At 41.4% G+C, this 143,200-nt stretch overlaps 10 protein-coding genes across 14 annotated transcripts in view; 6 read left to right on the top strand and 4 right to left on the bottom strand.

The window, feature by feature from the left end:
• Positions 1-10,436: 10,436 nt before the first annotated feature.
• On the bottom strand, positions 10,437-18,627 carry rnd1b (Rho family GTPase 1b; the record flags this gene model as incomplete). The annotated part of the gene is given in 7 exon segments (XM_083919448.1): positions 10,437-10,682; positions 10,762-10,896; positions 11,181-11,290; positions 17,654-17,741; positions 18,277-18,432; positions 18,434-18,549; positions 18,552-18,627. Coding segments are annotated over 7 exon segments (927 nt in total).
• Positions 18,628-26,988: 8,361 nt separating this feature from the next.
• cacnb3b (calcium channel, voltage-dependent, beta 3b) lies at positions 26,989-43,047 on the bottom strand (the record flags this gene model as incomplete). Its single annotated transcript, XM_083920685.1, has 14 exons — positions 26,989-27,094; positions 27,200-27,247; positions 27,336-27,506; positions 27,635-27,730; positions 30,622-30,773; positions 30,938-31,038; positions 31,267-31,325; positions 34,459-34,539; positions 34,748-34,767; positions 35,323-35,375; positions 35,619-35,740; positions 36,008-36,130; positions 36,370-36,489; positions 43,003-43,047. 13 exons carry the CDS (start codon positions 43,045-43,047, stop codon positions 27,218-27,220), a joined length of 1,173 nt encoding a protein of 390 aa, XP_083776811.1. The 3' UTR covers positions 26,989-27,094; positions 27,200-27,217.
• A 12,106-nt stretch (positions 43,048-55,153) lies between these two features.
• On the top strand, positions 55,154-90,004 carry LOC310951140 (adenylate cyclase type 6-like). The gene is made up of 24 exons (XM_083919256.1): positions 55,154-55,270; positions 58,095-58,282; positions 58,433-59,321; positions 76,430-76,579; positions 76,976-77,097; positions 78,863-78,974; positions 79,371-79,498; positions 79,771-79,929; positions 80,022-80,163; positions 80,435-80,563; positions 82,383-82,411; positions 82,654-82,801; positions 82,879-82,976; positions 83,114-83,201; positions 83,333-83,449; positions 85,091-85,240; positions 85,400-85,587; positions 85,678-85,710; positions 85,798-85,827; positions 85,918-86,050; positions 87,302-87,565; positions 87,741-87,945; positions 88,139-88,263; positions 89,585-90,004. Exons 3-24 carry the CDS (start codon positions 58,434-58,436, stop codon positions 89,711-89,713), a joined length of 3,567 nt encoding a protein of 1,188 aa, XP_083775382.1. The 5' UTR covers positions 55,154-55,270; positions 58,095-58,282; position 58,433; the 3' UTR covers positions 89,714-90,004.
• A 4,123-nt stretch (positions 90,005-94,127) lies between these two features.
• Positions 94,128-101,757, top strand: galnt6 (UDP-N-acetyl-alpha-D-galactosamine:polypeptide N-acetylgalactosaminyltransferase 6 (GalNAc-T6)). Of its 2 annotated transcripts, none has more exons than XM_083919566.1 (11): positions 94,128-94,223; positions 95,813-96,322; positions 96,780-96,952; positions 98,387-98,536; positions 99,084-99,318; positions 99,406-99,523; positions 99,871-100,071; positions 100,255-100,386; positions 100,499-100,600; positions 100,697-100,855; positions 101,314-101,757. In XM_083919566.1, exons 2-11 carry the CDS (start codon positions 95,841-95,843, stop codon positions 101,425-101,427), a joined length of 1,866 nt encoding a protein of 621 aa, XP_083775692.1. In that variant the 5' UTR covers positions 94,128-94,223; positions 95,813-95,840; the 3' UTR covers positions 101,428-101,757. The 2 variants fall into 2 exon arrangements, with proteins under 2 accessions (XP_083775692.1, XP_083775691.1); XM_083919565.1 differs by lacking the exon at positions 94,128-94,223 and adding an exon at positions 94,243-94,289.
• A 951-nt stretch (positions 101,758-102,708) lies between these two features.
• Positions 102,709-107,362, top strand: LOC310951252 (glucose-6-phosphate 1-dehydrogenase-like). The gene is made up of 12 exons (XM_083919385.1): positions 102,709-102,841; positions 103,505-103,542; positions 103,670-103,778; positions 103,868-104,085; positions 104,166-104,324; positions 104,422-104,547; positions 104,654-104,747; positions 104,839-105,025; positions 105,145-105,380; positions 106,836-106,912; positions 107,002-107,094; positions 107,206-107,362. The coding sequence occupies exons 1-12, from the start codon at positions 102,713-102,715 to the stop codon at positions 107,294-107,296; spliced, it is 1,557 nt and encodes a 518-aa protein (XP_083775511.1). The 5' UTR covers positions 102,709-102,712; the 3' UTR covers positions 107,297-107,362.
• A 1,189-nt stretch (positions 107,363-108,551) lies between these two features.
• Positions 108,552-115,874, bottom strand: LOC310951289 (ceramide kinase). Its single transcript, XM_083919439.1, has 13 exons — positions 115,509-115,874; positions 114,383-114,478; positions 113,318-113,455; positions 113,114-113,242; positions 112,973-113,036; positions 112,716-112,861; positions 112,552-112,626; positions 112,263-112,415; positions 111,508-111,613; positions 110,474-110,577; positions 109,998-110,194; positions 109,602-109,915; positions 108,552-109,000 (listed from the first exon to the last, which is right to left on the bottom strand). The coding sequence occupies exons 1-13, from the start codon at positions 115,630-115,632 to the stop codon at positions 108,889-108,891; spliced, it is 1,758 nt and encodes a 585-aa protein (XP_083775565.1). The 5' UTR covers positions 115,633-115,874; the 3' UTR covers positions 108,552-108,888.
• A 1,973-nt stretch (positions 115,875-117,847) lies between these two features.
• Positions 117,848-122,333, top strand: naa10 (N-alpha-acetyltransferase 10, NatA catalytic subuni). 2 transcript variants are annotated; one of them, XM_083919407.1, is made up of 8 exons: positions 117,848-118,015; positions 118,171-118,269; positions 119,120-119,178; positions 119,481-119,526; positions 119,662-119,777; positions 119,930-119,974; positions 121,270-121,354; positions 121,787-122,333. In XM_083919407.1, exons 1-8 carry the CDS (start codon positions 117,995-117,997, stop codon positions 121,967-121,969), a joined length of 654 nt encoding a protein of 217 aa, XP_083775533.1. In that variant the 5' UTR covers positions 117,848-117,994; the 3' UTR covers positions 121,970-122,333. The 2 variants fall into 2 exon arrangements, with proteins under 2 accessions (XP_083775533.1, XP_083775532.1); XM_083919406.1 differs by having other exon boundaries at positions 121,270-121,356; positions 121,780-122,333.
• A 1,945-nt stretch (positions 122,334-124,278) lies between these two features.
• LOC310951431 (rho GTPase-activating protein 4-like) lies at positions 124,279-133,459 on the top strand. Of its 2 annotated transcripts, none has more exons than XM_083919641.1 (22): positions 124,279-124,377; positions 125,950-126,039; positions 126,273-126,444; positions 126,581-126,743; positions 126,978-127,040; positions 127,119-127,247; positions 127,326-127,454; positions 127,666-127,887; positions 127,959-128,060; positions 128,841-129,014; positions 129,199-129,283; positions 129,481-129,502; positions 129,639-129,738; positions 129,828-129,888; positions 130,286-130,363; positions 130,482-130,610; positions 130,705-130,810; positions 131,519-131,746; positions 131,826-131,881; positions 131,977-132,202; positions 132,302-132,350; positions 132,707-133,459. In XM_083919641.1, the coding sequence occupies exons 2-22, from the start codon at positions 125,973-125,975 to the stop codon at positions 132,881-132,883; spliced, it is 2,538 nt and encodes an 845-aa protein (XP_083775767.1). In that variant the 5' UTR covers positions 124,279-124,377; positions 125,950-125,972; the 3' UTR covers positions 132,884-133,459. The 2 variants fall into 2 exon arrangements, with proteins under 2 accessions (XP_083775767.1, XP_083775766.1); XM_083919640.1 differs by having other exon boundaries at positions 129,478-129,502.
• A 1,159-nt stretch (positions 133,460-134,618) lies between these two features.
• ssr4 (signal sequence receptor, delta) lies at positions 134,619-138,738 on the top strand. The gene is made up of 6 exons (XM_083919687.1): positions 134,619-134,782; positions 134,992-135,110; positions 135,203-135,277; positions 136,411-136,500; positions 136,615-136,680; positions 138,134-138,738. Exons 1-6 carry the CDS (start codon positions 134,734-134,736, stop codon positions 138,236-138,238), a joined length of 504 nt encoding a protein of 167 aa, XP_083775813.1. The 5' UTR covers positions 134,619-134,733; the 3' UTR covers positions 138,239-138,738.
• Positions 138,739-143,146: 4,408 nt separating this feature from the next.
• avpr2aa (arginine vasopressin receptor 2a, duplicate a) overlaps positions 143,147-143,200 on the bottom strand; it is a 15,061-nt gene continuing 15,007 nt past the window's right edge. For both annotated transcript variants that reach the window (XM_083920806.1, XM_083920807.1), the window contains exon 7: positions 143,147-143,200. This exon is cut by the window's right edge. The gene's annotated coding sequence lies outside the window, so the exon portion shown is untranslated.

Genomic DNA, 143,200 nt, shown 5'->3' with positions numbered 1-143,200 from the left:
ACCATCACTGCAGCCTCGGCACATCTGTAAGAGCACTGTAGTGGCACTTTGTGACGTAGAAACCGTTCTGAGGTTCCGGTGGCTTGTTTAATGACAGTTTCTGAATATGAGCTATGTGCATTCAGCTGTGGATTGAGCTTTTGTTACTTTCACAGTATTTTTTACAGCACCTTGACCTGCTTCATAATAAAAAAAAAAAAGACATGGCAATCTCCCTTTTTACAGTATGGGGCCTTTTAAATAGTCTTACCAGCGACATGGCGTACCTCTCACAAACCCAAAAGAATAAGGGAATCTTAGGAAGTTTGGGGTTTATCTTTGGATTGCCCACTTAATTTCATGACTTGCAAGATTGCAAATATAGTTTTTTAAATATCACTTAACAATTGTGAAATGAGTGTATAATGAAATATAATATAACACATTAGTCGAACACAATGTAGATCTATGAATATTTAGTCTCCACTCAAGAGCTTTCTCGAACATCAAAAGCCATCTCAGTAATTAGAGAGAGACATGGAGAAGAGGGAGAGAGTGAGTTTTTAAATATAGCTTGTGTGGCCCACTCATTCCTGTCACAAAGGTGCCTTTAAGCCTTCTACACTCAGTATCAAGGCAGGAAGTGGGAACTGGGGAAAAAAAGATGCATATTTACTTATCAAAGACACTTCCCAAGCAGCTGAGAATCAAAAACCATTGTAATATTTGAGTCAAAGAGAACAGGAAGGAGAAACCGAGGCAAAAGAAGAAACAGCTTTGGGAAGAAGGACACAGAGAGAGGGCGGGTGAAAATCCTCCATGAGAATATCTTTGGGGCTGATGGGTTTCATAGTAACAGACTGTGTTCCAGTATCTAGAGCATGCGTTGACAGCGCTCCACACTAACTTTTAAAAGCTGATGCCAGACTGGCAACCAGGCATCAGCTTTTGGTTGCCAAAACGGAAAATATGGTTGCCATTTTTAGTTATATTTTATATTTGAGTTTATATTGGCAGAGGCTGCAGGGATGCTCAGGTTGGCAGCTATATCCACCCAGACAGCATGTTTACTGAGTTCATCAAATGTCTCAAATGTATCATAGTGTTCCAGTATCTGCACTGCATGTGTTGCTGAACATACTGCTGAGTCAGTGACTGAGGCTTATACAGTAAATCTACTCCAGGCTTATGACACCTCAGTTATACTGTAAGATGAAGATGTGTGCTACAGTTAGATGGTAGAACAGGACTGATACATTTTCTGAGAAAATACATTTGTGTTGCTCTACTCTTCCCTCCCCCAAAAAAGCTTTAGTTGTATGCCTGTCTCTTCCTAGTAAGGAAACGTGCTTTTCACAGATAAAACATCTACCTGTTGTTGTCATGACAACATATACCCGCAATGAAATTGTTGCAGATCAGCACAATGAATGCCAGTTAAGTAATTACACTGATAAAAAAGCCTTGTTAGAGAGAGTGCCCGTAGAAGCTTCCTCTGTTGGATCTTCACGTTTTCACTGCTACTTGGTTCATTTCAGTTTCCTGTGGATGCTGCCTGACAGCAAAGACCTCTCCCTAATGGAGTGCTTATGTAATCTGAACTGGCTCTATGCTTCAGTTCCCCCTTTGAGTGTGTACATGCAAGAACATCCCTCTACTGTGTGTATTCTCAGTGCTTTAACAGCTCCCTTGTCATTAAGGATCAATGTCATTGCTCTGCTGTGGTGTTTCGCTTAGATCCACCCCCTCCTTTCTTAACACTCCAGTGTCCGTATCTGTTGCAGCAGGTAAACATTTCCCTTTTTTTTTTCTTAAAGACACCAAGCTATCGAAGATATCCACCCATCTCCTTGTGCACCCTCTCCCTCTGCCTTTGCTCACTTCTTAATTCTTTCTGCCCACCCCAGGAAAGAGCAGGAGAGTTATCGCCCAGTGGGAGGGCCCACTGGTCCTGCGTGCATCCCAGACTAAAGCCTCAGACACACCTCACACTCCCTCAAACCACTAAAGGCACATGCTCACGCCTGTAGCCATGGTTCCCTAAAGAGGATTGGCGAACACAAAAATGAGCAGAGTGCTGTCTGCAGTAGCCTTGGTCTCCCTTTTGTCCCTCTCCCATCCTCCCCCCCTGCTGCTAATACTTCTTTCATAGCTGCAGGGACCTTAGGGATAACAGTTGCGCACATGCATGCACGCTGATCACTGATGGAGACGTGCTCTGTTCGGAGGAATGTACTGGTCCTTTTAATGGCTGCTGATGTTTTTCCCCCTGAGTTATAGAGCAGGTTCATCCATCTACTTAGGCTGCCAGATTGCTATTCAGTACTTTGATGTAGTGCTTTTGCACATGACCACTGAGTAAAAAGTAAAATGATGGTGGTGAAACACAGCGGAGACACAATATATGGTGTAATTATTGAGTAATTATCACTGCTGTGCACTCATTCTGCTGCAGCTGACCTAATCTAGTATTTTAATCAGCATGAAGGACAAAGCATTGGACACTGCACTGGTGCAGCTGATGGGCGATATACTGGATGTCTCCTTGTTATTTTGGCTTGGGCAGACACACGCAGGATGTGGACTGTTGCCAAAATCTTGTGTGTTTCTCTGTGTGTGTGTGTTTATGTGTGTGTGTTAAGGGTACAGCCCAGTGCTCCTCCTCATCCTCTCATTCTCACACAGTGTCACATTGTGCACAGCAGAGCACGCCTTTGCCTTTGTGTGCGGTTGCCCAGTGATCACAAAGATGGCCATAGAGCATGTGCATATTGTGTGTATGTGTGTTTGTCCAATGTGTTTATGTTTTGGATGTACGTTTTGGATCGGTGCCCTCGCTATGGACATCCTCTGTATAAAACATACAATAGATTCCTAAGGCAACTGAAAAAAATACAAACATGCTCATGAATGTTGTTTTTTTAATATAATTGTGTATTGTGTAGAAAAATAACCATAAACATTACTTAAACAATCTTTTTCATCTTCTTATCTTTTAACTTTTATGTCAAAATTAAAACATGTAGACCTTCATAAAGCACTGAAACTTGGTTACCTTAGCCTAAGTCATGCACAATCTTTTTGCATTTTTATTTTCTACCAACTAATTCCTGCTATTTCATGTAAACAAGATTGAGGAAATTTGCTTTACTGACAAATAGAAGCGAGTTACAAACAGAGGCAACGCTTAAACTGACAAACAGCGTGCAAGGATTAGAATAAAACGGATGATTACTCATCCAGTTCACGTCTGCTCAATTTGCATGACTTGTGCCACAGACACGTTTCTGGCCCATCTCGATTAATGTATAAGGATGTGTCCTAAAAATATCTTGATTCGTTTGAAAAACAGCATCCAGTTTCAAAAGAACAACTTGTGCTTTCCCACTGTGGCCACAGGGAACATTAAACAATTGCTCACATTTGACTGAGCTCATTGGTGGTGCTGCCAGGGAAACACAAGGTCAAGAGAGAGCTCTAGGGGAGCCGTAGGTTTAACCACAGGAGGGAGTTTAGGGTCAGGGGTCACACAAAGAGGTGGGGGTGGTGGAGGCGCTGCAATATAATGTTGAGTCCTCAGTGAGCGTGAAGAAACAAAGAGAAGATGTTTCAGGTTGATGGCTACTGGTGCTTTGTGTGTAAAATAACGTAGAGGGTGTGCTTGTAGAACGAGGATTTTTTTAGAAGTCTCATTTTATGCTTGTTTTCAGGTTCATACTTTTGGGTTTCTATTAGAACATTTGACATGCTTTAATGCTAAAAACTTGTATAAATGCTAAGAACACAATATTTTTCTCACAATGTTTGTCTAAACCAGCTGTATTCACCCTCTCTCTGAAGCCTTCTGTTTAACGCCCCCTTCCCCCTTAAAACCCACGTCCAGAAAAAGCCCAGTCTACTCTGATTGGTCAGCTTGTCCAGGTCTTCAGTATCTGCACTCACTGCACCTTTATTGCAGCTGGGGAAGGTTCTGTAATAAATACATTATAGTTGTGACATTAAGACCGTACAGAAGTCCTGATGGCTCATTTAAAGGCACAGTTTCTGAGCTTTTTCTGTGCTGTGTGGATTTCACTATGATTTGAGTGTTTTACTACTTTCACAGTGCTTATATAGCACCGCAACAAGTTTCATAATAAAAAAGACATGACAATCTTTTTAACAGAAAGGTGACCTCTAAATCCAACGTCAAAGTGAAATATTACTACTGAAGACCTATATAAATATTATTATATTAATAACAGTAAAGAATATATGTTGAGTTTCTCATGAATTCATTGATACTCTCTTCTCTTAATCTTTAAAACTTCTTGATTGTGAGGATAAAAAAAGATCAGAATGTTGTAATCATGTCCTGCCCCCACCCCCCCACCCCCACCCCCGGCTGACTTGGAAATGGATGGGTTTGGATATTCTGGCCCTGCCCTGCACTGCGGCAGAGGCAGAGAATCTGGTGTCTGTTTCTCAGAGAGAGAGAGAGAGAGAGAGAGAGAGAGAGAGAGAGAGAGAGCACACACACTGCAGGACTCGACACCTCATCACACCTCATCAGTAATCAAAGATTCACACATATCTGCACAGATTCATGCAGATGGATACATGCATTTTTCACAGTAGTATGAGCATCAATTTCTATTTTTTTTCAAGAGGACAATACATGCAAAAGATTTGAATCTACCTGCACACAAACAGGAAACACAAAGTGACAGGCTAAATCTGGGATGTGCTTTTGTGTTGTTATGTCCTTGCAGAGAGTTTTCCGAGGACCTGGAACATGATGTTAATATTACACAACAGCACTGAGGGCTGTCCACTCAGATGATCCTTTGTACACCAGCGTCCAGAAAAACTGTCCAGTCCAGCCTGAACACTGACTCATTCTACTAAGCCGTTGTTTTTTTTCTGGTCGCACATTCATTTGATCTAGAATATAATCACTATAACTACAATGAATAGGATAATTCCTGTTGCTGCATTGTCCATCATCAATCTAGATTTTAAATGATCGATTTAATTGAACGATTGAATGTCACTGGGGACATAATGATGTTAGCACTTCTATTAATTTCATTCTGTGGTGTGGATTGATATTCTGATTAGTTAAACATGTGTGTGAATGTTTTACAACCCATTCAATTGTCTTTGTGTGGGTAAAATGCCCTCGCCCTCCAGCTATTGTCCATGGCAACACAGTGATCCTCGGTCAAAGTGACCCGGTGTTTGTGTAGGAGACAAAGAACTTTTCTAAGGTGGCTGCGTATGGCAAAGTCTTCACAAAATGGCAGGGTTGCTCCTGAAAGCTCACTGGACTGTGCCATGATGCCACTTTTCTTTACCGAGCCCTTGAGGTACAAGCCACAGCTGAGTGGGCAATTGAACTCTCTGTGTCTGTCCAGATGTTGGCCTAATTTATTTCGACTAGCAGCGTATGTGGCCCATTTACGTGTCCTCACACCCAGTGTGTACAATGTCAGCCTCTACCTAAGGTGCTCCAGCATCGGCTAGCTGACATCCCATGATTCATTGTCTTTTTAGAAGCACAATGTTTTTGGATGAAAAAGCCAAACTAAGAACTCAGAACAGCCCAGTTTCAACATACTCACACCAATTTCCCTAATGTTTCAATGCATTTTGATGAGAATGGGTGGACAACACATTGGACCTCAAAGGATATTTTTAGTTTTTATAGTTTAGGTTTTCAACACCAAAAACAACAGCGTTGTCCTATATCCTCAGGAAAAAAGTTTGCCTTATCACATACTTTGGTATCATGCATTGCTTCTCACACATACATCTGACATGCAACAAAAACCCAGGTAAATTTAGTTGCAACAATTGTTCCTTTTCTATACAAATATTACCATGAAATAAATATCTCGCTGAAAAAGCATGTGTGCATTAAAGCTGCTGAACCTACAGATAATTACAACCCAACTCTGCAGTTCCCCTCAGCTCTACTGAATGTTTCAGTGTCTCTCAGCTCATTGTTTTTCTTTTACAGCCACAACTTCGCTGATTTTGGCCACAGCAGTTTTCAACAGAAAATCTCTAAAACCCACTGTGCACTACTTGCCCAGCAGCTTACGTGGTGAACACAGTGGAGCATTAAGCGGCGAAAGAGCCAGATATTTCACTCAGGAGTTGGTGAAGACCAAAATAGAGCTAAAAGGAGAGTGAATATTAGCCAGAAAACTGATATCAACACCACATCAAGCTGATCATATGCTTGCTAATATGACCTTAGTTACAAGAATAACATGTACAGTATTAAATTTGATTCCTGTACATGCAATCAATTTACTGTTCCTTGATGCTTTATTATCATATTGTTCGACCGACACCACCTCGCAGATGTCTCTCACTGCACAGTAGAGCTTATTAGCACTGGTTAGAGTCGAACCGGAAGAAGAGGCAATATGAGGGCACCTGTTCTTGTTAGTCTGTTGGCAACTCTGCCACACTCTGTGGCACCAGGCCAATTTTAGACACCTCTGCAGCTGGCGGTGACCAGATGTGGCGTGTTTGAAGACAGATGAGAGCAGCAGCCATGTGCATCTTCAGAAGAGACGGAGAAGCTGTGAAGATTTCCAACAACCTGTAAGAATGTCTGTCTATCTATCCATCTATCTATCTATCTATCTATCTATCTATCTATCTATCCATCTATCTATCTATCTATCTATCCATCTATCTATCTATCTATCTATCTATCTATCTATCTATCTATCTATCCATCTATCCATCTATCCATCTATCTATCTATCTATCTGTCTATCTATCTATCTATCTATCTATCTATCTATCTATCTATCTATCTATCTATCTATCTATCTATCTATCTATCTATCTATCTATCTATCTATCTATCTATCTATCCATCTATCTACCCATCTATCCATCTATCTATCTATCTATCTATCTATCTATCTATCTAATCATTTGCCAGTTACACATCTGACTGACACATTTTTCTTTTCTCAGTCGGTGATGATAACTCCCTGTTAACCAGCGACTATGATCTTAGTTCAGGGTTGAAGTAATGGAATATGACAGTAATCCCCTATCCATCGTTATTTAAATTTGCTCTATCCTTAATGAGCCATGCACTGCATGCATGCAGTGACACAGAGCCTGTTAAATGAATTATTAGCACTGATAGACTGATAGAGTGGAGAAGATAAGCACCTCGCTACCTGCAGAGATGATTGAAGTGATATACTACTGGAGACATCTGTTCACTTTCATTATAACACTTTTCAGAAATAAATGATCAGAAGTAAACAAGGGTTTAAACTATATGGACACAATTTAACTTTTTTTTTTTAATTTAAAACTTTTTGATCAATCCTATGTGCCTGATTAAATCAGTATATAATATTTTATGTTACTAATGTGTAAAAAATAACCTGAAGAGGAGAAAACTGGGGAAAAGCCTCAATGCAAAATTTGGTATTTTCATGGAATCAAGGAGACTACTGAATTTATAAAGTGGGTGTACTATAGTATACAACAGTTGGTTCTGACCAAGTAATTTGTTCGGACAATATATATATGTATATATATACATATATATATATATAAACATACTCAAAGTCACGCTATTGTAACTATATGAAAGAAAATCATCACAGTGAATGAAGGTTTTTCGTTAATGAATTGTTAACCGTTTTTAAATGACAGGAGAACTTCAATTCAAGGGTGCCGGACAGGGCAAGCTTTATTTATCACAGCAAAAACAGAAACAAACAAAAAAAAGGAGAAAAAAAAGTCAAATTTCCAAAAGAGATTTTAAACAAATGTACATGTCAATAAAAAAAAGGCAAAATTTAGCTACCAAATAAATATTAACATCAATAATATTTTCATGTGACATCTTTGTAGATATCTTACAATGATTATAAAACAAGAGGCAGTATGTACAATCATACAACTTTAATAGGACATGCTTAGGAGTTTGACAGCACCATTGTACCACACACTGACTACAACACAAAGGCTGCATATTAACTGACATGGTCCATGAGCCACGCATCCATCCCATCATCAGAAGGCCTGGCATCAGCTCCCTAACCCAGAGAAAAATATCTTTGGGAGTTTTTTTTTTAGTTTTTTTAATAAGCCTGGTATAATGGATGGAGGGATGTCTGCTTGTGAGCCAACCCTCTCTGTCCACACAACCAACCCATGAGCCAGTCTCTGTTTCCTACGCTGAATTGTTGCTAGGCAATGCTGAGGAATTTGGTGTGTGAACATGAACTAGAAGCCTTTGTGCAAATCACCCCTTTAAGTTCCTCTGACTACCAGGGGCAGTCCACAGCTCCATCAAGATGCTACTACCTTCTTATAATCTTATAGAGTTATTTCAAAAAACAACACCTGGACTCACATCATGCGTTTAAATACCAAAAATAAAAAATAAAATACTCATCAACCAAATAAACAAAGAATGGAAAAATAGCTTTCTTTGGACAGGGCCAGCCTGTGCATTTTTGATTACTTGTTCTCCTCACATCATTTCCTTTTTCCCACCACACTAGCCCTTTTCATCAGATGATTGTTAGACTTTTGAAGTAGATTTCAAATTTCATAAGCGTATACTGCACTCTCAGCTCACTCCGACAGCAGTTTATTTAAGTCCTGCTACCTCGATACTTTTTATTATGATTATGTAAAATTGACAGCAAAGTCTAGCATCTCCAACCCAAAGAGTGTCATTCTATCTTTTTCCCAAACTCTGTTTTAGTTCATAGCAGGACATCGTCATTGATTATTCTATATACCAGTGGCTACTTACACAGAGGAGGGGCAAACACAGAGCAGCAGCCTCTTTGTACAGCAGAGATGGATTCAGTTTATAACATGGATGTCCATGGAGCGCTATAGCATGACAGTAATCATGAAGCTGCATCTTTATTGCCGTACAGGTCGCCTTGCATCACAAGCACTTAAATCATTATTGCTTTATGGTTAGAAGCACAGAGATCAATGCTGCACACACACATAACCATGAAGCCAAAGATTTAAGTTGAGAAAAGGGTCCAATTTTTGCTTCGTAGTAGTAACCTACAGTAAGTGCTGCTTATTGGAGGTCAATAGAGTGTACGACACAAAAACTCGAGTCATCTTGGAAGAATAGTCAAGTTCGGAGTGCTACATTGGATTGTTGCAAAGAGAGAAATCCACAGGCATATTACAGTAGTCAAAAAAATCTCAATGACTTCTGGGAAAGGCATTTTTCAAAACTGCATACCATTTGAGAATTGTTGAAAAACTGTCAACAACGCAATGCTACAAATCTTTTCTGAATAATCCTTGAAACTGCAAACCATATTTTCCCATTAGCAGTCAGCCTGACTTAGGTAGGCATAACTGTATTCTATGCTTTTAAATATGCCTCATAACACTTTGACCGGCATCATAAACAGCCACAGATTCATAAATAACACTCGACAGCTCGACATTGAACTGATTTTTGTTTTGCTTTTTATATAAAAGCACATTCTCTCATCCATTAAAATGTGTCCGTCCCATCACCAAAACAGTATTTAAAATAGACTCCAGCTGTGACAGCAGTGACACTGGAAGCCTAACTAAACTTCTCTTTATTTTTTTTGCATGTCTTTATTTTCTGCAGTTGTTTTGTACACACACAGCCTTTTTCAGACATCTCCACTTAAACCCTGTGAAGCAGCGCTGTCCAGAGCTACATAACCATGCATCAACAATCCATGCAGGTTGAAAAAGTCCAGACTGCTGTCTGTACAGAAGCCTGCACTCGCTGCTCTTATCTCTGCTCTCATCACCACTGAGACAATGAGAGGACTCTCTATGTAGTAGCTCTCACTGTGGTTTGTCCCTGTACTCCCTCTACATCTTTGCCCTTTCACAGGCCTAACTGGGGACACCAGCGACAAGCTATTTCACAACTCACACACCTTACTAAGAGGGATGTACAGGATGTTGCTAATTCCTGATGGTTTCATGCTAGATTTATTTTTGTACTTAGAAAAATATCCATTGAATTGTCTGAGAGGCATTTACATCACAAGATTAAACGTCACACGTTGCACATTTCCAATTTTGGACAAAATCGACATGTGCCTAGAGATATTAAAATCAGACAGATGTAACACCGTTGTAGTTGCATACTGTTTACAGGTGAGAAAAATGATAGCCTGATGATCGAACCTTGACTGATATTTGTTTATGTTATGATATGTTTGTTCCGAAAGCAAGATAAACAGTAGTGGGAAAAGACGGATGTGCGCTAAAATGTTCAGGAGCAAGTGGACAGCGAAGTGTCCACTTGTTCTGAGGGGTGTTTGGTTTCCGGGGGGGTGAGGGAAGGATTCAGCAGGAAACCCCTGATAAAACCATCGTGCCCACCCCCCCTTCCCCGAGACCAAAGAGGCAGGGGCTGGGAGTTGCATTTGAGGACTGTAACCCAAGAGGGTTACTCACATGACTGAGCAGCTCTTGGCCTTCTCCTTCTTGAAGGTAGAGGTGAGCAAGTCCGACTTGCTGGGCAGGTGGAGAAGTCTTTTGGAGAGGCGACGGGTGGGGCTGGGCTTCGGGAGAGGCTGCAGCTTGTTGATGCAGGCCATCGCTGCGGTGCGGAACACGCTGTGGATGCTTTTCTCCGAGGTGAACGCTGAGCACTCCAGGTAAGCCTCTGCACCAAGTTGCTTGGCCATAGCAGAACCCTGCAATACATGTGATGAGCGATGAAGAGTGTCGTTCATAACGTCCTTGAACAGGTTGTCATTATTTCGTTTGTCTCACCTGCTCATAGGTGATGGGAGTCTGTTTCTGATTGGACAGCTCCATCAGTGTGCAGACATCTGTGCGCAGGTCGGTCTTACAGCCAATGAGCAAGATTCGTGTACTTGGACAGAAGTCCAAGATCTCAGTTTTCCACTGTGGACACAAAAGGATTCATTTGTAAATATACAGGGGTTTATTACGCATAGTCTGACGATATACTATTATGAAACAAACTATAATATATAACAAGCTATATATATGTTTTAAAGATTATTCTGTGGCAGTTTTAACTTAACGGAAACATGGGGAGAGATACAGGTCGGAGTCAAACCCGCTGCCAGGATCTTCAACCTCAGACTCACTTGCTAATATTAGGTATGTGATTATGGGGAAGAAAAGGGAAATATGATTCTAAAGTGAATTACTGAAGCCAATACCTTCTTCAGACTGCTGTCCACAGTGTCTGGACGGCTGATGTCAAAACAAAGCAAAACTGCATCTGAGTCACTGTAGCACAGGGGCCTCACATTGTCGTAGTACGGGGAACCTTATAGGGGAGAAAAGAGAGAGCTATTAATGTGGATAAAAGACCAGACAAACTTTGAAAAAACACACAGCCATCAATTACTTCAGTGCAGTCCCTATTGATCACAGGGACACAAAGCAGTATTTGCAGTGCTGAATACTGCTAATTTGTGACGTTTCAGGGGAATCTTGCACAGCCACCATTTTGATATATTAGAAAGGTCCTCAATGGTTTCTTCATCTCCATGGTGAAATGGTAACACACTTGTAGTTTCCATACTTTGTAGCTTTCAAAGTTCCTCTAAAGGTTTTTTGTTCCTGAATGATAAATGGAAAAGAGCCTTTTGATATTTTCTAAAAATGTTAGGTCAGAGCTGCGGGGGACTGCACATATTTTTCTGGTGCCATATTAAAAGGCATATTTTCATATCAATGCTCAAGGGTCTAGGCTAAATTTGATTTGTAAAATGTTTAAGTGTAATTAATTTGAGCCAATAAGTATTTCATTTTAAGTGGAGTTGTTTCAGGAGTCGATTGCTGTGACAACAGGCAGTCGGTCGGAGCAGAAAGGTTGATAGAGCAGCAGAGGCAGAACGAGAGAATACAGCTGCAGGGATTATGTGCAATTGGCGCCCCTTCTCCTGCTGAGCCTCACTTTGCTTTCCCTGAAACTGCTCCTTTCCCTGCTCCTATATCCTTTGCTGGCATTTCAGAGGGAGAGAAGATGACAATCGAGCACTAAATCCTCATTGATCTTCTCTTGCAGTAGATTACGCAAGTGAAATGGTGGGGCTCGGGGCAGGCAGACGCTCCCACTCATGCTCAGAATCCTTAAGTAAACCACCCACCCCCCCAAAAAAATCCTCTGCTAGCCACGCAATACCTCCAGTCCCTCTGTTACCACAGCAACAGTGTTGGAATCCACCATCTACATCAGGCACTCCTCCCACCTCTCCATAAAGGCTCGCTTTAACTGCCAATCAATCATTTTACACCGCAAACTGCCCACCCACCTACTGTTGGGGGCATTCCTCTGCTCTGCAATCGAGTTGGGGACCACAGACATCCGTCACAGACAAAGAAACGCACATGGCTGCACAACACCTACTGACAGAAACTCACTATTTAAATTTGGCAGCAGCCAGAGGTCTGTGATCAGATGAAACAGAAGAGGAGCTGCTAAATGGGATTAACATGTTTACTTTAGGCTCCTCATGAATCCCAAAAGGGATTCAGTGTTCCTCTTATAGCTACAGATAACAAAAGCAGTGTGTGTAATCGCACATTAGATATTACACAACCATCTTAATTGATTTACAGCGTAGAAAACAATGCGTCAGAAGAAGAACATATAATAAAGCACACACAACATGGATGTGTGCATACAGATCAGTTTCATGAATTCTTAATGATTATCCACATTATCAAAGGGTAAAACTGAATTTGCCAGCTGCCGGGTGCTGTGAGTGGAATAATGACAAGCTGCGATGAAATTCCACAGGGCTAAATGTCCTGAAGAAAGTAAACATCACAGCAGAGGAACAAAGGGACATGCTTGTATTAAAACTCTGCTTTTATGCCTTTGGGTAGAAAAATGACTTTAATCTACTCTTATGTAGCAAATTAACTGAAACATTCTGATTAAAGTTAATTATTTACTATGGATGTATTTTGACAAAGCCACCTTAAGAATGCAAATTTAGAATTATGCTCTAACACCTTGAGCTTGATTAGAAAGGCCTCGCTCATATGTGAGACAACTTTGCGTTTGTTGACTTTAAAAACTGACACATTCAAATCAGAACAATTAGCATCACTAAAATTATGAGTCTGTGTGTGTGTGGGTGTGTGTGTGTCGACAGAGGTGTCTCATAGGAGAGTCAGAGGCAGGGTGAGCTATAAATCTTCTCAATCTCCCTCAAGGAGTTATCACAAAGCCGGAAACCTGGGTGTGATTCTGCATTAAATGACCACTGATCTAAATGCAGCGATCAATGGAAAGCTGCACAGGGGGTCCAGGAGCCTTTGCAATTAAAGCTGACAAATTAGTTATCCTGACAAGAGGGAGGGGATATCGAGGGGATGTCTAGGATGTGTTTTTTTATATTTTGGACTAAGGAATGCGCAATTCAGTAGACGTATTTGTCTTAACGTCAGCGGCATTAAATAAAAAAATATATGAATGTGTAAATATTAGTATTTCAAGCTCCACAGCATGCTGTTTGGGTACAGTAGCAGTATTGGCAGCACTCTCCTGACACTTCTGGGCCCAGTTTCTAATCCTTGAAGAAATAGCTGTTTCTATTATGGCAAGAAAAGCCGGGAGGAAGAGAGGAGGGAAGGCAGGAGTGTATAGCCTACTGAGGGAGATCACAAAGAACCCTCCTATGCCATTAATCCTTCACCCCCTGCAGTCTGATATCACAGACTACCAGTATCTGTCGCTTTCCCTCTCTTCTCTCCTTCTCTCCACTGCAACAGCCCAAGGAATGGCCTGGATAGATCAATACACATGCAGAACATAAGCATGCTCCAAATGTTCCCTTTCTTCCTTTTTTCTCAACAGCATGCGTCGACAACAGATGGAGAGTTTCTGAGGCATGAAACAAGGAGAGTGAGGCTGACGAACTGGGAAATCGGAGGAAAAGAAAATAGCATAACCAAATTCCTGCGGCTGATCTCAACTCCATCCGTCTTGATGGTGCGGTGCCCAGAGCTAAGTGTCGATGTAGAAATTGGGCCAGAGCAGAAGTAGGCTTCGCAGGCCGAGACGGCGGGCCTTGTGTTGGAACGTACAGGTGGGGGAGGGGAGGATCTGCTCTTTCTGTGCTTGCATGAGTGTGACTGTTAGTATATTTTTGTGCATGTGTGCTATCAACTGATCAACATAGCCAGTCTTTATCATTAGCACACTCCTCTCCTACAGTGAGGATGCAGGGGTCAGACAGATTAATGATCCAGTGATGGGATGACTCACAGATTTGTGGATGAGACTATCCCTGAACCCTTCACCCACACTCAGCCGACTAGGAGCTGCTGCTGCTGCTGCTGCAGCAGCTGATAACTACAGACCTAACAACCAGGCCAAAAAACACACTACATTACATTAGTCGTGTTTCCACTATTGCGTCAGACAGTTGTTCCCCTGTTTCACATGCCAGAGCCAGTCAGAGTAACTGCTGAAGACCCCTGCAGGGTGAAAGAGAAGATGGCTCTTTGTTCTTGAGCATCACCACGTCTGAGCTGTTAACAAGCTTTACTTTTTTAACTTGACACTGTCAAATCTAATCACCCTCTGGATTTTGAAGTTGACTCAACAACAGATGGTTTAAAAATTCTAAAGCTTTGATGCGCATTGAAATACAAGTGTATTCTGCTGGTAATCTTTCACAAAGTTAAAGTTACAGCCTCAGCCCACATCCAAACTACTGAAAACACATATCCCATGACCACTTACATACGCTACATGTGCATGTCCGGTGTAAACAGGAAGCAGGTATAAGTTGAAAATACACAAAACCGGAGATTTCAAACCAAATAAAACAGGCTCACCAGCATTTCCAAATGTCTACGGTTTAGGGCCTCGGAAATGGCAGAGTAGTGTGGACACCATGCAGTCATAAACGTAGTAAAATATATGCATTTTTAAACAAAAATGAACAGAGCAGCTCATTGCCTGGAAGAAAACAAACATCTGAAGGTGAAGAAGAAGAGTGATTTATACCATGACGCCAATGAAAATGGAAAGACGACGACGACACCACAACACCAACATCAAAATCATCTTGTCAAGTCCAAGGAATGGCAAGACACTTGGTTGTTGATGACCTAATTATGAGACCTACATGTGAATGCAGTGTAATTTGCATCATGTCCTGCCTCCTGCATGCTGTCCCAAGGTGCCACCCGTATTTCCAGGTCTGACACAGACAATCTCCTGTTTTGTGTTACATACAGTATATGCCTTTTCCTTTATAGTAATTAAAACATTTAAACTAGGGCTAAAACGATAAGTCAGTTAAGTTATATGATGCATTGGTTAATCATTTAAGTCATTTATAATGCAAAAATACCAATAAAATAGTTGCAGCCCTAAAACAGACTAAACCCTAAAAATGGCAATAATAGGCCATTAAAATCAGTCATTTCTAATGTCTAACATCTTATTGTTAATAGACAATAATCTTAGTAATGGTTATATCTATTAACATGATTATTGTCTATTAACAACGCCTCTCTTTTACAATGATACAGATTGTTTCATCAGCTTAAATGGATACTGGGTTCATTACAAGTCAATCTCTTTCATAAATCAAGCAATAATTATATATAAAGGATCTTCTAAAACTCAAAACTCAAAGGCTTTATCAGCAAGACCATTCAACCTGAAATAAATTACCCACTAACACCATAACGAGAGTCATTATTCACTATTCATGAGTTACAGCCACTGGACAGGGTTCGCCTTTCCCTCTCTCCCCTCTGCATGTCCGATCGGACCAGGCTGATTAAAACCCCCTGATTGATTTTGTCTTGGTCGGTAAATCCATGGCATTGGCTGGGAGAAGGAGCTGGCTGCCATGTGGAGCCAGTGATGAGGTCAGTCCAATCAATGAAGGGGAGTCGGGATAATGAGGAGACCCTCTCTCGGTGTGGTGGGGCCGTAGCAGCACAACTCCATGCAATTAGAGCAAATTACAGAGGGAAGAAGAAAGTGTACAGTGTGACCAACAAATAGCCCCTTCTGCCTGTCGTCCATCACCCAGAGCATGACATGAGATACATGCGAGTCATCTATAACACATGATGAGGAGGAGGGGATTATATAAGATCTCCTCTCAGTGGAACAAGAGAATAAAGATTTCAAGCTTTGAATCAAACCTAAAGCCTGTTGCAAATAAGCATATCACATCACCATTAATAACTTTCTGTTATGCCTTTTGTGGCCTATTTAATTTGTTAATTTTCTGTCTGTAAGGCACGTGCAAGCCTACTATTTACTGGATGTGATCATTGTTCCTAGATGCAAATTAGCCAGAAACTGATGCACTTTTAGATTGTGAGTGGATAATGAGGAAGAGGCAAAAAAAGAAGTCAACAGAAGGAAGAAAAGAGTTGAAACAATGGAAGATGGGCAGGAAAAAAAAGTGTAACTCCAAACAGAAAAGCTGCATATACAGCTTATATATATATAAGTGAAAAGATGAGGAAGAAAGGAAAGAAATAAAGTAAGTAAGAAAGAAAGAAAGAAAGAAAGAAAGAAAGAAAGACAGTGAACGCATGTCAAACTCATTGGGTCAGTCAAAAGGGGTGGCCTGGTGGAACCTATTCAGAGTCTTAATCCCCTGCATCATGCTGTTCTAGTGGGTGACCCGGAGCAGCATATGGAAGCGAATGCAGGTCACTAGAGTTTCTGAGCTGCCTCCTGTCTGTCTGCTCCAGAAAAACCTTACTGCTCAACAGGATCTCTCTGTGTGCCCATCATCCCTCGGCACCAGGCCCACTCCTGCTTCCCAGACCAAAGGTCCACAGTCTGGGATTAAAAAGCAGGATTTGGTCTGGGACGGGAATTACACTCACTTTTTTTCCTGTTGCCTGTTTGGTAAAGTGGGGAGGGGGGGCTGGTGAATACTGCATCATCTCACACAAGTGGGTCTGTTACATAAAGGATTTGTTGTACACAGACAGACGTATGCACAAACACACACACATTCACGCACACACGGGCCAACTCGCTCAGCCACAGTGACCTAGTGAAGCTGGGAATATGGAGTGAGTGTGGATGGAGAGGGATGTTGGTTGGAGAGTGTGTGCAGTGAGCATGAAGGGAATCAAACAGGTGCTACAGACGCGTGTTCACAGTATCCAGGTCAACACACTAAACAGCAGATCCCCGGGAGATCCACACTGACACATTGACCCTCTTTTTCACGCTTAGTGTAAATGAACATATGATGCACAAAGTCAGCAAAAACAACAAGTGAAGCGGAATAATCCCTGTCTCTCTCTCTCTCTGCCAACTTTCCAGTGAAATATAATCCAGCTGCAATTTAGACATTTGAAAGATGACTGAGAACCTGCAGCTCAACAAGTGCACTTTCTTCCATCAAGGATGGATGAAACAAAGAGCATGAGGCCTTCTCATCAGCCTCTGTGTAAGACATGGATAAGATGGACAAGCTTATAAAAAAAATGACATGTCTTGCTCTCAAAAGAAGAATATCTAGGAAAAAAATTCTAAGACGCAGCACCTTCCAGCTGAGAGATGCTCATTACATTCACATTCACAGCACATTGGCTATTCTCCTTCTTTGCTGCAGGCAGAATGGCAGGGCATGATAGGCCAGACAGACAGACAGACAGACAGACAGAGAAAATGTGTTACCTGAAGTGTCCCACAGACTGAGCTCCACTCGCTGCTCCTCCAGCTCCAGACAGGCTGTGTAGTTTTCAAATACGGTGGGCACGTAGGTCTGGGGAGCAATTAGCAACATGGTGCCATTAGTGGGGAGGTGTCAGTCAGTCAGCTACTGGTAATGGAATTTATCTGGCTGATAAGTGAACCACGAAAACAGGCACTGATGTGTTAATCAAATAATAATCCTCAAAATATGATTATTTCTCTCAATTTGAATGAATTTCGGATCAATCCATCATATGAATCACTGCAGCTAAATGAAATATTCAACAAAATATATATATTAAAAAGTACAAATGCGCAGGGGATACATTTCCATTCACCATGGGATAAAAAAAACAACAACAAATGCACATAAAGGTGTTACGTAATTGCGTACAAAAAAAAACCCAGAAAGGAAACATTTAAGAACATGCGCATGAAAACAGACTGCAACGTGCGCACCGCTTCCCCCCTGCTACATTCAAGCGTTATAAAACAACCTAACACTCCGATTATAGAGATACAAAAAAAAAAAAAATCAGAAGTGCTTTGTATGCATTCGTGTTTAGTTCATTTTTCACTCAAACGATTCCAAATAGAGCACATACCTCTGGATAACAATCCTTCGCCAGGACTTGCAACATCGCCGTTTTTCCGCATTGAACGTCTCCCACCAGAACCAGTTTACATCTCACCACCAGCGGCTGTGTATTTCTCCTTTCCTTCATGGTGTCTAGTGATGGTCCAGTGATTGTTGCAGAAAAATGTCAAGAAAGAAAGACAAAAAAAAATCACAAGCAGCAGAACAAGGCAGAAATCGTCACAGTGTGATCGCGCGGTCCCGGTGTCGGGATCTCGGAGGACGCTGGCAGTTGATCTGATTGAATTTGCCACTGCAGCTCTTTATACAGGCGAGCATCAGCCAATAGGAGCTCACCATTCCACAGGCTGTCTAACATGCCCGTGCTGCACTCAGAGATGCTCTCAGACAGCAAAGGCATTAGGTTACTTAGCCATGGCGTTATAAACAGGGACTTTTATTTATTTTTTATTTTTTATAATACTGTTCAAGATTACACTGGCAGATGAGTTTGATTTGATTTGATTTTGGTTTGGATCTCTTTTAGCTCATTAATCTTCCTTTAATTCATAAATTCAACACATTATTTTTTTGACACACGGCTCATATAGCCTATACACACATGCACAACCTACACTGACACATATACACATACAATATAATCTACATGTGCTGAAATACAACACCAGTACTTTACAAACCTACTGACAATCCTCAATGGATTACCGGACACAGACCCAGGGGCTCTGACTCACAAAATGCTGCTTAAAAATGATCCCAAAGAGATGCTGAATTACCACAAGTATACATAAAATTACAAAAAATAACTACAAAGAGTGTGACTGTAGGAATGCAAAACAACCCGTAAGAGATGCTAAATGACTGAAAATAGACACAGCAAGAGCATCACAGCGACAGAAAAATTACAACAAATACACGCAAAATGATTAAAAATAGATGTAAAATCCCCACAGACAGAAACGAAATGATGACATATAAATATAAAATGTTTAAAAATGGGACGCAAAACCACCACAAAAAGATGCAAAATGACTACAAATAGATGCAAAACAATCACAGAGATGCAAAACAATGACAAAAACGTACAAAACAGCAAATGTCAGTCCAAAAATGGACATACAATGACCACAAAGAGAAACATAATGACTACAAAATGACTAAAAGGAAACTCTTAAGATTTTCTCATTGACTTGTGAGGGGCTATTACAGGTCTCTGCCCAGGGGCCTACTGGCTCAGAATACATCCATGCTGACAATGCAATGCAGTAGTGTGACTGCAGTGAAAACCACATTTGAATCTAAAGTCTTGCAATAAACAATCTAAATACTACATTTATTGAATGGGTTATTTAAGGAATTCCACAGTTTAACAGTGCTAAAAATTTAAGTTTTAAATTGGTATATATTATTATTATTATTATTGATGTTTATCACATACCAATAACAGTTTGTCCTTCATACTAACTGTCTTATTAAACGTTTAAATATTTGACCCTAATGCACTAATTTATGTGCAAATTATACCCATTAATCTCAACAAGTAACTTTAGTTTTTGGGGCTTGTAGCCAGCAGTCAGTCACTGCAGACCTCTGTTTTATCACCTGTGGGTCCGCTCAGCAAATTGATTGATTAGATTGACTTGACAATAGCACCAGCTGAGGACAATAGGACAAATCCACAGTGGGCTAATTAGTTTAGTTTGATCTGTACTACAAATTCAAGTTAATTTTATCCAAACAACTCATTTTAAAAAAAGAAAAGGAATTCTCCTTCTTTTATAACTGGTCGGAAATCCTCTGACTCAGATTTAGCAGCGTTAGTTGAAGGTAATATAACTGGCTCTGGAATGAGGCAAATTCACACTGAATCTTTGATTTCTCATAAATGGTCGAACGCCTCATAAATGCAACATATCTTACAGTTCTGCAGATAGATACCATTTAAAGAATGTTTCCGTGGATGTTTGCAGTGTGACCTGTGCTCAGTATAATACCACCATGTTGACATGCGGTGGGATGGTGTGAGGCCCCCTGATAGGTGACCAGCTATTGGCTGCCCACAGGGTCAAGTCAGAGGTCTTCCCTCTCACTTGTGTTGCTCAAACCCCTGGAGACACACACAGGCACTGACTTTCACACCCTGAAGGTTATTACTGTATGGAAACGGCATCTCATTGTTAGGAAAAGGAGAATTAAAAGATAAAAGTCAATTAGCCGCCTTCCCATGTGTCTGGCAGCCTACTAGGTAATTTACTTACTGTTGCCAATCAGAGCGCTTGCAGTTTTTTGCCCCAGCGGGTCAAAGCAATTTGCCTTTGTTCACAAACAGCCCATATCATTCAACCCCCATGCAGGGACCTGTCTGTGTTTTATAGCCCAATATGTCTTGTTGTCGTCATACACAGCTTTGATTTGTGGGGGTTGTGTCTGCATACCGATGAGAACATTTTTTCTATTACTGTTAGCCTTTCATTCCATCATCATCATCAACAACGACAACAACAACAACAACATTTGACAGGGTGTATTTGTCTCTTTATTATTTCTCTGTGATAAAAGCATGATGTAATTAAACACATTTTCCAAGTGAATGTTGCAAAAATAATAATAATTCTCATAACCATTGGTTCAAAAGAGATTAACTATTTATATGTATGTGTATATATATAATGGAATAACATACATGTGAATATTTAGTTGTTTTTTGATTTCATAAAAACTGCAAATTTATTATCTTAAAATCACTACTTTCATCAGTAAATGATAATTACTTTACTAACTTCCCTTAGGAAGGTGCACTGAAAAGGCATACTAGACACTGTAACACTGGTTTAGCAGACAATTATGGAGACCTAAAAAACTGTGACAGAAATAATATTCTATAATGTCCTTACAGTGAAAGCTTCATATAGTAATAACATATTGTGGAGGGCTGAAATATGCTGACATTTCAAATTGTGCAGCTTTTCTTAATGCATTAAACTTCATATGTACAGGGTTCAGATTTGTGGGCTGTTGGTGAATAAAACTTCAATACAGGAAAATAGAAAGGGTTAAGAAGAAAAGTTGCAGTCGATGAACTCTCTCTAACCCATCTGAAATAACCGCAATGCATACATGGATGCCTGTATAACCACCGCAGAGCTCCTCTGATGGGACCGAGTAGACAGGTGGCTGTGAATAATCATCAGGCATAAGGTGACACTCCAATATGGCGGAAACAAGAGGATGGGAGGGAGGATATGTGTTGGGGGCGGGGGGTTGACGCCTTAAACATCACACCTGGATATAGCTGGTTACAGTGTTGGTAATTATCATTAACACAATGAGAAAGTGAAAAGCTGAGTCACTATCTTTCTCTGAGGGTTAGAAGCATGAACTGGGAAATGTCCTCAATTTCCTGCCAAAAACTCATCAGCAGATGGTGTTGTAACCCAGGATTTCTAGCACAAATTTCATGCGATTCTAGACGTCTACATGGAGCAACAGCTCATGTAAGAACAAAACAAGTGATTTTAGGCTGCCAATGGATTGAAATGTGGTATTATGAGTACAGGACAGATGGTGAATGATGATCATGTCCAGAAAGAGGTGGTAATAACATGGATCTCTGTAGGAAATAGAGCACAAGCTGAATCTGAATGAGAAGCACATTGGCATGAATAACTTGAACAGATTGATGTACAGTGACTCATCAAAAAAAACCAAAAAAAACATGTATGGACTGGTTAAAGAGACCCAGTTCCTGAACCCGTTTGGCTATCTCTGACCTCTCTCCTTAACGAATAAACTTCATACAGTTGTGGACATTTCAAACATCACACCCATGTTAATGTTAAACATCTGAGCCCAAACATACGGGCATTGAAAGGCTCAACAGCCAGGCTTTTTTTGAATACCGTTCAGAGAGCCTATCACTGATGCATCACTGCAGCTACTCAGGAATATCTATGAAGCTGATTTGTGTGTGTTTGAAGTCCTTGAGCTTTAGGATTGAAGTCTTATACTGATGAGGGGTTTATTTATTCTTCTTCAATCCATGAACACTACTAACTTGTGCTTTCCACATGATTTTGGAACCTGACTTCAGGACCCGCTCCCATTCAGCCACAAGAGCATTAGTGAGTCATTGTTCCAGTTCATCCCAAATGAGTCAGATGGGGTTTAAGGGTGAGGGCTCTGAGCAGACCAGTCAGGTTCTTCTACATTAAACTTGGAAAACGATCTTTTTTTATATGTAGAATTGGCTTTGTTTCATTTTGAAACAGGAAAGGGAGCTCTCTAAAGTGTTGCCACAACACTGGATGTCTTAAATATCATTGCATGCTGTGGCGTTTGAGTGTTGAGATTTATCTTAATTGGAGCTAAGGGTCTAAACCAAACTGTGAAATACAGCACCAGACCAATAGTACACACCTTTGGCCAGATAACGTATTGTTATCCTGGGAACATCAAATGAAAGGAAACTGAAATATTTAGAGGAATACTATGATGAAGATGGCATGCTTGTATATGAAGATAAAACAAGGTTTATCATAGCTATTGTTTGGCTATTTTCGGGATCTGATGAAGACAGGCAGCCTAACAAACTTGGTAATAGTGAGGCATTGTGACAGTTCTACATATCTCTGAGCCATCTTTAGTACTGATGGCAATGCTCAAACTTCACTTACTCTACACATAAAAGAGAAGATAAAGACCTCTAACAAATGTAGAAATGTATAACATTCTTATCTACCAACTCTAATGCCCCCTTGTGTGGGAAACAAAGGTTTTAATAGCTGCTTTTTTGTCAGCTGCTTTGTATGGATTTAGGGCTTGTAAGTGCCCTTAAACTCTGTTGAAACTCTTTACATGACTGGAGCTAACTCCGTACTTTGGGTGAGGTCTACTCCACCTAACATAACTTAATCTACCTATTGGAGGCAGGACTCCCTTTAGTCCAAGCTTTACTGAGAGAAAAGCAAGCCGGGCTTTTGACCAAGATGAAGCAGTGTCATGCCAATGCTTGATGACCCTGTGTTATGTTCATGAATTAACACATCGCAAATTCACATTTATCTGAGATAATGGAGAAACGAGATAAAGGAGAAACGAGATAATGGAGAAAGGACATCATGTCGCCGATGACAATAGGGAGATGATTGAGAAAGGGAGGGAATGAGATACAAAACCTACCGAACCATTGAACCCTCTGGTGTATCTGTCCGTCCACTTTACACCATCATATATCGAAGACCATTTGAGGATAACATTTACAGGCTTCTGGTTGTCCACTCATACATGGTAATGGGCATGTGGAGCCGTATACCACCTGAACAATGTGTGTGTTGCTGTAAGATGGACATCCAAAACACACATTCCTGTTTCATCACACACAGGATATCTGTGTATATTATGGACATGACTCCACTGAATGAAGCCCACTCTTTGCGGACACTGATAAAACAATTCTAGTTATGTCACACACCAGTACTGCTTACTTTTTATTAGTACTATAATTTAGGTGAAGTGACTCTTTTAATCACAGTTTAAAACTGGTTTGCATTGGACTGATTACTCCACAGCATCACACGACCTGAAAGTACGGATATGCAACTTCTGCCCTCTGTTGGTCACGTTGTGAGTCGCAGAAGACAAATAAAAACACCACACACAAAAATGTTACTTAAATGTTGTTGTGTTTTATTCACCCCCTCTTTCAAATGTGCTATAGACAAAATCAACCATGTACACATCGTCATCAGACACTGTTGGATATCATTTTTCTCGCTGACTTGTCAGAAACCATGTGAAACGTTGACATCATCATCCGACCAGCCTACTTGTTCAGGATTGGAGGTGGGTACAGCATAACATTTAGTGCATTTATTGCATTGTAAAGCAGACATATAAATAATAGTAGTGCAATTATACCCCATCAAAACTGAGGAGATACCTTGATAGTCTCAGCTAGTGTCTTGTCAATGCTAGACTTTGTATTGCATACAGAATTTAGGCAAGTGAAACACAATAAGAAATTATAATTGTAAGAAATTGTGCTTTGGACGTCTAAAGAATAATTTAACTTTTGTAGAAATTTCCTGCAATAAAAATTAAGCAAATAGAAGGAGCTTATATATCCATCGATATATATATTTATAATATTTTTAATCGAAAGAAGGTACTGTGCTCTCTGTATTCCATCAAATAGAAGTTATGTATCTCAAACTTGGTCCTTCAGAAATGAAAGTGGGTGTCAGTGGAAGCAAACTTTACGATGGTCCTAAATAACTGCAGTGCATCTTTCTAAAACGAGAGGAAAATACGTATAAACACATGCTTTCTGAGGCGTTGATTATAGAATTGTGTGCTGTGACTAAAACCCTTCTACTGCCTGTCAGCATTTGCTGTTTCTGTGCAATTTGATAATGATAATAATAATTATTATTATAATAACAATAATATCTGCATATTGAATATACAGTATGTACAATTAAGCCTTTATACATGTGAGTGGTTATGCACGTCATGTTGATTTACTCTGAGGAGTGAATGGCCCCATGTGAGGACGGTCCTAAAAAGCCCTTCTGATGAAACAGCAATACAATATGTCATGCACATACATTAGATTATTTACACATGTGGTATGTTAGCTGAATTCTTTAGTTTTATATGGTAACAGTAGAGAATCTCAGTGAATTATTGAGATGCATTGATTTTTTTGAGTACTGTAAGATAGGAAATGGAGGCCATTAGATGATTACATTTTCAAAAAAGAGACAATTGGTGGCTATGCAAAATTTGACATTTAGCTAGTCTTATAACTGGAAGTTGTATTCTTAATTTCTGTGGATGCACATGTAATGCATGTCTCGCAGTTTGTTTGCAGTGGACAGAGAAATAAGCAGTGGTGGGTGTAAGAATATTGTACCACCAGAGGTCACCCTTCATTTACGCATAGACCCTCTGATTTTACCTGTTAATGCTGAAAGAAAATGAGATAATCATTCTGAAGCTCCATTGATGTCTACAGTCCACCCACTTCACCACTGATTAGATGTGAAGTGTGTTATGTAAATGACACCACTGGTGCACTAAAAGAAAATGCAGATATGTTCCTGACTGTGTAGCTTGGGGTGCTGTGTTTATTCAAGTACTAATATCATCAAGAATTACATTAATGGTAACATTTAATTGTGTTTGGAAATCATACTGTAGATCTACTCAATTAGGTGTTTTTTTTTATGTTTTATAGTTCACTCTGAAACACGGTCTTTGTTCAATCTCTCACAATTTATGTTTTTTTTTTACTCTCCGTTTGAACAAAGAAATAAAAATACTATAAACAGCCAACTGCATAGTGTACATCATCGGGTTATAAGAGTATGGTTTCAGTCTCAAGCTTTATCATCTGGAGCAGTTTGGTGTCGGTGAAACAACAGCTAATAAATACCAGGTGTGTCATAACTGATAGCCTGAGTCTTAAACAATGTATCTGTCCTTTTTAGGAGTAGCCTAAACATGTATTAAATATCAGTGGATCTCCTGATATCTGGTTATGCTAAAAATTATATGTCTGGATTTGTCAACTTGTGCCAGAAAGAAGATATTTTAATACATTTTTCTGGGGTCAAAAGAAAATATGAAGTATTTTTTGTTAATATTTAAATGCATTTTCAGGATTTGCCACAAAAAACCTGCAAACAAACCACAGTTACTGTAAATAATCCTTTCTAAGCCAACGGACCAGCATTTATACATTCACAGCTGTGACAAAAGATGCATATAGACTGTTGATGTGCAAGTCTGTGCTTGTCATGCATGAGTTTTGCATCAGTGTTGCGTACAGATATGTGATCAGCCATACTGAGAGCCAAGATATGAATTATAGATAGTAGCATAGATAGTTACGGTAAAAAATAAATTGGAAATAAAGAATATTTAAAAAATGCTACTGGATAAATAAGTAGAGGAAGCAAGTGATTAAGAAAGAGGGATGTTTCCTTTTCGTTGGGTGTCCCAACACAGGTGAGACCATATTGACTCTGCTAGAAAAAAACGAGAAACATTTGGTTAAAGTGGAATGGCAGCTCACAGAGAGCTGTAGAGGAGCAGGACATACTCACTGTCCCTCTCTGCACTTTGGCCAGAGGGAGAAGCCAGGTTTGTCAGAGAGGAAACCCTGGGAACCCTACAATGGGAAGCTACTCGTTGGTATTTTATACTGATAGCGATGCTGTGCTACAGTTCGGTACGCTTACAAACTCTGCTTTCACAGGTGTGTAATTTGTCTACAATGATTGCTCAATTAGCCTATGTGTGTCTGACTGGGACGGCCACTATCGCTGGTCTGATCACACAAGGGCTGACTCAGCTTTGCCCTGCAGTGAGGGGGGGCGGCTTCCTGTGTGAAAGCAGGGAGTTGGGTTAGGTCAGGTGTGGGAGGAAGGGTGAGGAAAGGTGGCGTGCAGTGACTGCACTGCTGTACTGATTTTGTTACCAGTATGTATACGGCGGTAGAAAGCGGCCCTGAGTTGTCGTGTGGCGGTGGGAGCAGGGAGCTCATCCCGAGGGGGCAACAGTGAGGTGGAGGCTCCTCCCTCGAATCTTCCTCCTCCTCCTGCTCCTCTCCCTGTTCTCTCTCTCTCTCTCTCTCTCTCTCTCTCTCTCTCTCTCTCTCTCTCTCTCTCTCTCTCTCTCTCTCTCTCTTCCCAGGTGTGGCTATAGAAGGTGGTGGCTGGCTTTGGAGAGATGAGGGCTGCTGCTGCCCCCTGGTGGCGCCCTGGTCCCTATGCTTTATGGTCATAAGTCCTAGTCAGACCCCAGCCGACAGCACAGGCTTCCTGCAGTGGAGTGAGGGGGGACATTTCTATAGATAAAACAGTAGAAACCAGTAGCAAAAGGCTAAAGCTCAACAAAGTAAGAAAGATAAACTAATTTCTTCTCACCTATGTCTGTGGTAGTGATCATTCTATCAACTCTTGAGTCTCAGAAAACTAGTGAATAGACACAGGAGGCAGAAAAAATGTGATTAATAATTCAGCCAAAATAGTCATAAAAGCATCAGTTGTGTGTTTGTCTTACCTGTTGGCTGGAGTTAGCTGAGGGTGGGGTGACCACGCTTTGGTCCAGTAAGGGGTTAACAGGGGCAGAACAGGGGAGATGCGTAGCACGCCAGTAAATGTCAAGGTACTCTGCAAGATGTTCACATGCATCCTCCAGCTGATTCTCATCCAGGACAACATCAAACATCTCCTAATGAGCCAACGATACGAATATGAGAGATGAAATAGAAACCGTGACACCACTTGATGTCCAAAAAACATCACTGTATGAATTTCAATTTGTTTTCAAAAACATTTTTCTTAGGCAGAGTGACATACAGGTGGACACTGTGCTAGCTTGTCCCCGGCCATCATCTGGACATTTAGGTGTTTGCTCTGTGACTTCCCTCGAGACTTAATCAGCCTCTGAAGGACCTGTGAGACAAGCCAGAGACAAGGAGAGACGAAAGACAAGCCCAAGTAATAAAGGTTATCAAATGCACAGTTCTAATTTAATATTATTTTTTTAATTTATCAAGACATATCATCTGGAACATAGTCTTCATTCTTTCAACCTCATTTTAATGTGGAGAAGATTAAGACCATTTAAACATTGTGTGGTCCAAGTTCAACACTACAACATGAGTCATAAAAAACTAAACAAAAAACTAATCTTTGAATCACTGTAATGAGGACTGCATCTAAAGTTTATTTTCATTATCGACTCATCTATAAAATGTCAAGCATTACAGAAAAATTATCATCACAGTCCAAGTTTACATATTGAAATATCTTGTGTTTGTCTGACCAAGAGTACAAAACCCACAAACATTCAGTGACATTAAAAAGAGAAAAGCAGCAAATCCTCACATTGGAGAAGCCGAATATATTTTAATTATATATTTTAATATAAATTTTGTTTGTTTATTCGAGTTAAAAAAAAGTTAGACCTTTTTTTAAAACGTGAATAAACAACCAAAAGGATTAACCCTATTGTGCCCCTTTTCTCCATATATTTTAGGAAAAAACATCACATGCACAAAGACTAGTATAATAGTATGAAAACAACATTTCTGTATAATCTATGAACTCATAACAAGTTGAATATCAAAGATGTGAACATATATACAGTGAAAAATCATATCAAAGACATAAATAAACACAATGTTTTCTCACTTTATAAGCCTGCGAATGTTCTCATTTGTCCAGGTCATCGTTGTCCCCAAAGCAATTTCTGTGGAAAGCAACTGGACTTGGTTATTTGACTAGGAAGACGTTTCACCTCTCATCCAAGAGGCTTCATCAGTTCATGTACGCATCTGACCAGGCTGAGACTGGACCAGGACCAGTACCAGGACCAGGCTGGGACTGGTCCAACTAATTGGTGTGGAGATCCAGCTGATGATGTTAAAGTGACAGTCGTTGGTGGGAAGTTGGTTTGGACTTCTTTAGTGCTCTATTGAGTCTTAACGATAGTCGTTGGAGTCACAGGAGTCCATTTGTGTTCAGTTGTTCTTTGAGGTTAGATTGTTGAATCTCCTGGGAAGGGATGAAAGGGCAGCATTGTAAAGTGGAGAAAAGTGGTGTCTCAGACCTCCTCCTCTGTTTAGCGATGGTTTCTCTACTTTGCATAGATGGTTTATTTTACTCCTCTTTCAAACCATCTGTCCTCTCTGTCCAGGATGTGGACATTGTTGTCATCAAAGGAGTTGGCTTTCTCCTTGAGATGTAAGTGGACAGCAGAGTCCAGGCCTGAGGAGTAAGCTCAGTGTTGGGCCATGCGTTTGTAGAGTCCTGTTTTGTTTCTCCAATGTAGAGATCTTTGCATAAACCCGATTGCTTTTGTGGGTGTGAGGTGTTCTGTCCTTGGGATGTACTAGTCTCTGCCTGAGGGCGCACTCACACTGTCCATCCGTACCGTGCCCCGTGCTTTAGGGTACTTGTCCCCCTCTCCCTCTCCCCCCGTGGGCCAGGCCCGTTTGTACTCACACTGCCTGGGCCTCGGCGGAATGCTTCTTGCCTGCCTATACGTCATCACGCCGTAACACGTCACACACATTGATTGACGTCATCGCGATGCGTCGCTTTGTTTACAAATCTTTCCATAGACCTTGGAGTTTTTGTGCGTCTTGTCCAACTGTTTTTTTATATTTTCATCCGACCAAATCTGCAGTAAACACTTTACCTCTGCATCACACAAACGTGAACCTTTCGCCGCTATTGTTTTAAATGTCCGCGCATAGTCCGTCCTTTTTTTTTATATGTAATATATCCATATTTGTCAGAACCGCCGTAGGCCTCATGCTCATGCTCGTTCTCATACACGTGCGCACACTCGTGCTCGTACATGTGCAAACATGCTTTACAAAAGCCCACCCTCCCAACGGGACGTGGACGGCAAGCATACCGCTCCTAGGCGCGGTACGGTTGCACTCACACTGGTCAAACGAACTATACTTTAGCCTTGAAACGGAAGGACAGTCTGAGTGCGCCCTGAGTGTGTTTCTGGGTTTGAAATACACAGGGATGCAGTGTGTGTCGAAGATCCTCCTGAGTTTCTCTGATACCCCAGCCACATACGGAATGACTATGTTGTTTCTCTTGTTTTCTTTTTCTTTCTCAACCACTTTGGTTTTCTTTCTGGAAGCGGCTGCCGTTTTCACAAAAGTCGAGCTGGGGTAACCACAAGTTGTGAGGGTGCCTCGCTTGCGGTCTTCCCCTTAGGCTTGTGAGCTGGTGGGTACGTTATCAGCTCTATGTTGCAGTGTTCTGATAACTCCAAGCTTGTGTTCCAGGGGGTGGTGGGAGTCAAATGGCCTCTTGTGACTCCAACGACTGTCGTCTCAATAGAGCACTAACAAAGTCGAAACCTACTTCCCAACAACGACTGTCACTCAACGGTCGTTGGCACTTGGAGCACAAAAGGGTTCCAGTGACATCATCGGCCTTGTGAGAGGTAAAATACCTGGATCTCCACACCAGTTAGTTGGACCAGAGAGGTGAAACGTCTTCCTAGACAAAAGACTAAGTCCAGTTGCTTTTGACTGAAATTGCTTTGGGGACTTCACTTTCTCCCGGGGGAGAACACAGAGGGCATGTCACCCTCAATATTTACAGCATGTGCACTTGTAACCCCCCCAAAAAACATGAAAGTAGCAGAGGACTTTTATGCTGAAGACCAACTAGAACTCTACTCACAGACGTAACAAGGCCACCGCTAAAGTGAGGCTACACTTCAATCAAATAAAGGTGGCAAAAGCTGCTGTTATACAGCTGCAAATTAGAGCACAAATGTTTTTGTGAAGTTAATGCAGGTTTTGCTTTACTTTAGGCGAGGAGACTTTGACGTAGACGATGATGGGAGCCAGAGAGGTTTTGAGGAGCTGTGCGGGGTGATTGATGGTGTCTGCATCCAGGATGACCAACTGGAGAGACTTGGCCAGCTCAAAGATCCTCTCTATCTCACTCTGGACCTCAGCTGTGAGAGACAGGGAGACAGGTTGTACGAGACATGCTTAACAGAGCAACATCACTTACTTAAGTAGGCTTAACATTAAAGAGAAAGGATGCATCTATTCTTAGCAGGTATTAATCTTTATTTAGCAAAAAAAAAAGATTAAAGAAGACTTTCTCGTCACTCACCCAGACTGGAGCGTGTGTTGGATCTCTCCATTATGGCCTTCTTGTTCAGCACCGAGCGCTTTGCCAGTGACAGATCAGCAGTCACCCGTGTAATAGAGATCCTACAGAAGAAGCATCTTATCACATCACATCCACAACTGTTCCATTTCAAAGGATGAGATGAACTTGTACTCTCTTGCAGCTAAAAATAAATCATCATCACCATGTGTCCCATCGATCATGAAACATGATAGGCAGAGTCCCAGGGAACAGCTCTGTAGCTCGGTCACAGTGTTACTATAAACTGAGCTGCATCTGTAGAAGAGCAACACACAGACAGCCGTACCCACCTGCCATCAAATCTGTGCTTTAGAAAGTCAAACAAGGCTTTCTGCATCATGTCTGTTACCTAGGTGAGAGAGAGGAGGAAGGAAGAGTGGAGAAAAGTTAGAATGACATGAAATAAACAACCTGTGCACACACACGTAGTCCAACAGTATTATTGATATTTCTCAGTCTCTTTTGATTTTGGTAACACTCTAGTTTAAGTCCCCTTATGTAGCATTTATAAGCTCTTTACCAGCCTCCACTTACGGTTGCCCACAGGAGGAGTTCTAGTTTTTTCTACGTGTGATGTGGAAACTTGAAGCCACTAGTGCACAGACACAGAGAGAATGAACTTCTTGGTTATGTAGGAGACATTCCTGTTTTAGTAGTTTAAGTTTTTAAATTAACAATATTTGCGTAGTCATAGATTCAGTTTTTTTCAATAAGGGAAAAGAGGTAGATGTGATTAAAAATTCCCCATGCCATGCTCATTTTCAGGTTCATACTTGTATTGTATGGGTTTCTACTAGAATATGCTTACAAATTAGATAAGCAGAGTTTATTTATGTCTTGAAACATGTGTAGTGCATGGGTGCAAATCCCGGGGGAGAACACAGAGGGCATGTCACCCTCAATATTTACAGCATGTGCACTTGTAACCCCCCAAAAAAACATGAAAGTAGCAGAGGACTTTTATGCTGAAGAACAACTAGAACTCTACTCACAGACGTAACAAGGCCACCGCTAAAGTGAGGCTACACTTCAATCAAATAAACGTGGCAAAAGCTGCAAATTAGAGCGAGAATAAGAACAAAAAAGCCAAATTATAGTCTGTCAACGACAACGGAGAACTAGGATAACTGTTACAAAAAATATATAATAATCTGAGATGCTGAGAATTAAGTCAGAATAGGTTGCTTTGAGTCATATAGGATTTTTATATTTAGTATTTTTCCTTGCATAAATAAAGACATATCAAAAACATAAATTACTGAATCCACCCCCCCCCCCCCCCCCCCCCCGCTCGCACAATGTTGAAAAGGGAAAAGGAAATCTGCGCCCTTGTTGGAGGGGATCTTTAAAGATGATGTAGTGAAGCAGTCTATTTTCAAACAGTCCTGAAAAATGGATGGCCTTCAGAATAGGGGATGAATCACACGGCGGCGTTGCTCCTCCACGATGTAACAGAGAGATGGAGGAAGAGGCAATGAGAGGGGAAAAGAGTGCAAGAGAGAGAGAGACAGAGAGAGAGAGAGAGAGAGAGAACAATGGTGAGCAGCACTATGCACAAGAGAGAGACAAAGCACAGAGAAAGAGAACGAGAGAGGAAGAGAGACAGAGAGGGAGAAAGGCTGGCGTTCACCACTGGCACATCCCCAAAGCACATCACTAGAGCGATGCTTAAATATTTCACACACGCACAAAACAAACGGCTTGGCACACAGCCTGTACAGTCACAGAGGAGAGCGCGAAAGGCGTTGAGAAAATGCTGAAGCTCAGTGGCATTCTGTTCAATTACACGCCTCACATTTCAGCATATTTGTTCGAAATTGACACATTCTAGGATTAATCGAGTTTAACCAAAATGTGTTTTCATACAGCCCATCCCATATTTGTTACAGAGAGTTCAGTATAGGAGAAGGAGAAGGAGAAAAAGGCGGTATAGATAATGTAAAGGGGCTTGCATGCTGTTCTGTATCAATAAAACATGGATCTAAGATTCCTTTTGTGTATGCTATAATTTCATCAGGATGTGACTGTGGTGTTTAGTATCAGTGTTAATGGGATAACGGAGCAGAGAATGATTCCCTTCAGATCAAGACCAGACAACACAGTCCAGATTAAACTGGAGCAAACAATGTAACATCTCTGGTCTCTCTTTCTTCATCTGTTTTTCAACGTACTGTAGAAAAACGAGCAGGACCCAGAATGCCGTTACACAGTACACACATTACACACATTACACACATTACACACATTACACTACACAGTAGACTGTTTTTTTTAACCGCATCTCCCCACTGGATCTCTGACCATCACAGCCTGCTCCTGCAGTGTTCTTCTTCTACTCCACTGTAACGAAATATAAATCTATACAAACACAGTACTTTTTACCCCCACTCCACTTCATTTGACAGCTTTAGTTTACTTTGCAGATTCAATTTATTAATACAAAATATAAATCAACTAATAAATGATGATGTAATATAACAGATTAAACTACCCAGCAGAATAGAAAAAAAACATTAAAATAAGCTCCACATTTACTGTACCAGCTGCAACATTAACGTAATGAATACATTAATGCATCACTAATTTTAATTAAGTAATATAATGTATAAATATGATTCAGAAATGTGCCATTTTGCATAGAGTACTTTTAATTTTGGTACTTTATCTATATTTTGATGTTATTACTTGTACTTTTACCTGAGTATGATTTTGAATGCGGGACAAGTATTGTTACTTTTACTTCAGTAAAAGATCAGAGTACTTCTTCCACCACTGATTCTGATCATGCATACACAACATAGTTCATCAGTACTCGTTTCTATCTTGTGCTCTCTTAAAATCTTTAAAGGGTTCATGACCCTTTTTTCAGTTTCATTTGTTGACTCCCTCAGTTTTTTTTTTTTATATTTTGACTGCTTTTAAACAGCACCTGGCTTTTAAAGAGAATGGGAGATGACACTCTGATTGGTTTTATTACCAAAACACACATATATTTATTTAGAGATTAAATACAACCCCCTTGTCCCTTTTGCCCATTTTGCGCCCAGATTAAGCACCATCTAACTAGCAAAAATGGAGTTGGACACATCCTAAATGCACTTGCACCATGCACTTTAGACGGGGGTAATCCCTTTTTGTTTTTCTTTTGTTAGGGTTAGGGGGTAGGGTTAAGGTCTACATAGGCCTATTTGCCATGGAATCCGGCACTGATTGTGAAAAAAATAACAGACCGGGGATCTGTGAAAAGCGGGGAACATCTGAGCTTTCTTTAAAAAAAGGGTCTTATTTTCCCCAGTCACATATAAAAGCAGGGAACATAGGTGCTCCCCTTTAGACCATGTGCCATAGATCCTTTAAATAGGGCCCATTGTGACTGACAGCAATATGCTCCAGTGCTTTAGCTGATCCATTCAGGTAATTACTCCAAACACAAGACAAGAATTACTATACGAGCTGAAAAGCAGTATTGACAACTGTCTCACCTCATAGCCTTTTAGCGACGGCCCCACCAGCACCACCGGCCGCATAGAAGGGACTACATCATATGGAGGAACATGTTCAGTCTGCACAGGCCACAAGCATAGAGAGCGTTTTAAAGGTGGAAAATACACAACAAGTGAATTTACTCTATGTGTGTTATACACACATTTATCATGTAGAAGCTACAAAAGTACAAAGCCATAAAGATGCACTGTAATTCATTAAGTATAGCCTTATAATTGAGGGCGTTCTTGAATAATTAATGAGGAAGAGGCCCAATGAAAAACATACCTGTTTCTGCTTCTGTTTGGCTTTCAGAATAAACAAAACAAACATTAAACAAGGAGGATAAACGCACAATATGAAACCTGAATTAATGTTAATTTTTTTGTCACATGCCTCCATGGAGAACAGTGAATCCAAAAATCTAAGCTAAGACATAAGCTTCTAGGTTAAAACCTTAGTATTTACAACACACACCATTGACAAGTAGTGTGTTTTCTTCAAAGAATTGAAGGTAACACAGGATGAGTAATTGATATACAAATGATAGTTTTGGGGGATGAAGTATTTCTTTAACAAAGAAACCATGCATGCCAGGGTGACCTGAAGAAAGTACATTTAGAAAGTGGCTCTTCAAGAAAGTAATCTTTTGCAATTTGTGTGTAGATTTTAGAAGACGGTGACCACCCGTAATCTTTAAGCTTAGTTTGATGTAACAGGAAAACTATGTCAAAAGGATTTCCAATCACACCATTTCTTCTAAAAGGGAACATTTTAGCGCGGGAATAGCCCTTTAACTAAGTCTGATCCTGTGAGAGTGTGCGGTCCCAGTAGAGACAGAGAAGACAGACAGTCCCACTTACCTGCAGATGGTGGGGTGGACCTCCAGCCTCCAGATGAAGCATTCCCTCCTTTCCTGTGGAGCAACATAATGCAAAGCTTGGTTATGCGAAAAATCCCCTCAGGAGGCAATTTAGAAAGAACGACTTCGGAAACAGAGCAACACATGAGCAAGAACTAGTTACATCGACAAAAAAGTTTTCTGAGAAAGCATGTGAGAAAGGAAGCTGGTGGAATTAGGGCATCACAGAAAGACAGAGATACAGAGACAAATGGGGGAGTGATAACAGAGATCTCTCAGATCTGTGTGGCCTCTGACCTCGCAGCTGCTTTCTGCTCTTGTTTTATCCTCATGGCTTCCAGCTTGACTGGGCTTGGGATGAAAGTGATGTCTGCCCCTTCCTTCACCAGCCGACCGATCCACCAATCATTGTTGTATTTCTGCATGACAGTGGAAGAACACATTTTGCAACTCAGGAACTATGCTATGTGTTGACATGGATCATCTTTGAAGGTCCTATTTTGGGTTTCTATTAGAACATGTTTAATGTTCGCAAAACATATTGTTTTTTTCTTATCCTGCCTGTCTGATTATACCTGTATTCACCCTCTATCTGTAACACTCCTGTCTTATAGTTGTTTTTAACCAACATGGGCCCTTTAATACAATTTAATAACAAGATAATCTTAATGCTGAAGGCCTCTCACCTCTTTTATGTGCAGGAAGTCTTTGGTTTCAAAGTTAATAGCAGCACCTTGGACTGGACAATCTTCATCAAGGGCCCCACAGTAACTCACATTGGTTTTCACTGCAAATGCTACTGGTTTGGACTGTTGAAAGACAAAAAAGAACTATATAAATTAGATGCGTGTCAATGTACAGTATCATTGCCTCTATACTAACAATAATATTTAGTCTGAAGATTCATTTTATTTCTATACACATCTTTATGAATCTACAAAAAGATTACAATTCTCTACTAAGACGCAAACTGAGTACTAACATGACTTAGCTGATCCTCAGGAAGTCAAGGTGAATTTAAAGACAAGCATTGACCTTTGACCCTCACCTTGGCTCTCTCTAGCTGCAGCTGAGCCTGGCGCTCGGCTTCACGCCGAGACGCCTCCTGGTCCTCCTCCAGGGACAGGTCGGAATCCGATGGTCGACTAGTGTAGGAATCGGCTGAACCCTGAAAGGAAAGACGTGAAGAGAGAAGATAAATAATAGTTACAGCCCAGGAAGAGGACACAAATCCACCACAATACAGTACCTAACACCTCGTAGCAGCTGTTACCATTTGTTCACCAATAATCACGATATAGTTACTGTATAAATAGCTTTGATGCATCTCCAAACAGATAACCTACATCTTCCTCTGCGTCTCCCATGTCTTACTCCTTGTTCAACCTGTCTCTGAACCTGCCCTGTCCTTTTCCTGAAGCCATGTGATCCAGCCTGCAAGGACCAATGCTCTCCTGCAGCTTTCCAAAGCAGCTGTCTCAGGGGAACATGTGCGTGAGTACTGCAACAACACCAACAGCCAGTGTTGCAACAGTGCTTGTGTATAGTCTATTCATCCACTCAGCCAGGCACGCCAGATATTTGCAAATGCCAAGCGTCTTCAACAAGGGAAAAACAAACCTACAAGACAACAACTCTGAAAATTCAATGCAACAAAAATCCATGTTTCCATCCATTTTTGAGACTCCTGATTGGTCTGAATCAACACAAGCTGAAGAGTTTGAATTTTGTTTGTGTATCAATGAATCAACATGCTATGAAATCCCCTAGAGAGGTGAAATTTTGTCAGAATTAAAAAACACATTTTCAAATCCAATAAAAAACATTTCACGTTTCTTTCAGTAGACTTTAATGAAACTAACTACAAGTTTTAGTTGTGGCAACAACCTGGCATTTAGTGTAAGAATGCTAATGAATTGCAAACATAATCCAACTTCCTTTTACTCAGTGGTCACATCATTCTACAACATTTTTAATTGACATTTCATTTGGATTGGATTTCGAAAAAAAACGTAAAACGTAAGAATTTAGATTTAAAAATCACAACATCAAATTCAAATTTATTTGGCTTATAGCACAACTCTGACTCTTTAGGAAAGATTTAAATATCAACCACCAAATAACAACAAAATCTCTTTTCTGAACACAAAACGAACAAAAAAATCGATACTATTTCTGTCTTCTATGAAAAGGAAAATAAAGGAAAAATAATAAAAGCTCATTGGAGCACACATACGGTATACACAGATACAGAACCTGCCAATAGTACACATAAACTTCTAGGCTCGACTTCTAAAAACTCTCACAGAGCTCACGTCACCAGATCGTACATTTGTCCTGTACCTCCATCAGCATCCTGCTTTTCCCTGGTACCAGCTGGGTGCAGGGCTGGAAGCCTCCTCACATACCAGACAGGAGCACCCACATTAGATATATATAGCTCCATAACAACGTCATCCTTTTTTTAATTACCTTTTTCCCCTTCCCATCTCCTCCACCCTCTTCGCTTCCCTCCCTCCTTTTTCACATGCCCAAAAAAACTCTTTTAGCCGAATTCAGTGCAGAGTTTGTGGATGTCATTTGAATATCAAAGGCTGCCAGAGGTGAAGCAGAATCTGAATCTGAGTCTACCAGTGGGAGAAAACAAAACCTAATTAAAGCACAGGGAGCTCGGCAGATATTCTCTTTAGCACGCCATATCAATACATTGTCTTCACACTTTAATAATGTTGCAGTTCATATTGTTTGGATTTAATGAAACTGGACTATAGTGGAAACCCCTATATGAGAAAACTAAAACAACACATTCCCTGAAAGTTGAAGCCCAGGACTGCCAGTCTTTTTCTCTTTGCCACTGTCTAGATCCCAAAGTGCTTTGTTAAAGCCTCATGCTGCTTTGCTTAAAGCAATTCTACCCTTTCTGGCATTTTTGCTCTTTTCTTTTGTAATCTTAAAATGCTCCTAATAAGCGTATGGCACAATAAAATATAAATTATTAAATTCTCACATATTTCTGATAAACGACTGACTAATCATTTTATTCGGTCCGAATCAAATTATTTGCAGGGCTTCCTGCCTGTCATTGTCGCAGCGTCCCTTCCAGTTGCCCTAGCTGGCACCGCTTGCGAGTCGTACGCTTCTCTGTAGAGCAACAGAGTGGTAGAGCAGTCCTTGAGAGATAACACAGAATGGTGAAGAACCGATGCGTCAATAGGCAAGACGCGAGTCAATATCGGCTCTGCTTTCCAGTGATGGCGGAGGCTAATGCAGCTTCATCCGGAGTGAAAAAGAGATGAGATGGTGTCGGAGTTTTTGCTGGACAGGTACTTTTAGTTTGCCTAATCCTAGAAACCCACATTACATGTGATAACGCAGCATCAACATGCTATCAGTTATCAGTTACTATAGTGCTGTAATACTATGGTATTTGTGCAAGGAAGATTAGCGTCCGCGCTAACGTCACCGGTAGTGTAAACAAACCATCCGTTTGCACTGCTCACTTTCTCACCGCATGCTTCTGGGGAGCTTTAATATTGCATGGATTCCCAACGAGATTCAATTGTGCAAAATGCTGAGATATCCTTTGCTGTGTGGTTTTTGGCTTGAGTTGTGCAAAACTTTCACATGCAATGTTTATTTTTAAACCATTGTGTTCTCAAAGCCATCTGTGTTTCCACAGCTGACAACTGTGTGGGCATTGACAGACAAATGTATTATAGGATGATTATATCAATATCTACAGAGTAGCTTTTCACCAGTGTGTTGCTCCCTACTGACACTACATTCCAGATGTTCAAAGACATTATTTTTTAAGATTCACTGTCTGAGCTTTCAATTAAAAAAAAGTGTGACAGAAATTTACAGGTTTAAAGGAGCTGTTCTCAAAATACTCTGCAAATAAGTGGTTTGGGATTGCCTCCAAGGGGCTATAAATACGTGAAATACCAAAACATTTTTAAGGTCACATCCGATCACATGCACAAGCAGCTCATCAGCAAGAACAAAAATATCACAGGCATGCTTATAGCAAGGGCTCTACTTTTGACAATATCAAATTGCTATTAAAAGATCGGCTCACATTTTTCAAATCTGTCTTAAAACAATATTCACATGCTCATATAGACATTGAAACGTTTTTTGCTTTCTGTGGCGACTCTTGTTCATGCATACTTCCTGACATGCTAATGATATGTAGTTAATTTAACTGAGTTTCAGGAACAAGACCATACCCCTCTCCCTTCATTAATTCCACCACTCACGCCTCACAATTAACAACTTGTGTCCCATTAATGCAACACCTGTGTCTCATTAACTCAACTACCTGTGCAACCATATATATATGTTCGCGTCTCAGTTTTCCAGGACCGATCGTTTCGGTTGGACCCGACCGGAATGCGTATTCCAAGCCGTTTATTGCCTTCACGCCAGCTCCATTACGGACCACAAGCTGTTCCTCAACCCGTCAGATTCGGTCCTTGATCTCCGAATCTCCTCCGTCGGCCCCACTTCAACGTGGCCGGCTAGCCACACCTCCTGCACCTCCTGCCCCTCCTGCGCTCCACTGTCTGCAACCAGTGGGTGCCTTTGTCCAGTCCACCCTCGCCCTCTGCATCTCGCCGGGGACGCAGTCGCCGCCGTCCCTCAGCGGGCGGCCACTCTTCCGGATGCCACACCGGTACCCGCCGCTCTGTCCACGGATCTTGCCGCCCTCCGTGCTACAGACGTTTCGACTGGGGTTGCCCACCTCCAGCACGCCCTCGAGGACAGAGCGATCCCTTTCTGTCGGATCGACAATAAATCCACGTTGTTCAGGCTCTTCACAGCCTCCATCTCCATGGCTCCGGGCAGCTGCCCACTTCCGGGTTCTCCTTTTAAAATCACCAACACGCGGCGTGCCGATGAGGTCACGGCCTCCCAGCCCGGGTCGTACGTCCAACTGTGTACGTCATCCCTGTGTCCACAGACTGCCCTTCCGACCTAGGCTCCGCCTGGCCTCTTTAGGTCCGCCCGCACCCAGAGCTCCGCCCCTGCTTTCTGTAACCTCAAGCCACTGGGCAGCTGTTTGGGTACCCGCAGCTCCTGCCAGCTATGGAGCTCCGCCTGCCGATCCTTCATTTCCTCATCCGCTATCCCTATCCTGTCGATCAGGATTTTACCCGAGCGGTGCTCTGACCACTCCTTTCGCATAGGAGCTGCTTCGACCCCTTCCGGGTAGCGCGTACCAGGCGCGCTATGGAAATTCTCGAGCACTGGTCATCCCGAGCCTACCAAAGTTGCAGCAACAGCCATCTATTCGACGTCCCCTTCGACCCCTGTTCATCCCTCATCCCGCAACGACCAATCCCTTCCCTTCTACTCTTTTCCATCCTTCCCCTTCTACTCCTTTCGCCCCTCCCCTTCGACCCCACCCCTTTTCATCCCTCATCCCTCCCCTTCGTCCCTCATCCTGCAATGACCAATCCCTCCCCTTCTTCTCCTTTCATCCCTCCCCTTCGACCCTATCATCCCTCACTCCATCATTCCCGCATCCCTTGGTTATTCCAAATTGTAATGTTTCTGGTTGTCTCTACCTCCTTGGATGTCTGTCTTTGTCTCTCTGTCCAACTGTCTGTTGCTTCTCTCTTTCTTTCTCCTTTTCTTCCTCCCCAACCGGTCAAGACAGATGGCCGTCTCCATTGAGCCGGGTCTGTTCGACGCTCTTGCCCGTATAGGTGAAGGTTTTTTGTTGCCACCGTGTGCACTAGGTTGCTACTCATGGGGGAATTGTTGGGTCTGCGTAAACCATATTAAGTCAAAGAGTGCGGTCTTTACCTACTCCATTGGTAAAGTGTCCCGAGATAACTTTTGTTATGAATCTGCACTGTAACTTAAAACGAATTCATGCGACGACGCCCACATAGGGTCCATCTGCCCCAGTAACCCGTCCCAGCCTGGTCTCTTCGACTTCATCCAACTTCACCCACGATAGCCGCGTACCTCGATCCGCCAACATTGGGCTCTGCACCGACGCAGCCCCCTGTTCTAAGCGTCGGTCGTCACCTCGGCGGTAGATGGTTCGCCTCTGGTCATTCCAAACTACCTAAGCTATGCACAGCCATCCAAGCGATATCCGAACATCCATTCTCATCTCATCCAATGAAGTTTTGGGGGTTGATGAAGCAGCACACATCAAGGCGTAACCCCACTCTGAGCCACGCTCCCCGGGCAGGTGTAACATCCATACAAACCTCAACTCGCATGTACCATTCATCCCCGACGATCGACAGACGACCATCGATCGACCCATGGCCTTCATCCCTGGCGATCGACCCTCTCATCATTCCCTCAACCCCTCTCTTCATCCCACCTCAAGGCACCCTTACCCCACCTTCTTGCATTCCCCGGCTATTCCAATTAAACTTCTCCAATATCATACAATGGTGTGGACGTGTTAGTGAAATGTAGTTAATTTAACTGAGGTTCAGGAACAAGACCATACCCCTCTCCCTTCATTAATACCACCACTCACGCCTCACAATTAACAACCTGTGTCCCATTAACGCAACACCTGTGTCTCATTAACTCAACTACCTGTGCAACCATATATATATATATATATATATATATTTGTGTCTTACCCACTCTCTCTGGTTCGTCTCAGTTTTCGCAACCTTCCCCCCACAAACCCTTTTCTTCTCCTCTCTTCCCCCCTTTTTTTTTTAATAAGACAGCAGCTCAGTAGTCCACACTACAATGAGAGGCGTCTGGACATGAACCAGGGGGGTTGATGAAGCAGCACACATCAAGGCGTAACCCCACTCCAAGCCATGCTCCCCAGGCAGGTGTAACATCCATACAAACCTCAACCCGCTTCACACCATTCATCCCCGACGATCGACCCATGGCCTTCATCCCTGGCGATCGACCCTCTCATCATTCCCTTGACCCTTCTCTTCATCCCACCTCAACGCACCCTCATCCCACCTTCTCTCATTCCCCAGCTATTCCAATTAAACTTCTCCAATATCGTACAATGGTGAGGTCTTGTTAGTGAAGTAAGTGATATGGGACAAAATCCAGTTTATTTGAAGTCATTATGAGGCTTCAATAATCCTGTGGGTGCCTTTCAAAGTTACAGTAATATTAGTACATATGTCCAAAAGGGAATTTCTAACAAAAAAGACTTTACATATTCTTAATTGAATGTGGATAATACTTTATTTAAGAATCTCTTTAATTGTTGAAATGTCAACCGTGGATTGCTGCACAGTCAAAGTAACACCTTTAAACTGATTGAGCAAACAGAACCACACGTATGACTTAAGCGTAAGCCAGGAGATAAGACTCCAAAAAAATAACAGTAGAAATCCATGACATTCAACAGATGGGCCTCTCAGTGAAGTAGTTCAATGCAAAGCTGTAAAGTAGCCTTTACAGAGTTGACATAGATAGACCAACTGTATTTGTGCAGTACAGTATGTCCAGAGAAGATGAGGAGAGAGAGGGAGGGAAGAAAGAGGAAGTGGGGAGATGCTGGCAAAGTGAGTGAACAAGAATAGACTTCTGCTGAGACAAGAGTGAGAGGGGAAGAAGAAGAAAACCAGAAAGAAGAAGATGCCTCAGAGCAGACAGACAGGGGACTCGTAAATTATGAGATTGCATGCGGAGTGATGAAACAAAAAGGGGAGCATCAACAGCATACCTTGTTACAGATGAGTCCTGTAGCGCTCGAGTCAGAGGCAGACATGATTGTGCTGCCAGCGCTCTCTTCTCCCCCATTGCACAGAAAAGGCGGAACCCTCAGCCCGTGGTTACAGGGGGAAGGGGGGGAGAGAGAAAGGGAGGCATGCTCAACCTAAGTGCTTCGCAGCTGACGTTGCTGCGCTGCCTCAACAGCCATTTTCTATACAAAATTGATGCCCTGACTGCAGCACTGGTGTGTACACGCCCGCATACTGGTACAGTACAGTGGGTTTCTTCAGCTTCGAGCCAGCCCTCATGTAAGAAAATGAGCTTTTCTCTGGTTTCATGCGCTCTCCTCTCCTCTCCTCTCCTCTCCTCTCCTCTCCTCTCCTCTCCACGCCACAATCCTCATGTACCACTCTCCATCATCACATCAATACATTCCTCAATGTCACTTGTGTCCCACTTAAAGAGATCCTGAAAAAGTGACATATAATCCGACAGGGTGGTCCGGTGTTTACTCTAGTACTGCAGAAGATCATTTTCACTGGGCACATATATTACTTCTATAAATGGGATGGAGCAAAGCTTGTGCTGTTATGTAAGCCAGGCTAAGTGATAATAACACTAACCAATCAAGGAAATGCTCAGAGACAACTGACTCTGGAATTGTCATCCCTCTGCCAATTAGAAGCTCTATTTGCTTCCTGTAACAGGTGACTGTCTCAACAACACAAAGGGTAGGGAGTTAGGAGAGGACCAGGAGACAGAATGAATGGACATGAATGAAGAAATCAAAATAGAGAGAGGAGAGGAAAAGTGGAGGGGAGGGCTGTGCCCGCCTGTCTGCCGGCTCTGCACCATCCTCCTGACAGGAAGGTGATGCACGAGCCTACAAAACAGAATTGCAGCGGTGAGTCAGCAAGCAGCCATCTAGAATCCATCAGATGTCTTAATAAGCCAGCAGTGAGGTCTCTATTGTAGGAGATGAGGCTTGTTGTTCCTGGCAAACCAGGGCTGCATGTCTTCTCTCCAGGTTGCCCCAGGCACTGAGGACCCTACTTTAGTGTCCATTATGCTGGCAGCATGCGCTCTCTCACCCTTATTCAACTTTGCCTGCTTAAGAATAAAGTGCACTCCACCAGGGCTCTTAGCAAAAAAATGTCTCAGGGCTATATTTTTCTACATGGCTTTTTAAAACTAAAGGAAAGCAAGCCTACACACACACACACACACACACACACACACAGACACAGACACACACACACACACACACACACACACACACACACACACACACACACACACACACACACACACACTATTGTAGTTAGGGCAACTAGCTCCCTCGGATGCCTCTGGAGTCGAGAAGATAGGGTGACAATTTTCATCATTAGTGTTGTGCATCAATTGAGCAACAGCTTTACAAACAGCGGGAGAGGAATGCAGAGACGGAGCAGGAGTGAAACAACACACAAGAAACAAAAAGTTAGAGACAGAAAGAAGGGGTAGAAGCATACCTGAATAGCAAATTAGATTGATGGAGCACGGCAGAGAGAAAACAGAGAAAAATCCAGACAATCCTGGAGGGCCACTGTCCTGCATGTTTGTGGTTTCTCCCTGCTCTAACACACCTGATTCTAATGCTCTTCTCATTTTCAAGCAACTGAAGCTTTTCAGGGGTTTAATAATCGTTAGACTCAGGTGTGTTAGAGCAGGGAGAAACCTAAAACATGCAGGACAGTGGCTCTCCAGGATCAGGGTTACACACCCCTGGTTTAACTGGAAGGAATGATAAGGACGAGGGGAGACAGGTAAAAAGAGCAGGAAGAAATCAGAGGGACAAAGACAAAAAAGGGAGATGAAGGAAGACAGTCAGTACATTTGAGTAATAGGACCAGAGATTAGCAGCAGAATCTTTTCTTTTTAGTTATTTTTTGCTGTTCAGTCGGTCTAAATATAGCTCTCCTCTCCTCTCCTTCCACTCCTCCCATCCCAGACTGGGGTTGGCAGTGGGGAGAGGATAGTGGAGGATTGTCAAAGTTCACTGAGTTTTGATGAATTCCCTCAAGAAAGAGCAAAGCAGATTTGAGACTGGCTCAGCTATATTCACTAATGCCAGATAGCCCCCCCTGAATATGAAATAAGTGTCTATATGGAGAAGAAGAACAGATAGCCACAGAGGCTCCTCTCCATTCAGTCTACAGCATGGACTCAGTCTCTGCAGCAATGATATGATATGGGTTGTTTTTCTTTCTTCTCTCCAACAGGATAATATTACATTGATTATTGTTCAGTCCTCCTGGTAATGCGATGCAGGTGTACTTAATAATGTTTCCTTTTTTAGCACTTTCCCTCAAAGTCCATGCAAGCATTCACAATCCAAGCAACAAAGGGACATGATTATGCAAGCTGATTCTCATGACGGCATGGCTACGACATAATAGCTGAGTTTCGAGACTTTTTTTGTTTCAGTTCTTGAAGTTTTTTCTTCAAAATCCTTTTTTTAATCTAACAAAAGAAAAAGAAATTCTCAAATGATAAATGTAATAAAATACAATCGAATCTAATGTAGGCAAAATATGTTTTATAGGTCTTAAGTATCTGGTTAAACAAATCAGACAGCTTTCTATACCTGCTGGCGTTGCTACAGATACATTTCAGCTGGCACCAAGTATTAAGGTTCAACACCGAGCCCTTCATTTATTTTTCTAGCTGAGCACCACAAATCTGCAGAATTAAGCATAGAAGCTTTGCAGTCACCTGCCCGTGTCTGTCTCTGACCCTTACTTGTAAACAGGCACCTTACTATCAGTGTGCAGCTGAGGGCGGCATTACCGGCAAAAGTGGATCATCCAGAGCCAGAGAGAAGGTCTCCTGACAGTGCAACCAGAGTAGGGGCAGAGCGGATCAATAGGAGAGCCACCCAGATTGATACTCCATCCTGTCCCAAGCTGCTCCACCCTCCTCCTGCTCTAATGTTGCCTCTGGATACTTTCTTCCTCCTGCCTGTAATGAGCCCTCGGCAGTCTATAAATAAGCACTTCCCAGTAATTTCAACACACGCAACACAACACACCAAGCACTCACAGTAATAGCAGTACACGTATGTTTGGTTAAGAACAGGGAACGTCTTGTATAGCCGACTGCAAAGATAAATGCAACTGATACAATGAGGACAATGTCATGGCATGAATGATTAGGGATGAAGCTGGCACATGGTGAAGGAAGAGGACACAGCGAGCCCGGCCAGGAATCTCTGTCTTTCATCCTCCGCTGTCGACTTGGCCTCGCCGGCTACGTTGTGCATACTTAGGCTTTCATCCCCCCCAGGGATCCCTCAACCTGACTTCACCAAACTGCTTCAAAGTGCATAGAGGCTGATAACCCACATAAAGCCGTGTACCTAATGCAGCACAGTTCTGCTGCATCCTTCATTAAATCAGATGTGTTTGTTAGACACTGACCTGATTTTAAGTTTCTTTGCTAGTGGGCTGAATGTCAGACTTATCAATATGTAATGGTGCCCTACATATTCACACATTACAGCTTTACATCTAAACCCAGCGTGTTCTCTTTCAAGTTAAAGAGTCTTAATCATTTTTTAGCGACTGCACAGGGTCGATTTATCAAGAATAAAAAAAGTACTTTGCGTGTACGGATTGCAGATGTTATGGCAAAGAAAGACAGATGAAGCCACTGGGGATGTTTCAAATAGTAGAATAGAAAGATGTCATGGATAAGATCTGCCAAACATACAGATGAAAGAAAAAAGGAGCGAGCATACATCCTTACTTTGTTCTCGTCTTTAATAAGTACCAAAAAAAAGGCAGTATTTCAAAGCAGAAACTGAAACAGAAGCTGAACTGGAATCTTTTGGCCCTCTCTACATTGCTGGTTCATCAAATTTAATCAAAGCATTGCACACTGATGCACCTACACACACACAAATATGCATGCACACACACAAAGCACTTCTCTCCTCACGGGACAGGCTTTTAGTGCTCTGTCTCATGCAGTATTTAATTGACCCCACACAGGAAGCCTAGCGGTCCCAAATGCGCTCCTTCCCCCCACCAACAGAGAAAGCATGAACGCCTGCAAGTATGCCCACAGCTTCCCACCACTGCTCCTCTGTCACACAACTGCACTGAATGGCATTTTCTGCTTTAGTGCAACTCGGACTTTCCACAGAAATGTCAGCGCTGAGGGTGAGGAATTTGGACGTACATCAAATTTGTTCAAAATCGCTCCAAATGTAGATGAAAATCCAGCCGTGCCCCCCTTTTTGACAGACGCATACATCAACTCAGGTTTCTCAAACTTTCACTCCGAATTGCTCGAGCTGAGTTGAAAGGTAAACCTGTATCTTTTACCACCACCTTGTCAGGTATTATTCAGAAAGCATGTGTAGATCCATTGCTAGGTTTATAGTGGCCATCAATGCAATTTGCAGCAGAGATTAGATGCAGAAGAGATAGCAGCGTACTTACTCAGTTGGAGGTAGGAGAGCACATTCCCCGTCTCTCTTGCTTGCTCTCTCTGCTAGTCAGTCATGGTTTGCTCTCTCTCTCGGGTAACACTGAAGTGTACTGTAGCGTGCTTGTAAGCAGTCTATCCCTCTCCCCCCCCCCCCCCCCCCTATTCTCCACCACTCTCAGTACACAACCCTCTGCTACGTCAGCGAGGCTCTCTCTGCTCTGCATAGCATCCTTCCCACCCTCTCTGCTGCTCCCCTCTCTTTCCTTCATCTCTACCTCGCCTGCCCAATGGGACACCGTATTGCAACCTGCATGTTAAGTTCATTCAGGACTCTATCACGACAGAACATCATTTGCGGTGAACAAGATTACAAGGGGTTTATGTCGGATGAATCTTGAAGCAACAACCAGGCTAATATCGCAACGTAAAATCAATCCACACTAAACTCTTTATATATCATGTTCTCATTTGAGTCAGATATTGGGATGCTCATATACACATGATGGACAAAAGTATGTGGACGCCTGAAGATTACACCCATATGTGATTATTGATCTATTTCCAAAATCGCAGGCATAAATGTCTCCACTCTTCTGGGAAGGCTTTCCACATAATTTTGAAACCTGGCTGCAGGGATTTGCTTAGCATTCAGCCACCTGAGCATTAGTGAGGTCATGCACTGATAGTGGGTGAAGGTCATGGCTCAGAATTTGTGTTCAAAAAAAGTGTTGGATGGTGTTGAGGTCAGGTTTATGTGCCGGCCAGTCAAATGATTCCAAACCAAAGTCAGGAAACTTTTTTTTTGTTTCCATGGATATCACTCTGTGCACAGGGGTTAATGTCATGTTGAAGCTGTTGCCATAACGTAGGTAGAACTCTATAGTCCTTCTGATTTCTAACATATGGAGCCCAGCCCATGAGTCCCTGACCAAAAGTTAACACAAGTAAGTGGACAGGGGTATCCACAACCATGCTGTGGAACATATAAATCTCAAAGGGTAAAATGAGCCATTTCTACTGTCCTATCACAGTATTATTTCAGCCCCCATGGATTTCAACTTGTCAAAGAGCCAAAAGTTTAGAGACTGAAAAAAGTCTTGTGGTGACGAGGGGATATGGGAGCCATGTCAGTTGTCTCTGTTCGACATGTGGAGGCGTCCCCAGCGTAGCCTTCTGTTCACTGAGTGTGTTCTGCAGATGTCATGGCTGGCTGTACTCTGACACCTGCTCAGCTGCTGAGTGTGTGTGTGTGTCATTGATATGTACAGATGTGGATGCAGGAGCTTTTAAAAAAGAAAAAAGAAAAAAGGAGTTACTAAACCAAACGAACATCTCACAAGAAGAAGAGCGTATCTGCTTCGTGCGTTAGTTTGCACGCAGAACGTCGCGTGTAAGGCACAGTGTGCAAGCAACATGCATCTAAAGACGGACCAGTCTGACAGAATTAAAACCATGACTGTGGGTGATGTGAAAATCTTGAGATCTTGAGCAAAGTTGAGATTCATAATTCATAGGATAGATTGCAGCAAACAGCAAGCACAGGAGGAAAAAAAGGAGAGAGAGAGAGAGAGAGAGAGAGAGAGAGAGAGAGATGGAGCAGGCATTCATTCAAATTCCGCATGAGCAGTAGATGTGAATAAAACATGAATGAATGAAGGTTTGAAAGTTAAACTCCACGGTGCTCTGCGTTGAGTGTGAGACAGCCAGGAAAAGGAGAGAGAGAGAGAGAGAGAGAGAGAGAGAGAGAGAGAGAGAGAGAATGAGAGAGAGAGAAAGAGAGAGAGAGCAGCTTTAGTAACTGCACCCAAGCATTGAGTGCAGATGTCTGTCAGTCTGTCCCATAAGAAGTGCCTCTGTGGGCAGAGCTGTGCTGCTGCATTATGGATGAGGGGCTATTTTAAGGCACTGGGGATGCTGCATTTTGATTTTTGAGTGGAGGGAGGTGACACCTGGCTGCTGCCAAATCCTTTCATGACGTTTTTTTTTTTTTTACAATACCCGATAGGTTCAGACATACAGGTACAGCATGTGTTCCAACACAGACCTGATCCCTGTTTGAAGTGTGCACACCAAAAGGAGGGAGGATGTAAACGGACTGATGGGATGGAAGTGAAGTAAGCGATCGTGTCACCAAGCAGCTCTTCAAAAACACAGTGTACTTTATGTACTGATGAAGCAGACATACATCTAACGTATTACATAATCTGTCTGGCATGGTTAGCAGTTCATTTGACGACAAAGAACTTTTGTCAAGCTACCAATGTAAATATTACCAGTACATTTTCAATGATAGCATTGATGTGTAATACAATCATTTGTCATGTGCTGCAAGTTTCAAATGGGGTTTTTAATACTTAACTCATTATTTACAAAGTGCAATTCAACAGCACAACATTACTTGCTGCGCTTTCGCAATGGATAGACTGATTATTTATAAAAATGCATGTGTCTGTTGCTTACTTTACTTTTCAAAAAACCCTGCTGAGCAACTCTTCTGTTTTCTCAATATCTTTCTAAAGCAAGTGGTTCATACCTCATTAAATATAATGTGACCTGAATACAATGGCACAAATTGCACAAGTCATTTGCAACTTGTTTGTCAAGAGGAGATGTTTCATTTAAAGTGCAATACCTGCGTCAGCGAGATGCTAGAGAGACTTTTGTGCAGAGAGACCGACTCAAACCCCTGCAGTTTGCCTACCAGACACACACAGAAGCAAATGTTGCAATCGTCTAACTCCTCTAAAGGAGCTTTTTCCTAGCTGGATAAGGCTGGCAGCTCGGTTCAAAAATAATGCGCTTTGACTTTTCAAGCACCTTCAACACAGTCCAGACACTCTGGGTGGGAGACAGGCTCATAGAGATGCAGATGGACGCCCCAAAGGTGTCCTGGATGACAAATTATCTCACAGGTGGGCCACAGTTTGTCAACCCTCAGCAATTTGTGTTCATTATGGAAAACAGTATCTTAGAAAGAGTGACCTATAGAGTGTCATGGTAACCTTTGATATAATGACCAAGATTATCTAACAGGTCAGCAACCCATATAGCAAACAAAGAAAAACAAAACAACCTGGCGATTTATTGCAGTATTATTTCTTTACACTTTTCTACATTTTAATATGAGTTTTTTGTTCTCTTTTCACCAGCTCATAGTGGATCACGTTATTATATTTGGAAACAAACCGGGATTACAGTCCTGGCACATTTAGATGAATTATCACGTTGCCATGCATATTGCATTCACAGCTATTACATAACATCGTCACAGAGGGATCTTCCCCTCTAAATCCCCCCTTTAATATTGAGTATTTCCCAAACTTATAGCTTTAAATGTTGTCTTTACAGTGGCATTGCCTTCACATAACCTCACATGCAGCCCTCTCTCATTACAGTGGGCTAAGAATTGAAGGAGAGAGTTGTTGTGTTGACAGTGTATTGATTCCAGCAGTGCAATATGAATGTTTTTCTCATTCAGATATGAGTAACAACTGGTCCACCACACTCTTACTGCATGCATGATATGTGGCAACATGATTATTACAGCCTAAACGTAATTACTCTAGCATATCTTGGAGAAAAACTGTCATCCTTTCCCTCATAAACTAATAAATGCTAAGGTGGAAAACTGAATAGTCCCACGGTGCTGGATGATTGTTTTCATCTGTTGCTCCAGCTGACTTGTTTCCTTTTGGTCCGAATGTTTATAATGAAGATGTAAAAATCCCACTGCAGCTCATCCGTCCCCTAATTCACTGCTGGCGGGCTGACAGTGTCGACGCATGCCTCCTGTACTCCGAAGTGAAAGATTCCCAGTGAGGTCAGCCTGCCTAATTCAATTATCAGTATCCCAACAAGGACCTGCTTCTGCCTTTACAGCTCGTCTTTGTCCGAAGGTGCTACACGACGCATGCATCTTGTTTTTTAAACCTCTTCTTCGTCACTTACCTCGACCTCGAGATCCAAAAAAGAGAAAGAGAGAAATTGAAAACAACCCACCTCGTTAAGCAGGAAGACGCTTGAATTGGTCAGGGACATCCGCAGTTACCGGGGTTCCTGTTCACCTCAGCCCAACTTGGATGGAAATTTTTTTTTTTATCTTTTTCTTTTTTTTTTTAACAGTGTAGTCAAGTAAAGGCAGAGCACCGCGCTTCGTCCAAACACTTTCACAACACCGGAGAGAAAACGGTTCGGCTGCTGCTCAGCGCCTCATTTCGGATGTGAAGCTTCGGCGGAATCTGCGCTGTAAAAAAAATCTCTAGTTTCTGGATTCACGACATGATCAATGACTGTACACAAAGAAGCCATAAAGGCACGGACACACGGATGGCTAGATTACTGCGTTCTTGATACATTATGCACGACCTGCACTTTTAACAACAGTCAAGTCCCCGAGAATTTTTGTCGGACTTGTTTGACTTTGATATTTGAACATGATCATCTCTGAGTTCAGCCCTCTTGAATTTGTGCACTCACATTTTTAATTGAATTTTGCATTTTATTCTAATTTAACAGTATGGATTCCAATGAACAGAATCAAACTGGATGTTCAAATGTGGCCCTTGACGTTCAGTATGTTTAATTGCTTTGCAAGAACTTATTGAAATATAGGATGACCCATTATTCTATTTCCTTCTGAAATCACATTACACGAGATAAAATAAGTCCACATTGCTACATATTTATCAGTCTGAGAGGTTCCAATGTTCCTTTAATTGCACTTACGAAATATCTGGTGTGTTTGATTGGGAAGCTGTATTCAGCCAAAGGAGGCGTCTTGTGTTCGCAGACTGAAAATGTCCAGGCAGGCGGGGGTGAGATGGGTCTTCTCGGTTTTCACTGATCCAGCACTTTGGCCCCCATCACATCCTGTAAACGCCTTCCATTTACACAGGGCCAATCGACCGCTCCAGTAAGGTGGCTTATCCTGGCAATGTCAAAAAGACAGGAGAAAGTCACACACACACACACACACACACACACACACACACACACACACACACACACACACACACACACACACACACACACACACACACAAGTACACACAAATAAAAGTTGGAGCAAGTGAAATGTAATTTAAGACACTGATAAAATACTCTTAAAGTGCATTTACTACTACTACTACTTTAAATTCTTAAATTGATATCTGCTATTTAACTTTACTCAGTGAGAAATCCAGAAACAATATTGACTGAACTGTTATTTAGAACAGGGGAGGCAATTGAGAGCTAAGCTCTTTTCTAAGGATGGCCGGATTACAGTACAATAAAAGCACAAGAAGGTTATAAAAACAACACACGGACATCACAATAAAAGCACAAAAAAGTTATATGTTTACATCAACAAATTATACAACAGACAAACCAAGGACATCAACATTACGGACAGAACAATTCAAGGAAAACACATGCATTCACATTGCTGCAGCATGTCAGTCTTCTGCAGGTTGTTCCACTTGTGTGGAGCATAGTATTTAAGGACCACTTTGCCGATCTCAGTGTTTACTTGATGATTCTCAAAGAACAAATAGTCTTGGGACCTGTCGCAGTGTGAAAATTATATAGTTAAAGTAGAGTTTATAGTTATAAGAAGACATGTAAGATGCTCAGGAAGTTTTCCAAGAAGTGATTGGTAAATAAATAGAATACAGTGTTTTTCTCTTCTCACTACCTATGACTACAACTTTCATAAAGTAAACAACAACAAAGCATTCTAAATCCATCCCCAGTTATGCACATAAGAGAAGAATGATAGATTACATTGAGAGGTGAAAGAGTAGATGTAAGACATAGTGCATACAAATAACATCGCCGTAGTCCAAAACAGATAAAAATGCATGCTTTATTTCGAGAGAAATGTGTAATTATTGTTCATTTCTACGTTTCAAAAGTTGCTGGACACAAGATGTCTCCTACTTCTCTGTAAAGTTCACTCTCAGTGTATGTACACTGGAGGTTTTATACTGAACAATGATTGGCTTCCAAACTTGTGAAAAATCATGCCGGCACAAACTGAGATTGCAGATAGAGTTTCCTCCTTCAGTAGAATAATGTGAAAACAGCTTTCTGGTGTCAAACTGCAAAGACATCATTCTGAGCAATGAAGGGAAAACAAGTGAAGTAGACTAACAATAATCAAAACACTTTTATTGAGTGAAGGTTGGCTTAAACAGAATGAAACAGGCCTTCATGCATAGAAGGAATCTGAAAACGGTTGTTGACCAATGGCGCCGACTGCTGGTCTGATACAGAATATTTCTATATTTTCATAATGGACAAAGTTGTATACATTGAAGTTGGCATTACAACGCTCATCCAACTAAAAATGATAATAATAATAATGTATTATTTGTGTTATAATTTAACTTCTATATAACTCCCTATACTAATACCTGAATAAAATAACTGCACCAAGTGCATTAGCCCAACCCTTTTTAGCTGCTAACACTGCTGCACATACAACAAACTCTACCCACCACTGAAGTGCAATTTTTGTATTTAATTGTATCTACTGCAAATTCCTTGTCCATGAATTTGTGGCTATTTTGTCTCAATGTACTTCACAGTTAAACTATGTTGGTGTGGCCTATATGGTATGTCTCCTACTATGTGGTAAATTTTATTCATCCATTCATCTTCCACGCATGTCCCTGTCGGGGTGGGGGGCTGGAGCCGACTCCAGCTATATGATGTAGATGCTGTAGGATATTGTGATTTAAAAATGTTTTCAAAGTTACCTATCTATGCAACCGTGCTTGTACTTCTGCTGCTGTGACACTTTATAATATATCATTAGAATAGGCCATTGCAGTAGTAGCTGTAGTAGTATAGTAGTGCATAGTAGGCCTTATAGGCTATACTTTAACACTACTATAAACCTAGTAAACTTCTCCACTCTACTTTATATGAATTGATGTAGTGCAGTAGCCTTTGTGAGTGACAACTTACTGCAACCTAATGTTTACTGTTTGCAATGGGATCTTCCAGTGTGTGTAGCTTAGTTGTTTCAAGGGGTGAAATGTCAACACATTCTTCTGTGTCCACACTAATGTTGTTTTACCGGTTTACAGATTAAACATGCAGTGGGTTGCTTACTGACTGGTGTTACAGCCCTGTATTTACTTTCTTTATTGTTTAACTGTTAAAATGTCCTCCTCTAATACATGTAAACACTGGAGTAGTTTCAGTGTGACTGTCTTTGCAGTGATTATAAATTTCCTCCGGGAGGTGGAGCTATAACTGTCTGTTTGACATCACTGCTGGAGTTTCATGTTGTTTTCCGTCACTTAAAAATACACAAGCACATGTTTATAATCTGTGTGTGAGTGTGTTGTAATTTGCTTGACACTGTGGGCTGATGTGAAAGTGTGAGAGAGAAAAAAAGTGAAAGGACAAATGGACAACATTACAGCAAAGGTGTAAATCACACACACACGCGGGAAGAGACATGCTCGTGCCACCTCTAGGGGGACTCCTGTGTTCACGAATGCAGCTTGTGTGAGTATGTTTTGGCTATGTGTGTGTGTGTGTGTGAGAGAGAGAGAGAGAGAGAGAGAGAGAGACGGAGAGGTCGAGGCGGTGGGAATGTACTGTAGCTCTGACTGGGAAGAGCGAAGGTTGTCCGGCCAAATTCGCAGTTTTTCCTCGCTCCCCTCAGAGCCAACCCCCCCCCCCCCTCCCTTCCAGACGGACGGGCCCGTATCTGAAGAGCGTGTGACGGCGGCTGCGTGAAGACTGAACACGGAGCTAAACTGGAGCTCCACTGCGGTGTTACAGTTACTCATGTAACGAGGATGTCCAATGGTAAGTAGACCCATACGCTGCTACTCTGAAGCTTTCCCCCCGCCGCGGCTGCGTTAGACAACTGCTCTGCACACTGTTAGTTTGTTGCTAAAACTGAAACGCAGTAAAGAGGACACAGCAGTCGGGGTGGAGAAAAAAAATACCAACAGCTGACTTGTAGGTTACTACAGTGTTATGCTGCGGCGTTCAGGAGCCTGGACTGTTCTGCAGGACTGTACACACTAAGCATTGGTCCTAACGCCGGCACAGGCAACGCACACTTTTTTCAATAACGTGAAGCCGCGATTTAGATGCAAATCAGCTGTTTTACAAATTGCATTGTTTGACCCACATTCATTTCTTCTCGCACAGTGACCTGTTTGGAGTCTAAACATAATGACGTACACGTTTATATTGAGGGAGACGGGCCCAGTAGACCCGGTTATCACTGTGGCTTTAGTCCTGTATAAAAAAAATGGACTGCACATCCATCCCTGCGATATGAGGAGATCCACTGCCAAGATTGAAGTTGGCCGACGGAATGTTTTACTCCTGATAAGTTACAGGCGGCGATATGTGTCGAGCCGCACTTTCTCCTGTAGCCTACATATCCCAGGCTGACTTGAGGGGATCCAGCGGTGGTACAGTGTCTCCATATGTAGACGCCGTGTAGATGCTTCATTTGAACGCGGAGATCTGTCGACTTCGCCTGTAGGCTGCTCGGAGCGTCCCATTATGTAATGCGCTTCGGCCGACTGCCCGCATCCAAACAGCCTGGGCCTACACGTGTAATTGCTAAACATGTTGTTGTTTTTTTTAACATAATGCCCGTGTGTTAGCAATGGTGACAGGAGGGCTGCTGGTCAGTATCATGTGGAGATAAAGCAATGTTGTTCATCTATATCTATTCTACAAACGTAATTGAATGCATCACCTTCTTAATTTGTAATGCATGCAGGACGGCAGACTCAAATCGGACCATGTGTGGCACAGATTATATTCATAATAGCAGATGCATGCACGTACAGCTTGTATTATTACATAAGACGCATGCAGCTGCCTGACCTGTCGTACATGTATCAAAGGTGAGTCCAGGATTAAGGTTATTGCCGCAGCAAGCTCGGATCAGAAGGTGAAACGATCATATATTTGCATTATTTCAGACCGGGTCATGTGCTAAACTTATGCTGAAATAGCATGCTGATTGTAGTGCTAGTGTAATAGTTGGGGCTAGCTTATTATCAGAAGGATATGATTAATCGGAACAATTCAGGGGAAATGTGTATTCTTAGACATAATCCAGACACAGTGTTATCTGAAATCACCCTTTCAATTTAATTTCTGTGTGGTGGTTGAGCAGCTCATACTACAAGCTGCTGTTGATTGTAAACATGGCCATGTGTGCAGTTTCATGTGTGCTCTCCCCACTGTTTGTCTCAGCTCAAACCGCCTGGCAGAGATTTGCTTATTAAGTTTAGAGGTTAGCAGTGTCCTTGACATGTGCTGCCAGAAGCCAGCTATAGTGAGTCATCAGAGCTAATGGGGGGAGCATGGACAATTGAATCTGGACTGGAGAGCTCTTGATCTCTGATGGTGCCCACTCAGTAGGCCTTTGTTGTCAAATAGAGCGCACCCATTCCTGCCCACTCAAGATGTTAGGACCAGATTGCAGTGATAGAGCATAGAAGAGTGCTATCCACCAAGAAGAGTTGTTGTCACCTTCAACAGCCCCCTGTGGTAAATGTTCAAAAATCCAGCAACCACTGGAGGGTTTGTTGAAATGGAACGATATGGTACGATACTATACGATTTGAAACTCTGCGTTGCGTTAGGATACAATAGGGTAAGGTACCATGTGACACGATACTATATGATTCAATATGATTTGATACGATATGCTACGATACAATACGATACAGTATGGTATGGTGATAGACCAATACAACGGCCGACCGATATTATCGGCAGATATTTGCGGTTTTTGGCGTACCAGTATGGGCCGATGCGGGCTGCTGCGTTCACCAATAGTTTTTTCCCGGCGTTATTTACAGACAGGCGTCAACAGGCAGCTCCGTGTTGCTGGAGTTGAATAAATGTTCCTTTTTTTTAAATTATGACTCGTTATATTTGTTATCATCATTGTTTATTTTTTATGATGTAAATTGAGGGAGCAAAAGTATCGGCACCCTGCTAAGGCCGATGAAAAAAAATCGGTATCGGCATCTGGCCTAAAAACCCCATATCTGTTGATCCCTAGTACAGTACTATGCAATGACATACGATAACATTCGATACTATACAATGTGGTACGTTGCAGTATGATACGGTATGCATGATACAATATGATATGATTCGATAAGATACGATACAGTACCATGCGATAGGATACGATTTGATTCGATACAATATGATATGATTTGATACAATACTTAATGGTTTGATGGCAAAATTGACCAGTGGCACCTGCTGCATGAGGCCATAATTGGAGAAGGTTTTGTTGTCACAATCCATTGTTTTGCACACAAAACAGCAAATCATTTCCATGGAAATGATGTCCCAGGCCGATGGGGGAGGGTGATGAGGGAAAGTGGAATGGACAAGCTGTTTTCTAGATGTTAATGCCTTTCTCTGCTATTGATTGTCAAACGTTCTGCCAAATAATTATACATAAAGTCATGAACATGCAAACATAAATAAACATACACAGCAACCCCATTGGCAGATTTGATGCGACAAATGTTTTCTTTGATGTTTATGTATCCATAATGATCTTGACCCTCAGGTGATATTTCCTCAGGTGGTGTTAGCTCAACAACATAATGCGTATTGTTTGTGTGTTTCCCAGGAAAACAGCTGGTCTATAGAGGCACTCAGTGGTGTATAGGGCTGACAGTGTGACTGTTTCTACAAAGAAGAACGACTCAAACACAGACACACCTCTGATGCCTCGGGCCCATCTGAGCTCATGGTGTGTGCTCGCTAGTGGCCTGGCCAAAGAGCACAGTGTTGCTACACACAACAAAGCCCACACAGGTGAGAGATTCCTCATTTCTCTATTCCGTTACCTCTTAAACTGACAATTTGCATGCAGCATGTTCAGATTAAATGCCCCAACTTCAGCATTATTTTTCTGGGAAGTTTTTCTGATTGCATGCTCTCTTAACGTCCCTGACTGTTGTTTAGGATGTCGTGGGCCAGAGGCCTCTTCGCAGGCAGAGTGGATGAGCGAAAAACAGCATGGGGAGAGCGCAATGGCAAAAAGAGGAAGGACAGCTCGTCACTGTGCCACCCGCACTACATGAGCTGCCTGAGGGATCCTGAGGACCTAGAGCTCCCCAATGTGGCCCCCCAGCATTACCATTGTGGAGCAGGCACCAGTGGGGGCAGCTTTGGTTTGCGCTGTGGTTGGCAGGAGGACCACTACGGGAAGAGGATGGGTGGGGATCTTGGTTTAAAGGCTGTGAACCTGGGCTTTGAAGATGGTGAACTGAAGGGCAAGAAAGAGGAGGAATTAGGGGAATTAGCAGACGGCGGCTGCAAGGCTATGACTGCAGCAGACTGTTGGATGCGGGTTATGTGGGTTTTCCAATCTAAGAAGTTTCATTCCCCTAAGCTGGAGCGTCTGTACCAGCGCTACTTCTTCAGGCTCAACCAGAGCTCTCTGACCATGCTGATGGGGGTGCTAGTGGTGGTGTGTGGAGTCCTGCTCGCCTTCCACTGCTTCAACATGACCCCCGACGTGGCCTACGTCTCAATACTCTCCGTGGCCATGGCTCTTTTCCTGGCCATGATGGTGGTGTGCAACCGCAATGGCTTCCATCAGGACTACATGTGGATTGTGAGCTACCTGGTGATCGGGGTGCTGATTGTAGTGCAGGTTTATGGGGTGCAGATGGTGTACCCCCCCAGTGCCTCAGAGGGCATCTGGTGGACAGTCTTCTTTATCTACATTATCTATACGCTGCTGCCAGTCAGAATGAGAGCTGCTGTGGTTAGTGGAGCTGTGATGTCCACCATCCACCTAGGGACCGCCTGGTATCTCAACAAAGACGACGTGTTCATTTTTAAACAGGTAAGTGACAGCAGGAAAAACACAGAACAATAGATCAGGCCTTTAAAAAATGAAACAGTGAGAGATTGGCTTGTGTCTGTTAGTTTGTGTAAGGTGTTAAAGGATTTTATATTATCGCGGTACATTTCATTTTATTTTGCGATATTGCCATGTGTAAAGTGATAGAGCTGACTCTGCAACTATTTCGGTATCCAATTTATCGTTTGAGTCACATTTCAAAGAAATATTTGCAGGTATGTGTGTGTGAATGTGAATATTTGTGTTTCATATAATTGTAAACTGAATGTTTTTGGATTGTTAGAGAAAACATGAAACTTGAAGATGTCACCATGGGCTCATGGAAATTGTGGTGTAATGTTTTCATAGGTTTCTGACATTTTATAGAAAAAACAACTACACTATTTATCAAGAAAAAAACAGACACATTTATTAATTACAAATTAATAGAGTTGCAGCCTTGATAGCACTGATTGTGCAGATGACAATACATTATTACTTTAAACTTATCTTCAACCACATTGATGCAGAAGAGCCAATGTTGCCACTAAGCCCTCCTGCTCATTGATTTGCAACATTGCCCACAATGGTCTCACGCAACTAATAACTAGTCAAATAACTAAACTGAGCACCTATAAGTCATACTTTAAAACTTTAAAAGATAGTTTCGCATTGTTCAAGTCAGTCTTAATAGAATATTCACACTCGTGTAAAATCAACTGTTCCTTATGTCCATACTAAAGACATTTTAATTTGGAGGGATGTAAAAGTTTCGTGAAAAAATGCATAGAAGTTAACGAGTTAATAAGAGGCTTCAGTATTCTGAGTTAGACAAATCAAGTGAGAATCTTTTTAATTGAAGTGTAATTCCGGCGTAAAATCATCCCATGGTCTTTTTCGGCACTTACATACATCAAATAAGCCATTGAGACAGTTTTTTTACTCTGTAAAACCTAATAATGGAGAAATCCGGGAGAGTCGCTAACAGCCGAACGTGGCTAACACTGATCAGCTCTGGGGCAATACGTATTTTGTATTTTGTCCTCCATCAAATTGAAGTCACATGAAGTGTCTCCACGACTATCATGGACAGGAACAATAACAACAATTTAATTACTGTACCATTGGACATGTGAGTATTGTTTTGAGACAGACTTAGAACATGTGAATCAGTCCTTCGACAGTTGTAAAAAATAAAAAGATGTGTAAAATGTCTTGGTCATATCTCTTTTTTGGACCATATTTGCTGTCAAATATGCAGCCATCTCTGAAAATGAAAGTGACCATTTATATTCATGGGAAAACCAGACACATGTCTCAGACTCGTGCTCTTCAGAGCCCACTATTATCACCATACAATTGAGCACAATGTTGTTACTGTATTCACAAGTGGAAACGCCCTACTTTCTCTTCCCATCAATATAGGACAAACATTGCAGACTCCTCAACCCTTTTCCATGTCAAAGGTGCCGTACTAAAAGTAGATGGTGCTGTAGTTCTCGCCAGTTTTTCAAATGAGATTTTTAATGAGCCTATGTTTTGTGCTGTAGGGCAGCTATTGGCAACTCTGTTGGGGTTTGTGGAAGGTCATTTGGGTTGAATGAGCCCGTTTAGCAGCTTTGTGGAGGAATATCATGATAATGTAGCATGGTGCCATTCAGGCCGCAATTCCCTAAAACAAGGAGGCTATTGTAGTAAAATAAAACAGGGTGGGGTGGGATACTCGGACTGTGCAATGAATTCGATGGAAAACAGGATGATTACATCTTCAAATTTGAGGCTGTGGAAAAAAAAATGTATTAGTCATTTATAATGGCTTCAGCTCCCAACACATTGGAATTATTCCCTCATTAGTTTTATTACTTTTGTCAGATTCTTATAATGTTAAGTGTGTTGAAGACAATGTCACAAAATAACACACAAGGGTTAAACTCTGCAATACATGTGATGTGGTTTTCTCTACCAACCATCGCTATTAAGCAACCGGACTAATGTGGAGCCACTTTGAATAAGGCAATATTGACATAATTCTACTGGTCCAGTGAGCTTGTGTGTTAAGTCCCCATGACCCAGACTAGACAGGGTGACTACAGACACGCTGATCTGTTGCCTTTATGTCCTCTCAGCCCTGGTTTGTTGGATTGGTCTGATGGACTGCTGCCCTGCCTGTGGGCTTGGACCTCAACACAGTTTGTTCCAGTTCTCTAAACAATCAATAATGGGACATGGGCCTCGCACTGTTCCACTAAAGCATGGGTGTCAAACTGATCCAGTAAAGGGCCGTGTGGTTGCAGGTTTTCATTCCAACCAATCAAAAACACACCTGGTCCAACAAATGTAAAGACAGTTCAGGTGATGGAGTAAGTCGAGTCAGGTGTGTTCTTGCTTGGTTGGAATGAAAACCTGCAACAACACAGCCCTTTACTGGAACACTTTGACACACATGGACTAAAGGGTCTCTGTCTATCTCTTTCTTGGGCTTATGGGCTTTTAATAGAGACGTTGGGTTTGCTTTAATGCTGTTGTCGTATACATTCATCTTTTTAAATGAAGAGGAATTTCGGGCTTTTCAGCCACAAGAAAAGTGCAGCGCAGTGTGACATGTAGTCAGCTCTCAGTCTCGAGCTTCGAGCCACTTGCAGCTTTATGAATACAGAAGGACTCCATTCAGTTCGTCACGCCCTGGCGTCACATGTCCTGACTCTCTGATCTGGGAGAGTTGGTTTCTTCTTCTGGGACCTCATCATCATCCAGCCAATTCTCTGTCCCAGACTTGTTTTCCCCTTATTTGTATTTTTCCCTACGGAGATGTTCACGCAGGATCATAGCTGAGAAGATGTGAGACTGATAATGGCGGTGACAAAAGGGGTCTTTGTGAGGGACGATGAAGCAGGGGGAGGCGTGGGTGTGTGTGTGTGTGTGTGTGTGTGTGTGTGTGTGGAGGTTAGAGTGGTGACAAGCGGATGGCCATGGATGGAGAGTGTGAAATAATGCTGAACTGACAAGTAAAAGAGCTGCCAGTCTTTTATCTCTTTCTTTTCTCTATCTTTCTCCCTCTTTTTCTCTGAGCCATAATTCCATTCTCACACAATCCCCCTCAGACCGAGCGGCCTTTTATTTCTCAACGGGCTGAGATTGAGCTCACGCTACTCATGGGGATTGTGTACATAGATCTCTATGTTTCCACGCTCTGTTCTGAAAGGCCTCCTCTGACAACTAGAGAGAGATGAAGGTATAACTGCTCTCGTGAAGAAGCAAGTTATACTGCTGCTGTTCACTTGACATGCCTCCAGACACCTACAGGAGCAGAGTTCAGAGGGACCTCATTCATTCTTACAGGTGGCATCTGTTGAGAAAGAAACACTTTGACTTAGACAGGAGTGACTAGGGCTGCACTCGAGTCCCGACCTTTATGCCCTGAGTGGTAGCTACCACCCTCAACACCCCTGGTCGAAAGATATTCGACTTTCATGACAAGCTTGTAGTATTGTGCAAGAATATTTCATTTCTATCATTTGGCTCAGACTTTGATTTAAAGGACCTATTTTGAAAAAAGTGAGATTTCCATGACCTTCTTGAATATAAAGCAAGTCAAGGTGCTATATAAATACTGTGAAACTGTGTCAAAATGCTCAAATGCACACAGCCCCTATTCAGTCTTTGAACAAGCTGTCAGGACCTCTGTACCGTTGTGATGTCACAACTATACTATACCGTATATAGGCGGAAAGTGCCGCTACAGTGCTGTTACAGTCATTACCCCACTGCAGTGATGGTGCAAAAATGCTAAGAGCGTGTGAATGACCTGGAAACGCTGACCAATCAGAGCAGACTGTGAGGGGGGCTTAAAGAGACAGGCGCTAAAACTGAGCATTTCAGACAGAGGGTGAATGCAGATATATTCAGACAACCTGAACATGAGCATTATATGTCCCCTTTGAGTGGTCTTGACTACAGAGCTAGAAGTAACACATTATTCTCACAAACCTGGCACACAATTTTTCATTCATTTTTCATTTCTAAGTGGGCTTAGCAAGAGAAAACTGACAAGTGTTCTCCTTCACATTAATAATTCAACATTAACCATTTATTTTACTGTTTGCAGGTCTGTCTTTGGCAGCTCTTCTTGGAACATACATTTTGAAAGTTAAAAGTTTCTTCTAGTCAGACAAGTTAGTTGTATGGTAAGGATGTCCTCTTACCTTTTCTTAGCTGACAGTTTCAGCTATACTCCAGCCTTCCTCAGAGCTGCTGTTTTCTGCCGGGTATGATGTGTTTTATGAAAACAGCTGACCGGGCCGGGAAAGAGGACATCCTTACCATACAACTAACTTGTCTGACTAGAAGAAATTTTAATTTTCAAAATGGATAAAGAAGACATTAGGAATACAATCAATTTGGAACATACAGTTTCTTCAAAATGATCTGTGAGAAATCAGTTTCTTTATGAAATCAATATTTGTGTAAATGGAGCTGCTGCGATGCAAAACAGATTTCAGGCTTGCTCTGAAAATAAATGTATATCGTATCGCATTGTATCGTTTCGAATCGTATCGTAAGATTTAGAAATGCTGTATTATTTAACCTTATGAAACATCTACCCTTTATCAAAATGTCATAAGTATGTAAGCCTTTAATCAAATAAGTCAAAATAAAATAAAATTTTAAAATGATGTATTATTGCATGAAATGCAGTTATTCCGTAAATGATCCGTTCAAAATGTATACTTAAATCCTCTTATATAACTTATAACATAATTATTATTTTTTTCATCAAATTACTATAAAGTGATGAAACATATCCTGACTTCAAAGTGAGTCAAGTTGTTGGAAACTGTATGGCTATTTAGTCCTTCCTCAGAAGGGTCAGTTTGTATTTTCCTCATATTTATTTACTTCTGCTTCGTGGGATTTTGCATGCTTCATCCCTTTAACTGCATTTGGTTTAAAAAGTCTGCTGCAGGCTTCTTTGACAGCCAATATGACAGCAGATTTACTTCTAAGTTTTGACAGTTGGCTCATTAGAAGAAGCTACCGAATTCCTATTATTCTATTGGTGACATCAATGTTTGTTGTCGTGTTGGATTTTATAACACTTCTGCTTGTTGGCAACACTGAAAATCCTGACGTTGAATCTCCACTCCGGTACAGAGCCAGCAGCTGCAGTAGCTTCATGTGCTTTTGTTTGTAGCCTTCTGTGTAAGTATGCAATATTACTCAACCTCAGGTTATCAGCACCTGACTTTTCATCATGTTGGCAATAGATTGGCATTTCACTCCAAATTTGCAAATGCCCTCTTTGCATGGGTCTATTTTTGTCCAGTCACCTGAGTTATGGTTTCATCTTGTGGCGCCGAGCACTCAGACTGCAGCTGGGAGTCAGAGACGTACAGACCAGTGCATGCATACACACACACACACACACACACACACGCACACACACACACACACACACACACATGCATCACATTGTCCAAAACAGATCCATGTGGCCCTCAAAGTCCTTCCCTTTGAGAGACCACATGTCCCTCATGTTGTTCTTATATGTCCCTCTCTCTTGTGGGAAGAGAGATTTTGCTTTGATATATGTATTTAAATATGAGCAGCTGTGCATCGATACGCCTATATGTCTTACGTGGATTATGTGACTTACCGTGCCATTGTTTAGTTCCAAGAATGTATAACCAGCCTGTGTGTGAGATATCACACATGGACTATCAAAGAACTGAACTGAAGTTGTGCAGCAGGATATATTTGGATAAGCAATTCCCAAATAGAGTGCTCTGAAGAGTGAGCTATTGAGAGGCAGGTCAAGAAGAGAGGGAAGTCCTCAAGGTACATCTAGTCTGTGCTTTTGTCATTGTGTGCTGATCCGGCACTAGAGGAAAAACCTGTTCCTTTGGCAGATTGTTATGGGGTCAACGAATGTGGGACTAGTGGAAACATACTGATCCCTCTGCTTAACGCTGCTGAAAAAGTTGCCTGTCAATGAAATGTCACAGGCATGACCGAGGCGTGCATAATGCATTTAGGCCAGAACATTGGTGTAACCTAAGAAAAACCCTCAAGCAACCCTGTAGGCTACCTTAACCTTTATGCAATCATTTATGATGTTTGCGTTGAAAGTGTAACTAGGGCTGTGTCTGATACTATGGTTGTCCAAGATGTATTTTTATTTTTTGTGAGTTTTGGATTTCTCTTTGGCTTATGTTTAAGATTGGGTATATTTTATTTTACAGATATGCCCAAAGCATAACTGAGTTTCAGCATTTTAATACCAAAACAACAGGAATAAAAATCCTTTGTTTGATCTCTTAAGCATCAGCAGTAATAAAGGTATAAATACAGCCTAAAATTTGCTGTATTAGATTAAAGATATTAGATTTCATCCAGTCTCTTATGGCTGATCTGGATGGTTAATCGACTAATGTCAGCTCACCACAAATTACTTTAGTGGCGTTTCCATTACAGTCGAAGATCCGGTTTAAGTTGGGTCTCCCGAAACGCCTCTAATTTGAATCTTCACCGCCCCTAAAGGCTGTTTGACCGGTCCCTTTTGATTGCTGATTGGATATAACTCTAAGTGGTATGTGATGTAGGTAGTACTTGATGCCACAACATTTTAAAGCCCAGCAAAGTAGAAAGTGCTATTTTTTTCACTACACACTTGTTAAAATGAGTGACGCAGCATCCCGTTCCGCGACGATTGAAACCCATTCAGAGTGATACATAACCTCCAGCGTCCGGTTAATCCCTCTGGGGTCCTTTTTTATAATGGAGACTCACGGAATCAGAGGAGATTTTAGACGGCGTGCCTTCAAACTTTCTCAGCGCCCGCATTTGACCTTTTGTCACCCAATGTTATAAAGCAACTAACGCCAGACCCATACAGCTAGTTTGCTAATGTTAGCACACTTGCTTGCTAACTGGGCAGATATCAACACAAATAGAATCTGATTCTGGGAAACACTGCAGCTATTTCATTAGAATGACATGATACGAAAAAACATTACTAAACGTAAAGTGAATACAACTTTAATACATCGTCCGTGAACATTATTTCTGCCTGATGATCCAATGCTACATCATCAAAAAGCCCATCTTTTGCAGTTGTTTGATGGTGAGACCTTTTAGCGGCAGAAAATTACGTATTGTACATTTAAATAAGGTCCCATATTGTATTAGTGAGATTTCCATGTCTTTTTTTATTATTATAAAGCAGGTCGAAGTGCCACATCAATACTGTGAAAGTAACAAAACCGAAATGCCCACAGCTTGTATTCAGAAACTTTCCCTTTAAACAGTCAGGACATCTGTACGGTTGTGATATCACAACTTTACTATATATAGGTAGAAAGTGCCGCTACAGTGCAGTTGCAGTCATTCCCGGCTGCAGTGATGGTACAGAGACATTGAGAGCTCAGAAGACACACTGACCAATAAGAGCAGACTGTATTTTTTCAGATGCTATGAGAAAAGTAATATAGCATGTAAACATGTTCTTGTAGATACCCAAAATACAAGTATAAACCTGAAAATGAGCATAATATGGAGTATTTAAAAAGTGTTTTCTAATTTCCTGATTTAGATCAGGACATATGTGATCAATCAAGAAGTAAAGAAGGCTCATAGTCATGATGGCACATTTAATACTTGACACTTATCAATACACAGTTCTACAGACAGTAGATCGCTTGGTCAGTATTCAATAAGTCTTTAAGTTTGATGCCCAGCCCTATATACTGTATAGTGAGTGAAACCGGTTTCCACTGTATGTACACACACACACACACACACACACACACACACACACACACACACACACACACACACACACACACACACACACACACACACACACACAGGCAAAGAGAAGTGAAGTGTGTGATCTCTGTCTGTCTGCATGAGCTACATGGATCAGAGCGTCTCACTTGGCTGCTATCAAATGGTGAGAACCCATCATCAGATGCTGTGGGTGCCAAACAATGCACTGGCTCAAATAAAAGATCCCCCCCTTAGACCCCAACCCCACCCCCTGTCAGAGTGAGAGAGCTTGTGACTCATCCACTTATTGTATTACAACCAGAGGCAATAATACAAACCCGGATAACTTCCACCCCCATGGGTGGGAGCAATTAGGATTAGCGATAAGCAAAATATTCCTCTTAAAATACAGCCTATGATAAGGCAAATAATAGCTGGACTAATAATAGCGGCACGTCGGGGATGAGGAAGTGCAGGCTTCTAATAACAGATCATAGTTTACTAACAACTTGGCTCTCTGTAAAGGTAAATACAGGGATTTAAGACTGAACTGCATGGCGGACGGCCAAGAGATATATATTAGGAATCCATTAGCGGTGTTAAATGTTGATCTGTGTGGTATGCAAGCCCCTAGGCTTTTAAGGGCAGTGTGACTCTGGATCCCGTTGAGCTCATTGCTCCCTATGCCGGTGCTGCTGACAGGAAGCTGAATATTCCTCTGTCAAAGGTCATCGTCACACTAGTCCACTGTCTTGTTATCCCACCATCCCAGTTACAGTTACACCGTTAAAACAGACACAACATATGTTCACTATCATTGTACAAACAGCTTCCTGCTGTTGAAATGGACACCACTATGAACTATTGTAAAATACATTAGAGACCCTCTTTAACCTGCTCAGCAGCTTTGACTTTCACCTGACCAGCGTATTAAATGAAAAGAGCAGGTCATCCTAATGATTTTGTCCAGTCAGTGTAGACAGTTTTTTTTCTCTTAAAAGCACCATGTCTTGGTGTCTCACAGCATTTGTCTTATTCACATTTTCAGTGAATGATGTCAGAAACAATAACAAAACCCTGGTCCCATGATTTCACACACTCATGGTTAATCCAAAGGAGGTTATACTCTATCTTGTCTCACGCCTTCACAGGAGCCTCCCACTGAAGTGTGCAGAAAGCTCAAAAGCATATTGTTTCGTGCCGTCTTCATTTATCACGCTACCTCCTCACGTAAAAAAGCCCTTTCCTTTTAAGGTGGCAGAAAGACCGTACTGTTTTCTTTGTTTGGGATGAAGTGTCATGAGCACCTTCATGTTGGAAAGAAGAGCCATAGCTGCTCGACTCTGCATTTCTTTCGGCATTCAATACACCTGAATCACATTTCCTCTTTGTTTTGGTACATATAGCCTTTAAGGGCTCATAAATAACAATAGCCGTTTCAGCTCATAGTTTTCAAACCATATGTTGAAACTTGACACCTGTGCTATTATACCCGTGAAGCGTAGCTGATGTATCGGGCTTTAGAAACATGTCACATATGACTTTTCCTGCAGACATCCCAGGAGGCGAAGGTGTTGTATGCATGAGGTTAGCATCAGCTCTTCCTCGACCGAGTAGCTCATGTAAACTACAACTTAAGTTGAAGCAGTTACCAAACTGCTCTCACATTTCTGCTGTTTAAACTATAACCTGTTGTTCTTGTACCCGTATTGATCTGTATGCTTTGTAGTAAAAGTCAATATTGTGTATGGTTGAAGAGTTAGAACGGGGAAGGACAGTGGTTAAACAGTGAATGTTAGCAGATGCTTATATAACTGGACAGTGAAACTAAACTCTTGTATGTTTTTATTGGAGCTCCAGCATCTGGCCCACACACACTATCTCATTTAATGTAGCTTAATGCTCCCACTCTTAATTCTCTTACTTAGTATTTAAAGACAGTCTGGCTGTAAGAAAAAAAAACACGCTTTAGTGCTAAACAAAGGCAATGCCATGTACTGTGGCAGACATTTCCCCATTATGAAATGATCTCTTAGTATTCCTGTTACATCGGTCTCTGTCAAAGTGAAATGGTGGCCTTGGACTCATGTTGTGCATTGTGCTTAAAAGGAGATGGAGGCAATAACAGTTGAAATGGGAATTCCTGGATGTTTAGCTCACAGTCACACAGTTCAAGGTCTGGACTCCCTCACACGGTTCAAATCAGTGAGAGCAGCCAACAGAGGACTGAACGGGGCTGGTTGGTTTGTTAGGCTAATTAACCAAATCTTGTGTTCATGCAGCCGCCGTGCTGTAATTGCAGCTGTGCCTGTGAGGGTGTGAGTGGGCAGGAAGTGAGGGGTTAGTGAGGACACAACTGGGAGGAGAGTGTCTAATCCTGCCCACTCCTCCTCCCTCCCTCCATCTGTCCAGCCAAACTCTGACCCCTGAACAGCCAAGACCACTGAAAAACAAACACTGATGTACTCGCCAGCACAGCTTTGTATCTAATTTCGTTTAATGTACTGGAGTATTTATGACTAATAATTGTCTCGGGATCACACCAGGCGCAACGCCAAATCAGGCCAGGAGCGTAAAGTGGCAGGGCAATGGCCCCTTCTGTATTTCCTGTCCCCCAACTTCCGGCGCCCTTGCTCAGACTGCACCCTTGTAAAGTTTTATGACTGTATCTTGCACAGTTGTTACGCTATTGTGGTGACAATATCTGTCCACAGTCAGACAGACTTCTGAAAACATCCTCTGTTAGTTCCCGCTTCAGCAGGAGTCTCCAGGACCACATTTTGCCAGGATGACACACACGAACACACACACACTGTTGCAGCTGGTAAATATAAGGAAAGTAAATAACAATTGAAATGAGGGAAGAACAGTTCAAACAGTTAGTTGATTCATCTTAGTAGATTGACTGGTAACTAATCTGGAACTATTCCGATAATTGATTGAGCATTTTTTAAGCAAAAATGCCAAATGTTGACAGACTTCAGCTTCTCAAAATTGAGGATTTGTTGATTTTCATTTTCTTACTGTATGACAGTAATTTAATTATCTTGTTGGTTGGAAAAAAATGCTTCCCTTCCCTGATGAACCATTTTCACTATTTTTCACTAATTTGTACCTTTTTTAATACTAACAATTCACCGATAAGTGAACATAATTTTTATTTGCAGCCCTAAAGTAAAAACAGAACGGACATTGGCTGAAGCAGCAGCAATAGGTCACGCAAAGTACAAATCGCTGCAAGTTCAACCAATGTTCATTCTGATTTTAAGCATTGAAAACTTAGGTTGAACAACCGTTTAATATGAGATTATTTTCTGGCTGGCACTCTAGTCCCCAGAGACCAGAAATGTTGAGAGAAGAGGAAGAAATGATCAATGTCTTAGAGCAGACTTAAGCCCTGGATGTTGCGTGGTATAATTCGACCAAATAAAGTGAGCCACAAGAAAGTAAAAGTTTGGCTAACTTGTGAGTTCATGTGACCCCTTGGCTCTGTTTTAGGGAGCGGCCTGGTTCAAAGCACTCAGATGACAACAGCAAAGAAACTCTGATATCTGTGTACGGTTACCAAAAGTCATTCCCCTATGTTCGCTGTTTTTATTTCTTTGAGAAAATGAGATGGCTGAATTGGTCTGTGTCAATCTCCTGTGGCGATGGAGATGGAGGTTATAAACCTCCTAAATGATGTACAGCTAAAATCTCGACAGCATTTACAGCATTTCTGGAACCGACCAGTATTGAAGATGTCCGCTTTGTTTAGGTCTACATACCTTTTGTGAAAACCAGCTTTTTCTGTCATGAATGTCATGAAATTGAAATTCAGAACAAGACCGACTTTATGCAGTGCCAGTCATTTCACATAAACTCCTTTCACACATGCACTGTAACTCTGGACTTACAGTATCTAGACATTACCTGGAGGAGCTGTATGTGAGGCTACAAAATCGGGGAACTTCCGTCTTATGAACCGGCTGTGTGACTGCTGTGTAATTCACCCCTCGCCTAAACCAAACACAATATTTCCAGTAGGTGAGAATGCGTCTGACGTGGAGAATATCCTGTTGTGTGCTTTGTTCGGAGTTGAGAAAACAGTTTAACTGGAGAAAAGACATGTAACACATGTGTGTGAACTACGGATGATGAAAGGAAGTGATGTGATACAGTGATATGTGGACAGACAGAATATTAGTATATAACACATATATTATATGACATATATTGTCTTTCTATGATGTTATTATGACGTCACAAAAGAAAAGTGCCCAGCCAGATGCATATTGTCCTTATTGGAACTGCTGAACTTAAGCCAGTCAAGAGGAAATTGAAGGTCAAGATATTTAACTTGAAGGATAAATGAGCATTATAATCTTCTGGCTAGAGGAAATAGTTTGTTGGTCAAATTAGAAAAGTGTGGGTAGTTTAAGCTGGTGGCTACAAGTTGTTTCAGTCACTAATTCCAGGATCGGAGATTTCTTTCCTCATGTTTGGAGGTTTATGTGCAAGTATTAATTCAGCATCTGTTTTTCTTACAGATGTGCGGCCTGGGCCCAGCTCTATTTAGCTTTGTGGAATTTGCTTCAGCGTTTCACAAAGATTACTCTGTGGCCTCACTGGTCGCCTGAGACTAATTTTGGTTTGGCCCGAGCCATGACAAAAACAAAGCTCTGGTTCCAGATGGCAGGGTCCCAAGATGGCAACGGCAGGCACCCCCACCCCTCTACAACATGTATCTTTATAAGGAATGACTTCTTACTTATGTCAGTAATTACACATTATTGTAACCCCTGATTAGAACCGGACTTGTGCAACGAAGTCTCATAGTGTTGTCTATTTTTACCGCTCTGGTACCACATATTATCTTTCAGACTGTGATCGGCTGTGTGTGACTGGGCTTTGGCGTTCATCTCTGTAAGATGTTTTAAAAAGCTCCAGATGCCTATCAAAGGTCATGTGCTGGAGAGTAGCCCCCCCGTGTCAACAGCAGCAAGCGTCCCCAGAGCCAGTGTGTTGACTTATGGGATGTTGTACTCTGGCCTTTTAAAAGTTTCAAATCTGGCTTTAGGGTTGGTGGGATATCCGATATCCTGGATAAATCCAAACACTGATTACATGGACAATGACTTTATTCAATAAGTGACAGGATGTCTTATCTGTGGTTATCAGTTCATAGTTTACCTCCTCTCACTGTATTGCCATATGGGTTAATACTAGCTACAACTTTATCAACATGTGATCACTTCAGCTCTGCTCACAGACAGGGCTTTGACTGTTGCCTTCACTGAACCTTCGTAACAGAAACACTTGGAACAGTTACCACAGGGCCGCAGGTCTTAATGTCATAGAAACATCCCTTATTGATGAGTATACAACTTATCAGCTGTTGCATAAGTTTGGCCTCTGAATGAATGGACCTCGGTGTGATTAGTGCACATGTACATTCCAGCGTGCCTGTGCGTGAGGGAATTGTCCAGCGGGATATTATTAAAGACAGAATGGATTTGCTGTGTGTTTGCCAAGCCAAAATCTTTTCCACCCCCTTCCTTCATTCGTTCTTTTAACATGTTATCCGTCTGCCTTACTTTAAAAAAGCACCTTGCCGGGAGCCGCGCCTTATAAGCCAATGTTTGGACTCCTTTTAACTTCACCGCCAAGAGGTTTCTGCTTAAGTAAATGTCGAGCGAGCCTCATCTATGAGAGCCAAGGGTCTGGTGGGAGAATGGTCAGGAGACATCAGTGGAAGATACTAGTCCAGCTTAGTGGTTATAAAGAGAGCGGGAGTGTGCTAATGAAGAGAAGCCTCTGCTACTCTCATTACACATTACTGTCTAGAGAGAGAAGTGTCGGCGTGGCTGTGGATCTGTGCTGGATTTGCAGGCCAGGGTGATATTAGTACAGCAATAAACACAACAAGTTTCAGGATCAAAGAGCTGTCAGTCTAAAAAGGAGTCTCATATACACACACACATGCATAGCTCACACACAAGATTTATTCAGAAGCCTCTATGAATGCTCCTGCCTCTAATCTCCAGACCGTGTGGTGACTAAGCATAACTTGGCATTAACACAAGCGTTGTTCATCATCTTTCCTGACACTTTGGTTCCACTCATTCAGGCTGTTTTATTGAGCTATCATTCGAGATGTAGTCAGTCAATTGTTGTTTAGCTCTTATAATGCCCACCCTGTACATGGTGATCATTTGGGGCTTTTATTTTTTACGAGGTTTCAATAGCTGCTGTTCTTGCATTGGCATCGCATTTGCAAATAAATGTGCATTCATGCTATCACTGCATCATTGTGCGTTTTCCTGTTCAACTTAAATACAAAAAATCTTGAACTCGGGACCTCCTAAGCTGCGTTCAAGCACACTGTATGATTGTTGCCAAACTATCAAAATCAATTTGATAGGAATGTCTTTACTTGGATTGAAATCTGAGCGTGGCCACATGGGAAGCTGAACTGGCTGAATGTAAATTGAGTGCACTGCTGAGAAGCGTGGTCCTGGGAACTGCAGGTGGCCCTGTATCTCAGACAGACCCTTTAACTAAGTTATCTGGCTCACTCTGTTCGGAGCCATCTGTTTGGGCTTAATACGATCAGGTTATATCAGGGCCCTCCAAGGCTGGAGTGTCAGGTCTCCATTGGTGGTCTATAACATTACAATGCAGGGCTTATCAGGAAGCCCTGGCCTGTCAATGATTTATGAACACAACAGGCTAATCGCTAATTGAGCGACGGCGCGGCACAAATTCAACATTGCTCTTCGAGAACAATTGCTCAGCCAGTCATGTAAAGAACAAGAGCAGATATTCTTTGTAGGTCCTCACACCTGATCTTCAACAGCCCGATGATGACGCATCTCACACCTCTTGACAGCTTTGATCTGAATCTTTGAAAGTTGACTGACAGCTGGCATTAACCATTCTCTGTCATCCTGCATCAAGGAGTTCAGGGGGAAAAAGTGCTTCTTTTTCTTTCCTGAAAAACCTGTTTGAAAGGACCCTGGCTGCATCGATATGTTTCAGGAATAAAGAATGAAGATACATTTTGGATGCTGTGTTGTTAGTTCTTGAATAATGTTGCTGCTCTCTGCCTGCATCAGCTACATCAGGAATCGGTATTTACCCAATACATCAAAAGCATGTTTGCTTCTGCACCTGCAAACCATCAGTGTGTTTATTTTTGCTTACTGCTGGGCTTCTAATCTAGTTTGGCCATTTGTTTTCAGATGGAATAGGAAACTACCAACGACTCTCTTCGAATAAACAGTGGAATTTGCCGGCCACTGTCCTGTGGTAATGGTGTAGTGTTTCAAGCACAGGTTGTTAGATTGTCTCTGTCTTGTTGTGACAACAAAGGGCGAGTTCTTGTGTATACAGTGCAAACCTGGTCTCTGGACCACGGCACAAAGCCTGCCATCACTCAGCAAGTTTGTTTAGTCTACTTTCTTTTTAATCAATGCGTGGATGTTCAGTAAGTTGCCTAATATTCAAAGACACATTCATGAAAATATGCAGTGCATGCACCTATTCCGATAAGCATCCTCTATCTAAAGTTCTCCATCTCTCCTCCACAACATAAGAACATGCACACAAACACACACTGGTTTGGCGACATACCAGCTGTGGCTCAGAAATGCTGGTACTGGTGATGAGATTTTTCATGTCCTCCAGTTCAGTCGTAATGTTGTAATGTAGACTGATTGAAATTCAGCTTTTCGTGTGTGTGTGTGTGTGTGTGTGTGAGCTTTGCCTGCATGTCTTTTTCTCATTATTGACGATATCATCTTCAGAGGAAGCACTCTGTGCTCTGGTCATGGGTCAAGTGACTTTCCCAGGCCGGAGTGTGTTTCTGAGCATTGAGAGGACGTGTGTGTGTGCACACATGCATGTGTGTTTCTGAGCGCAGGGGAAATCCAGAGCTCAAGGCTCCGTTCCTGATGTTCAGTCTTGGCTGTGGACTATAGGCAGAATAGAAATCACTAACAGACTTGCACACAGGACACACAGTAAGCGTCTGCAGCAGTTCAGAGGAATATTTTTAAGGTCGATAACCCCCACAAAGCTAACTGTACACTATATCTAAACTTCATTTACTTAAGCCACAGATAATGTTGTTTAACAGTTTGTTCCTCTGCATTCTTAGCGCCTCATTGTTCAACTGCCATTCCTCGCTGCACTATACACACAAGAAAGTTACATTAATGGCCGCTTCGGTTTGTCACTTTTATCTAAAGCTGTACATTCAAATACCAAAATGTCAGTTGCACTGCTTAACAGTACTTTAAATTGAACAATCAATCATTTTTTAAGATCATTTTTTGGCCTTTTCATGACTTTATTCAGATAGAATAGCTGGAGGTTGACAGGAAACAGGAGATTGAGAAAGAGAGAGGGGGGGGGGGGGGGCATGCAGTAAAAAAAAGTAGATTGGAGTCGAACCTGGGTCATTGCGGTGATGACTTTTAGCCTCCTCTGTAAATGGGACGCCTGTTCTAACCACTGAGCCACCGGGCAGCCCTGTTTTGGCTTTTTTTTAATCTAGTTCTCTAATCTAGCATTCTTTTCTCTCTGTTTCACTACTATTTTATTATAGCTTTTAAATCTATTTGATTGCATTTTCATATTTTGTTGTCTTGCGTGCAGTAGAGTCAACTGTTGTTTTATAAATATATATTTTTTCTGTTGCTTTTACTGTCTACAGCTAGTGCTTTAAAAATAAAGTTTGATTGATTCATTGATATTGTGCCGTGCACTTGTACAGGAGTTACTCATGTTCTCATATAATTTAAAATGCCCTAGACAAGAAAAAAACTGACCCATATCATCTGTTTTTAGCACACAAAAATTTCTGATTTTTACATGACGAATAAATCTGCACGTTTTCCCTTTTAAATAGCTTGCATAAACACAATATAAAAGAAAAACAACTTTTGGCTCCAGTAGAACAAAACCTGGAGAGACACGTGTCCCCTGGTCATGCATCACATTGAGCCCTTTGAGCTAAGTGTGACGTGAGGAGACTGTCCTCTTGCAGAGTAACCACAAGGCCATGCTCATCATCTCTAACCAGATCACATCTAATGGCCCCTCAGACGGTTGAGGAATTTTTCTCCTTGTAGTAAATCCTATGACACAAAGTGTTATCAATTTCGTTTATTGACCTCACCCAGGTCAGGCAGAGTTCATTGTAGTCCTGTGATGTTATCTGTGCATGCATTTAGCTCTTTGTCATGTGTGTGTGTGTGTGTGTGTGTGTGTGTGTGTGTGTGTGTGTGTGTGTGTGTGTGTGTGTGTGTGTGTGTGTGTGTGTGTGTGTGTGTGTGTGTGTGTGTGTGTGTGTGTGCTTACAGATCAGTGCCAACATGTTGATCTTCATGTGCACTAACATGATCGGTATCTGTACCCACTACCCTGCTGAGGTCTCCCAGAGACAAGCCTTCCAGGAGACGAGAGGATATATCCAGGCCAGACTGCACCTGCAGAGGGAAAACCAGCAGCAGGTACACGTATGCGCACACACACACACACACACAGACACACACACATGCACATGCATATTCATGCAAATAAGAGAGGGAGGCAGTCATGCCAGCATCCTGTAGGAAAACGACATACACAAATGCAAAAAAACACATGGTTGTCTCCATTTTCCAGTCTATTTTTTTTGTCTCCATTTTTTAAGGTCAACAATATGCTCTGAAGTATAACACATATCTCCACTCCTCTCTGTTTGACTAACACGTTCCCACGCAGATGCCAACGAGGCAGGGTGACTCATTGAGCATTCTTAACAGAAGAAACTGATGGAAATGAATGGTCTCTCTCTCTCTTTCTTTCTTTAATTTCTCTCTCTCTCTCTCTATCTATCTCTCTCTCTCTCTCTCTCTCTCTTTCAGGAGCGCCTTCTGCTATCAGTGCTGCCAAGGCACGTTGCCATGGAGATGAAGGCTGATATCAATGCCAAGAAGGAAGATATGATGTTCCACAAGATCTACATCCAAAAACACGACAATGTTAGGTAAATACAGATATACACTTCCACCCAACTACACTAAGACACAGTCATGAAGATGCGGAGAGCTCGTCTACGTTGCTATCACAGCTCGCACCAGTGGCTTTGACCTCACTCTGCTGACTGATGTGTCAGTTACAGAGTCACTCCAACAGCTATTTCCCTGACAGCATGTATTATGCATGCTGTTGTTTATTGACACTGACAGCACCGGCTGCAGTAACGATATTGACTTAGGCACACTGCTGTGCTTTCTGTAGCAAATGATAGGAGGTGGACCTCAAGTTTGTTGGCCCCCTGTCTCAGCCCTCGCCACTGGATTTTGCTCCCAAGTGGGAATAACTCAGTACTAAACAGGTGATTGAAACTCTCCATTCATTAGCCTACCGTTAAGCCCAGCCGGTACTGTTCAGGTTGTGGTGGGGATGTTGGTAGGTTAAAATGAAACGAGGTTGCCACAGTGATTTCCTGTTAGAGGTGACCCGAATATGTGCAGGTGATGCACTGAATGGAATAATCGGTTGCAACCCCGGCTGCTCTACTAAGGTGTTATTCAAGTTTAAAACCTGATCTCTCACAGAAGTCCTGGTGGCTCATTTAAAGGCACAGTTTCTGAATACAGACATTTCAATCAGGAGAGACAAGTGAACGTAGAAATATAAATATTTAATGCAGATTACATGAGATAGTAGCAAAAGTATTGGGCCCTTGGAATCTACAGGGAGATTAATAATCAAGGGGCGACTCATCCATATATAACCTCCCCCTTAACTGACCTTTAACTAACTGAACTTATGCTATAGCTTAATTTCTCTGTAGATTAAGCATTTTAATACTTTCACATTATTTATATAGCAACACAACCTGGTTTATAACCAAACAAGGTATCCCTTTTTACAATATGGGACCTTGAAAGGTTCAGTTCACACAAAATACAGGAAAAAAAGTTAGTTAGTTATATCTAGCCATACAGGAAGTTTTGGTTGTATTTGCCCATAATTAGTAACAATCTAGATCTTTCTCCAGAAACAATTTACTGGTCACTCAGTATAATCCACAGATCTCTCTGTCAATTAACTATTTTTACAATTGAAAGTCGTTCAAACAATTGAAAGTGGGTGAAAACTGTTCTCAGTGACATCAGAAACTTGGATAAAAAACAAACAAACTGAATGCCAAAAACAACATCCAGTGCATGATTAGATAACACTAGGGGTCAGTGAGAAAATATGTTTGCATGTAATTTGTGTGGCTCTTAAAATATAATATATTGCCTCATGGCTCACAGCCTTGGTCGGGGTGGGATATCTAGTCAGGCTTTTGGACTGCTGTAATTAAGGGCCAGCTCTCCCTGAGTGGATGACCTCACGGGACCAACAGCGCCATCTGTCGCCTTCAACAGGAATTCAGACTGTGGTGTTGTTTATCCTTGCCTTTCATTACTATCAAAAGTTGGCAATGAAAGGCATGCAGACAGGGGGACGGGGTGGTGTTCTAAGAGGGACGGGCTGGAGTAGGTGAACTACATTGGCTTAGATGATGAGAGCCAGATCTGAAAATATGTCTGCCTCTCTCTCTCTCTTTCTCTCTCTCCCCCCTGCTCACATGGCAGCTGGACAGTGAGAAATAAGGGAGGCGCTTGATGATGTTAACTAACTCTATACTTTATTGATTGATCTCAGTCTCTGTCTTCCTTGTCTTTCTTTTCTTCTCTGTCTGTTTTGACCTTCTCCCTCTCCCTTGCTACCTACCACCATCACCTCTCCTGCAGCATACTGTTCGCAGACATCGAGGGCTTCACCAGCCTGGCTTCTCAGTGCACGGCCCAGGAGCTGGTCATGACGCTGAATGAGCTTTTTGCTCGCTTCGACAAGCTGGCCTCGGTGAGCTCTGACAACCTGCTGCCGCCATTTTTTTTTACAGCAGAACTTTGAGCCACTGTTGCTTATGTAACTATATAATCTGTAGCCTTCAGTCTGACAAAGCCAGCATGATGTTATTATTGAGGGAGGTTACTTAAGCATTGTGTAAAGCATCACTTAGACTATGCTGAGAATGATGAGTCATCTAATTTATACATAAAAAGCTCTATATTTGACATGAGCATACTGTGTATTGGCTGTAATGCATTGGCTAATATTTTACCTGTGTGTGTGTGTGTGTGTGTGTGTGTGTGTGTGTGTGTGTGTGTGTGTGTGTGTGTGTGTGTGTGTGTGTGTGTGTGTGTGTGTGTGTGTGTGTGTGTGTGTGTGGTGTGTGTGTTCGTCCTTGCTGTACAGGAGAACCACTGCCTACGTATTAAAATCCTTGGGGACTGTTACTACTGTGTGTCAGGGCTGCCTGAGCCCCGGGCTGACCACGCCCACTGCTGTGTGGAGATGGGAGTAGACATGATTGAGGCCATCTCGTGAGTCAAACGCACGCTAAACAACAGAAACACAAAGATCTACACACTCAAAACGACAACACACACCCATACAGTCATGTAGTTTTGTTCCATTGAATGTTCTTGCTTTGTTTATGCTGCACAAGGTACTGAAAGAGACATTGTGAACCTGGAGGTGACACCAGTGTTTTTTTGACAATAGTATGTGGGTATGCGTGTGTGTGTGTGCGTGTGTGTGTGTGTGTTTGTGTGTGTGTTTGTGCGTGTGTGTGTGTTTGTGTGTGCATCTGCAGGCTGGTGAGAGAGGTGACGGGCGTAAATGTGAACATGCGGGTAGGCATCCACAGTGGGCGCGTTCACTGTGGGGTGCTGGGCCTGCGCAAGTGGCAGTTTGACGTCTGGTCCAACGACGTGACGCTCGCCAACCAAATGGAAGCCGGGGGGAAGGCTGGGTAAGTCCCTCCAATCCACCTGCTACTGCACTGATGCAGTATCCCACAGCCTGTTTTGTTTCTTACACTGTGTATTTGTGTGTTTTTTGAAGGCGTATCCACATCACCAAGGCCACGCTACAATATCTGAACGAGGACTACGAGGTAGAGCCGGGATTCGGAGGAGAGAGGAATGCTTACGTGAAGGAGAACAACATTGAAACCTTCTTGGTGCTGGGCTGCAGTCAGAAGAGGGTTAGTTCACAGTCACACACACATACACACACACACGCATGCACGCACGCACGCACGCACGCACGCACGCACGCACACACACACACACACACACACACACACACACACACACACACACAAATACACACGTCCTTGATTACCTGCTGGTTGACCTCTTCGGAACATTCACACTAGTGCCATATTTCACACAAACAATATAATGGCTTGTCACCTGGAATAGAAGACCTTGTTTGTCAAAGCCTTGACTCTGGATGGGTTTCTTCACTTCCAGAAAGAGGAGAAAGCCATGATGGCCAAGATGCAGCGAGCACGTGCAAATTCGGCCGAGGGATTGATGCCACGCTGGGTGCCTGACAGATCCTTCTCTAGAACCAAGGAGTCCAAAGTCTTCAGGCAGATGGTGAGATACACGAGGGAGCACACACCCGTTTTTCTGGTCTACGCTGATTTTCTGTGTCATCCCCACCATTTTCTGAAGTCAAATAATAAATATCGTTTATTAGTATGGCTGTAAATGTTTTTTTTGTTTTACATGGTCATTCAAGGGTCAGAGGCCTTATGTTAGGATAGAATTATTTACAACCTTTTATCAATATACTTCATGCTAACTTCCTTTTTTTCGCATAGAACAGACAGACATGTTCATCAGCCTCAGCTGCACTTTATGAGTTTATTGCTAATGTAACACCAAGCTTTTTTGTGATATTTCTTGCAGGTAATGATAATGTTCCTAATAGCTTCTCTGTTAGATAACGGTGCAAAATACCAAGCGAGTTGAAGATGAGCTTCTATTTAGCATTTTTCTCAACATAAAACAACTCCTTTACGTTTTTTAAAGGGCAGCACCACCTAAATTAAGAATTCCTATATGTTGTTTACCTGGTATAGAAAGGTTCAATCAACTTTTGTGAACACAAGCTATTCTCTCTCAAAGAGAAGTAAGTCTCAAACCTGTGATGTCATCAGGTATAAAGTTTGGAGCTGCTCCATAGACAATGAATGGGAGACTGATTTTGTTTTCTTACTTTTTATATCCAAATGAGCTTCCTTCTATTGTAGTGTTGTCAGTCACGAAACATGAAACAGAGAATGTACCCATATACTCAGACATTGTCGTCGGCGCTCTCAGTGTCATAACATCCTTCACAATTCATTGTCTAGGGAGCAGTTCCACGCATTATACTTCATGACATCACAAAATTGAGTTTTAGCCCTCCCGGTTCTAGATTTGGGAGCGTTTGTTAATGTTTAATTATATTTTTAGGAATAACATGTATGAACTAAAACATGAACAAAAATAGGTGTAGTTCCCCTTTAACTCTTCCTCTAATTTCTGAACTATGGCCACAATATTTTTTTCGGTTTATGGTCTGCTTCTATACGCGATTTTCTCTGGCAGAGGACGTGCTGGCAGGGTGCTGGGGAGCACTTCAAAGTGCTGCTTGCGCATTTTGTTTCTATGCCGACTAACGTTAGCAAGGTAGCTAACTTAACACTACAGAGGGTTGACATCACAGCTAACAACAAGCCTACAATGCATACAGTGATAAAAACACAAGACTCCCCAGCAACAAGCAATGTCCGGCCAATCTGCCCCCAGAAATGCGCTTTTCTGTCAAAGGAGTGACACTGACAACACCAGCGTCTCTCTAAAGAAATTCAGAGATTTTCAACTAGAAGTTGTCCAGGCGGCTGCGCAAAAAGACGAATGAATTTGAGTGCCTTAAGGTGACAAATGTTAACTGAACTGTATATATGGTAAGGCCTAAATGAGACAGTGGGGATGTGAGAAGAAGTATTGATCTGTTCCTGTCAAACAAACAGCAGTTACAACAGGGCAACCAGGGATTCTTAGTGCATCATTGACTACTGAAGCTTATCTGCTGAGTCTGATGAGTCAGCTGCAGATATTTCTTTTTTTTTTGCTCTCTTATTTCCTCCTTCTGTTAATGCTATAAGTCACATTTCCTTGTCTTTCCTACATTTTCCCCCTCTCCTCCTTTTGTCCTCTCCATCTCAGAGGGTTTGAGCCCTTGGGGCAAAGAGGGTGTAATTTGAAGCCTCCGAGCATTAATTAAAACATCAGTCTGGCTCTCAGGGATTAGCTGTGCAGATGTCTGCAGTTGTACTGATGCTGTACTATAATCTCTCCCTTTCTCTTTCCTACACTTTCTCTGCTTTTTGGTCTCATTTTCACGCTGTGTTTTTGTTTTTCTCAGGGCATCGATGAAGCATCCAGCAAAGACAAGTGAGTGTTTTGGCTTCAGTGTTTTGTTATGAAGGTGGGATTCATTATTAGCGGATGGCTGGCAGACTGTCACTGTAGCGCTCTAACTTGAGAGCCTACTGTTGGTTTTATAAAGTCCGATCCAACCCACTACTAATACCATATTAGCTCTGAGTCATCCTTCCTGTCACAGCAGAGGCCAACTCCCTCGTACACACAGATACAAACACACACAGTGACCTATTGTTCCATCTACCTAATAGCCGCTGCGCTCAGGAGGCGCTGAACCCTGAGGATGAGGTGGATGAGTTTCTTGGACGGGCCATAGATGCGCGCAGCATCGACCAGCTGAGGAAGGATCACGTCAAGAAGTTCCTACTCACATTTCAGACCGTCGAGCTTGAGAAAAAGGTTTTTGAAATACATCCTAGTTCTCCATCAAATAAATCAAATTCAAACTCCTTGCTCATTTATTTTTCTGTTTCCAGTACTCCAAAAAGGTTGATGATCGTTTCGGTGGATATGTGGCCTGCACACTCTTCGTTTTCTGTTGCATCTGTTTCATTCAGATTATAATTTTCCCGAAGTAAGTAGTCCGATATGTTGCCTTTCCCTGTTTCCCAGTTATACTGAATTGTAAACAGGAAATGTGGTCTTGATTAGTTTATGAAGAGTTAATGAGAGTTATACATCCTAATGAGCCGGTTTTCTCCTCTTCCGCAGCACAACACTTATGACAGGTCTTAGCATCAGCATCTTCATCATCCTCGTTAACATCCTCTTCATCTGTGCCATCTACTCCTGCATCAAAGTGAGAAACAAAGGCCTTCACCACTCATATGATTTCTTCAGATAAGAGTTATTATCATATGTCTTCAGCCAACATCACTAATGGTATTAACTCTCTCTTATCTGATCTTCTCCTTGCTGTTTGTATTCAAGCTCTTCCCAGCTGTCTTGCAGACTGTAACCAAGAAAATAGTCCAGTCTCGTGCAAACAGCACACTGGTGGGCGTCTTCACCATCCTCCTCCTCTTCATTTCCTCCTTTGCTAACATGGTAGGGACTGCAGCGCTCTATTGTGTTGTTTTAAGTTGTCCATCATACATGGAATCAGGAAATGGGATACATATCTTCCATTTGTCTGTTCATTTGTCCTTACACAAGGCACTTCATCTCAGATGTTACAGGTCAAATTTAAAGAGATTAGAAGAAATTCTGCACCATGCTGGCATTTAAAATTATACCTGTTTGCCTAAGGGGGGTTCTATAATTAGGGCTTTTAGCTGCAATAGATCATAATCTGTCACTTTGACAGATGGAATAGTACAAATAAGATATTTTTTTAACCATTAACTTTTTAAAATCATGCTTACCAACATTGATAATAATAATAATAATGATAATAATAATAATACACTATTTGTATTGCACCTTTCATACAAGAAATAAAGTATAAAGTGCTTTACAATGAGTGAAAATAGACAGAATGAACATAAAACCTGGGGAAAATGCCATAATTAACGTAAAATAAGATGGAAAATAAAACCCACTTCATAATAATATTATGAAAATTTCAAATGAAAATACAAAAACACATGATGATATAGAATACATGAAGAATGCCTAACATGACAGAAAATAAAAACCCACTGAATAATAATAAATTAAAAAAAGGTAGAATCCGTACCGATATTTACAGTATACACATATACATCAATAAACGCTGCAGCAGCCTCAACAGGTCTCCATTCTCTTCTACTCTGACGTTTTATAGATCTATTTAGCACAGCTGTGTATGCATGAATTAAAACATAAACGTAATGCTAGCACCACTACAGCATATATGCCAAATGTAGAATGTCATGGCCAAAAACATTTGTGGAGAGATTATCATCCACATCAAATGTGCTTTTTAAACAATGGTACATACGGTATTTGGTTTAGCAAAGATGATGGCTTGTATGTTCTGTACCTGTTCTGCATTGTAAATCCTGTAAAGATATTAGGCTTCCCTGTGGTAAGGCAGCTGTAGCCTTGTGCTCCACTTTTAAGATTGGCTGCCTGCAGGGTTGTTTCAGCCTGCGATTGGTTGCTCAGTGTCACGCTCTAACATCTTGGCAGCCAATTTAGATTTCATAAGGACTCATTCAGTAGCTTGCATGTTCAGTTCAGCAGCCAATTTCTCTATTTCCACACTGCTGTGCATTAATCAGTCTGCTTTTTTTTTGACTGTTGTGTTTTGATACATTCTAAATTTGTAAAATAATATTGATAATGATTTCTGACACAAGTACCAAAAGTACGGTGCAAAATTTAAAGATTGAAGTTAATTGATGTCAGTTAAATAATGCTGTTATTTACATAGTTTGTTCACTAGACATCACCAAAAACAAAACAAAAAATAATAATTATTGATGTGTTTTAGAATTGTGGCTTTCTGTTTTCGGCATTATGTGTGTGTGTGTGTGCGTGTGTGTGTGTGTGTGTGTGTGTGTGTGTGTGCGTGCGTGCGTGCGTGCGTGCGTGCGTGCGTGCGTGCGTGCGTGCGTGCGTGCGTGCGTGTGTGTGTGTGTGCGTGCGTGTGCGTGTGTGTGTGTGTGTGTGTGTGCGCGTGTGTGTGTGTGTGTGTCTGTCTTTTGCTGTTTACCTTTATTGGTTGACAGTTAAATGAAAGACCGTGTCGTCCTTTCCTGCTAGTTCACCTGCAGCGGAGAGAAACTGGAGGACTGTGTGGCCAAGAACCTGAGCACATCAGTGAATCTCTGTCTGCTGCACAACCTGTCCATGACAGCGGAGCCCAGCTTCGTTCGGTGTTCCAGCCAGGCCATGCCCTGCCATTTACCAGAGGTCAGTCCCATAACATTTTAGCATGTGTGTGTATTGCCTGTGTGTCTATACAAAGGCCTATGAGCATTTTTTCTGTGTGTATAAAAAGTATGTTTGAATATTCACCCAACCTTTCTCCCCCCCTCCTCCTCTTCCCTTGCTGTCTCCTCTCTGCTGCAGTATTTCAGCTACAGTGTACTGCTGACCCTGCTGGCCTGCTCCGTGTTCCTCCACATCAGCAGCATAGGGAAGCTGGTTCTGATGCTGTTCATCCAGCTCACTTTCCTCCTGTTGGTAGAGTGGCCTCAGGTGGCCCTGTTTGACAACGCAGACCTGCTGCTGGACATGGCCTACTTTAATACGACAAGGTTTAGATTGTAAAAGACCTACTTTTTCATGTACCAGTTGGGCTCTATTCCTATTTTTTTTTTCTAATATGTTCTCATTTTTTTCCTCAGGCAAACATCACCTGTTAATGATTCCCTGCAACAGTAAGTTGTATTGTTCTGTTTTGTGCTGCCTAATTAATTCAGTGACTAAAATGCTTTGTAAACATGACTTTCTCTTATCTTTTCTAGGACTGGTTTCAATGAAACTGCAGAACAGTGGTGAGTAGCTTTCAGTTGTCGTAAGTTTTTGGGATTGCGTACAATCTACTCTCATCCGTGACTCATATCAACTTCTCTGTTCCTCCCCAGCACGGAGAGTGTGACCAAGGTACCCTTAAAGGTCATGACCCCTATAATCCTGATGGTGTTTGTTCTGGCTCTCTACTTGCACGGCCAGCAGGTGGAGTCCACTGCGCGCCTTGACTTCCTCTGGAAGCTGCAGGTACCATTTCATGTGTATAGCAGAGCAAAACTGAAGCTACTATTATTTAATCTCACCAAAAGGCCTTTTTTACAGCAGACATCTTGATTTGTCATCAGGAAAAGCACATGGTTAGTAATAACATTATGGGAGACATATTCTTTTTCAGGTTCGTTCTTGTATTTTCGGTTTCTTGTAGAACATATTTACATCCTTCAATGATAAAAAAATGCATTTTTTATACTGTCTGTCTAAATATATATGTATTTACCGTCTGTCTGAAACACATTGTTTTAGCACCTGTCTCTTTAAGCCCCCCTCCCAAAGAAGCCCAGTCTCTGATTGGTCGGGGACATTTCTGGGTCTTCCACCTCTGCTCTCTCTGCATTTCATCGCAGCAGAGGAATGGCTGTACCGGCACTGTACAGCTGTGACTTCACAACTGTAAGGAAGTCCTAACGGCTCATTTAATAATAATAATAATAATAAGAAGAAGAACAATAATAATTACTTTATTTTTATCCCACACTCTTATTATTATACATGTTACACACACAGGCCCGAAATACACACATGCACAACCAGGACCTATACATGCAATTAAGGAGAGATGTTAGAGCGAGGGGGCTGCCAGTGACCAGCGCCCCGAGCAGTTGGGGGTTCGGTGTCTTGCTCAACAGCACCTCAGCAGTGCCCAGGAGATGAACTGGCACCTCTCCAGCCACCAGTCCACGCTCCATATATGGTCCACACAGGGACTTGAACCAGCGACCCTAAGATTCCCAGCCAAGTCACCTATTGACTGAGCTACTGCCGGTAGCATTTTGTTTACATTTTGTTTACATAGCGCTTTCTGGACCCAAAGTCGCATAACAAAACAAAACAAAACAAAAACAGAGTAACATACAAAGGCACAGTTTCTGAATACGGGCTCTGTATTTCTATTAATTTTGTTATACTTTCCCAGTATTTATATAGCACCTCAACCGCTTTTATAATCAAAACAGACATGGTAACCTCACCTTTAATAATGCTATTCAAGTCATGACAGTGTGACAGTGAATTCTGGAAATGAAGCTCTTCAATCAAATTTAGCCATATTTCTTTTGTTCTTTACACCTGTGCTTTTCCTGCTCTGACGACATGTATCTTTCATATCTTATCTATCTAATATCTTTCATGAAAAAAAGAAGAAGCCCCTGTGACCACTTCAGGAATTCAGTCACATTACAATGACACTAAACAACCACACCTCTCCCCGTCCCTCCTCAGGCCACAGAAGAGAAGGAGGAGATGGAGGAGCTGCAGGCGTACAACCGGCGCCTGCTCCACAACATCCTGCCCAAGGACGTCGCCGCCCACTTTCTTGCGCGGGAGCGCCGGAATGACGAGTTGTACTACCAGTCGTGTGAGTGCGTCGCTGTCATGTTTGCCTCCATCAGCAACTTTTCTGAGTTTTACGTGGAGCTGGAGGCTAACAACGAGGGAGTGGAGTGTCTCAGGTTGCTCAACGAGATCATCGCCGATTTTGACGAGGTGAAAGGGAATGACAAATGTGAAGGATGAATGCAAATTGAACTAGTGTAGGAAACATTTATTGGATAAGGTTTGTAAGATATGGCTGTTATATATTTGTTATGCTGCTTAACATCACCCTTTCCTAGTCGTCTGTGTCGTTCTGCCACTTTAACAAACTTGTGTTACTCTCTAGATCATCAGTGAGGAGAAGTTCCGTCAGCTGGAGAAAATCAAGACCATCGGCTCCACCTACATGGCAGCATCTGGCCTCAACGACTCCACCTATGACAGAGAGGGCCGTTCACACATCCTGGCTCTGGCTGACTACGCCATGAGGCTTAGGGAGCAGATGAAATACATCAACGAGCACTCCTTCAACAACTTCCAGATGAAGATAGGTAAGCCTGGAAGGAAGTAGAGATTGGGCTTGAAACAGTATCTGATGTATCTTCTTTGGCATTTGCTTAAAAAAAAAAAAATATCCCGGTCAAAGGAGAACTACTGTTATCTACTTCATTAGAAACAGCATAATAATTGAGTTAATATGGTGTAAGTAGTATGATGTAACAGAGCCAGGGGATTTGTTCTCAGGGTTGAACATGGGGCCAGTGGTAGCAGGGGTGATTGGAGCCAGGAAACCCCAGTATGATATATGGGGGAACACAGTCAATGTGGCCAGCCGGATGGATAGCACAGGAGTACCTGACTGCATCCAGGTACTGCACCCAAACTCTTCTCAGTACAACCTCACCAACTTGTATGTTCACATAAAGCATTTTGCAGGTTTATTTATTGCTAAGTGAATCCACCGCAACTGCTGATAACTAATTCAGTAACTCATGGAATTAGTCATTATTATGCCGTCATAGGTCATTCCAACATGAAAGTGCGTCAGTTATGTTTATTCATACGTAATCTACACTAGCGACATCTTTCATTCAAAGTGAAAGATGTTCATCACTCCAAGGCATGTTTATTTGAAAGTATCGTTTGTGGTATCTGGACTGGAGGAATGAATCTGCCTATACTCTGTATAAAAGTATCACAGCAGATACCACTTCCACAGATACCACAGATACCACAGATACAATCCGTGCACAGCCCTTCAGCTTAAGGGTTTACAGTAGGTTCAGACATCTGCTCTGCAGAAGTGCCCTTAAGCAAGAAACCCTGTCAGCAACGGACATGCTGTTCTCGAGCAGAAATGGGGCTTTGATGTCCTTCTGGAGGAAGGTTTCTTTGAATTCGCTGCATTATTCTATTCTTAAAGAGAGAAATCTTAACCACTGTGAACAGCCATTGCATGATCCTCAGAGAAGCAGTTTCAGTTAGGTATTTTTTTTTATCTTCTCATTAATGGACATATATATATGATATATGTATATATATATATATATATATATATATATATATATATATATATATATATACATATAGTTAATGTTAACACTCGTTTTGAAGTGTGTGAAGAACACTCTAGCTAAGAGCTGGAGTGAGACCCCCCAAACCAAATCCATAAATTGGCTGCTGCAAAGATTAAAATCATAGCAATGCTGCCATCTGTTGAACAATTTAAGTTACTGCAAATAAAACTCTACACTGTACATTAATAGCAGGGCCGCAATTTATGATTATTTCCATCCTTAGTTTATCTGTTGATTATTGTTTCATTTCTTTTTTCATTGTTCAGCCTATGAAATGTTAGAAATAAAAATGCCCATCTTGTTTTATTAAAGGAACAGTCCAAAAGACTGTTATGCTTTCAACGTCAAACTTGAACATACTCTTTCGACACAATCACTCGTGTAAACCAATAATCTTTTAATATTTTTAAATCGATAGATCGATATATAAGATAGAATAGATCGATTTTTCTCAAGTTTTTAAATCTTTTATCTATCTATCTACATCTAACAGTCCTTCATCACAGTGACTTTAGGGAGATTATTCAATATGTAACTGGGGCTGACAGTGTTTCTCTTGGGAAGGGTTGAGTGTCTAACATTCTGGGTGTCAAATGTCTGTGTCCTCTCTTAGGTGACCACAGACTTATACCACGTGCTGGTCAACAACGGATACCAGCTGGACCATCGAGGTGTTGTCAAGGTGAAGGGGAAGGGAGAGATGACCACTTACTTTCTCACCAGCGGTCCCCCGGGCAGTTAACAGGCTGGCTGACCGCAGGTTGACTCCCACTGCACTAACAAGACAGAGACTACAGAGAGACTTGAGTGGTCAGCTCGGCGAGAAGCACCGGAGCACGGTGCAAACACACTGGGGACAAAAGACGGCCAACATAGACTGTCTGTATGTTGTCACGTACTCAGATGCACACATGTAGGATGTTGTTCATGTTTGAAGGCTTTTCCCCAAGCTGCTCGAGAGATCACAAAGCCCAGTTGCCTTAGGACAGAAGTGGCCATGCTTGTTTTTATGAGCAATAGTACAAGTATTTCATCTGGAGTCGTTATTTATTTTTTTGTGCGGATGGATTTTTGTGATGACCTTGTACAAAACACACACACATATATATATATATATATATATATATATATATATATATATATATATATATATATATATATATATATATATATATATATATATATAATAAACTATGTTACTTTAAAGAAAATATGCAAGGACAACATGAAGGATGAAAATGACCAAAGAACAAATGTTTGATATGAAACACACTAATGATTCTGTTCAAAAGTACATTAAGTAATTTATTCATCTTTTGACAGCAAAGGCCACGGTAACGTCACTGTCGTTGATAGGGACAAGCGCTTTTTTTGTTGTGTACTTATTGATGAAGGAGAACACACACACACACACACAAACACACACACACGTACACTTACACTTACACAGATAGAAAACACTCACAATAACCTTGGTTTGAACTTCTGTGTTTCTCATCAGGGCCTTTGTTGTTTCTTCTAGCCTCTGATTAGCCTCAGTCTGGACACAAGGTTGTTTGTGGTTCACTGAAATGTACAATTGATTACTTGCTCCCTGCAATGTATTTTAGGTGCAAGCCAAAAACAAGAAGTATATAATGAAGGAAGAGCGGTTGCATTAGTATCCCGGTACTGAAGAAAGATTGTTTAACTGTTATGATACGTTTTATATAAGTGTGTGTGAGAACCGTATGTATGGGTGTGTGTGTGTGTGTGTGTATGGGTGTGAGAACACGTAGCTGAATGCTGATCTTTATCTTTAAAGGGGCATACTGTAACTTTTCACTGTGAGGTTTTTATGATACTGTATGACAATGCTTTCTTGCCAAACTGGTTGCTGCAAGGCATGTTTTATATTATTCCTTTTGAGTTGTGTGTCCATTCCTGATTTCTCATGTCAAAAGGATCATTTGAAGAAAGCTATGTCTACTGCGCCTTTTAATGGACTGTGATTTTGACTGATTTTATTCCAACCTAAATAAGCGAAAGCCTACGAAACATATATTTTAGATTGTGTTACAATCTGTGAACATAAACTGGTTTCCTCACGGCTTCAGGATTAACAGTATGTAGGAATTATCTGTCTGCTTACAAGTATTGCCTTGAGATTATGCAGTTCCAAGTCCGCATTCTTCATGGACCAATATTCACAACTTTACACAACAGTATTTGACCCTGTCTGGTTGTATTTGGCACATGGAGGCTTGTAACCCCCCCACCCACCCAACCAAATTAGTCGTTCAAAACAATAATCATATGAATGTATGTAATAATGACTATTTTTGTCCACAATGAAACTACTACTGAAGAAAACCACTCTTTACATTGCATTTGGTACAGAGGAAGGAGCTATCGTTGTCACTTAATTGATTGGGATGTCACGTTTGCTGAAAAGTGAAGTTGTATTTACATTTAGATGAGCTTTACTCCTGGTGTTGATATACTCACTTTTCTGTCTGAGCCAAAAAATGATGCCATCATAGGCTACAAAAAAGATCCTCTCTTTCGTTTATCCCTCTCTGGTCTTCAAATGAAAGGTCAACTAAACACTGTTGCATTTTCCTTTAGAAAGTGGCAGAGTTAGAAATAGTGCAATGATTGATTGGATTGATTTCTCCTTGGATAACAACTTAATAAATGGCTGTTTTTGCATTGGTTGTGTTTATTTGGTGGATTATTTCTCTTGAGGCTCTTAGATTCCTACAGTAGAAATTACATTAAAACTTGTTTGTTTACAAAAGAACTACCCTCAATTTGTTCTTATTAAAGGTCCCATATTATGTTCATTTTACATATTCATAGTTGTAGTCTGGGTTTCTAGAAGTGTACATGCTTTAATGTTATGTTGCTTATACTGTCTGTCTGAAAATACCTGTATTCACTCTGTGTGAAAAGCTCCGTTTTAGTGGCTGCTCTGATTGGTCATCGTTTCGGGGTTTCTGGGTATGTCATTGCAGCTGGGGAATGAGTGTAACTGCACTGTAGCAGCACTTTTACCTACCTTTCTACCTATATATATATATATATATATGTATATATATAGTTGTGACATCACAACATACGTGGTTTGTTTACTTTTTATATAACACCTCAATCTGCTTTATAGTGAAAGAAGACATGGAAATCTATTTTTTTTTTTACAATATGGGACCTTTAAGCTTTGTGGAATAAATGGTGAAAAATTTAAACACCACTCATCACTCATCACTCACTCATTTTTAACTGCTTATCCGGGATCGGGTCAGAGGGGCGGCAGCTCAAGCAATTAAATTAAAACATGTTCATGATTATTACTGTTTTAGAAAGGGTCAGTGAATATTGTATTAAAGGCATCAACAGTTCTACCCAAAAATAATGGACAACTTAATGCAAATTCAACAAAAATGACATCCCCAACTGTTTTATTTTCACAACACAGCTTTAATCGGCCTATTTATTTGAGTTTTTAAATTAGTTTCATGTCAATCAGCAGCCTGCAATCACGATTTCTCCCTGTGACAGTAACCTGAGAGACGCCTCCTTCTCCAGTTCTGAATAAATCAGTCTACAATTTCAAGAGGGTGATACAGGAGAGAGTATTTAATTGCTTGCACATGAATAATGAATTTCTGTTGAGGTAATGTCAATGTTCACTCACAGCACTCTATGCTGATCATTAATTAAACAAAATAAATTCCTCCTAATCCCTGATGAAAAAGCACTAATGTTACTATAGGTTCATGATACAGGGATTTGTAATGTCTGTAACACACAACTTGCATGGGCGTAGCGAAGGGGGGGGGGGGGGGGGACTACCTAGGGCCCAAAGGTAGGGGAGGCTGGAATTAAAAGTTTTTTGTTTGTAATAGGGCATTTCAGAACAACAGGCGTCAAGACACTTCCGGGTGTCAGAACGCGAGCAGCTTCCACTGACCTGAAGCTGACCAGCCGGCTACTTTAAACAGTGTTAAATAGTTAAAAACGAAAATGTGTTGTGTTTGGGGTTGAGCTGCCTGATATAGAGCGAAAGGTGTAGGGTTTTAGGGATTTCCTTTAGAAAAAAATACATTTATCCAGGTAAACCTGTGGGTGAGGAGGTTAAAGTGAGTGGACGTGGTCAAAAGTACGAGTGCTACAGGGAAGACCGTAAGACTCCCTGGTGGAGGAAGGGCTTCTTCTAACGGGGCAGACTGGGAACCAAACCTCCATCATCGTGTTTGTGAAAACATTTTCTCACAGAGAACAGATCTGTGTCACCAGTGGGACGGTTTCTGGCTAAATTCTATGAAACTTTCTGTTTAACCTACAAATATAGATGATGGTGTAATGTTTTTAGTTAACTTAATTTTTGGTGGTGACCAAATATCATTTTAACCGCCTGATTTAGCTTTGTGTTTACGTCAAAAGGACGCTAACACTGGTGAATTAGCCTAGTCGGACACCCGTCACATTAACATCAATGCTGTCAAAACATCCGGGACCATACATGTAAATGCTCACGTACAACTATGAAATTTCACTTGTAGATTCTTAGAAGTGTGTAAATAAATTCTACTTCCACTTCAGTGCAGATCCGCCAGTAATTCAAGCCATTTACTCTGGTTAAGTGACACGGAAGGGCTTGTTTACTTGGGGTGCCATCAGAAGAACACTTTGGCTTTTGCCACCCGGAAAAGAACGAATATTGTTGTTGTGACGTCATGGTGAATTGTTGTATTATATTATATGTTTTCTAAGGAATATGTGTCATAACATGAATTAAAAATGGGCTGAATTAGTTGGTTGAGAGACCGAACCATGTATTTCAAAACATAGTGCGGGGGCCCACAGAGAATGCTTATAGGTCCCAGAATGTGGTGCTACACCCCTGCACACAAGAATACAAGTATAGCTATATTTAAAAATATAAATAAAAAAAATTCTAGATTTTAAAAATGTAGCTGCTACATTAGTTTAATCATTTTCTGTTTTTTTTCTTTTCTTGTGCCTTTGGTACAGATTGTAGCCTATGATATTTCAGTGCGGGAGCTCGCGCTGGGCTTTGGATGAAATCCGCCTTCAAAGTGCAGCAGGGGAAGGACGCGCGCGGCCAGCAGGAGGGGACTCGCTCCAGCTAATCATTGCAACAAATGGCACCTGCTCGGTTCAAAGGAGAAGCCGAGAGGCCACACTGCTCAAAACTCCAGTCTGACAACCTGCCGAAGAAACTGGAAAGTCCTCTGGTTACTGACACGGTAACTTCACACTAATAAAGAAATCAACAGGAACAGGTGTGGGCGACAACTGCTCGTCAATTGAAGGTAAGTGACGGCTTGTTTGGAGGGTTCGAAACCTCTCAGTAGTCACCTTTCAGTAGCGACTCGTTGTCATTTGTGAGATTGATTGTCCGGTTTCATTCATCTGCCAAAAGCGTGATTTTCTAGAGCCGCTAAAAGAGATAAGACGTCGCTGGGTGGATGGACTGACTGACTGACTGACTGAGAGGAAATTTACAGTCAACGCTTCCTCTTTCATTTTGCTGTAACGTTGATATGAATGACATCTGTCTGTTAGGCTACTCTACAACTTAATTTACTTTCTGCTTGTGCTTGAAGTCACTTTAAGATGTAGACAAGTGTGACCAGGTCTATCTGTTTATTTCTTAAAATCATTATGTTTCTGAGAAGCACCTGAAAATACTGCGAAATAATCATATGTTGGCATTTAATACAGATTTATAGGCCCACATAATATTGATTTTAATTTCTAAGGTTGTCTGGCCAATTATTTTTCTGTCCTCTTCCTTTGTCCTAATTGTATTGAGAGAAGACGAACTGGACCAACAGGTTACCAATGGGTATTTTGTTAAGATAGCTTATCAACTTATGCACTGGTGGCTCAAGGTGCTTTACATGAAGTTTTAAATAAGACGGATAAGAGAAATAAAGGTGCATAGAACTTGTTTTTACATAAATAAGTTTAAAAGACACAAATGGAAGAAAAAAAGTATACAATTCCCAAATAAATACAGTCTATAATGTAACAAAAAGAAGAAATAAAAGTGCACTTTCAGTACAAATCCAACAATGCAATTTCATTCCATTCAGTTTCATTATGACTGTTTTTTTTGTTTTTTTTTAAATTTTCTGTAACACCAAAACAGTGCCCCCTTGAATCAATTATGAAGGAAGCTGGCTTGAGCGTAGAGTAAATTAATTATGAACAAGTAAGAGTGAGTCTCTAACTGAACAGTGATCACCTACGGAAACGCAGATGTCCTACATTGCAGTTATATCCTGTTTCACAAAGCATAGAACAGGCCCTTTGTTTTGCCAGGGCTGGGTGATGTTATGGTCATGCTCCACGTAGCACACTCTACTTCCTGTAGCAGATGACAGCTGATCACAGCGAGGTGTTGTGCATCACTTATTAACACGCGTGTACCCGGCCCACTTGCTGCCTTGTGTCTTATAGGAGCAGGTGAATGCAGGTGTTTACAGAGAGGTGTGGCGTGTTTGTTCTCACTCTCCTCCCTCCCTCCCTCTCTCTCTCGATCTCTCTCTCTACCCTCCCTGTGGGACAGAGACCAGGAGGAGCGAGGTTGGCTAGATTACCTGCTGCTATGACACTTGCAGAGACGCACAAACCGATTTTAAGAAATGTTTCTCCTTGCTTGATTTATCTTTTGCCTCGGGAAAATCTCACTGAATGTTTAGTGAATCAAAGCAGGTAAGGTTCACAGAGGATTTGGTTTGGAATAAAGTGCTTTTCAGGTAACGTGCAAAAAAACATTTTGCAGCCAGCATCTGGGGAATTACTTTTGTTTTTTTCTGTTTTCCAACAGCTCTCGAGAGCAGCACTCATTCTGAAACATGCGTCTGTTCCTACGCCGGCGTATGTCCCCAGTGAAACTGGTGCTCCTTGCAGGGACTCTTTTCTTGGTGGCCCTTGTGGTTCTCCAAAGGGATGTTGGCTCTTCGCCTGCTGATGACCCCTGGTTTCAGGAGCTGGTGGACAAGAAGGATAAGGTGATGGTCATGGTGCGAGACGCAGTCAACAACATTGGCTTCCAGATCAGAGCTCCGCAGAAACAGCCAGTACAGGAGCAGCCCACCCAGGACGCCGAATGTCCCAGCGGATTCTACACTCAGGCTGAGCTCAGACCTCACCTGGAGAGACTGCCTCAGGACCCGAGAAGCCCAGGGGCTGATGGCAAGGCATTTCAGAAAGACAACATGTCTCCAGAGGAGGAGAAGGAGAAGGAGGAGGGCATGACACGGAACTGTTTCAACCAGTTTGCCAGTGACCGCATATCGCTCAGTCGCAGTCTTGGGGATGACACAAGGCCTACAGAGTAAGAACATGTTCTCAAAATAATCTCAGATAGTTTGGACTTATCAACGTTTTACAAACAAGTATGCTGACATGTACACAGCAGGCTAGATAATATGCTAGGTCTCAGCTGTGGTCATGCTCAGAGCAGTAAATGATTTACATGCATTTTCATATCGTGCTCTTGATTATCCTGGAAAAAACAACATAGCAGCACATCCAGAGGCAGAGGTATTAGCTTTATTGTTGTAAATAATTTCACTCGCTGTAAATGTTTGCCAGACTTGACAACTATTCCTATTTCTGTTTTTATGACTGTTTGCTCATTGCGCTGTTGTAAAATGTTGCTGAGCAGTATATCTGCAAACAATGGTCCGTTATACGTGGCTCTGCAAGACCTTCTGTGACTTTCATTTCATCAGATATGCCTCTCTCAATTGCACATTTCTTTGTATTCTGATGTGGGTCATCTCGCTCAGGTGCGTGGAGAGGAAGTTTGAGCGCTGTCCTCCTCTGCCAACCACCAGTGTTATTATTGTCTTCCACAACGAAGCTTGGTCCACCCTCCTCAGGACGGTCTACAGTGTCCTGCACACATCTCCTGCTATCCTGCTCAAAGAGATCATCTTGGTAGATGACGCAAGTGTTGCAGGTGCAGAGAATATGAACACACACTGACAAAACATACTCAAAGACTTACTGACAGGACACTATAAAAATATAATATTATATCTGCTTTTAATCAGGCAGTAAGTGAACAAACTTTTCAACTTGAGTGATGGGAAATTGATGTTTCAATGAAGTGACTTAACGAAATATTTCAGAGATAAGCAGAGTCAGTAGAGAACTGTCAAAACAGGAAACACAGTAATGCTATAAAAGAAAACTCATGTAGCACTGACATTTTATTTAATGGTGTGAAGATAAAATTGAAAACTTGTAGTTAGACATTTAAGAGGCATTTTTAAACAACACAACAGCAAATCACCAGGAAGTCCTTTTTTTTAAAGTTAAGGGCTGGGAACAGCTGCAGAGTACAACTGGAAAATCATTAGGTCTGGAGTTTATAAGTGATTTATTAATTTAATTGACCTTCAGAGTTCTTAGGGCAGCCTTCCAGTCACTGTAAGCCGTGAGCTTTGATGAGAACGATGTTAACAGACTTTCCAGGAGCACCTCCACCTCAGTGAGAGATGGCAGAAGTGACAACAGTTATGTTATCATAAGACAAAAATCTCTGATGTGTGGATACAGCTTGACCGTATGTTTTGCACAGTGAACTGTTAAATTACAAAATTGAGTTGTCTGTAAATGTTTTTTGTTACTATTCATGACTTATAGCTGGGTAAAATAAGCACTTTATCGATACATATAAAATATGCACGTTTGCGCTAACAGTTGACACTGGCCTGACCAGCCCAGAGTAAAGTGGATGTGAAAATGACTGAGTAATAATGATAATTAATGCACGCTGGTTTGTCTATTGTCAGATACTACCGCATTTAGAATGTATTAATGTTCAGTGGCCCATTGCCTGAGCTCGAAATATCATGCTATTAAAGATAATGTGCCGTTACCCTCAGCTGTATTTCCTACTAAAACCAAACTTCCCCTTTTGCTACCAGAGCTGCATCTGTCATAAAGTTAAGACACGTGGTTGGTGGATTTATTTAGACTGAAACTTATGAGAATTGTGCGGTGTGCGTTGTGGTCATAGATGCTTTTCCCCTTTGTGATGCTGTTAGAAGGGAAGTGTGACCCAATTTTACTACAGTGTTCACATGTTGCTATTTCTTCTGGCAGTGGTCTCACATGTATAAATAGGATTGTTTCACTGTTTTTACTCTGAGGCAGCAAGCTGCTTTATCATTTCATTTATTTATTATTGCTGATTATTCACTCACCACTTCTGTAGGTTTGAAGTTTGTTTGCACCCAAACAGTTGGGTGTGGCTTAAAGTGTGTAACCACATCCTACGAGGGAAAGAATTCACGACCGGAGTTTACCTACAACAATTTTTCTTGTTTAAAATAAAGACAAGACGGAATGGAACGATAATGGTGTGCTGTTTTTTTTATTCCCACAGAACACCTGAAGAGCCAGCTGGAGGAGTATGTGCGTCCGCTGAAGATTGTCCACGTAGTGAGGCAGCTGGAGAGGAAGGGCCTCATCACTGCCAGGCTGCTGGGTGCCAGTATCGCTCAGGGTGAAGTGCTAACCTTTCTGGACGCACACTGTAAGGAAACGCACACAACCACAACAATACACATGCAGCAGTCTGTAGCTCATTGGCACAATAGCACCACCAGGCTTAGGGGTTAATGTGTTGTTTTCCATCTTTACTATAAACGTACATACTTGCACTACTGCAAAAGTGTCTCATATTTCATATTATTCTCTGGAGAATTGCTGCAAGATTTTGAATAAAATGCTGATTATTGATTATACAGTATTGTCCAATATTAAGTCAACCATCATAATCATCGTTATGTATGTTGTGGGCCAATTTAAAACATTTTCGAGTGGTATTGGTTAAACTTTCAGTATACATATAAATTAGTAAATCAAGAGATTAGAAAGGTTTCTTTGAAAGCAGAGGCTTAATGTGAAAATGTATTTGTGTATCTGCTGTATGTAATGTAATACTAGCATGTTCATGAGGCCATGTCTTGCCCCAATGTTACTCTCTTCACCTGAAACTGATTGGTGTTAAGTAGTAAACCATGTTTTAAGAGACAGTGGTTAGGAAGTAGATATAGAGTGATCTTTTGTCCTTCCTCTAGGTGAGTGTTTCCATGGTTGGCTAGAGCCCTTGTTGATCCGCATTGTTGAGGAACCCACCGCTGTGGTTAGTCCAGAGATCACCACCATTGACCTCAACACTTTTCAGTTCAACAAGCCCGTGGCTACCAACCGCGCTTACAACCGCGGTAACTTTGACTGGAGTTTGACCTTTGGCTGGGAGGCAATCCCAGAGGAGGCGAGGAAGCTGCGCAAGGATGAAACCTACCCTGTGAAGTAAGAAGGCTCATGTTGGTTTCACTCAGAATATCAAGAATACATTTAAGTGTCTAAAGCTTTTGTATCTGCCCCTGAAAATGTCAGAACACCTACTTTTGCTGGAGGTCTCTTCTCAATCTCTAAGAAGTACTTTGAACACATTGGTACATACGATGACAAGATGGAGATCTGGGGTGGTGAAAATGTGGAGATGTCATTCAGGGTTAGTCTCTTTTATTTGTGTGTGTGTGTGTGTGTGTGTGTGTGTGTGTGTGTGTGTGTGTGTGTGTGTGTGTGTGTGTGTGTGTGTGTGTGTGTGTGTGTGTGTGTGTGTGTGTGTGTGTGTGTGTGTGTGTGTGTGTGTGTGTGTGTGTGTGTGTGTGTGTGTGTGTGTGTGTGTGTGTGTGTGTGTGTGTGTGTGTGTGTGTGTGTGTGTGTGTGTGTGTGTGTGTGTGTGTGTGTGTGTGTGTGTGTGTGTGTGTGTGTGTGTGTGCATTCATTTCCACACACACTCGCTTCCCTGTTCTCACATTAGTCTGAATTTGTACCTGTGTCAAATGTGATTGACAGGTGTGGCAGTGTGGGGGTCAGCTGGAGATCCTCCCCTGTTCTGTGGTGGGCCATGTCTTCCGCACAAAGAGCCCCCACACCTTTCCCAAGGGCACAGAGGTCATAACTCGCAACCAAGTTCGCCTGGCTGAGGTCTGGATGGATGATTACAAGGCGGTCTTCTATCGGCGAAACAAGAATGCTGCAGTTATGGCCAGTGAGGTCAGCGTGTTCAAATGTTGAATGCATTGGATACAGTAGCATTTATCATCCTCCCATCACCACTTTTTTTTTTTTCACTAGAATGTATACCTTATGCTGTAGCTATTTGATATCGTAACTGGTTGTTGTTATTTTTTTCCCACTGTTTCTCAGTTTTAAATACATCCCTTTCATTGTTGATAGAATAAGTTTGGGGACATCTCTGATCGTCTGAATCTGAGAGAGAAGCTTCAGTGCAAGAACTTCACCTGGTACTTAAACACAATCTACCCTGAGGCCTTCATTCCCGACTTAGCCCCACAAAAGTTCGGAGCAGTGAGTCACGTTTGCCTTTGTCTCTATGTGCAAATCAGTAATATAACACGGCACACCTTTTGCATAACTGTTGCTGTATATTCCTGTTATTTTGTGCATGTGTTCGCACCAGATAAGAAACTCCGGATCTCACACCTGTCTGGATGTTGGAGAGAGTAACCAGGGAGGTAAACCTGTGATCATGTACCAGTGTCACAACATGGGAGGAAACCAGGTACAATGACTCTCACACATGTGAAATTGAGATTTGTGGACGATTTGATGTTCTCTGGGACAATTAGGTCTCTGATTGGAAAATTGTCTCTTCCAGTACTTTGAATACTCATCTCATAATGAGCTGCGTCATAATATTGGAAAGCAACTGTGTCTTCATGCCGTGACCCAGCCAGAGACAGTGAAGATCGAGATTTGTCACCTGAAGGGGAAGGGCACCAGTGTGGCACCACAACAGGAGTGGGTCTTTACAGAGGTGAGGAGCACTTGGGGCCAGACTTAAAGGAAAAGTTTGACTTTTTTTTATATTTTTGAATGTGAATGACATGAACTGACAGAAAGTTAACAAGGACCCAGGCTGTTGCCGAGCAATTGAAAATGTATACTGGCCGCTATTGGATCCTTCCGTACCCCAAAAGGTTCTGTCAGGCCATGTGCATCTAAAGAACACCTGAATGGAGACCCTTCATTTAATGCTGTCTGATGTAACCCTCAGACGTTGCAGCTAAATCTACGTTGTGTATATGTCAAACTCCATAGCTCTCATAGCGTCAGAGAGTTCCCACCTTCATTTAATTAAGCCTCGACTTTGAATAACTGAATTATCCCAATATAATTTGTTTATTCAGGCATAGAATGATTAAAGGAATAGTTATGTTGTTATTTATTTAGACTTCTGTACTGATTCATCTGTTCTCTGATTCTACTCTTCAGGAAAATCTTTTGAAGAACCCCAGTAGTGGGAAATGTTTACAGGTGAAAGGAGACAAGCTTCTGATGGAAGACTGTCAAGCTGCTGACCTCTTGCAGCACTGGACCTTCAGCTGACTTCTCAGTCTGCCAATCAGGTGACGTCTGGCACCTTTTGTGTCTCGTTGCTCAGACTGTGCTGCGAGGAGGAAGGACTTTACGCTGTGGAGCTTGGGGTATTTGGCCATACTGAACGGACAGTTAAAGCTGGAGGAGGAAGAAAAGACAGTCACTGAAGACGCTCTTGTTGACCTTAATTTGTTTTTAAATTTATTTATGATGGAAACTCCAGAAAGGCATTGTGATGAAGTGCGGACACATTCAGGAGTCTAAGCTTGACTGGGGCAGCTGCTGGGATCTTAATTCAGTGATTTTACTCTCCAGCTTGGAAAAAAATCACCATTTAGTGCCTTTTTTTTGGACCGACAGTCTTAATAAAGAACAAGAGATGTCTGATTTTTTTAATTTAAAAAAAATGTCTTTGATGTGTCAGATGAATGGTCATTTGTGTTTTTATATATAAAGTGTCGAGAAAACAGTTCAGGAGGTTTCACAACTAAATGGTGAAATATATTTGAGTTTGTAACCAGCTTTCATCTGTCCTGATTTATTATATCTCTATATTTGCACAGTACTAATCCTCTTAGTATTATAATTTTCTTTCATTTACTTAACTTAATTTACTTTTTTTTTTAAACCCTTGCAGTGGTTGGTATTGATTTACCGGGTTGTATCCTGAAACAATGATTAACTCACTAGCTACTGATGATACAAATATGAAATCATACGGATTTTGAGCCACACTGCACGCTCCGATTCATGGTTTGTTTTATAACCCAGTAAAAAGTGTGACGCCAGAGCTTAGTAACTGATAAGAACTCTTTCTGTAACAAAGCCATAAGACTTTTTCCGTCAAAGGATCCTGTTAATGTTGCACAATGTTTGTCCAAGGAGTGGAGCAAGAAAAATTCCTACCAATTCTTTTCAGCCTTGTCTGAATAGACCTGAAATGTCAGTTTCAATGAATGGGCAGAATTTCTTCCAGATCGCCAAACCTGATTGTGTAGTTTTGGTTTCATGCGTGGAATCGTCTCACACTCCTGACCTTCTGGAATGAATAGAGTAGAGGTTATATATATATATATATATGCTACAAAACATGAGGAAGCAAAAAGGAAAAAAATGAGGAAGCAGTCACATTTAGACATTATTTTTTCGTGTCAATAGGTGGCAGCATTAACTTGCTGAGTTTTTCTGCAAGGCAAGGATGACAATTAAAATTACCCCATGCTGAGTGTGTGTGTGTGTGTCATGTAGTCGCCTGGAAATTAGAGTGGCCACAGTAGGGACAGACTCAGACCAAATGAGCCAGAAGATGAGCTCTGAGCCTTTGACTCGCTCGGAGGTGTTTGGACAGCTCAGGAGGGAGCTCTACGGAGAGGAGCAGTCCGCTTGTTCCAACACACACATATTCATCATCTTGGGAGCCTCTGTGAGTACAGCCTCGGAACTTCTTACGACATGACACGAATAACCACCGTTTCCTCTATTCTTAAAGTATAACTCATACACTTGCAATTTCCTGTTAACACAATGTTTATGAAGTCGACAAACTGTCTTGTTTAGTGATGTCAGTTTGTCCCTCAGATTTATATCTGTATTAAACTACAAACATTGAAAGAGTGACGACCAACAGAGTTAAACACAAAGTCTCACAGGGGAACAATTCACCAGGGAATATTGCAGTGTGGTAATCACAGAATGAAAGCCAGGGAATGAGCACATGTTGACTGAAAAAGTGCTGCATTTACTTTTCCCCTTTGTGAAGTATTGAAAGAGGGGATCATTTTGGAGCAAAACATTTTTTCTTCTTGGCCTTGAGCCCTGCACAAGTCCCACAAACATTGCTGTCTTTCTCTACCATCCTTGTTTTTTGCCCCTTATTTTGTCAAAACCATTGATCTATTTAGATTTTACCTCAAGTCTCAGAGTCCTGCAAAGAAGGTGTGTTCAAAGTTCTGCCATTACTCAACAGATCTACATAACCGATAGTGTTTAAAGTTTACCTACTCTTTGGACTCTTGATTGATTATTTTCAGCCACAGCAAGTTAGTGATCAAATCTCTCTTTTTTTAAATTTGCACTATTTGCACAGGGGGACCTCGCTAAAAAGAAGATCTATCCAACTTTATGGTGAGTAAAGGATTGCTGCTCAAACACAAATTGCACACAGAGTTGCTTTAAAGTTGTTTGGTATTATGAGGAGTTTGACCCTTGGCCAGTGTTATGCATCACTGCTTTTTGCCCGTCCTTTCTTTAGGTGGTTATTCAGAGATGGCCTGCTCCCAGGTGACACCTACTTTGTTGGTTTTGCCCGGTCTAAGCTGACTGTGGAGGACATCAAGACGGCATGTCTGCCTTATATGAAGGTATTATATCTGAGGCTCCTTATCTGACATAACATTTCTGATTGTTTGGGGTTTTTTTTTAAGGAATCATTGTTCCACATTCCCCTCAGGTCACTGATGAAGAGAGTGAGCATCTATCAGCCTTCTTCAGTAAAAACTCTTACCTGAGTGGCAGGTATGACGACGACAACTCGTTCGCTCAACTCCACGCCCATCTGTCGTCCCTGCCGGGGGGAGTTGACGCCAATAGGCTCTTCTACCTGGCTCTCCCGCCCACCGTCTACAACCATGTCAGCACAAATATCAGAACCCACTGCATGAGCAGCAAGTCAGTGTCTGTTATACTAAACTATGGTTTAATTGCTATTTGATCACATTATTTTAAGCAGCTGTGTGTGTAAAAAACAGAGGTTGGAGCAGGGTGATTGCCGAGAAGCCCTTCGGCCGTGACCTCCAGAGTTCGCAGGAGCTGTCGGCCCACCTGTCCTCCCTGTTCACAGAGGACCAGATCTACCGCATAGACCACTACCTGGGTAAAGAGATGGTCCAGAATCTCATGGTGCTCAGGTAATAATCTAAACATCATGAATGAGAGATCCGGATTTCAGGAGTACTTATTTCCTGTGTTGCTGATATTATTTTAGAAGTGTTATCTCACTTCCAGGTTTGGAAATCGCATCTTTGGACCTATATGGAACAGGAACAGTGTCGCCTGTGTGGTCCTCACCTTCAAGGAGCCCTTTGGTACACAGGGCCGCGGAGGATACTTTGATGACTTCGGTATCATTCGGTGAGAGACGGCACATGGAGATAAAAGTGAAAGGCACACAAGGTTATTGTTACAGTGCACCACACTTGACCTAACTCTGACTCTCTGATCTCGTTTCTCGATGTAGAGATGTCATGCAGAATCATCTCCTCCAAATGCTCTGTTTGGTCGCCATGGAGAAACCCGCTTCCACCAGTCCAGATGACGTAAGGGATGAGAAGGTAACACAAGTGCTTGAAAGGAAATAATAATAGAAAGTACTTATGAGAGCATCAATGTCATTGCAACCCTGCAATTATTGATGTGCTGTAGGTGAAGGTATTGAAGTGTATAGCTCCTGTTGCTGGCTCAGATGTGGTACTCGGCCAGTACATTGGGGACCCAGAGGGGGAGGGCCAATCCAAGCTGGGTTACCTTGACGATCCTACTGTACCAGGGGGGTCCTGCACGCCAACATTTGCCACCGCAGTGCTTTATGTCCAGAATGAGAGATGGGATGGTGAGGCAAAACTTTAAAAAAAGATAACATTTTTTTCATCTGCATTGTATGGCATCATCTCATGATTTTCTCCCTGTCGTGTTTTTCCACCCTTCACATCCTATAAATCCTTCCACCAGGCGTTCCTTTCATTCTCCGCTGCGGTAAAGCTCTGAATGAGAGGAAGGCAGAAGTGCGTCTTCAGTTCACTGATGTGCCAGGAGACATCTTCGACGAACGCTGTCAGAGGAACGAGCTGGTGGTGCGGGTGCAGCCGGATGAAGCCATTTACCTAAAGATGATGACCAAGAGGCCTGGAGTTTACTTCAGCCATGAGGAGACCGAGCTGGACCTCACCTACAGGAGCAGATACAAGGTGCTACACTTGAATCAGAGCATCCGTCGTTCAGATTTAGCATTCGGTCTTAAAATTCTACTGTCAGTGTGTTAAGTTGCTTCTTTAGAACTTTTTCAGTTTTCTTGATTCAATGTAAATGTTTATTTGTGTCACTCGTACCTTGAGATGAATCGGTCAGGCTTTGTAAATAGTTGATCATCAGCATACTATTATATAATTATATCATGCCTATTGATTTTAAGGTTATATTTTATAGTATTTATAAGCTATTCAGTGTCTCACAGTGGTGTTGATAGTGTCATTTTAAACTAAAAATAAGCCACTTTCACGTATGAACTCCGGCCAGTGTCAGGTCCAGAGATAGTTTTTCTTTCACACACGCAGCTCACAAGATTCTTTGTGTCAGCTGCGTTCTCACTTACTGCAAAAACTACTGTTTGGTTGAGAGGTGGCACTGGGCAGAGCGCGAAGGAGGCTAGACATAACACAGATTACCCCACACTGACGGAGCTGGTTGGTAACTTGGTCAGTCTTTTGTCGTTCCTTGACTTGTCTGATTATTTCAGCGTCAGCCCTCAAATTTTCCAGAATCTTGTTGTCTCGCCAGTTCAACAATTTCGTCACTGTCTTTGTGAAACTCACCTTTCTTCATCACCAGCGTTTTATTTTGGTATGGTTGAGAAACATCATCAACACGGCCATTTCTTGTTGTGAATACACTTGGAATTAAACAGCTAGGGAGCTGGCAGGGTAAAGATTGTTTGAGGGCCGGTCCGACTGATTCGGATTTTTGCGTTCTCACGTACAGCCCCGCCAGGTAGTAGTAGTAGATAATTCCATGGTTTGCAGTGCATGTGTGAAAGGGGAATGTAGAGGTGTAGAGATGCACCGAATAGGTTTTGAAGGAGCAATGTGTAGAATATAGTGTCATCTAGAGGTGAGGCTGCAGATTGCAACCAACTGAATACCCTTTTCCTCAGCAGTCCCTCTCCAAGCATGTTGTAGGACCTACGGTGACCTTCAGGTAACGTGAAAAACACGAAAGGCCCTCTCTAGAGCTAGAGCCAGTGTTTGGTTTGTCCGTTCCTGGTTACTGTAGAAATACAGTCTATGATCTAAACATGGAGGACTCCATAGAAGAAGACTAGGACCTCCTTCCCTCTGTGGATATGAAGGGCTCATTTTAAGTTAATGAAACATAATTCTCATTTTCAGGTGATTTTAAACTGATGAAAATGTAGTTATGGATGTTATACTCAATTTCTGTCAATAGATCCCTCTAAATCCTACACAACGATCCTTTAAGACAGTTAAAAATCTAAACTTGGCTAAACACTATTGATGTGTGTAGTGAATTCTGATATAGTTGTTTCCTTTTTTTTTGTTTTGCGTGTCTCTTGTATTAAAAGGGTCATGCAACCTAAAAATAAGCAGATATTTAGAGTTTTTTTAACAGTTGCCATCTTCCTCTAGAACGTGAAGCTCCCTGATGCTTACGAGAGGCTGATACTGGATGTCTTCTGTGGAAATCAGATGCACTTTGTCCGCAGGTTGATTGCACTATTTACTGTCATAGTTCATTGTCTAGGTATAGCATTTAAATGTTTTTTTACCCGAACTGCTCTTCTTTCTGTTCTAGCGATGAGTTGCGAGAGGCCTGGAGGATTCTCACCCCCCTCCTCCATCAAATAGAGGGAGAGAAGACACCCCCCATCCCTTACATATATGGAAGGTAAAATAACGTGTCTGTTTAAGGAGGCAAAAATGAAATACACAATACACATTTTCCCTTTTATTGATTTTAAATTTTATTCCCCCTGTCTCGTCTTTGTTGTGTCCACAGTCGTGGTCCAAACGAGGCAGATGATCTCGTCAAGAGGGTGGGATTCCGCTATGAGGGAAGATACAAGTGGGTGCAGCCCCACACAACATGATCTGCCACACACATGCACACACGAACACACACACGAACACACACACACACACACACACACACACACACACACACACACACACACACACACACACACACACACAAACACAAACCATTGTAGGCAAGTTTACAAACAATAAAGTTTACTGCAATCTCACACTGCTGTACGTTGCTTGATTTTGTTTGCATGTAAAACTAATTTAAAAATCAGTGCTTTTCATCCCTAATCATACAAGAATTAATGTGGAAATAAAAATCACTGAAACCTGATTTGAGTGTTCACTTTTAAATAACATTCACTTTTCTGCCTGAATTTTTTTCCTTTTTTAAACAACTAAGACTTGTACTTACTTAATTGTTTGTCTTATATTTTATGGATGGAGTACATGATCATTATGTACACGCAGGATCACTTCAATGTTAAGAATATTACGGTAAAACGTTCTCTGCTATCAGCAAGCCCTTGTTTACAGTCATCACTACACCATGATGGCACTGAAGGCCACATAATATTTACGCCAGGAGGGCTTGTTGGTCCGGTTTGTAAGAACAGCTGACTCTCTTAATAAAAGAAGATACGTTTATGTCCAGCTTCAGGTAAGAATGACTTCCAGGTAGGTGTTTTAAGATAAATTCGAAGAAAAGAAAGAATGGTTCATATTTTTTAACACTTAATCTGTCACAATGCATGAGTTTTAACATCACAACGTTTTCCTCACAACAATTTTTAAAACCGTTCTGTCTGATTTATTGCAGCAGACTGATGCTGTTTCTTGTCATCTTTCTGTCTCTACCAGGTGCATGAGCTAGCTGGAGCCCCATCTACAAACGCACACACACACACACACACACACACACAGACACACACACACACACACACACTTACACTCTCTCTCTGACCAATAACAGACCATTTGATTATCCTGCCAGTACTCAGAGGGTCGTGGGAAGTGCAGCAAAGACGCACATGTGTTTGAACAACAACTTCTCTGGAACAATATTTTTTGTTCTTTCCTGTGTTATTTGATTTTTAGTGTACAGTTACTCATATCATATCATGGTCTGTACGGAAAGCTGTGTTGACACTTGAATAATAAAAATATTTTGGATCACACTAGAAAAAAATAGTTCCTACTGTAAAAGTGTTTATGTGCAGGCTGTTGCTGCCAGCTCGGAAGGTATACTGCGCTGCTGAACTAATGCTGACAACAATAAAGCATAAAAGAAGTCAGGTCGTTAACATATTTTTTTTTTGACATTTCCCATGTTTTTATTCTCTGGAAGCTCAAGTGAAAATAAAAACAATTGGCAGACCAGCAATTGCACACGACCATTGTTTACCAGAAAAAACCTGCACTACAGATTTAGCAAGTCTTTTACTAATGTTTTAAGGAGTAGTATTCAACAAACACATTTCACACAACTCATTTAAGAATAAATAGTTTTTTTCATTATTGAGAAAACATGTAAAGTACCTGAAACATTAGGAACTCTTTGGCCGTGCAAGGCTGTCTCAGTATATTCACAAACTAGCCTTGCCTTAAAAACATTCCCATCATCACCTTTCTCTCATCATCCAAAAGGTAGGTGAGACTATCTGTGTAGGGTGCATCTCCTTTCACACACATTTTCTTCGCTGCAGTTGTGCACGGCTGCTCCATCCTCAATGCCCCTGGCATACAGACGCACCAGCTGGCCATGAATCCTGAGAGAAGTGAACATAGTTTATAAAAAAAAAAATTGTTTTTTTGGTATTTGACTACCAGGTTACAACTACATTTGAACCTGGGAAAATAATATGAGAATACACTTAATGTCATCATCTGTAAGATTTGCTTTTTTTTGCCCTTTTGTAAACTTTATGGATACATTCACCTCTCTACTTTCGGTCAAACCCCCATATGTTACCCTCTTAAATACACACACACACACACACACACACACACACACACACACACACACACACACACACACACACACTTCTGCCCTTACTACAAGCCTGACTCAGGGTTGGAAGTTCACCATTTCCGAAACGCAGCATAACTGCAGTGACAAGCTCCTCCTGGGCAGACCATCCTCTGCTGATTAAACAGCGTCACTAACTAGGTAATGTCGCCACAGACACTGATATGGTAATACTTGCCAAAAAAGCAAGTAGAAGCGCTTTCATTAGTTGGTCAAATGATCAATCACCATTGTTTTAACTCACTCTTTGATAGATACTTACTTAAAAGACAATTAAATAGATGAAAATATTACGGATTATATCTTTAACAACGCATGGACAGTTTTAGTCTCTCTCTCACCTGCAGAGGATCTCGGTGGAAGGCAGAATCTCTCCGTCACAGTTCCACACTGACACAGCAGGAGCTTTGCTGCAGCACAGACCACAAAGGAAGGGGTTCGCTGTTTTCTGCTCGTTTGTCATTTCCCGTCCTGCTCCCCTCTCTTCCAGGTGCTGCTGAGATCCATTCCTGCTTACAGTGTCCGCATAGCCTGTGTCCTCATCCATGCCACCAATTGGCCCTGCGAACTCTTCGTATGCTTCCTCCTCTTTGCCAGGGGGGACAGAGAAACGGACGGCCTTCACGCGGTGCACCTCCACAAATGGCAGGTCAAACTAAGAAAAAGTGGCAAAGATCAGGTCAAGCGGTGTTTAAACTTTGCAGTCCTGCTTTGTTGCTATATGAAAGTGCCCATACCTGGTCCTGTGTGCTTGTGTGCCTGTAGAGGAACTTGAGGAATCCCAGCGGGTGAGTGTCCCATACCAGGATGAGGTCGCCTGTTCCGTCCGCCAGGTGAGCGGAGGGAGAGAGGCCCAGAGGACTCTTGGGACACGAGCTGGACATGCAAGTGAGAGACACACACCTGAACCTGCCTTCCACACTCACCCAATCACCTGGATGGGCACAGAAAGACACAGATGATTGATAAAGGATCATACTGCTGTTGTGCAGGTTTTAGCCCATCATGTACACTTTACTTTGGATTTCTGAGATTTAGTTTTCAGGAAACCTCTGATTACAGTAAAGTTTTCATGCTGAGTGTGATAAGACATTGCAATCAGACTTGGCTTTGTTTTAAAGGGCCTCAAGCCAAAAAGGCTGTTTTTAAGTTGACATGATTTTTGCTAAATAGGCTAAAAATATTCAAATACAGGACTTTCATGTGTTATTACCTTCTGAGTTGCTACTAGACTGGCTGAAGTGGGAGCTGTACGAAGAGCATGAATCTGAAGAGAGGTGGAAAAGTCTTTCTGTGCTTCTGGAGCACACACTGCACCTAAAATACACACACAGACACACACACGCAACACAAATAATTCTCACTCTGCTTGGCAGTCTGTGAAATAACAAGCTCCTCGACCTTGACACCTATTCATAAGAGCATCGTAAAGCATGCTGACAGCCAGAGGCAGGTGCCTCAGACAAAGACTGAGGCATTGTACCCTCAAACAGAAGACAGAGTCTCACCTTTCATCTAGATCAAGTTCTCGCCATGGCTTCTAGCCTCCTTAAGGTGCACCCAACACCTGAGTCCCTGCTGCAGGTGGTAGCAGTTGAGCTGCCTCAACAAGTGAATTTGAACCATTTCCCTGGTGCTTTAATAATAATGATGCTACTCCCAAGGACACTTTCTCTCTTTCTAATTAAAAGGGTTTAAGGTTCACAAGGTTAAGATCACTCTCATCCTTAGACAACCTAGATAGGAATAGATTAACCAAAGCATGTAACAGGCTTTCATTTCATTTCTCTGGAAGTTCATAAGCTTCTTGGATAATTATTGTTATCTATGATGAGCCACTCATAAGAGTTACACAACTGGGATTCATGGAGAGATGCTATAAAAAACACTGTGGTGTTGTTTATAATAAGTTGGTTTCAGCTCACATAGCTGAGTTGCAGTCACACGAAACTGCTGGAAACTAAAGTAATAAACAATGATCCTCAATTTCTAGATAAAGTCACCTCTGCGGTTCAGGAAAAGTACAGAAAAAATCATACGCTTATAGTAAATACTAGGTACCTGACGAATAACATTATGAAGATAGATATTGCCCCCACACTCCCAGATAGTGTTTGTTTATAATCTTGTTTGCACATTGTAATTTTCTTTCCTTTCTTATTTTAACAGGCTGTGTTGTGTTTATTTAAATTGAACTGTGTATACACCCTTTTTTGTGTAATTTCTTGTCAGTACGTTGTGTTTTACCCTGAGAGGCAGCGTGTTCTATCTCGAGGGCTGGAGAGCAGCGGGTCTGCTGGTAGATACTGAACTATGCCTGCATAGCTCCTGTTGCTCAGGTACACCATGGTGCCTAGACAAAGGAGAGTATTTAGGTTAGCTGAAAATGCACAACACTGCATGTACACACATCACTTTAGAAAAGAACATATGCAGGGAATGTGGTTCTGTAACATATGATCACGAGGCCCTTTCATCTTAAGTCATTAGTTTCAGGATGACTTTTTCACTTTAAAGGGGACATACTATGCTCCTTTTCCGGTTCATACTTTTATTTTGGGTTTCCACTAAAACATGTTTACATGCTTTAATATTCAAAAAACACATTATTTTTCTCATACTGTCTGTCTGAATATACCTTTATTCGCCCTCTGTCTGAAACGCTCTGTTTTAATGCCTGTCTCTTTAAGCCCCCCTCCTGAAAAAGCACAGCCTGCTCTGATTGGTCAGTATTCCAGGGTCTTCTACATCTGCACTTTTGGTGTTTTGGCGTTTAAAAGCACACTTTCTTAATACAGGCTGAGGGGAGTGGATTGTGTGTTTTGATACTTTCACAGTATTTATATGGCACCTTCTGTATATTAAAAAAAAGACATAGAAATCTCACTTTTTTACAATATGGGACCTTTAAGATGAAAATAGATAAAGAGAATATGACAGTTTCTAATGTAATTCAGCATGCAGTCATTTCTGTTTTCTTTAAATGAATCATAAGTCCGCACCTGAATAGTCATATCGGAGAGGTCCCATCCAGCGGTGTTTTTCACTCTCAGCCAGCACGTCACCGTAGAAGCCATAGCCCAGCAGAGACACTGAGTAACGCACCAGAGCAGAAGTCTGATGGACTGAACACACATCCAAAGGCTGAGAGTCTCCTGCAAGGTATTGTGGGAAATAAGAAGGGTCATACAAGCTTAACTACGGGAGCTCTGGGTTGTCAAAATAGTTCCGATATTTTAAACTGTTGATTTTTTTTTTTTTAATTGAATTTGAATAAAAACCCTTCCTCACCGATGATGACGTGCAAAGCTGAAGTAACAGGGTCGATCACTCCCACTGTGGCATAACACACGCAGTCTGTGGAACCTACGGCAGATATAATAGAACAGGGATGAGGGTGTCACAGCTCTAATTTCCATCTGTTTATGAATACTTAAAGTCTGTGTCATCATTACCTGCTGGGATGATGCCAATATGAAGCGGACAAGGCTGTAAAGTGACAGCGGGATCATTCTCACAAAGGCCTGCCTCTTGTTGTGTCCGCCCAATCAAACCGTGAAGTATTTCGCTGAACATGCCATCCCCACCCACACACACCACACTGGTATAAACAAACACAAGAGGTTCCATTGTGAACGCACCTCCCAGGGAGCTTAGCCGTTATAATGCTCTCATACCACAGTGTTCACCCTGCAGTGCTGATAGCTCTTACCCATCAAAGCCTGTCAGATCTTTCTTCAGGAGGTGGTCTCTGGCCTGGTTTGCCCGCTCAGTAACTAAACAATGAATGTCATGATTACATATAGACTAAATCACTTTCATTGATTATTTTTTAAATTGTGTTGTTTCTTACCTATTACATGAGAGCTTATACCAGCCAGCTCAAACAGAGGAGCGACCAGAGAATGGTAGATATGTCTTCCTTTCTTCTTCCCTCCAAACGGGTTGATAAACACCAAAAGCCTGTTTGGACGCAGCGGACCTGAAAGATACGTTTGGAATGTTACACGTTGTTGAGAGCCGGCAAACTCTGCATTCTCTAATTATTCATCCTTACTGTGAGTTTTGAGTGCAGTTCTTAGCTGTTTTGTCCACTGGTCTCTGAGGACCCGACTGGGGCAGCTGAACTGGGTCCGACCCAGACTCCATAGTAACCCATAAGAGGTCCTACTGCTGCTGCGCTTCACGTAGAAAACTGGAGGTAAATGATGGACAAAGCAAAAAAAAAACAGGCTGTCAAACCACAATATCACCTGTTGCAATGTTGGGGGGATACAGGCCCATATTGAGTAAATTGTAAAGCTACACATGCTCACAGTGTATGAACCACGACAGTCCTCCGGCTCGAGTCTGTTAGTTGCAGGACTAAAACCTTTTGCTTTTAGCTATTATGCTATATATTATTGGAACAATCTGCCTGAGGAACTAGTAAAACCGCTGCATAATAACCGATAATAACACCTCCAAAAGCGACCATTTTATCTTAGTGTAAAGAAGTAGGTGACAAGTACATTCTGAAACAATAAATGAACAATCTACTGACAAAACAGATGATGAACAAAAAAAGTGCAAGCTCAACAAAAATAATTTTTTTCTCTCCTTTTTGACAAAGACATTTTCCTCCACTGGACTGAATTGGACCCTTTGGCGGACCAGTTCTGGCTGTAGGGCCCGATGTTTGACATCTATCGTTTAAAGACATTATTAACATGATTGTATTATTTTTAAATGTTGTTTTGGCTCTTTCATTTATTTTATCTAGTTATTAAATATATTTCTTATTTTTATTTCACTCTGTTACTATGATTATTGTTATTATTATTATTATTATTATTATTATAGCTTTAAATATTATTCAATATTTTATAAAAATATATATTTTGTGTTGCTCTTACTGTCTACACCTTTTCTATCTTATTATCAGCTTGTCAGTCTGTACAAAAAAGTGCTGCAAAAATAAAAATGGATAGATTCATTGATAGCGTGCTGTGCACTTATATGTTCTCATATAATTTAAAACTGAATGGTAAAACATGTGTGACGCCTGTGTTATTATTGACTTAAGCATTGACTGTGGCCTTGGGTTTTTTGTGATACCTGAGAGTCTCCCAAGAGAACCCACCTGTGAAGTCTTTGTCTGTGTCCTCAAACGACTTCTGGGGCAGGATCTCCACTCGGCCCTCCTCCACTCCAACCACCTCTGCCACAGGTACTGAAACTTTAAACACACAACAAGTTTCTTTGCATTAAATGAAAAAGAACATTTTAACCACTGGAAAGACTGTAAAGCTTCCTCGCGGCAGGTATTCTTATTCGTCATGGCAGGTGTCAAAGCACAAGTGTACAATAATAATGGCTGCATCCCATCCAATGCCAGGACTCTATTAAAGACCTTTTTGAAATGTCACATTAGGAAAGGCACAGGTGGCTGAATTCCAACTTATTGTGCGTGCTAACTCACTGGCACACCTCAAAACTTACCTGGAATGTGTTGTGGATATCTCTGGTATGACCTGTCTCCCTTGTTTTACTATTTCCTTTGTGTTGCTTGTGTGTTTTCTGTGAAATGTGAAATTGTTTTACGTGAAACTCATTTTGCTGCCGTCTCAACTGAGATCATGTATTTCAGTGGGTGATCCTCGCTCAATAAAGAATATTCCAATCAAATAAAATGTCAACAAATATCAAAGACAACACACTGTATATTGTGTTAAAAATGTATTGTAGTGTTGTTGTTGTTGTTGTTGTTGTTGTTGTTGTTGTTGTCTGTCTGTGCAGTGACAGCAGAGCCCTTTCTCTCTGTGTATGTGTTTGTGTGTACATTTGGGTGTTGAGGAAGAGAGGCTGTGCCAGGAGGTGTGCGTGTTGATCTCAATCGCGTCTCAGTAGGTTGTCTTTCATGTCAGTGCTGTTTAACTTGTTCTTCACGTTTATGTCTACTGAAAGCAGTTATGGGCTTAAATGAAACCCTGCCTGTAATTGTCCCAAAAAAAAAAAGATGTTCGTGCTGTTTCTAGGCTCCTTTTGAACAAGCAATACTGTCTTGTTCAGTTCAGTTCAGTGCAGACAGGAAACAAGGATTTGTGGCTTTAAACAAGTGTTACACAGCAACAACGTGACTGTAGAAACCCCCAGTGTGCATTTATTACATGATTACATTTAGATATTGCATTTAAATAAGACCACATATGTCAATATTGACAATAGTACAGTTCGACTGATGTTTTGGAGAGTTAAGAGTCACCTACCTGTTTTCTTGTCGCGATTCTTCTTGTCTACCTCGGTCCAGTTGAAATGCCAGCCTGTCAGGACCGCCCGGTATCTTTTATTCCCGACCCACAAACTTGACTCCAGTCTCAAGTCCGTCTCCATCCGGACAAGCAGCTTTTTAGCCCCCGCAGCGTCGCTCTTTGCCGTTTTTCCAATTATTTTACTGATCACATTTTACAGCCATAACTCTGACATCTCTGAGAAGCAGCAGCAGGGTTGGCCATCTGGTCTCGCCATCAGTCAAACATCACACCAGAGTCCGTGTCTGACATGGGAACTCATCTGTAGATCTTTTTTTTTCCCAAGACACTTTTAGGACATCATTCCTGTGAAGTGTGGACGGCTCACACGGGTGTTATTCTAAAACAATATTCGTTTCCTCTACAGTCCCTCCCTGTGACACCTGCTCGATTTGCATGTCGCCCTGCTGATTGGATATCCGCAGACCTACTTTACCTGGAGTGTGCGCACATTGGCCACTTACTGTGAGGGTTTCTTTTATAACTATTTGCGCTTTATATTTTATAAGCACAAATAGCTGCACGGTTGAAAGAAGGATTGGATCTTGTCACAGTAAATTATATAGGCTACAGTAATAACGATAAACAATGGGCTGATCAATATTATAATTAGTAAAGCAAGCCCTTTGAAATGACATGTTCACTTGTCAAAACAACCAAATACAGTTCTTAAAAAGAAGTGTAAATAAAATAAAGTAAAATAAAATTGATATATAATGTTTAGCTATGATTTTTAGCAGTTTAGTTGTTTCTCAATTAGCAATTATAGAGCCAAAATACATGTTATAAAAGTGTCCATTGATGTTAAATCCTTTAGTGAAAATACAGTAATAATAAAAGCAACAATGGTAGCAGAAGTTGATTTCCCGTAAGGGATAGGAAAAGAGAAATAAGGTTCACTGTTGATGCTGATGAGCTGATAGTTCTAGATTAAAAGTAGACAAATGGCATTATAATTATGTCAAAAATAGGACTACATGACCAAAACGACGGACCTTTAAAGCATGGAAAAAATGTAACTGGGATTGGCATCTGTCATATATGGAAAAATATCCTGAATAGATTTTGTGTCGCTTTATTAATGGAATTGCGGAGTCTATACAGTATTCTGAATTACATTTGTGAACTAGCATCTTTTGAGGTTGTGGTGAAGCTCTTCCTATATTTCATAAGTAATTAACATTATTAATTATAATTTGACATCTGGATCTAAATTGAAAATTGAAATTTAATTTTGATTTATGATAGCATGATCTCCAGGCTCAGAGGAAAACCTCCACCAGAACTCACAGGACAGTGTATTTAAATATGCCTACAAGGACTTAAAAAGGCCTACAACTATGTGTCTTAATCACAATAAATACCTGTTATATCAATTGTTGACTTGATAGGGGACTCCATGGTAAAAATCTGACCCTAACTTCTGCCCTTTGAGCATTGTATTTATCCTGACCCTTCAAGTTCCTGTCAAATACGAATACAGATTCAGATGGCAGCTTCATTATAGTCCTAAAGACCAGAATCTAAACTGGAATAATACTGCCTAGCAAAGTGAAAAGTTGTAATAACTAACTGGCACACGGTGAATATGGGGTTTAGGCCCCTGGGAATCCAAGGCCCACCTGCTTTGCCTGGTTATCAAGCCTTTATTATAATTATAATCCCCAACACGACATCCAGGTTCATATCGGTATGAAGGCATCCTTCAAAATGATGTGAAAATTTGTAAAAATAATAAATATAAATAATAATAATAATAATAATAAAAAAATAAAAAATAAAATAATAATAATAATAAAAGAAGGCGTAGGGCCTAATCCTAAATATTTATATACAAAAAGAAACTAAAATGAGCAGTTTGGAAATAAGGTTAAAACGGGTTTGATTCGGTTATTGTTTTCATTTTGGTTTGTTTGGTTTGTTTTATTACATGACAAGTATGTCTCTGCCTTTTGTGTTGTAGTGGCTACTATGTATTCATTGTTCGGATGGTGCTTCATAATACTTCTTTATATATGTTTTGTGTATATCCTGTTTTGGACCCCAGGGAGAATAGTCCTTATCAAGGTGATGACTAATGGGAATCCTTACTAAAACTAAAACCTGGAACGTTTTTTAACTTCTTCTCACCCCTTTTGAAAATAAACGATATTATTTGCGTTCTTTCTTTCTTTTATTTAGTTTGTATTATTACAATTATTAATTATTATAATTATTATTTTTAACGGAGTTTTATTGTGAAGGTCCGGCCACACTGTGACCGGAAGTGTCTCAGGTTATTGCCGCACGCGCCTTCCTCCCCTCCCTTCCTTGCTAGCAAACCGACTTAGCTCGTTAGCGAGGAAAGCTCTTTCAAACCTTGTAGTGTAATTATTATGAATTGATTGATCGGTGTAGTTTATTTTATTTCTGTCTCCAGTCCAGAAAACAAACCAGATCACAACATGAACATACGAAACGCGAGGGTAAGTGTGGTTAATGAACCTCTCGACAGCCATGCTGTTGCTACTCACTGCTAACTAAGCTAGCACAGTGTCTGCTGTTAGCTGTCCGAATATCGCTGATTAAGGAGTTGACGTCGTGTCATGCACCTTTCTGACATTCAGTTTCTTTCTCACAGCCGGAGGACCTTATGAATATGCAGCACTGTAACCTGCTGTGTCTCCCAGAAAACTACCAGATGAAATACTATTTCTATCATGGACTGTCCTGGCCTCAGGTGATTTGTCCTGCTAACACCGCTGCTCCTATCTCCCGAACCAGAGATCTTTAACAGGGGTCCTCGGAGTTACTGCAGGGGGTCCACCAAATGATTTGCTGTTATTTCCAATGTTTGTTTTTCAAAAACATGTCTTAAAATATACTTAAACGTGAACGCAACGTATTATTAGCAAAGATACATTTGTGAAAAAATAAATAAATACTTGTAAAAAACCTTGATGGTAGGCTTACTGACTTATAGATAAGGTAGGATTCAATGTGCCTTACAAATTTATGTTTAACATATTATGTATAAATAAATATATGAAGATGTTAATAGCGATCATTGTAATATTTTAGACTACTGACCTCATCCTGTAACCTGCACTGTGCAATATGCCTGTACTATGGGCACTTCTGCTTTTTGCACTATTTGGACTTATTTAATCATATTTATTCACTCCATATTACATTATTACAAACAAACAAAACAAGAACAACTGCACTACATCATGTGAATATGTACATATTTCTATTTCTTCCCTTTTTAAATTTAACTTTATTGCTTATTTTTGCTATTTTTTATCTATTTTTGCTATTTTTTATCTTATTTTGTCATATTCTGTTGCTGCTGTGACAAAAGAATTTCCCCGTCTGCGGGACATTAAAGGTTTTCTGATTCTGATGCACTATATAAAGCTTTGTCTTTAGGCCGCCCTAGCTGTCAGTAGTAGGAGGTCCCTGCTTCAGCTCTCGTTAAGCTAATGGGTCCTTGGTCTGGAAACCTTGAAGACCTCTGATCTAATTCCATTCAGTGTTACGTTATATTTACATGTTTGGCACTCATTGTCTGTTTTGATCGTTTCCAGCTCTCGTACATTGCAGAGGACGAAAATGGCAAAATTGTTGGATATGTGCTGGCAAAGATGTGAGTATCTGTAATGATGTTTTAATCTGAGATCCACTTGCAGAAAACTTGATCCAACAATACTTCATGGATTGCTTGTCCTGCGCTGTAACTTCTGTTTGTTTGATATTCTTGGTTTTCTTTTTTTTTGTAATTATTTTATCTGAATGCCATTTAATATCTAAATGTCATTGTAAAAATGTGTTTCTTTGCATTCCTTTAATGTTTCATCTAAAGCACTTTGAATTACCTTGTTGTTGAAAGGTGCTATACAAAATAACTTGCCTTGTCAATAATGTGTTCCTATGCGTACCCCGTATTAGGGAGGAGGACCCAGATGATGTACCCCATGGACACATCACATCTCTGGTGAGTCTGAACGAGAGACAACTCATACATCTTAACTCTTACATCTTCTCCATTATTTGTATTTCATGTGTTAAAAGTACTGAGATGCTTGACTGGCTTCTCTGTGGCAACAAAACCCTTCTCTGTGTCTCAAAGGCTGTGAAGCGCTCCCACAGACGTCTGGGCCTGGCTCAGAAGCTGATGGACCAGGCCAGCCGGGCCATGATAGAAAACTTCAATGCTAAATATGTCTCGCTTCATGTTCGCAAAAGGTACTGTGCACTGCTGTGGAATTGGTTTCTCTTTGGATAAATTATATGACTTAGTTTGTCGGTTTCCTGTTTCAACACATGTTCTGGCTCTGACTGTGCATGTTAGTGCTCCTGTTTTCAAGGGACTTACCAATCCTTTCTCCCCACTGCAGCAACCGAGCAGCCCTGCACCTCTACTCGAACACTCTCAAATTCCAGTAAGTCTCTTTCCTTGCCAACATTATTATTGTCATGAATGCGCTCCTGTGGTATTGTCACAATTAGCGTGGCTATAGCCCAGCTTTTTCAGAAATAACGAGGGCACGAGTGGAGCAATAAATTGTACCCAATATCAGCTTATTGAAGATTTATTGGTTACGGCATATAGGTGGTTATAGTGTTAGTGTCAGTCAATGCACACTCAGCCCATAAGAATATATGATCAAGAATCTTTTATAAATACTGATTAGAGCAAAGTGTTTTTTTCAGCACTCCATATTTATTTATTTTTTGTCTACATTTTCATTTTGCAGTTGCCAGCACCTCCAACTCTGTAGTAGGGCTACAGCTGTCGAATCTTTTTATATTTAAGTATTCTACAGATTATTCCATCGATTAATCTGAAAAAATGTATATAATTTTCGTTATTTAAAATTTAAAGCGCAAAAAATATTGTGTGTGTGTGGCAATACACTCACAATTTACCACAAGTTTACTATTTAAAGTGGTGCATAAAATTATACCTGAAGCACTGGTTTACTCTAACAGGTTTCAAAGATAAATACATAATTTAGAAAATGAATTAGAGAAAGATATTATCAGGAAGTGCAAGTCGCTCTCTAACAACAAGCAACGTATAAAACTCCACTGACACATTTCCTCAATCAAAACTAGAAAGACTGATCAGGTAGGTAACGTTATCTTTAACAGTCAGGAAAAACTAAACATAGAGGCATTCATGAGAACAGCTAACGTTACGCATTCTCTTCCTGTTTATAAGTGTGAATTGATTCTCTGTCTTTTCCGGATGTAGTGGTGTGCATCCGCAGCAACGGTGTGGAACAATGATTCCTGCGCTGAACAGGCTGCATAACGGGAAAGATGGGAATTAAGCAAATCATCGAAGCAACTATTTTGCCTCGATGCATTTTTGTAATCGAGTAACTCAAGCTACTCAAGTAATTGTTTCAGCCCTACTCTGTAGTTAACCGTGTGCAAAGCTTTTCTTCCCTTATTTATATCTTCAGGCCAAGGTCCTTTTAAAAACTGTGTTGCTGTTAAAGACCATCAGAGAGTGCTGTGCTGACCAGTTTTGTAAAATGTCCTGCTTCGTGCCTATCTTAAAAGCACTGAAATTACAGTATTAACTACTCATGTGTACTGTAAAATTCTCCTGGGTTACCGATAAACCCAAATTCCATTAAATAAAAATACAAAGGATATGACGATAGCATCATCAGTGGCTTTTAGATATTTGTTATGACTGTAACTGATTTTGTGTTTCTCTCCACAGGATTAGTGAGGTTGAGCCTAAATACTATGCAGATGGGGAGGATGCCTACGCCATGAAGAGAGACCTGGCCCACATGGCTGATGAGGTGACTTGATTATCTTAGTTCATCCTCTATGGCAACACATGTTGGCACAAGGGCTGCAACTAACCCATCCCACACCTTTGATAGTTTTGGGCGAGGGTGCTACATCAGACACAGCCATGTCACACTGATGTTTACCTGTCGTCATTACGCACATGCCACTCCCAGCAGCGATAGGTAGAAAGCGAGATGTCTCACTCTATATTAAAAATGTTGTTCAGTTCCACAGCGTAAAATAGCCGTGTGTTAATGCAACCAACACTTATTGACAATTAAATTGAATTGAAAATTATATTTATTTTTTTTCTTGATTTTTGACGACTAATCGTCGAAGCCTTAGATGGCACTGAACTGACATGATTTGTAACGCCATTCAAGTGAGATGAGCAGATTCTGACTGTGAATTTGTTTTTTTTTTGTCAACATGTCCCACAGCTTAGAAAGCCCGGAGTACGTGTGACCGGCCAGGAGGCTCCATCGCGCCAGAGCCCGTCAGGATCTGGTGACCAGGAGAGAGAGAACGAGAGAGACAGCGGAGGAGAGAGCAAAGAGCTGAGTGAAGTCAGCGAGGCAACGGAAAGCACAGACGTCAAAGATTCTTCTTCTGATTCACAATGACACTTCAGTCGTAGACATTTTTTAATTCATCCCTCACTTCCTCTTTTTATCGCTATCTGACAACATCTGGGTTTACAGGACTGTGACTATCTATGCGTCAAATCCATCACTGGTTTTTCGTAAATCTTGCTTTCCACTGCAGTGATAAACCAAAAGTATTGGATAATTACATAAATTGGGGTGTTATCTAAATTATCCTAAATTAAATAACTGGTCTCAATGTTTTTATTGGATTGCTGTTGTCATTTACCAAAAGTGGCCCAAAGTTCTGTTATATTTAGAGAATTGAAAGCAACTTGTGCTTTTCAAGTTGTCTCAGTCTGGTCTCTTAATTATTTAACAGAGTAACTGCAAATAAAACTTTCAAATAATACTGTTTGTATTTTATTTCTTCAGTAAATGATTGAAAAAATCAGCTTAGTTTGTTACTGCTGATTGTATATTCATTACACAAAACATGGGAGATCGCTGGTCTGCCACTGCCTTGATTGGTTAGTTAGGTTGTATTGTTCTACGTGACCGGCATTTTTAAGGGTTAGTTCAGATACAGATCAGACAAACTAACCAATCAAGGCAAGTAAAGCAGTCAAAACGTTCTAAATACATTGTAGATTGTACACTCTAACCGATTTTGAGTGGTCCTTTTTAAGTATGTTTCGCTGCTGCTCGAGCTGCCACTTTCCACATCAGTACATTGTTGCTTCCGTGCTTGTACTCCTGTCAGCTCCTCCAAACTGGAGGCTTGCCGGCCGCCATTTACTGACTGTGGAAAGTACCTCATACAACCCCACTTCAGAATATTCAAACTATCCCTTTAATGTGAGAAAATGTTTGAGTTGGCCATTCTGTAGCACACAGGTCAATGAAATGTCTAAATATATTTAGTTAAAACCTTTTGCAAGAAAACCATCTACACAAATATTACTTCTGTTGTGCACAATCATATGAGATACATGGTCCATAGCAAAGTTTCCAATAGTAAAAAAAAAAAAAAAAAAACTTTGTGTGTGTAGATTTGACTATTTCCCACTTTGGCGACTCCTGGTGGCGACATTGAAAAAGACTGAGCCAAACAGCTTGACACAGTTACCCCACAGCTGATCTGACCCTTGGGCACTTATTAATGAGGCTTAAGGCAGCAGACTGCCAGTTTTCAACATGGTTGTTCCATTTTTTGATAAATAAAAAAGTATGCCATCATGATAATAATTATGCTATATAGGGGATTTAAGATAAGCCAAAGCAGGCAAAAGTAAAGTTGAAACACTTTAATACATTTTTTAGCTCTTATCTGAAACTCCTTGTTTAAAGCTCAGCTAAATTGAAACACTTTAATGTAAACTAATGTTTCAAGGTTCTACATTTGCTAAAGCTTTAAACTGAAGTTTCACACAATCAAACAAAGGATAATACACAAGGACTAGAAACTTCCCTCAATCGAACGGTGGCTGACCAACCTGTCAGGTTGTTTTTTTAAAATTATGATGTCGCATCATCCTCCTACTGTCTGTTAGAGGAAGGAAATACAAGTGAGAGAGAAGTAAATGACAGATTACAGCAAACAATGCACGCTGACCTTTCAGAACATTTGACTGTTTCTAACTCATTGGAAATAACTCACTCTCACACCTTGATGCCATTTAACACTTTTCACCAAGAGGTGAGAGAAAAAGCGACAACGCTGCTGCTGTTCAAAACAAGTCTTCCTTAGTAATCCGCTTTTTGTGATGATTAAAAAACAGCAGTGGGTTTACATGTTTCTAGTTTGTGCCTATACATGTGTGAAAGTTATTGGGGAAGTCAAATACTCTTTTTTTTGCTTCTGTAACTGCTTTACTTAAACTGAGGTGTTTCCACGGCCATATATGACTCATCATAAACTGTGGTCACACAGTATGAAGGCAAAATGTGGATTATATTGGACGCCAGTCTTGTGCTAATAATATCCTAGAGTATTTGGGAGGTTTTCTTTTCCAATTGAACTCTACTATAGCAGCTGATTTCACTTAGTAGCCTGTGAATAGACCGTGCAGAGGGACCAATCAGTGAAACCAGCTGGTGTTTGATTGGACTGAAAACCTGCTGTGGAGTTCAAGAGACAGCGTGGAAAAAAGAGAGACTCTTTAAGGTTTTCAGTCAGTCACACTTGCACAATCACATCCTGATGCCTCAAACCGAATGTGTGAGTAAGATGAGTGTTGAGAAAGAGAGAGCAGTAGTGAGTGTGTGTATTTGTGTGAGTGTGTGAGAGAGAGAGTCAGAGAGATGAGTTCCACTCCACCCACATCCATCCGTGTCCAATGTGAGGGGGAGGTGAAACAGTTGAGAGCTTACTGTGCTATTAACTGGCATTATGTAGTTGCTTCAGTAGTCTGGAGAAGAGACTAGTCAAGACTGCTCCCCATCAGGTAGGACTACTTTTTTTTTTTTCAGATGCATTCAACTTTTATTGATCTTCATTTACTGGCATGTCTCACCAAAACATGAGTTTTCAGTTAAGTTAAGTTAAGTCTAGTAAGCTAAATAAATGAATGTTTTTGTACTATAAAGTGCTGTTATGAAGGATCTTTGGACACAGCCCTCTGGGCATTAACGTCTCGTAGCTCAAGCAGCATCTATGTGTTGGTACTTGCGAGAAGCCAAAGTGAAACACCCAGAAATACTAGTATAGCAACTGAAGAACCTTGGGTAAGGTTAAGAGTGTCTTTCATAAAGTATTCTAGCAGATTGTGACTACAAGAAGTGGTGATTCACTGCTGATCGCATAGAGAAAGAATGAAAGGGCTAATGGAAAAGGGTGACAGACTGGAAAAATGAGACACACTCCTTTCTACAAGGACTTTTGGGTTTGCAGTAATGTTGCTCAATGGTTTTTAACAGGTCAGTTTGTAGATGTCTCAGTGGGGCAGGAGTGAGGAGTACACAGTCCGGCTGAAGAGAATGCTGATGAGTTATGCTTTGCTTTTGTGAAAAGGGGAAGTTGGAGGCTAAAAAGAGAGAATGTGTGCGATGGTTGTGTAGACAGCGTTATGATCCATCAAGAAAACACCCTAATATTCCCCTTTATGGTTGTCATAAATAATATCTTGTACAGATTAGCGACTAAGTTGTTAATTCTCATGGCCCATCAGATGTCCATTTGTTTCAATGACTTATGCATTGTACTGTTGGTTTCTTAAAAATGACAAAGACAAATGTTTTAATGTCTGGCCCATAGACTATTGAATTAATTTATACAGTCTATGGTCTGGCCTAGACTGGCCTTAACCAGTCAAACTTGCCCGATTTCTTATTCTAAACTAGAATATACTTTCTGTAAAGATTTTCAGTTATCCGGTTAGTAGGATATCTAGAAGTAGTAGCAGCTAAAAGCAGCTGGCTGGGTTTTACTCTCAAAAACAAAGGATATACTGTGATTGCAGTAATGCTGCAGTCAAAGTAGCATTGGTGAAACAATCTGTAGTCTTGAGAACAAACATCCTCACACAGTTGTAGGCCTTGTGGTTCATCCTATTTTTAGGGGAGCTGAGATGTTGCTAGGGCTATTTTTGCACGTCATGCAATTCTGCAGCGTGACTGGTGCAACGGGGCAGCACATGCCAACTGGTTTGCAGTTCGACAGAGCGCTGCAGCAGGTGACCACTTTGAAGAGATGTGTTACAGTAAGATGAACATGCTCTTTTCGCTCTTTCTGTGGCAGGAGGAAGTTGGCGTTGCCTGTGTAAGGGGGGTGGGGGGTGGTGTTTCAGCAGAGTGTGAAAGTTTGCATGGAGGCATGCTTGGTTGCAGTGGTGGGGACATAGGCCTATATATATATATTTATATATACATTTCTCTTTTAGAACCAGGGCTAAGGAATAATTAGAAGGACTTGCATGAATATTGTGATTATACAACAGAGGTTAAAAAAAAAAAGAACAGAGCAGCTGATATGTTATATTACATGCTGAGGTAATTAAATATTAACTTCCTTTATCCAGAATTCCACCCAGTTGGCGCTACAATGACTTCTCATGTGAAACTGCGGAAGGAACGGGCCAGTATGGTGGACTACGACACACAAATCAAAGGTAAAGTGCTTACTTTAATCTGTACCCTTCTAACAACCACTCTAACACCTTTTTATCCCACCCCATCTTCACTTTGATCAACATGTGTTCTTTTTGTGGGGGGAAAAAAAAAATTAGAATCTGTTTCTCACCCACAGTAAGAGTTTCAGAGTGAGTCATATTCTCTCGTGTGTGTGTTTCATTCTCTTTGCCTTATCTTCAATTCTTTCGCCCCTTCTGTCTTTCTCTTTCAGAGGTGCGTTGCCAGCTCATAGACCAGCTGAAGGTGTTAGACTTGCAACTTGAGCAGAAGAGCCAGCAGCTGCAGGACCTGACAGACTACCTGCGGCGGCGGGGTGAGATTGAAAACGAGTATGCCCGCTCCCTTGAAAAACTAGCTGAAAGGTTCACTTCCAGGATCAAGAGGTAAAGGCCATCCTCAGCACATAATGTACTAAATGAACTAACAGTTAATTTGAGGACATCGTTGTGAAGCATTCCTTGGATGTATCTTACAAATCGTTTTTCCTTGTCTTCCTTTCCTTCTTTACGTTATGCTCAGGAAGGAGCCCAGTAGTCACTCGGTGGCCCAGGTCTGGCTGGCTCTACTGTCCCAGACCCGTCAAGAAAGTAGAGACCACAGTGGACTGAGTGAGCGCTGCAGCAACTTCCTCATCCAGCCCCTCACACACTGCCTGGAGTACACACAGCGCCTTGCCAAGAAGGTAGGGATAAGAGCTCTGGCACTCACCAAACACAAACATTTTAGTCTTTCATTAGGGACAAGTTTTTGCATGTACAGGGTGATTTACCTGTCTTCTTTGCTACCACATTCCTTTTTTGACTCTCACCCCTTTTTATTTCTGTTGAACTCTTAACATTAGAAAATATTGTGTGGCTCAGTGTGTTCCATAAGCCATCTCACTTTGTGGTATTCTGTCTCTACACCCTGTTTCCAGAGTAAAGACATATGTACTCAGCTCCAAGATGGACTACTCAAGGTTACCACAGAACTACAGACTGTAAGTAAGAAAACAAAAACATTTTCTATCTCAGGAACAAACCAAGGAAAGCATTGCCTTGTGTGTGTCTGTGTGCAGGCATGGCGGACATACTACCAGTACCACTCGGATTATGTGTGTGCAGAGGGGAAGCTGAAGGAGGCAGAGAAACAGGAGGAAAAGCAGAAACAGAGTGCTGCAAAGAAACTGGAGAGGTTGATAGAAAAGGTATACTTTTATAGGTCATACTTTTTTGTGTGTTATGTCTATTTCACCTCCTTATTCACAGTTGTTTATGTGCCATAGAGACAAGGTAAGGTCCAAGAGATCAACCTGAAGTGCAGCAAGGCCCGAAATGATTACCTCCTAAACTTGGCTGCGGCCAATGCCTCCATGAATAAGTACTACCTCCAAGACATCTCTACTCTCATAGATGTGAGTGCATCATCACTTTTTGTCTTTATCGAGTTTTAAAAATTCTGGCCTTTACTACCATGCCCATTTGGGCCAATCATCAAACTCTTAAAACACAACAAAGTCTGATATTATTACAGATATCACTTAAAATATCATGTTTAAGGATGTAATATTGACCTCAGAATTAGTATATATGTGATTCTGACTGAAACTGAATGATCTCCCTCAGTGTGCAGATGTAGGGTACCACCTCTCTTTGGGCCGAGTTATGCAGGCTTACCTGTCCAGCCGGTGGCAGACCCAGGAGAACCTGAGCACGGGGCTGCAGCAGCTCCAAGGTACTGTGTCCGGACTGGACCAGAGCCAGGACAGACACACCCTCCTGCAGGACCACTATAACACCTTCTGCATGCCACTTCGCTTCCCCTATCAGCCCCATGATGGAGACCAGGTCTGTAGTTTGTGTGTGTATGTTTTCAGTGGCTGTTCTACGTCAACTCTAAACTCTCGTGTGTTTCTCAGGTTTCTGAGGTCTGTGCAGAGGGTGAGATGAGATGCGAGCTAGAGACCCGATTCAAACAGATACAAACCAGACTGAAAGCAGTCACCCAGGAAGCAGAGGAGGTAGAGTACATTACACAACCCTTAACACCTCATTATTGTCCGTTTGTGGGTTTGCTGTATCTACCAGTGTTATTTAGCTCATCATCTCTGAGTCCAGGGCAGAGTTAATTTCACAACTGTCTTTTTTTTCTCTTGCTCTCCTAACTATATTTTATCAAAGTAGATGAAGTGAATTAAAGATGGGAGGTCAAGCTTGTAAACGTGAGGGAGAAACTGTCAAACCTAAAGGGCCAGAAAAAGTTAATTTTAACCTAAACCACTATCTTCTCCTAAACATAACCAAGTAGTTTTGTTGCCTAAACAGAGATTTCTGTCAGAAACGGCTTTCTGGCAAGTCCTAGAGGCTACCTTATCCTATGTGCTGAAAAACCAGTGGCCCAACCGTTTTACAGCAATATGTAAATTTATATGGACGAAGCATTACGTTTTCCTTTTACGTAATGTTCATTTTGCACTAAAGTGCGAAGAACATACTCGGCACTTTTCACAAGTATTTAATTCACACAGGAGTATACACAAATCGGCTTTACCATGTGGTTCTTTCAAATAGACTATTTATTTATTGAATTACTAGAAAACAGTTATTCAGATATGACATAAATCGTAATTGAAGAGTTGGGTCATATTGCCCAGCCCTACCTCACATCATCACTATAATGGTGATTCATACCAGTTTCAGGGAAACTCAAATTACATTGCCAAAGTCCACTGGAAAACTGTAATTGATTTTAGTATTGCCAAAGCTTAATATTCAATTGTTATCTCTTACACTGCCAACAGGCCTGTAAGAGCATGTTGGCGGCCAAGTCCACCCTGCTGGAGAGTATCAGGGACGATGATCTGGAGCCCAGCAGTGGTTCGTCTCAAGAGGGCAGCACTGAGAACCTGACAGTCAAGCCCAGTGTGGCCCGCCGCAGGGCCAACGTGCAGGAAATTGAAAACGTCTACCTCACTGTGAGTCCGTTTTTGAAGTAACAACCCACAATAGCACATTATGTGTGGCTATAGATGTGTTGTTTTGTTGTTTGTTTTTTATTTGTTGATTGTTGGGTTTTGGTCGACGACGATGACAAGAACCTCAGTGAATGACTGTGACAACATGGTAATGAATTCAAATCATGACGGATTTGTTTTTCAGAGAGTAAAGGATCACGTTGTAAACAGTTCGCTGGTTTCTAAACTTCAAGCCAAGCACGATCAGCTCAAATTGGCTGTGGAAAAAGGTATCACTTCTGCATTTCACACAGAACAATGCCAAAAGGCAAACTGCTGACCCAGTGCCAGTTGAATACAGTGGGGGGGATTATCTACTAAATAACTGTTCCCTTTTTTTTCTTTTTTAACATGCAAACAAAGTATTATACTTGTATTTATTCTGATGTATTCCTTACATCATCTTGTGCTTTTTTTTTTCTAGCAGAAGTATCACATGGACAGCCTAGGTACAGTTGAATGTTTTAAGAGCTCTTATGGATCATTGTGTTCTTGGTTTAATTGTGAACAGTGTTGTATACTTTAGAAGCTTTGTACATATTACTTCAACAAAATGTCTTCACATTATGGTAACTGGCTCTGCAGGCACAATGGGAAGTCGCAGCGTGTCAGAAGGAATCACTCAAGTGCCAATTTATTGCACAACCACAAACTTTTTGGTGGAGACATGCTGTCCTTCATACAGGTAACATTTGTTCTTTCCAGCAAATTAGTTATCAGTGATGTGTTAGGCTTTAAGTTTGTGAAATTCATCACTTAATTTGTTCCATCCAGGCATCAGGACAACAGATTCCAATTGTTGTGGAAAGTTGCATTTGCTTTATCAACCTCAATGGTGAGTATTTAAGACTGAAGGAACAGTAAAACAGTAGCTGCACATTTGCAGCTCTAATGAAAACTTATAAATAAATATAGTGTGACTTAAAGCCACTGTGTAGAATTTGAAATTTCCCAGCTTCAGCGCCCCCAGTGGTCATATTAGAAAGACACTATATTGCAGACAGCAATGTGCACAGATCTGACATAAATGGGCTCAAAGCAACATGAAGACTGCACTATTGTTTACTGCAATTTTCCCCAAATGTATAAAACTAAAACACAATTTTAAAGATGCTTAATGGCAGAAAAATCTACAAATGGTGGCTTTAAATATATTTTTGCATTTGATCTTATTGCTTGTTATTGCCTACTTTAGGGCACTGATGAAATATGATAATCTGTCTGTCCATCAGGTCTCCACCATGAAGGGATATTTAGAGTGCCCGGGTCTCAGATGGAGGTCAACAACCTGAGGGATGCATTCGAGCGAGGTAGTCCCGTGTGTTTTTAAGGGGGTGTTGACATGATCGGTTTGTCTCACTTAGCGTATCTCCTCTCACTGTGGAATATTAATAATGTGGGGCAGTGTGCTGTGGGCTTCCCCTGCAGGAGAGGACCCCCTGGCTGAGCGGAGCTATGAACTGGACTCTGTTGCTGGAGTGCTGAAGCTCTACTTCAGAGGTCTGGAGAATCCCCTATTTCCCATCGACGACACCAGCACACTCTTGGAGCACGCCCGTGAGTGTTTGTGTGTGTGTATTTGTTTAAACGAGTGTGGCTTAGGGCATACAGCAGGAGCTTATCTTTCTTTCATCACCTCTTTTGCCTCCAGAAATAAAAAATGAGGCAGAGAGAGCAGCTCAGCTAAAAATGGTCATCTCTCTCTACCCTGAGCCCGCCATCATCGTCATGAGATACCTCTTTGCATTCCTTCATCAGTGAGTATTGTAACTCATTGCAGTTATCATCAATCAGGATACGCATCAACACAATCAGATTAGACAACCATTTTCACAAAATGTTGTACATACAGTACTGTAAGCGCCATTTACCAGTTGCATGTTTGTTTTTATTGTTTAATATTTGTCCCTAGAATGTGGCTATTCATAGAAGTAAGTTGGGATGAAGATAGGAACACTGCAGACTAAAGATAGCTACTACAAGTACATTACAACAGAAGCAAACCAAACTACATGAAAACCAATTGAATATAGCTGAAGTCAATGCAGTAAAAGAACATTTTAAAAGTCCCATATTTTGCAAAGTTTTGGGTTTCTACTAGCACATGTTTACATGCTTTAATGTTCAAAAAGAACATTATGTTTCTCTCGGTCTGAATACACCTGGATTCACCCTCGGTCTGAAACGTTAAGCTGCTGTCTGCTCTGGTTGGCCAGCGTTCGTGTGTGCGCTCTTGATGTGTTCGAGTGTTTTGAAACCTTCACAGAATTAATATAACACAAAAAGGCCTTGAAATCTCACTTTTACAATATGGGACCTTAAGAGAAATTGTAAATGTGGGAGAATTTGTTTAGATAAAATTGTGGTATTATTTTTGTGCTGGATACATGTAAGAAGAAAACGCATTTTCAATCCCCTCTCTCCTTCACTGTATAATTTTGTGTGCCTCTACTCCCTGCTTCCAGTGTGTCTCAGTACAGTGACGAGAACATGATGCAGCCCTACAACCTGGCTGTGTGTTTCGGCCCCAGCCTGGTAAGAGGGGCTCACAATGAGGATTTCGTCACTCTGCAACCTCAGATCAACGCCCTGGTGAAAAACATCATCCTACAGCACGAAAGCATTTTCCCCAGCCAGAGCGAAGTACAAGGGCCGGTCTATGAGAAATGCATGACGCTGGAACAGGATGACTGGTAACAGAAAAATGTGCACACACACAACGTGAATACAAAATATGGTGGGATGATTAGCTGAGGGTGTTTTTCTTTGCAGCGAGCCTATCAATGAAGAAGGAGATGTAGAAGCAGAGTACACCCATAGCAAAGATGGTAAGTTCTATGTGCTCATGTTGATTTATCACTCCTAAGGCTGTGATGGCTTCTCAGAGTACAACAAAAGAATGTGTCAATGTGATCTACTGCAGAGTTAGGAACGGGATCCTCAGCCGACAACAGCATCAGCTCGTCCGCAGCACAGAGAAAAGCAGAACGTCCTCGAGCAAACAGCAGCGGTTCAATCGACCAAAGTAGGTTGACCGCTGGACCAGTTGGGGGCGGCATCGCTTCAAGTGGAAAGTTAATGCTCCAGATTCCCATTGGGCCACAGACAAAGCCAAGGCGGGGCCCCTCTCCTGGCTATGTGCGCAGAGAGTGAGTACCACTGGAGGTTGACGGATGACAACTGACTTGCTATGTTTGTGTGAGAAATAATTAAAACGCAATTCAACTGATGTCTTTCTCTGCATAAAGATTGCAGGAGCACTCATCTTCTGAGGATATTGTCGTCAAAGTGGACAAGGTCTGTCTTGTTTCTCATTTTAGATGACTGGTTCCACTACATGTACAGTATGTGATAGTATTTAGGGATTGTTAATTATGGCTTTAGTAGAGCTCATAAACAACTTGCCACTGCTTTATATTATATTTATCAAAGGTCACAGGTCTATAGAGCATTAGTGTATTAGTTATATTCATAAAGTGATTAGTTACAACTTACCAACCCTTTTTTATAAAGTGTCTTATTAGAAAGTGGTACCAAATTACTAATTTAATGACAGTAGTATGTTACAGCTTTAAGGACAAACATAATCAGAAGCTCTCAAGCAGTTTTGTCTTTTTCCGTTTCTCATCACCATTGTTTATTTCATCTCACAGGAGGTCTGTCGCCAGATGGACTCTGTCTTCGTGGAGCTTCTCTCGCGGCGAGCTCTGCAGGATCCCTCCTCCACCGCCTCCTCTCCCTCTGCACAAGCACCCCAAAGGAAAGGAAAGCGGGATGGACGCAGGGAGAGAGGAGCAGGGCTCTTCAGAGCAGCAGATCCACTAGACTGAGAGGACTAGCATCATGAAGAGAGAGAGATGATACAAATTAAAATGGAGGTGTATGGTAATCTGCGCTGACAGTAGCTTTCAGCACATCTATTTCTGGAAAACTGAGATCACTGACCCATAGTCACCTCTCTGAGGTCGTCGTAATTGGTTTGGGCTTCTTTCCACTGAGTGGCTCCCCACTCATAACTGTTTTTTCTTTCACGCTTTGTACAGCAGAGCCTGAGACTGCAGACCCGCCGTACAATGTAACACTGGATTACTTGAAATGCACAGATGTTTGTGTACAGCTGAATGTGGTTATGCAACTTATGACTTTATCTCTGCATCTTTGTTGGTGTTGGTATTTAACTGTTTCCAGTGCAGGACACATTTTTTCTCAGTGATTTTTAGTCAAACGCACATCTATCTACACATACATTCTTGATCAAATGTCTGTCTACCAAAATGTGGTGGAGTCACATAGTTGATAAGAAACTGTGAATACTGTAGCTGCAAGGAATTTGTATATATTATTTTTAACTATGATTTTTCTGTATATCTAGGCTATATGCCAAATAAATATTTTGTCTATTCTGACTGCTGCAAAATGTGGGACCTTTTTTTTCATGTCTTGGTTATTATGAGGATGTTTTAAAAGGGAAGATTGAATAATTTAATGAAAGTTTCTTGATAATTTCCATTGTTAGTGAAATAAACCAAAGGTCTTTTCCCCTAATTAGCTTTATTATGTTAAAATGAAACAAAATAACAAAAAGGACTGAAAGGCATTCAAGATATTTTGGCAATGAACTTTTTCACGACAGACATTTTGACTTCCAAAGCAGGAAAGAAATGGTGTCACTAATATCCAATTAAAGACTGCTCTGTTCCGTTTCAGTGTATCAAGTCCTTCAAAATGAGCCAGTGTGCAATAGAGTCTTGCTTGGAACTGGAGCACCTAAATAAATGCAGCCATTGTTAGTCGTTATTGTTATGAGTGACATGTGCTTCTGTTGCTATGACACATCTTATGTCTTCTGTGAAAAAGGTTTATTAACTTTTATTAACCCAAATAGTTTCTTCTTTAATCTTACAAAATTCCCATTTGTTGTCCACATCTGCAAACCTTGAAATATATTTATTAGTGTGATAAATATTGTGCATGATTTTATAATGTAGTTCTTTCAATTTATTGGGGATAACAAATTTCTATGTTAGAAGCCATGTTTTTTACCAATGAATATTAGAAAAATAAGAATTCTAAACAAAATTTCCCCGTGAAGTGATTTTCCTTTTGCTGTAGAAGAAGTTCCTTGTTATGTATGTTATTATGTTAACATATGTTTATTAGTAAATGTATGATTTTAATACAATTCATCAATTGAAGGGTTCCACTAGGTACAGCATGTATTACTCATTGATATGATATTCTTTATGGGTGACAGGAGAAATTTTAGATCTAAGAAATTCCTCATAACTGAGAAATTCATTTTCATTGTTTTGTAAGTCTGCAAGAAACCATATATTCCTATGCACCCAGTGTTGTAGATATAAGGAATTATTCTTTCTGGGTATGAATTCATTGTTCCATATAAATAAACATTGTAATATAAATTGGAGGCCTCCCATTTTCTTTTTGATAAAAGGCTGTCCTCTGTTTTGACTATAGATGACGTGTCAACAGAGTGATTTCCCAGAATGCTCTGCAGCGAAACAAGTCCACGTCATTGCAGCGCATGCGCAGAGGTGTCGCGGCGGTGAGCTGAGGTGGACTTTCTTTCCTTCAGTCAGTGTGAGAGGAACAGTACGGTTCAGCAGCTGGAGCCCAGGAACAACACAAAACCTTCCCACACAACCTCTCGGACAACAAGATGATTCGGATAGCCGCCTTCCTCGCTGTGCTGGTGGTCGCCTGCTCCGGTACGTGAGCGAGGGGCCGGTCGGAGACATTTACCGGTTAATTAGCCTGTAATGCTAACCATCCTTAGCCATCAAACTTCTTCCGTTAGTCCTCTAATTTAGTGGGGATGCAAGCCTATGATAAATGTGTGTTAACAATGAATAGTGTGCAGATGATTAATTAGTGTCCAGGCTTTAAACTAACCTCCACTGCTGCTGTGTGCTGACAGGAGAGAGCTGCACAGACCCAGCCATCACCCCGTCGGCCTACACCACCTCTGACGCCGTCATCTCCTCTGAATCTGTCTTCATCGTTGAACTCAGCCTGGCCTGTGCCAACGGAGCACAGGTAACAGCCCCCCTCCAAAGACTTCAAACAGACAGTGTGGTTATAATATTGATGTTATTACTGATTCACTGAGGATCATTTCTGTCCTCCAGAGTGTGACTCTGTATGCTGATGTCAATGGAAGACAGTTCCCTGTGACCAGAGGCCAGGATGTGGGCAAGTACCAGGTATGGTTGTAGCACTCATGTTCACATGTTTCTGATTTGTTAGGGATTTATTTTTTAAGTACTTGTTCACACAATATAAGATACTGACCCTGAAGAAGGCTGATCATCTAGTCACAATTTGTAGAGCAATGAGTGTTGTCTAATCGCAGGCCACGGACCTCTTACGCTTATTCCAGACCACCTTGAACCTCTTTCCCAAACCAAAAAATAACTTTATTGATAACTAGCTTTATTTAGCTATTTTATATAGCATCTTTCAAAACACAGTTACAAAGTGCGTTACAATGAAAACAGAACACAATTAAAACACAAAGACATAAACTAAAAGACCATTGGAATAAACAGGCAGCTTGGATGAATTTCGATAAAAGTACATTTTTGCTTAAGACAGCGGTATGTCCTCAGGCAGGTTGATTAAGAGCCTCTGATTGCAAAAGCTCTGTATGCAAGTTTCAGCCTGGACTCTGGAGGCAAAGGTTCATAAGGGATTGAAAGGTCTAAAATTGAATCTGGACCCAGGTCAGAAAGGGACTTTAAATTAATCAACACAATCTTAGAAACAATCCTACAACAAACCGTGTAAAGAAGGTAAAACAGGTTAAGGTTTTGGTTAAAAGTCTATGAGCTTCTGAGTTCTGTACAATATGTAGAGAGAGATAAAGACTGTTTCAATAATCAAGAGGGCAAGGGGAAATAAAAATATTATTTTTGCAATATTCCTTGAGGTGTTAAAACATGATAGTATTATGTTACTATCAAACAGGACACCAAGTCTTCTTTCAGCAGGCTTGATGTTGTGACAGGTGACCAGCAGATGTCAGCTGTTTTGTAATGTGCTGAGGTCCCATAACAAGGATTTCTGTTTTATTAGAATTTAGCTGAAAAAAATGTATTGACATCTAGTTTGGTATATCAAACAGGCAGTCCTTTAGAAAACGCAGCATACTGAGGTCTGCGGGCTTAACAGGGAGGTGCAACTGTGTGTCATCCACATTACAAAAAACACATATGATGCAGAGAGTTTATCCTCATGAAGTAACTCTGCAAGGGTTGCATCTCTTCAGATGAACATTCTCATTAAACCTTGAGTTTATCAAAGAAACGATTGCACAACAAGTGATTTCTTCCCTCAGGTGTCCTGGAGTCTTCCTCACAAACAGGCCAGCTCTGGAACATATCAGGTCAAATTCTTCGATGAGGAGTCCTACAGTGCCCTGCGCAAGGTTGGCGTTTGATTTCATAACCTCATAGTTTACTGCCAGTGAGCTCCACTGTAGTTGCAAAAAGAAGAATGGCTGTTTAATTTGATTTATATATGTGCACCTCCTTTGTTCCAGGCCCAGAGAAACAACGAAGATGTAAATGCCATTCAGCCTCTCTTCTCTGTCAACATTGACCACAGGGTGAGTCTCTTTTAGTTCGAACACATGCATGCACAATTTACAGTCAACAACTTCACTGTTTTGGTTCAGTCTCGCTGCCCTCATCAGCTGGCAGCTGTTTTCGTCAAAAAAGGCTCTAAAACTCAGCGTATAAGGAGATAATATAATGTGCTGAAACTGTCACTATATCATATGACTGCACAATGAGATCTGTGAAAAAGCCATGTCGCTCTACCTTCATCTTCTGCTCGCTGTCTGCTTCGAATGGTATCTGTCAGTTTCCACCGCGGCAGTCAGAGCCGAGGAGTCTGACTCTGTGTAAATGACTGCTCATGAACTCTGATCAAACTGTGAAACTAGGCAGCGCTTATCAAATATGAATCAAGACTCTGTTACTGTATTACCTAGTTCTCACATACAATCATATTTTGCGTACTGTTTTAACTGTTTAACATTCTCATTTTACAGCGGTACACCAACATATTTCTGAAAACGCATGCTAGAAATAGGCAATACAGTAACAGAAACATGGTCATATTTGATCAGCCCTGCTCAGTTTCACAGTTCAGAGCAGTCACTGACACAGAGACTCCTCGGCTCTGAGAGGTTGTAGTTGGTAGGGTGCGGTGGAATCTAGAGGATGTCATTAACAGCAGGCAGAGAGATGGAGGTAGAGCAACATGATTATTTTTCACAAATTGTCTCATGTGTCAGAATATAGTTTCAGCAAATATGGAAAAAAAAACAATTTTTTTCATATTAAGTTACAGACTTCAGCTTTAAGATATAATTTAATTGGACACAATCCCTTTTAAATGAATCATTGGCATTAATTAAGGTTTCATTTAGACAAGTATTTTTTATAGAATTCTAGCCTGGCTAACGCAACCAAATCTCAAGAAGATTTGCATCTGGGAACCACCCATTAATTTTTCTCTTATTTGAGGCGTGGTTTACGATTGCCCAGAGCCGTTTATTGGGCGCTACGAATATCTATTAAATGCGTCTGTTTGTAGCTCATAGCCAATCGTATCAATTATACCAGACGACGTATGTAGAGCAACGGGCTAGAGTACAAGCTTCGGTATGTCATATAGACGTCATCATCGTCCTGTCATCCCTCCCCGTTCTGTGAATTCCGATCCACTCCAAAATTGAATTGGTCATTCCTTGGTCTATGTTCCACCAAGTTTCATTAAATTTGGGCCATTAGTTTTTCAATCATCCTGCTGACAAACAAACCTTGGCGGAGGTTAAAAAGAGTCTGGTTAGTCATTGTGGACTGATACTAGGCCCAATTTGAGCAGTCACCCGTTTTGTTTTCTGCCTCTGAATATTTCTAGAACCAGGTGAAACTGGAGTGTATAACTGGCCGTCATTTGCTTACTTCTCTTCCTCTGAACCTGTGCTAAGCCTTTTTTTGTTTTTTTAATTATTTAATTAATTATTTAAAAATCTCTTTGCGCCTCCACAGGGTGCGTGGAACGGACCGTGGGTGTCTACTGAGGTGGTGGCTGCCCTCATGGGTATCCTGGTCTACTACATGGCCTTCACTGCTAAGAGCACCATCCAAGCATAAACAGATTCACTATCACTGGATCGTTAAAGACTGAATTCTGGTGGATCTCAACCAACAATCCATCATCCAGTGCTGTGACAAGCCAAGAGGATGTTGTCACTTGATCTGCTTTGGGCCGAGGAGCAAGAGCAACAGTCTTTGTATACTTTTCCTTTTTTTTAATTCAGACTGTGTCTGTATGCGTTCAGTCTTATCAATTTTTCCAGATGAATTTCATCACAGGTTTGTCTTGTCAATACGGATGGAATTTTGTAACATTTTGATAAACTGGACCACACAAATTAACAAAACCTCTTGTATTCAGTCCTGCTCAAAAGATGTTGCTACATTCAGACCAAACTATCCTCTGTCCTTCTGTGTGGACGCACTGGCTGGAGCGGGACTTGTACAGATGTGCTGAACACCAACGGAGAGGTCAATAATGTGACTGCACTGGCTGACCTGAACGGGGTCTAGTGTATATGTCTCTTCCAGTAAATTAAATAAATGGCTTGTTTTTCTCCCAGTGTAATGTGTTGCTTCATGCCATGGTCCAGTGACAGACTGCTTCTTCTATAAATTCCTTTTTCTCCAAGACAGACTGGAGATTCATCGTCTCTTGTTCCATAGCAACAGATGTCAACTCTGATGGGTTTTTTTTGGGTTGCTAGTAGTAAATTGGTGAGGTCTGGATGAACAATCCCTGACCTCATCCAGATCAAACAGTAACCGGTTCCTACCAGATTTAACTGTCACCCTCTAGAGTGATGAGATATTTTATACAAATCTGAAGAGCTCCAGTTTCAGTCGTCACTCTAAAGAGATTTATATATTTTGTACAGACGGAAAATTACAACTACTATAAAATACTGAGTAATATTATAAACTAGCACCCCATGTACTCAAAAGTATTTATAGTAGTTAACAAAACATGAAAAATAACCCGGTTGCTGTAAACATGTCCAGCTTGGAGTTCGTGGCTGAGCTCTCGGTGGAAATGGGAGCTATTTCTGTCTGCAGATGAGAGACATGGCTTTCCTAGTGGCATTCTCAGATAGTCATGGTGAGGTGCTTGTTCGAACACAGCAGCTGAAGGCCTGTTCTGTTTTCTCTGTACAAACATGGTATAGATGTTAGATAAGTGAGGAGGAACTAGAGCCGCTCGCCACCTCTGACTTTCTGTAATGCAGTGCCACCAGTTGAACACACTGTGGTGCCTCTGTGCTGCTTTTTTTAAAGCCTCTTGGATCCAGAGTGAAGCCAGCTATTACCTCATGGACAGATTACACTGGTGAGTGTTACTGGTTCATTATCAGCTGTTGTGTGCTAATGTAGTGCGTGTTGCATAATGCACTTTGAGTCTGTCCTGTTTTACATCAACTTCACTCTAGTTTGTTACATTATACTCTTGTGCTTATGTGATCTAGTTTGTTACAGAGATTTAAACTTAGCATGTCTATTTCTGTAGTTGGCCCCAATCAGCGTTCTCACACACTGTACAGCACAAGGAGTGCTGCTTTTTTTTCCGGGCTACAAGAGCAGCACAACTGCAACTTCTCACCGACTCCCACGAGACTGATGTAAACTTTGTGTATGAGTAACGTGACCTGCACATGTAAACACTGCACAATGTACAGGGTACACAAGAAGTTTCTCATATGTCTGCTTTTCTGTAGCGTTGTCAGCTCGAAACCCCTTCCCGTGGTGTAAGCACATCTCTTTTTGTTTCCTGTCACCTTAGCAAGGCTACAAGAGACATCACAATGTTGGTAATTCAGAGAAGACATGAGCTGGAGTGAATCCAGGCACTCCCTCATTGAGTCACCTATTAGGCTGTGGGAAGTGGGGGACGGCTGGACGGAGGGGTTATAAATGGAATGAACAAACAAACAAAGTCAAATGAGGCAGCCGAGTCGATGCTGACACGAGACTCGTCCTTCTCTTTGTTGTGTGATGGAGTTCAAAGTGTTTAACTCCAGCCCCCACACGTCAGGGCAGACTACTGCGGATGTCAAAAGAAATATTCTGAGATTGTTGACGTTTCGGGAATGAATGCACTCACAGGAAGTCACGATTTATTCTTTCAATGACAAATTGTTTATCTGTTTTTTTTCCCCGTTTCAAACACAAATTTACAAGGTTACGTAAACAATCCGAATCACAAGATTTTTCATACGATTACACGACACATGGTTTCAATTTTGTTCACCAACGCAAAGCCTGACAGACAGTAACTTTGTTTTAGGGGTACATGTGCTCATTATTATGTAGTTCATCATTATTACCTAGTTGAGAAACAGGAGTTACTGTAGAGGAATTTGTGTTTGGGTGCTGTGAGGCAGACAAAAGCTGCTTTGACAGAGATGTGTAAAACATCCAACTCCGAGAGGCAGACACTGATGGGCTTAGTGAGATTCAGCAATGTGGAAACGTTTTCTCACATGAAGTCACACTTTTCTGTCTCTGCCGTGTTTCTACTGCTCTGTTCTTCACACTTTTGTGTAGAACAGGAACAAGGTCAACAAATTGAGAACAGACTGTATCTTTTCACGCTGGCTTCCCCCTTCCTTACACTAAAATAACAGTTATTGTTCCGGTGATTTTATGGATGTGTATGTACAGTGAGGCATGTCATATGGACAGCCACTTTAAACCACAACAGTTGGACTGTGTTTGGAGTGAATAAACTCACTGTCAGTTCCAAGCTTGTGTGCTTTCCTCCTTTGTTATATCCCTCTTCCTGTCCTGTTTGGGCATCCTCTAATCCTCTTTGCCTGTTGATGCAGTTGCCAGTCAAGAAGCTGCCATATATGGGGAAATGCCCCCCCCCCCCCCCTCTCTCTCTCACTCTCTCTCACTCTCTCAATCTCAATCTTAATGTCTTTATCTCCATCATATAAGACATCCCCTAAACATTTCACACTAAAAGGTCAACCCCTGTAGTAAGCTTTTTTCACGTGCACTGCTCATATCTGTGTGGTTGCCATGAAATACTGTAGGTTAAACAAGAGCAGACGCATCACAACAAACTGTTTCTTTGTGCACAAATCCTGTGAAAGCATGTTGAATGAGCTCCCATAAAATTGTTTTATCAGACGCTGTCCACATGCATGTTTTACTATGAGAAAATACAGGGTCTTTGTTGAGGTGTAAAACACGGCCACACTTTAAGTAATGAAAACAAGGTTGGTGAAAGGGATAAAAGCTAACCTTGATCCCTGTGGCTCTCATGGGAATAAACCATTTTAAGATAAATAAATACTTCTATTGAGGCAAGAGCTGAACCAAAAGTGTGGTTATATTTAGCTAAAATCACCATGAAAACAGCTGCGGTCAAACCGTTGCAGTAAATAAAGGCATATTTGGATGCAGATACCTTTTATGTGAGAAAAACTTCTCCCGAAATAAATTCCCAGCTGCTTTGACAGACAGAACGTATTAAAAAAACAAAATTTGATCCAGATGAAGGAGAGAATAACAGAGAAGTGAAATAAAGAAAATAATTCTGTGTTCTGAAAAGGAATGATTGCCTGGCTCGTTTTTCCTGCTTCCTCTGTTTATAAAGACTGATGCTTCAGTGCTTTCCGCTAATGCAGACACTGGAGTTGGTTGTGTAAGTTGGTTGGGGCCAGATATGCCTCCCGGTGTCTTGGAATGAGCTCAGGAGCGGCCTCAGAAGTCATCAGGTCTGTGGAGGGTTAAGCAATGCAGACACATTGCTCAGCGTAATACAGCTTCTGGCTCCAGGTCTGATTTATTCCGACTTTGGTCAGGGCTGAGGGCCTCCGTCACTCTTCAAGAGCCATTGGATGCACTCTCCGCTGACCCTAAATTGATTCAAAGAGGGACGTTTACCTATTTTCCTGCCCTTGTGACAGCCACACAGGGGAGTAATTTATTACACTTATACCCCCATCGCACAGGCATGGCAGGAAGCTCTGCCCCACTATAATAAAAAAAGTGACCTTGAGTTTAGACAACCTTGCTTCAGCTTGCAAACCATATGCAACAAGACATTTAGCATACACACACACACACACACACACACACACACACACACACACACACACACACACACACACACACACACACACACACACACACACACACACACACACACACACACACACACACACACAAACGCAGTGACCTACCCATAGACCATCAATCATATGCTCTGACTAGGGGGGGTGATGGAGGTCGGGGTGATAATCGCTTCTGTCAGATCTTCTATGCTCAAGAAACAAGATAGTCACCAGGAAATTCTCTGCAATGATGAGTCTAATTTTAGTGAGTGTTTGCGCCATTTATTGGAGAGCATTCATTATTTAGACTAGCTGTAATGCTCACTAATGGCTGTCCAGACAATATAGTGCATGACTAAAATGTGTTTGGCCCCTCCCATCAATCTGAAAGGCTGGATGGATCTGGTCCTTTCTGCTGAAAAAGATCATCCTCTGACCTCTCAGCTTCCTGGCAGGAAGAGGAAAATACATGAACACCCTGAGGGTTTGGGAGAAGTTCATCTATTTCCTGATATAACAAAGTGAGACACGGGACGTTGTTGCCATAGCCTTTTGTTCTGGCAGAGAATCAAAGTGCGGGCTTGTGTCTAGGGGGAACAAATGCACGGTGGCGTGCTGCAAACCCAAACACTCTGGCCGCACAGAGGAAAAGGTGAGGCTTCTCCTCCGACCCAGACGAGTACTCCTGAGACACCTTAAAAGCATCAAAGTATTGTCCAACACCGCTCTATCATGAGAAAAGGGTGTGCTGAACAGGATCGAAATGAGTCAATGGCATTAAAAAGAACCTAAACTATTTACAGGAACATCAAATGGGAAATTAATAATTTAACCACATCCATTAAATTCTTATCTTATTTTATACACACAGAGTCATCACATCTACTGTATGCACAGTAGCTTATATAATCATAATTTTATAATTAAAAAATATATATATAACATTACTTTTTTAGGT

Source organism: Echiichthys vipera (assembly GCF_963691815.1).
Source record: "Echiichthys vipera genome assembly, chromosome: 9".
NCBI classification, from domain to species: domain Eukaryota; kingdom Metazoa; phylum Chordata; class Actinopteri; order Perciformes; family Trachinidae; genus Echiichthys; species Echiichthys vipera.
Note: the sequence above shows the minus strand (reverse complement) of the source record. Positions and strands in the feature narration are given on the sequence as shown.

Bases quoted from the DNA above. Each gene is read 5' to 3' on its own strand.
- LOC310951140 (XM_083919256.1), top strand. From the start codon at position 58,434: ATGTCGTGGGCCAGAGGCCTCTTCGCAGGCAGAGTGGATGAGCGAAAA. The intron at 78,975-79,370 runs GTGAGCTCTGAC...CTTGCTGTACAG, and splicing joins GCTTCGACAAGCTGGCCTCG to GAGAACCACTGCCTACGTAT. The intron at 82,802-82,878 runs GTTTTTGAAATA...TTCTGTTTCCAG, and splicing joins CCGTCGAGCTTGAGAAAAAG to TACTCCAAAAAGGTTGATGA.
- galnt6 (XM_083919566.1), top strand. From the start codon at position 95,841: ATGCGTCTGTTCCTACGCCGGCGTATGTCCCCAGTGAAACTGGTGCTC. The intron at 98,537-99,083 runs GTAAGGAAACGC...TCCTTCCTCTAG, and splicing joins AACCTTTCTGGACGCACACT to GTGAGTGTTTCCATGGTTGG. The intron at 100,387-100,498 runs GTGAGTCACGTT...TGTTCGCACCAG, and splicing joins CCCCACAAAAGTTCGGAGCA to ATAAGAAACTCCGGATCTCA.
- LOC310951252 (XM_083919385.1), top strand. From the start codon at position 102,713: ATGAGCCAGAAGATGAGCTCTGAGCCTTTGACTCGCTCGGAGGTGTTT. The intron at 103,779-103,867 runs GTATTATATCTG...CATTCCCCTCAG, and splicing joins CATGTCTGCCTTATATGAAG to GTCACTGATGAAGAGAGTGA. The intron at 105,381-106,835 runs GTGCTACACTTG...ATCTTCCTCTAG, and splicing joins CCTACAGGAGCAGATACAAG to AACGTGAAGCTCCCTGATGC.
- LOC310951289 (XM_083919439.1), bottom strand. From the start codon at position 115,632: ATGGAGACGGACTTGAGACTGGAGTCAAGTTTGTGGGTCGGGAATAAA. The intron at 111,614-112,262 runs GTGCGGACTTAT...TCCTTTGTCTAG, and splicing joins TCTCCGATATGACTATTCAG to GCACCATGGTGTACCTGAGC. The intron at 110,578-111,507 runs GTAAAACACAAC...TGTGTATTTTAG, and splicing joins AGAACACGCTGCCTCTCAGG to GTGCAGTGTGTGCTCCAGAA.
- naa10 (XM_083919406.1), top strand. From the start codon at position 117,995: ATGAACATACGAAACGCGAGG. The intron at 118,016-118,170 runs GTAAGTGTGGTT...TCTTTCTCACAG, and splicing joins TGAACATACGAAACGCGAGG to CCGGAGGACCTTATGAATAT. The intron at 119,975-121,269 runs GTAAGTCTCTTT...TTCTCTCCACAG, and splicing joins TCGAACACTCTCAAATTCCA to GATTAGTGAGGTTGAGCCTA.
- LOC310951431 (XM_083919640.1), top strand. From the start codon at position 125,973: ATGACTTCTCATGTGAAACTGCGGAAGGAACGGGCCAGTATGGTGGAC. The intron at 126,445-126,580 runs GTAAAGGCCATC...CGTTATGCTCAG, and splicing joins TTCACTTCCAGGATCAAGAG to GAAGGAGCCCAGTAGTCACT. The intron at 132,203-132,301 runs GTGAGTACCACT...CTCTGCATAAAG, and splicing joins CCTGGCTATGTGCGCAGAGA to ATTGCAGGAGCACTCATCTT.
- ssr4 (XM_083919687.1), top strand. From the start codon at position 134,734: ATGATTCGGATAGCCGCCTTCCTCGCTGTGCTGGTGGTCGCCTGCTCC. The intron at 136,501-136,614 runs GTTGGCGTTTGA...CCTTTGTTCCAG, and splicing joins CCTACAGTGCCCTGCGCAAG to GCCCAGAGAAACAACGAAGA. The intron at 136,681-138,133 runs GTGAGTCTCTTT...GCGCCTCCACAG, and splicing joins CTGTCAACATTGACCACAGG to GGTGCGTGGAACGGACCGTG.